Source organism: Gymnogyps californianus, chromosome 20 (assembly GCF_018139145.2).
Source record: "Gymnogyps californianus isolate 813 chromosome 20, ASM1813914v2, whole genome shotgun sequence".
Taxonomy (NCBI): Eukaryota; Metazoa; Chordata; class Aves; order Accipitriformes; family Cathartidae; genus Gymnogyps; species Gymnogyps californianus.
Window position 1 is genome coordinate 1,198,544 of NC_059490.1, and position 137,173 is coordinate 1,335,716.

General features: G+C 46.6%; 1 protein-coding gene across 1 annotated transcript; it reads left to right on the forward strand.

Moving 5' to 3' along the window:
* Positions 1-10,538: 10,538 nt before the first annotated feature.
* CALN1 (calneuron 1) lies at positions 10,539-118,560 on the forward strand. Its single transcript, XM_050909100.1, has 6 exons — positions 10,539-10,656; positions 49,068-49,211; positions 62,959-63,071; positions 112,056-112,209; positions 117,231-117,233; positions 118,433-118,560. The coding sequence occupies exons 1-6, from the start codon at positions 10,539-10,541 to the stop codon at positions 118,558-118,560; spliced, it is 660 nt and encodes a 219-aa protein (XP_050765057.1).
* Positions 118,561-137,173: the final 18,613 nt, after the last annotated feature.

The following is a 137,173-nucleotide window of genomic DNA, read 5'->3' on the forward strand; positions in this document are numbered from 1 at the left end:
GTAGATACTGGGTTTGCCTGTGGTCACTTAGTGTCCTGGAGGATGCTTGTGTGGGATGACACAGGTGACAGCACGGTGGGCACGTGTGCGCAGAGAGAGCGTCTGCGTGCAAATAGTTTCCTTGGGATCTTTTTATCCTTGATGCCGGCACGTTAAACAATAACGTGAACAAACCTGAGAAGCTGGAAGCTTGTTCAGTTGAGGGAACGGCCACCACTGATATCCTGCACAAATTCCAGTTTGGCTTAATTCCTCCCTAACCTAAATTCTCTTTGCGTTTGTACTCGCTTCCTGCCGGGGGCCTGATTCTGCAAAGAGGTCAGTAGGGCAGAGCCTCGCTGAAGTTAATGAGTTGCAGCGAGCTTGTGCCTGCGCCGGGGATTGATCCACACCAGTGAGGTTTTCTTCATTCTCCTCTATTTGCAGGACCATAGCTGTTTGCATAGATACGACGATCATTTTGAAGGGTTACCCAATCCTGCAAAGCCGTAGGCAAACAGCTAAGTAAATAGCCCGTTGGCTTGGATGAGCACTGCTGATGCTTGCAGCCTGTCCCAGTGAAGGTAACTGGAGTTTTGCCATTGCCTCCCATGATCGCTGTGGCCCCCCAAGGGAAGCGTGCCCCATGGGCATGCGTTTGAAGACCCAGACATGTTTGTGCTGCTAATTGGCTTCTCAAAGGGTTTGAGGACATATCTAGAGGCTACCAAGGATGTCACAGTAATGTGTTCTTTGAGATATGTTTATGTATTCATCCTTGATCTTAGATACTCTGCTCTGACCCCTTTTAAAAACTGCAGTTTAAGAAAAATGCCCTCTCTACACTATTTTTTTCTGCATATTGTTGACCTCCGCTTAGGCAGTGATTTCCCCATGGAAAGCTGTCAGCACCTCAACTATTATGCAAATGAGATTCCAAATATTTGATCATCCCTGCCAGGTATTAAGGTTGGGAGCAGCCAGCCCAAGAGCAAATCCCAGGAAAAACAAGAAAATGAAGTCTCCATAACTGTTTTCAATTATTCAGTCTCGCTGGTTCTCCTTATGTTTCAAGAAGAAACATGCAAATCTCTCTGGGTCTAGCTTGTTTACAGAGTGCTCGTGGGTTTAAAATACAGCCAGCATCAGATTTCTGTTGTGCATTTCCTTCAAATAAATACTGAAACAAAAATAAGGATGCTGTAATTTGTGCCACCCCAAGAGCTAAATACTGCACTCCAGCAGGAAATGACCATTTTGGTTTCTTGGAACAGTTTTCCTATAATCTTCCAAAGACCGGTAGCTCGCAAAGAAAGAAGCGCAGACTTTCTCAAGGCAGCTCAGCTCTCTCTGATAGGATCTGGTTCCTTGTGAATTAAGGTCTTGGACGATGAGGCGCTCCAGCACGTGCTCAGATCCTGCTGAGTCCAGGGAGTGCTTCAGCGCTTTGCAGCGTCGGAGCTCCAGGGCTTACCCCTTGGAGGAGGTCCATTCCTGCCGACCACTGCGCACGTATAGAGGTCATTGCAGGTTTGGGATCTGCCTATATACTCTTCCCATAAGCAGCTAAATAGAGCAGTGGTTGGTGTTAAACAGCTGGTCTGGGTGGACAATGCACCGTTCGATGGATGCCCTGGCCACCTTCCGCAGTAGTGCTCCAAGTCCTGTGCGTCCAAAGGCAGCTGATACTTCCAGTTTTCTGCATGAAGCGGTGTCATGAGCACAACAGTCCCTGAACCTTTTCTCACCATGGCCTGTTCCTGGCTTAATAGTAGTTAATAATAACCAGCCTGGTGGTTCTGGAAACTTCTTGTTTGAGCAGGTCTTCATTTGGGTCAGTTGACCCTCTCCCAGCAATCAAACTGGGATCCTCTTTTTAAATCTGGATAGTCTTTTAAAGCTGGGCCATAGTATGTGTATGAAGACACTTTCCCGAGGAAACTAATAGCCCTGAATGTCTGCAGTGAGGAAATGCTTGGAGCATATCTTGGTTTGAATCTTACACTATGATCCACCTCAATTTATATGAAAATTATTCCAATGTTACGGTTACCCTCGCCTCTTTAATTACCTTCTGGCTCATTTATATATGTTGATGGCTCCAGTCCCCATAGCTGCTAGGGAACTTTCTGTAGGAACCATCAGCTATTGCGTTTAAAAAATAACACTCACCAGATGTCTGAAAGCCTCCTTTAAAGAAGAGGCCTGGCATAAGTCATATTTATTGGGAGTAATTAATTGTACTGTTAAAAAACCTAAATGTTTTGGCATTTCATTAATAATACATAATCAACCAACAGGCTATTTGTAGCGTGTTACTTTGTTAAATCTGCTGTAAAAATTGTCATTATTGATATACTTCATGTTTATAATTACTCATCTGTGACGCACTCAGTCGGTTATGAATAATCCATTGTATATTGTTTTCTTAAATAGGATGCTTGCTCAGTGTGCTGGGGGTGCCAGGAATCGCTGCTAATAATGTCTTCATGTCTGATTTATGCCTGTGAAGTGAAGGCAACTGGACACGAGTAAATGAACAGAAGCATGCTCAGAAAACTGTCCTCAAGACGCTCTCAATAAGCAAACACTCAACAGTTGTGAGTGGAGGAGAAAACAGTTAAACAGAGCAGGGAAACCGGTTAGAAATGCATTACAGGGGGCTAAAGATGCACAAGTGACATTTCCTCACTGTTTTGACATTCTCTTCATCTCAGCTAAAAGCTCTGCGATACTTTTTTTCTTACTGCCAACAAGGACCTCGTTACCCTATGCCATCAGTTAGTTCTGTGTTACCTTCTCGTGTTCCTCCACTCGGAAAAAAATGAGCTAAGTATTCTAGAAGAAGAGAAATCTGGTATTTGTGTATTTGAACGGCAAGGACTGTTGAGGGGGTTGGTGTAATGGTCTGAGCAGATGCGGATGATGGTACAAAGGCTCTCTTGCACCACTGCCCTGCGATGTGTGCTCAGCTAAAGGTGCTCGGTCTTGACTTTGTCCGTACTCCCATCCCCTGAGTGCTGGGGAAGCCAATTGCCTGGGGGAGGGGGCAGGAGGAGCCCCCGCTGCATGCTGTCAGGGAGTCCCTGGGGGTGGGCACAGGGTGGTCATTGCTCCCCTTGGCAATGACTGGACAGTTTTGGTAGGGAAAAATGAAATGAAGGTGAGGTGGAAGGCGCCTGGGACAGTGCCGAGGGAGCTGGCAGGTCTATCAGCTGCATGTGTTCTCATCTCGGCACCGATGCTGCTCAGCCCCTTGGGGTGTCTTCACAGACTCCTGATTTTTAAGGCCCAGGAGGAGTGTCAGAGCATCTAATCGAGAAAACAATATATCACAAGCCATTAGGTTTCACCCCGTTAACTCCAATACCGAGCTCGGTAGCTTGCACTTGGCTAAAGTGTCTCTTCCAGCAAGGCACCTGGTCTTGTCTGGGAGACAGCAACTCGTTCTGGTAGTTTGTTCCAATGGTTACTCACCTTCGCCATTAAAAACTCTTGCTTAATTTCCAATTTGCATGTTTATAGCCTTCAGCTTCCCACCATGGAAGCCCTTCGCCTTGAGATTTTAGAGCTTTTTAGTAGCCTGCATTGTTTTCCTCTCATAAACTCTTACCATGTCCTCAAACAGTCTTTTCTTGGAAGCCCCTGGATGATGCACGCCGTGGGTCTTCTGTCTTGTAGAGGAGCTGAACTCACAGGAGGGAACGGGAGGCTGGTGCATGCATGCTGCAGCCTCCCCAGGGATAAAAGCTCTGTTTCCAAACTGATTTTTTCATGTTTCCAGGTGAATTATTAGAGGGGGAAGAGAGGAAGGTTCAGAGATTTTTGTTGTGTTGTTGGCTTTTCTTTTACTTTTTAATACCAGCTCAGAAGCTTTCAAAAACAACTGTCGTTTATATGAAGATGGAAATTTTTGACTAACCCTGGCCAAACTCAACCCGTGCAGCCAGAGGCTGGGGGCAGCAGTAGCAGAAAGTGTCTCGGCGGCAGAAAGTGGGAGAGGGCAGCAAAAAAGCTTGGGATTGCTGGCTGCAAAAGGTGAGGATGAATTTGGGGGCTAAGAGGAGCTTGGGTGAATGGATGAGATGCTGGTGAGTCGCGTATGATCGTTCTTTAATTATGGAGGTTTAAGCCTGTTTGGGAATGGAAAGGGGTCTTCAGACCCTTAGTGTGTGATGTGCTTGCCCTGGAGATACAGAGCTATCAAGTCATTGCAGTCCTCTCCTCCCAGCACTTTAAGCTGAGGGTCAGCCTAGGCCATAGTTAAAAAATAACACACAACAGCTATGGTTTAAAACTGTCCCACTGTGTTCTCACATGTTCAGCTTTCAGAAAGAAATGTGTATATTTTATACTTGACCCGGCATCCGCAGCTCTTCCTTTCTGCCATGCAGAATTCAAAGGCAGCCGTGAAGCATCAGTTGTTTAGCGATGTGATGTCTTTTAAAGTGACCTTCCTCTTCTTTTTAATTTCAAATTTTCTGGAGAAGGTGGGGAAGAAACCAGCACAAAACCGTCTGAAGCTCCTATCACTTTGTAGTCCTCGAACCTGGAAGTTTGTCGCTCGTGAAGTGCCTCTGTGACACTACATCCATTAGGCTTGTCACTCAGACCTTGTTTTCTGCATTTCAGAAGGCTTTTTTCCCAGTTACATCCTTGAATGCTGAAAATGGTCTAAGGTTTGTAAAGTCCTTTTACCCATTGATCACCATGGGGAACTTTATTGCTAGTATCCCAACCCAGTATCTACCAGCAAGGAGATCTCCATTTTCTTGGTCATTGTCTGAAACAGGGGAATATTTTCTTAGGCTTATGCCAATAAACAATCACATACAGCACGAACGCCACGTACGGTGTGATAAGGATGAGGGCACATGTGGGTATGGAGGGTCAGGGCTGAAAGTAGTCCCCGGGGACTAGCTTTAGTCTGTGCCTCTATCACCACCAGCAAATGCGTAGTGAATCTCACACGCGTGTGTGTGCAGTGTGGATTAAGGTCTCATGTTTGCAGTCCATACCTCCTTGTAAAAGGTATGAAATTAATCTGGATGGATTAATTTGCTGAAAATATCATGTGTGTAAATGCTGGGTCTAGCTTCTGATAAGCAGCCCTGCTCCCAGAAAGTGGGAGCACTCCTGTTTTCCAGAAGTAAAAGAAAAACCCTTTCAGAGGAAGCTTTAGGGCTCCCTTGCACTCACAGCCCAATGACTTTGCATCACAGTCTGAGGAAATTTGGCTTCCAAAAACGATCCGGTGTGTTTACTGCTCTGTGCAGGCTGCAGCGGCAGGCCGGGAGCAGGGAGGCTCTTGTCTTTCTCTTCTTGCAATAGATCTGTTTATATGTAGCCCAAATGGGCCTTTCCATGTGTTTTGGGGGACTTGGCTTTATTGGTATCAATAGTCAGAAAATACAAACTTCTGCAAAGGTTTTCCTCCCTGGGAGGATCTATTTTAGGGCTTTCTTTTAAGGCTCGCTGTGCACCAGACCTTATTTTTCTCAATCCCAAGGCGCCGTTCCAGACCCACTTATATTGATTTTGTAGCTACAGAACAAGCCATCTGCCTGAGCATGCTTTCATTCCTGTGTCTCTTTACGCACCTGAGTTGAGACTGATTAAACAAGACTTCTGCATTTTATTGCAGCAGCTTAAATCTTCACACCTCATTACAGAGCTTTCGATGTGCTCGCCTTCTCTGCATCCTCAGAGCTCCTCCCAATGCCCGAATGAGACTCTTTGGGCCCTTCAGACTTCCCTTTGGTAGCTTGGGCTCATATTGCATTTGAGGTGCCAAGTTTTTGCACAAAATAAATTAAAAAAAATAAATCTTTAAAGCTATTGTTAGCAACAGTGAGTGCAGGTGATAAAGGACAAAGTGACTTAGTGCTCTTCCTAGCAGAAGGATTTTGCCAAAGCCACGTGTCTGCAACAAAACGCTTGACTTGTCTTCCCTTAACTAGATTGGCTACAAACACAGAGATGGGGATTTAGTCCAGCTCAGTCGCTCCCGTGCCAGAAAGCGCGGGCTAACCACGACCCTCAGCTCTTACTGCCTCCTTGGGAGAGAGGGAAGGGACTAGCGCAATGAAAGGAAAATGTACCAGAATAGCAATGAAGACTCTTTGGAAAGTTGGTTGTGTCCCCTGACTGATGCGTCATGCCCAGAGCGTGGAGGATCAAATAGCCCAGGAATTTCCCAGGTGATACTCAGGGGTCTCTTTGCTCTGCTCTTCTCTTTGGATCCAGCTAGATATTACACAGCCTACCTGAAAAGATAATGGCAATCATTCAGCTCTGGGGAAAACGAGATAATTTTTTCAGAAGTCACTGCTCTTATTTGCCTTGGATGTTATAATGTTGCTCTGCCCAGGGAGAAGCATCTTTAACACCGTTACTTCATTTGATGAATTTTTAAAGGGTTTTAGAGCGAGCTGGGGGACTTTACAGCTACTGTTCCAATTTCCCTACCATCTGGTTGCTTCATGGATTTTCTATGTGTTCCTGTATTTTTTTTAGCCCGGTTTCCTAAGAAAATGAAGCTTACGCTGTTGTACTGCATGTGTGTGCTTGTCCACCCATGTATGTGTGTTTTCCCATACTATCAGCCTGAACCCTCTGCTCAACCTCAGCCAGACTTGTGAAAGAGATGGAGATCTCAATTTTACCATCTTCCCATGTTTCCCCACCAGCATCATTTCCTCCTGGTCTGTTTGATGCCTGTGGGGCAGTAGTTGCGGGGCCGGTCAGCATCCAGGATGGGGACCTGTTAGCCCAGGTCACATACAACGTGCTGGGCAGCAGTCAGGATCCACCAAATTACAGCTGAACAGAGAAGGCAAATGCACGATAGTGGCCAGGCGTGACACCCAGGCAGTGCAAATGATGTTGTGTGTTATGTGCCTGAGGCTGTAAAACCAGGATCAACTCCTGGGCATCATTTGGTGCTGCGCATAGGAGAGAGGTTAGCAAGAAATCTTTGCCAAATCGGTAATTACCAAGGGAGATCCCGGATCAATACAAATTGATGCTGATTCCATCTCATTGACTGATACTTAAGCTAAACCTTCCAGTTTAATAGCCGCGTGGATTTTCAATTGGGTCTGAAAGCCTTTTTAAAAAACATGTCACAAGAGCTGGTGAAGAATGCAAACCGGAGCGAGCGTAGACATGTGAGCATCGTGTAACTGCCTTTTTTTCCTGATGGCAAATTGCTTACGAACATCTTATAAATTTCACAAATGTGGCTGTGCTGAAAGGAAAGAGCGAGGCTGGCAGTGCTGCCGCCGGGCGTTACGGGGGATGTAACCTGCTGGTGAGCTTGGCGCAGAGACTGAAACCTTGGCAAGGTACCATGGTAACATTTCCATACACATGTTTATGGGTTCTTTGAGGGCTTTTTGGTTAAATGTCAATGTTTTCATGATATTATTCAAGGAGATTTTATTGCTCCAAAATCCCACTATGCCTTTGAAAACTGCTTTCAGTTTGCAAGTTGCTTAGGGGAAAATGTGTCTGTCTCGACTGCTCGGAGATGGAGAGCAAAGCTCAGTGCTTAGCTGCCTGCTCGGAGGCTTTGTTGTACAGCCTGTAAAATGGGGCGAGAGCCGGGGCATCTTCCCCGTTCCCATCCAGAGGAGGTGAGCGCACACTGCTGCAAATTTAACATGTTGAAGAGATACAAAGCTGTCGGCACCCTGCACTCCGGCACCAGCTGCTGACCGAGTGCCCGGGAAGGGCATCACCATGGTGTGGGATGGATCCCATCAACACCAGTTCATTTATGATTTGAGTTTACCCAGGGTCTCAGCTGGCACTGGAAGGAGCAGCCATAGGCAAGCTTGAGGTTATCGTGTTTCTAACACGGACCTTTTGGCTAAATTCAACATGAGCCTGGACCGATCTGGCTGTGCTAGGACAGACCTCTTGTTCCCAGACAGGCATCGGGCACCTACGTATTTCCATTAAGCTTTTTATGCGTTTTAACATAGGGTGCTTTGCAAAATGGGGTGCTTTGCTTTATGAGCTCTCCCACGACCCACACCTTGCAATGCCCCTTTTTGCCGTTTTCTCCCCCTGTGCAGGCTCGGTTTTGACAGCAGGCTCCCGTCTGCAGGGTGCTGAGCGCTCCTGAAGCGCGGCTGCACATCCTTGTTTGGACATCTGGTGCTGGAGCTGCTGCTGGTCTGTTTTTGAGCATCTCTTGTTAAAACTGGAGGCAGGCTGAGAGCTGCTGAATTCCAGAAGCTCTGCTGGGTTTCCGTTGAATAATATTGCAATTAAAAAAAAAAAATAATATGCCTAGGTGGTAGAATTTAATCCAGGTTTTCTCACTCTAGGATGTCATGGGTCCCCCCCAGTACTAAAACGCATTACAGGATCCCAGGTGGGAGCTGATTTTTAAGCACTTCAGCCCTCAGGGGAGATGCATTGTCATGTTTTTTTTAATGGTTGTAGAAGCGAAGGCACAGAAAGTCATTTCAGAAATGCTTTAGTGCACCTAAATCCATGGCTTGCAGCTACTCCGATGGTGGGTGAGCTCAGGGAGTGCGAGGAGCTGAGCTCCCTTCGCCCAGGGGCCGGGGCAGGCGGGTGCCGCATCAGTCCCCAGCCCCATGGGCTCGTCGCACGCTGCATTTGCAGCGGAAGCTCACCCCGCAGCTCTGCCTGGGCTGTTGCAGGTGTTAGATTCAAATCTCTTTAATTTGACAGGGTTTTCAAAATCAGTGTAATTGCTTTTACATTGGGCGTGTGATTATCAAGAGAAAACATGGATCGATTGCTGCCTGAATACTTTGTGGTGGGACTGGAGGCTAACGAAGGTGGTGCAAAGGGCTGGAAGTGTCTCTCCAGCCCTGCTTGTCGGGACCTAGAGTGGAACGAAAGCTGGCATCACCTATGTGTGTCCCTGTGGGTAGGTAAAATTCCTGTCTTAGTGCAGAGCAATACATCAGAGTGAGCAATATATCAGAATGACATACATTAATTGGCAAGTGCTGGGAAATTACAGATATGCTTAATGAAAAAGAAAACCTTGTTTACGATTTCTAATGTGCTGCTGAAGAAACTGGCTCCCAAATAAAAATACTTAAAATTACGATTAGGATTTATTTACATAATTACTGCAAGAGAAATTCTAGGTACGTGCTAAGCAGTGCAAAAGAAACCTCATGGCTTTTCTTCTTCGCTTTCCTATGTCTCGAGGTTAGTTTGCTCTTGGTGAGTCTATTAAAGCTTTTACTAACTCAGTGAGGCAAGAAGGCATTTGTTACAAAATTAATGCATATATATGTGTATATATATTTGTTTTATTGACTGTGGTAGGAACATATGGCTGACTAAGAGCCAGATCATCCTTGTAATTGTAGTGTTGGCTGGAGAACGATTCAGTAGGTGGCACTTATCTCTTTATGGCAAAGCAAGCTAATGTCGCGGCGTGGCTGTAGTGAGAATGCCCTTGGAGTTTGTTTCCAAGGGGATGTGTCCCCCACTGATGTGAGTGAGATCTGCCAAAGTTGCCATATAAATTTATATTAATGGTCCGTTCCAAACCGTACTGCCCAGCGTGTCCTGGCCATCTTCCAGCCCCTGCGGAGACCCTGGGCCAGATCCTCAGCTGATGTCTGGGTGGCTCTGTTGACTCTGCTGATTTATATCTGCTGGAAATGTACAGCGTACAACGCAATAGGCCCATGATGGGGCTGTGCTGATTGAAACCAGCCAAGGGTATGACAAATCTTCCTCTTAATATTTCAATTGACTTTGGCAAACTTGCCTCTTTCTTGTGTATCCTAAATCAATGTGTAAGTGCCGCTGACAGTAATTTCCACTTTTGTCTGTGCAGATGGCTGCCCTTCACTAGGCTGCGGTGTTTATACCTGCTAAGTTTGCAAACACTTTTCTGCTACAGCCTCCCATTGAGCAGTATTTTTCCTTAGCTGTCATATTTGCGAGATGAAAATGTTCTTTGTTGGGCCCTGCTCGAATGTGAATTTTCTTCTTTCAGCGAGGGCCACTGAAGTCTGGAGCGGAGGCACTGGTGTGACATGCGTCTCGCTCAGCACGGATGCTCTGGGCAGGGGCGTTGAACCATCTAAGGGGTCTGGATGCTCCGGAGCGGGGTCTGAGAGCTCGCGTCCAGACTCTTGCATGGCTTTGAAAGTCATGCTGCTGGATCCTATGACTTTTTAATTGCATGTCAATAGAGACCCCTATGAACTATATAATTATTATCAAATAGCAAATCTCTAGGCTGAAAGCTGCAGTACGAGTGCTAGAGGCTCATGTTTTCCTAAGGCACCGCTGTTCTGTCTCCGCTAGCTCTTGTTCAACATAAAGAAGAAGCTGCTGCTTTTTTGTTTGTTTGTTTAGCTCCTGTCCTAGGCACTAAATAAAATCTGCAATCCATCAGTCATGCACCCAAATTCAGTGCACGTTCCCTGGTGTAGGATGCTTTGGTCCAGCTACTCTTTCGAGGCAGGCTATTGTACTATTCAAATAAAACAAAGACAAAGAGTTAAAATAAGCCTTTCCTTCCCTTTTCTCGTGTGCCCAGGGAGAAGATGCCATTCCACCATGTAACAGCTGGCTTGTTGTACAAAGGCAACTACCTGAACCGCTCACTCTCCGCTGGCAGCGACAGCGAACAGCTAGCGAATATCTCCGTGGAGGAACTGGATGGTGAGCAACGTCCTTGCGGTTTTCCAAGCGGGGCTGGGAACGGGGAAAGGCTCGTTTTCACCTTCTCTGTAGCGTTGTCATGCAATAACCGGAGGTATTCTCCCCGTGAAGCAAGGAGCAAAAGGCAGGTCAGAAGTGACATGGCTCAGCAGATCAGGGACAAAGAAAAGGTCCCCGACCAAAGTTATGTTGAGAGACTGTTATGTTATGTAGACTGACTTTAGCCTCAGATTTTGTCCTTCTGCCTAGAAACAAGGCAGCTTTTTGAAAGAGTAAGGCTGCTTTTTATGGGCAAAACTTTGCAAGAGAAAAAGTTAGGCTAATATCTTTTTATAAAGGTGTCTTTAGCCTTTTCTGGGAGCCTGCAGAGCTGAATCTCTTTTCCTAGCAAGTCTTCTCATTTGCTTTGTGGCCTTTCAAAAGTAAGGTTTCTCTCTGTGTCTCAATATAACAAGATGCGCGGAAGTGGCTTGTGGCTTAAGAAGCTGGAAAGAGCTTTAAAATTCCCTTTTTCAGCTCAGTGATTGGGAGCACAGGCTGGCCTCAGGCTGGCAAAGGCTATCAGGAAGGTTGTCCACATCTGCTGCCTGTAGGATCCCGTAATTGCCTCCCTAGAAGCTGGTTGCTGCTAATCCCTTCTGCCCCACAGACGGGATGTGAGGCCAGGTAGACTCCCATTCTGGTTCGTGGTGGGAAGGTCTGGTTCGTGGTGGGAAGGTCTCTTTCGTAGGCAATTCGTGGCTCACCAGGGTCATTTCTAAGCAAAAGTTAATATTGTTGACAGCTGGTCTTCGAGGGCTGTGCAACAAATTGAAGCTCTTGGTTTGCTTCCCAGTGGACATTTGGTACAAGCCGTGATCATAATCAGTGGTCTCGATGGAGAACTTGATGAGGAAATGAGCAAGGGAATGGTGCAAGGTGGAAACGGTCCTTCCAGGACAGGTTGGAGGCATTTTGGCAAAACAGAAGGCCAACATTTCTGCCCACCCTCCCACTTTTCACTTGTGCTTTGGTAAATCAGACCTTAGTTTTCAAGCCTTCTCAACTCGGAGCCTTTGGATTTGGTTTTGCGAGCTTTACATTAACTTATCGTAAGTACAAACAGTGTTTTCTGAGTATTTGTTTCTGCTTCTCTTCTTCCCAATGAGTATGTGCTGCACGCAGTTCAGGTGAGAGATGCAATGTGAGAAACCACTTTCAGTGCGGCTTAGCTAAGACCCCAGGAACACAAGGACTGCAGAGGCATCTTCTGGGCTCTTCTCCTGGGTTACAGGAGCTTTGCCTGAAGATTTGAGTTGGTGAGCAGAACTCAATTGACTTAGCTTCTGTGCATCCTATAGATGACAAATCATGTTGCAAGGTAAAGCTTAGCTGTTGTGCCTATTCAGGATGACAGGGGTTGGCTGAGCAGACAGGAGGACGTTGGATGAGGTCTTGCAGTTTATTTCAAATGCAGAGAACAAGGGGTTTTCTGCTATGCCTACCCTGATTAGAGCACGTCTGCTGTAATTGCCTTTGAGATTTGCAGACAACTGTCAAGAGCTGATTCAAGTGGCGTCAGAGCTGCAACCCCATGTCAGGGCCATCCTGTTGCACGAGGGAAACTTGTCCTTGATTTGTTTCCCTGCTCTTTGCATGGAAATGGTCTGTAGCTGGATATGGGAAGGAAGCCCAGTCTCATTTCCATCCTTCCCGTGTCTCCCTGCTGTCAGCCCGAGCCACATCGGGCAGTCTGCAAGCTTCGTGAGCCCTCTTGGCATCGCTTTCCCACCGGCGGCGGCTCCAGGGTGGGAGCAGCAGTTGCGGGAGGCAGCGGGGCACAGCCCCACAGCCAGACCCGCCTTCCCCAAGGAGAAACCAGCGCTCGAGAAGCTGTGGATCATCTACATTAATTAGCGGCAAATGAAGTGAATTAGGTGTAGAGGAGCCGTCTTTTGAGAAGGCAGCAGCCGAGTCGCTGCTAATGCGAGTGCTGCATCCATTTAATGTGGTCGGTGCCCCGTTATAACTGTGCTATTGAATTGGAGAACAGCAGAGTTCATTCATCTCTGTTCACAAAGAGTATCCCCCTCGTTCTTCGGGAGAATGGTTAGAGCTCTTTAACTAATCATCCATTTATTCTCTGGCTGTTAAGCACAGGCTTCTTGTTGGAATTTAGCTATATTTTTTTTCTGACAGCCTTTTGCTTTACAAACACCTATTTTCGAGGGCTTTGTGTCTTTGCCATGAAGATATGCCCCAGTTCTTAGCCTAGCAGAGAAGAGCTCAACCTCAGCCCATTTTTTTCCACCCGCAAACACAGAAGTGGTACCAAATTGATTCATGTCTGCTAAAGCCAAAGCAACATAAGAAGCTGGAGATACTTTTCTGTGTGCCAGCTACCAGAGTACAGCCTAGCCACTGGAAATTATATGTAATATTAGGTCAGCAGTCACTATCTTACCGTGTTTTGTCACTAATACTAGATCAGTGCCCGGGTGTGCTGGTAATTGGTGAAGGTACCACTGTTCACTGCCCAAACCCAAAACCGAAATAGTCTTTCTGCCTTTAAGCATAAAGTATCTCAGGGTGAGTAACAACATGTTCTTCCTTGAGAAGTTAATGTCAGTGTATGGGAGCTTTGTGGATATATCAAGCTGTGATAGCTTGATGCCAATAACATATTTGCATTTAATCTTACAGGCTGGGAAAGAGATGCCAAATTCTCCTTGGTTTCTTTTTCAATGAGATTTTGGTCCCGAGGGAGTTCCAGCCTATTGAGAAATTCCAGTCACACATATTAAATTATTAAAGGTTTGAAGCTGGGGAAGTCGGTGGGAATTTTCTATAATGCTCCTCTGCCGCTCAAGGCTCCAACAAGTGCCTGATCTGTCAGGTTTTTTCCAGCAGATTTTTTTTTTCTTTTTTCACGTCTAGCATTGCACGTCTCAACGCCGTTCTCAAATCCTTCACTTTGGGAAGGATTTCTGCAAGTGTGGGCTCTGGGATGCTGCAGGGCGAAGGCGCTATGCAGCCTGGCTGGAACGCAGCCTGTCTCCCCCCTCACGTCCCTGCAGTGAATACTGACGAATACTCCGGGTTTGCAGCCTGCGGGCGGTGGATGAAGGATAATACGGAGATCAGGAAATGAAAAGTATTTCTGACTTCAAGTAACGTAAGGGGGAAGGAGTCCAAGTTTTTGGATGAACGCGTGCCATTCAGAGCGGCATGCTTAGGGTGCTGCTCTGCCGCTTCTCTGACCGGTTATTTTTCTCCTATGAAAACTTTTCCAACTTGCATCAGCCATCTGTCGACTTTAACTTTGCTCTGCTTTCTTCCATCCTGCTTTAAATACTATGCTGGCAGCAAGGAAAGAGGCTGGAGAGATAGCAGGTCACTCTGCTGATGGCTTGTCTATTCCTAGCAGCGGTGTTTGCTATTTGCAGTTCTGTAGTAGCGTGAGGGTTTTTAGAAGCTGTCACCGTCACAAAGGGAATTAACTTGCAGAAAGCTATATTAGGCGATACTTAACTTTGTAAGATCAAGTAAAAGACGAAGTTGAAAGTGGCAGGCCATCCATAACCTGTCTCTTAGGGACCGCGAAGTATGGTGAGGTCTCGGATGGATGTTATTGCCATATTCTTAGCACTTTCTATGCATGAGATTATAAATTAAGGCTGGGAGGAACTGTTTTACATATAGATTTTCTGGCTATTGTTGGTTGACATAAAATTGTGGCACAGTTTGTGCATGCTCTGTGGTTTCCACATCCCTTTTAAAACCAGCTTCTGTCTTCACATTACGAACCGCTAGGAGTATTTTTAATAAAAAATGGTGGATGGAAATCATCATGTCAAGCTTGAGTCATCCACCTCCATAGGCACTATCTAAAGGGTATTGTCAGGAGGTAAAAACATTTCCATAGTAGGACTCTGACAAATATCACCTGAAGGGAGGCACATGCATTATAAGTAGGCTTTGCAAAAAGTGTCTGTGAAATGCATGCTAGTCGGTGCCTTGCAGAGAAAACCCAAACGTGAACCACAGCAGCAGCTATTTGTCCAGAAAGACATCATGATAAATCCTTACCTGACCCAGATTCCTTTGAAATCAGCTGTGCCCGTGCAGGAGGAAACGTTGCTGCAGGACAGCTATTGGCCTCTGGTGCCTTAGACCACGTAGCCCCGGCCCAGGCGGGGGCTGTGGTATCTACAAGGCTTTTTCTAGGCTGGGAGATTTTTTTTTTTTTGTGGCTGTAGACATCAACCTTGGTGAAGTCCTTAAGGTTGAGATCCAGAGTGGAAATGCCAGTGCATGGTTTTGCCTGCCTGAACTGGAGATGTCAGCAGAGCAACACATGAAATGGGGGCAAAGCTGCTGGCTGCAGGAGCTTGGGGTGCGGTAGACTTCAAGGCAGGAATCTGGGGACTTACCTCACCAGGGGACTTTTCTGTCGTTATAGATTATACACCACGTTGCAGGATGTGCTTTACCTGGTTTCTGCTTTTTCCCAGCAACCTCCCTTCTGTCACCTGCAGAAGCTTTTAACTGGGTCACTCTTTCCTGGGCTCCTGCGTAAAAAAGTCAACCATGAGCGGCTTCAGTGTATACTGGGAGACAGCTCTTGAAATAGTTTAAAGGGCATGGTTGAATGATGCCCCATATGGATTTTAAATTAACAGTTGTCTCCCGCATGCCAATAATGAAGGCAATGCCAAGTGGCTGAAGGTGTGTTGGGGCTGCAGCCGGTTCTGGAGTCCCAGCAGCACAGCGAGGTGGTCAGTCATGGGGCTGGTGGCATGCTGGGTCCCTGCTGGGGACCACGTAATAGTCCCACATCGCAAACACAGCCGTACCATCCTAGCCCTGCCTCTGAAAGCAAGGCCAAAATCAGGGATGTTTACCCTCTTGTGCATGTCTGATATGATGGTCCTTGGATGTTGTAAATCCTGGGAAGGGAGGGACCGTGATGCTGCAGAGCACTGTCACCGTGCGGTCTCGTTTGGGGGTTGTTATTTAGCAGAAACCCCGTGAGCCATGAGGATTGTGGCTGATCCAGATCCTCGTTCACTCTTGTGTTATCAGAAAGGCTTGATAAACAGTCCCTTGCTTGCTGGAGAGTCGGGGCTGCTGTGCGACTCCTCATATCTCTCTCCAGGTGTTGATTTTTCTCCGGGTCCGCTTGTTTGCTAGCAGAGATTTTAATCCCGCTGATGGGCGCAGAAGGTAAAGGGGCAGGCAGATTCCCTCCAGCCTCAAGAGCCAGCTGGCTGCGCCGTGTCTGCGGCCCAGGCTGATTATCTTTGGTGTCCCAGGTGAGACCAAACGGTGGTTTGGAGAAGCAACGTGCTCGAGGAGGGAAACCCAGGGGGGAGAGGCATTAGTCACTTGACTGACTCATGTAGCGGCAACAGGCTGAGTCTGCTCCGCTCGGCTTTTTGTTCATGGGAAGGAAAAAACATTTGGAAAAGGGGAAAGAGAAACAAAGAAGAAAGAGCATCCTGCTGGCAAGGAAGGAGTTGCAAGGATATTCTCCTGGGATAGGAGACATAGCAAGGGGGAGCGTGCGCTGGGGTATGACCACACCGGGATGCTCTGCACGTGGATTTGTGCATGGGTCTCCAAGTCCATGCTTCAGTGTAAGCACTGCAAGCAGCCTGTTAATTAAGTGGATGAAACTGTATAAAGCTCATTTTCTCTTTTGCAGAGTTCTTTTTAAAGAGAGGTTTATCCACAGTGTCTCCGCTGTGAGTGATCATGGCTGGAAATGGAATAATTTATGTCTTATATTGGGCTTTAATAGTGTTTCGTGTCTCTGAATATAAAACTGCGGCATCACTATGCAGATTCTTCTGTGGACAGAAGCAGCTGTATCTCTCACTTCTGCTGAGCTCCTTCTGCTAATTTTCCAGTTATGTATTTTAATTACAGCGTGCATGTCCTTGGGACTCAATAGTTTCAGGTATGAAGCAGCCTCCGTTTAAAAATCATAAAAACTGGCGCACTATTAATATTCCGCAGAGTATTATTTTATTGCAGGGTGCACATTTCCTCCAGGCGGTGCGTGTCCAGTGGAGGAGCGGAGTTGCTGATGGAGAAATTGTGGCTACCTGTCCCAGGCTGCGTGCCGGCTTAGCCCTGATGAGGTTCAAGGGAATTCAGCGAGGAAGAGATTTATAGTTATAATTCACTGTGGTCTGCCCCAGCCTCATCAGTAGTCTCCAGATGTCAGCATTGACCGGAGCAGCCGGCAGACGCGAGGCCCCTGCCCCGCTGCAGTGCATCTGGAAGGGCTCAGTTCCCCTGTGCTGGCTTTGGGAAGCTTTCCCCAGCCTTGCACAGGGCGGCAGTGAGGTCCTGTGTGCCGCAGACAAACAGACGTCAGTCCATCCAGCCCCAGCATCACCGGCCTTTCACTCTTGACCTCCAGGAAAGCTTTTTTTCGCTGAAATTAGTAGCACTTCCCACCCCAAACAGGCAATGATAAAGTTTGGACACCCAAAGTGGCAGAGCACAGGGAGGTCTGGCTCCTCTGGGTTTCACCGGAGAGAAAGATGATGTCTTGAGGGTTTTAGCTGCTGCATTGCCTTAGGGACCGTTGGGGCTTGAAGATCAGCACTGGGTTTTCTCCAGCACTAGAGATCCTCAGCAGGAAGGTGGCAGAAAGCTATGGATTGGGGGAAAAGCTCCAGAACAGCAAGTATTTCCACCCTCCAATGCTTTACAGCCCAAGCCCTACACAAGGTGCCAGTAATTTGGCAGGTTGATGACCCAGGGGGACAAACATTTTTTGGGGGTGCAGCCTTCGGAAGGGTTTGCAGAGGCTCTGTTCCCCCTGTTCCACGCCGTCTCTGCCAAGGGGGGATGTGTCACCTGGACTCCCTGCCCCCAAAATACAAGAACAGGCATCAGCATCATCTCCAAGGAAGGAGTCCTTACAGCAAGAGAGTATAAATAAAATGAGATTGGCTGCCAACAAATTAGAATTACAGGGACACCATCTGGACAACAATTAAAGAGATTGTTTGAACTCCAGCTATGCTGACATAGTTATGGGAACTGGCTGGCGAGCTACTAGTGGTGGATATTCAGATATCCTTGGTCGGAGGCTTGAGGGTTTCTGGCTTGTTGTAGTGGAGAAGGAGCTTCTTTCAAGCTGGAAGAAGATGGTTTTGGGGAGAGGGATGCAGACTGTGTCTTCATCCAACTCCTTCCAGATCTGCTGGTTTTGTCTCTCACTGCAGAGATGCTACCAAGGCTTCAGTGCTCCCTGACATGCCGTGAATTGTGCCGGGCCGATGCTCCTCACAGCCGTGTCAGACGCTGCCCATTCGCTTGCAAGCCGGGCTCTCGGCAGAGCGAGCTGATAACTCGCTGCCTGCGTCGCCTCAGGCCACGGGAACGAAGCAAATGCAGATCAAGAGCCACCCATGCTTTAAAAGGCATTTAAATCTTGCTGCGACACATTTATACAAATTTTAATATGGATTTTTAATTTTTTATGCAAGCTTCTAGGCTGGATCATTAATTTTATGAGCTCCTCCAATCCCTTGCCTTAAAACCCTGGCTTTAGCAAGACGCTCCTATTCTAGTAAGTGTTGCTGTGTGGACTCAGGGGTCTCATCCTTACCTGCTACCTTATTGCTCTGCAAACATACTCCCTAGGCAGCAGCTTTTAGCTGTGCATGGGAGGACGGGGGCCAGGGTAGGGTCACTGCAGCCCAGACCCATAAGGACACAGCACACACCCTGGGACTGGAAGCAAAGGAGACTAAATGCCTCTGTCTCCCCCATTTTCCAGATGAAGGCAGAGAAGAGCTGTGGATACAGCGGGACATCGGTGTGTTGTACACTGTCTGCACATCCAGCCAGGTGGCCGCCTCCGAGCACTCCTTTTCGTGCTGGTCCAGCTCCCAGTGAGCTCCTTTGGGATGCGGTCAATCTGCCCAGAGCATCTTTCCCTGGCAAAGGGAGGCATAAATTTCTGACCTAGCTCTGTGGCTTTTAGGGCTGAGCAGGGCTGACAGTGCCATGGGAACGGAGATTTTTGGCTGAAGCAGCCTGGGAACGTTTTCCCCACCCCAGAAATGGAGGTGATGGTGCTTCTTTTTTGAATCAGATGGGAAGCGTCTCAGCCATCCAGCTCCTTCCCAAGCCGCAGGGCCAGGGCACTGGGGAAACCTCAGCTCTGCAGAAGCCACAGCGGCTCTGAAGAGTCAAGCAGTTGGTCCCCAGCTGAAAATTACTCTGATAAGCCATTTCTTCTCATTTAACTGCACAGACAGAGGCACGAACCCGGACTCTGGCCTGGGTTTAAGCTGCCTTAGACATCCCCTCCGTGGCGCTGAGTGCCAAGCAAATGACTTGCTATTTATTTCATTTCCCAGGGCCTCCTTATCGGCGCTGGGCTCGGGGGCTGATGCATGGCTTGAAAAAGGCCTGGACAAGCTGCCATTAGAGTGAGTCGGAAGATGAATGGCTCAGCGTGCCGGTGAATCTCAGCAGCTCGGACCTGAGCACGAGGACCCGAGTGCTGGCGTGGATGGTTGCAAAGTGTAGGAGCAGGGTGGACCTGAGGGTCTCGTGAGCACTGCCAGGTCTCCGGTCGCAGAGACAGTGGCTTATAGTTAGTCAGCATTAGGCTTTGCAGCTCCCTCCTTTAATTACCATGATTTTAGATACTTAAGGATTTGGAGGTTACCGTGATGCTCTGCGTGCTGTGCACGGGCTCTTTTTGTAGTCGTGATGCTGTGGACTGCCAGGTGTCCCTCCGAGTTGTGGAGACCGATATTTTAGCCAGGCTGTGTTAGTTCACTGTGTCTTTCAGCACATCAGCTTTAATCAAGACATAGCAAACCATAAGCAAATTCCCTGAATCAATTCCCTTGCTTCCATCGGAGCAGCCACCTCACCCAAGCGCAAGCATCTGCAAAAAGCCTCTGTTCTGCACTGCATCTACATTCAGAAATAGGTTTGCCCCCTAAATAATGAGATTTAGGAGTTAGATGTACATAAGGAGAAGCAGGAGTCCAGATATCTATTTGTAGTTCTTCACTGGGATGTTTTGGCCATCACCGATCTTTTTGTGCCTCAGTTTACCTAGCAGCAGTGATACTTGTGAAGGGGGAGGAGAGCAGTACGTCCGCCACTGCCTGAGGTGCTGCAAGACCTCTGGGTCAAGCATCATCTGTGGATCTTGCTCCCCATGAGCAATGGCTTTTCTTTGACTCCCCAGTCCCAGTGCCACTGTGCCTGTGGTCACAAACGAGCCTGTTGGTGACACGGGGCGGAGACTGGCACAGAAGGATATTGCCTTGGCATAACGCTGCTGCAAAAATGACAGGAAGAAAAACACAGTGATCCGGAGAGGGTTTCACCTGGCTCTTTTGAATGTATTTTTTTCGGATGCCATTCAAAGCGATACGATGTCAAGGTTAGTGCTCCTGGCCTCGGTCTGGCTGTCAGGGCATCTGCTCGGCAGTACCAGACAGCATCCCGGTCCTGCTGCACTCCTGGGCAGCAGCCGTCGCCCACAGCCGTTCTTCATGAGCCTGCTCTGCTGTGCTCTGCTAGAAGGTGTTTGCGGTCCCTGTCCTCTTGTCCCTGCTTATGAGAAAGCGCATTTATCTTCCTGAGGATGAGGCCAGTGGCTTGGCAGAGCGAGAAGTTGCTTAGCAGGGTGTGAGTCCAGATGAGGGAGGCAGACAACAGTAATGCTGGGAATTAAACAAATAGACCTGGCCGTCCTCTTCCTCTGGCTGGAAATCTTTGTTTCCCAGTTTCCCTTGCCCAGTCGTGGGTCCTGAGACCATCTCAGCCCTAGCTGAGATGAGAAATAGGTGCAAAGGCCAGGCTTATTAAATGAGCTGTGCAAGGATGCTCCCTCCCGGGATTTGCACTGGGCAGTTTCCCGAAAAGTCAGAGCTGGGGAAGGCAGGAGGAGAGGAGGGGCAGCAGGGGAGGAACGCGGGGCCAGCTGTACCGCAGCGGGATGGGGCAGGATGGGTGCTGGGCGGGAGGGAGCGGAGGGGGCAGGGGGCAGAGGGCAGAGTTTGGAGCCGGAGAGGAGGTGAGAGGATGGGCAGCTGCATCCAGTGTTGGATTTGCTGTTCCCGGAGCTAAATGAGCTGGCAGCCAGAGCCATGTGCACCAGTTGTCAGCTTTCGCAAGACCCTGTGGCCACAGCCACCAGCCAGATGGGTACAGGGGGACGGAGCAGGAGCCCAGCGGGGAAGCGCTGCTTTTTCAGCTTGACTGGCTTTGGCGACATCAAAGAGGATCAGTACAAACCCTTTGAAGTCAGACTTAGCTCCTGCCTGCCTGTGAAAACGACGGGGTGCAAATGTCCCAGGGTGACCGTGATGCTCTGAGGAGGTGGGTGCTGCGCAGGACCACAGCGAGCTTTGCTAGCCAGGGCCGTGCAGGTACAGCGATGCTCCTCAGCATGCTGGTGAGGCACAGCAAGAGCTCAACCACCTTTGCTTCTCTGCTCTGACACTTGATGCCAGGGATGTGTCCAGGAGCACAGGGCGTGCAGCAAAGCTCACCAGAGGCAGGCAGAGAGTGGTAGTTCATAAAATGCTTTGTGAACCTTTGGTGCCAGAGCAGCCGCTGCAGTGGAGGGTGCATGGGCTGAAATCACTGCAGTTCCTAAGGCTGATGCCAATCTGGCTCAGATTATTCACTCTCCAAATGAAATGAGTTAAAACTATGCTGGGGTTTCTTGCAGACTAAGGTCAGCCCGAGGTCCTGCACCTCCCGCGTCGCTGGGTGATGCTGCTCCATGCAGGGCTGTGCTCCCAGTGCAGCAGAGAAGGCTCAGCCAGGGGCTCTCTGGGGGCACCGTGGTCCTTGCACCATGTGGGTTTGTGGAGGATGAGCTGAGCCAGGACCTTGCTGTCTGCCTTGGTCTTCCACTCATCTCCACACTGAATGACTGTTGTGCCCTGGATCCAGCTGAGAGGACCGGAAGAGAGGGATTGTGGTGGTGCTGTTGGGACCAGCAGTAGGACCCGTGTGAGCATCACATGAAGCAACACTCAAAACAAGTTGTGACACGAGATCGCAGACCTCGGTGTCCTCAGGGACCGGGTACGCAAAGTCTTGGCACCATTCAACAGAGGGAAAAGTAGGTAGGATCAAACATCCGTCTGGAATTTGAATGGGCTTGACAAGTAGTGAGTTGCTCAGTCCCACGGCGCATCCTGCCTGGAGCTGAGGTGTTGCAGGCAGCACTGAGACCCTTTGCAGCAACAACCATGATACAAGTAAGAGCAAGAAAAATAACTTTCAGAAATGCTAGCATTTGGAATTTTCAGTCTTTAGTATTGCAGAACAGCACAAAGTCTTTCTTAAAATGTTTCCTTTATTTTGATAAGAATTCTGTAAAAAAAAAAAAAGAAAAACCCAAAGCCTTGGTAGTGGAAGATATTTATGTCTCATGTTCCTGAATGCACATCATTAGGGTGTCATTTAAGAAAAGTCCCTCTTTCTAAATAAGCCATTAGAACACAAGCCTATTAACAACATGTGGGATGAGGCAGTATTTTGTATTTTAGGATTATTCTTTTGGCAATTTCTATTTAATTTGCTAGGAAACACAAATCTCATTACTTTTCTTTCAACTAAATCTAATCCAGGGCATGAGATTTGGTGCATACGTTTGGATGGGGAGGGGGAAGAAATATGGCCGTGTAACTGATTGTAATTGCTATTACTTCCCGAAGGTAAAACAGATTTGAAGCATTTTTTTTCTTCAGCAATTCTTCATGTTTGCACGTAAGGAGTAAATTGTGCTTTGCAGGGACACGGTAATTTCTGCCTTTGAAATGTGAAACTGTGTTTGCCAATGTGTCTGATGGATGAAATGTCCATCACAAGTACTTAAATGTAGCTTGTCACTGCTTTGTAAATTTGATTTCAGTGTTGCAGAAGGGAAAATGAGAAAATAGAGAGAGAGTTGGAGGACATCGCCGAAACGACGTTCTCTCCTGCTTCGGGGAGGTGGACGTGCGATGGGCTCAGGTTTCCCTCTATGAAAGCACCAGGGGTAACACTGTCCCTGGTTGCACAGGCTGTAGGAACCGAGTCTGTAGCTCTGGGGCTGGCAGTGAGAGTTAGCAGCCCTAGGCCAGGCACTGCCTCCCAAACTCAGCTGTGCAAATATGGGATTTTTCAGTTCACCAGCAGTTTAAAAAAAAAAAAAAAAAAAAAGTAAGGGGATCCATTTCAGTTTGAGCCAAATCAGCACATTTTTGGTTTTGCATTTTTTTTCCGCGAATCGGAAGCTGGGAAAAAAATCTCATCTGTTCCAAAACAAAGTGTTTCATTTAGAGTTTGAGCTTTTTAACTTATTTCTGTTCTGAAGGTGTGGCAAACTTGTAGATTTTGGTTCGCCAAGTCACGTGCTTACATTAAAAGAGTCAAAACAAAACATTTAATTTCAGCGGGAGCCTGGACAGGCAGCTCGTGCAGCTGCTGCGAGCTGATGAAGTGTTTCAGAGAGGCTGAATCCGTGTTTTCTGTGAAAGCACTTCAGGAGACAAATTGTCTTGTGATGTTTCTTCTCCGGCCAAGGCAACAGCAAGGTGCCGTGGTGGGGAAAGAAGGAGGTGTGGGCAGGGGCACGCAGCGGTTCCTCCCATCCTGGCCAAGTCGCGGAGGATCGCCAAAACTGGTAGCATCATGACTGAGTCACCTTGAGACTTTGTGTCCTTGGGGTCTTGCTCCTTCAATGCAGCCGTCCTACAAATGGTCTCTCTTAATTGCTTCGTTGACGAGCTCCCATGAGCTGAGCCTGGTCTGCCGGCGAGCGGGCGAGGAATGGGCGTTTCAGCCCAGCGGTGCTTCTGAGCAGTAAAAATATACAAGGTTTGGTTTGGATTGAGATGCAAAAAGAAAGCACACTTCCCCCCTGCCCACCCCATTTGGGGTCTGTTTAAGGGGTTAGGTAGCTAATGACTTCTTCGGAGTTCATTCCAGTTGCCTTCCAGGCTCGTTTCTCAATAGCTTTATTTTGCTATATTCCCCATCTTCTTTTTTCTCTCGCTCTCATTTTTCACAATAAAGGGTGGAATAGACGAGCTGAGGAAATGGAAGCAAAGCAAATAAAGAGGCTGGTTAAATACAGGGCTCTGGAGGGAGGTTCTGGCTGGCCTCAGGCTTTCCTGCTGTCCTGCACTGAGGTCCGGCATTTTCTGCCTGCCCTTTTTTTTTGCTCCGGTAATAGCAAACAGGAGACGTGCTTTGGTTTCTGTAACTCCTATCGATAAGGGTAAGGCTTATGTGTCCTTTTAGGGGGAGAAGGTCACCTAATAAAAATGCAGAAGCATATGGGAGTAGACAAGCAGCCTTTCACTTAAAAACCTGTTTATCACTAGCTCTTCTGGGGTTTTAGAGAGGTTTTTTTCCAGCAAGTGATTGGAGGAATTTGTCTGCAGGTTTATTGTCTTCTGTGCAACGGTGCAGCAAGTCAAGGCTTTTGGCTGGATTACATGAGCCCGATGGACACCTTGCACGTGTTGCTATGGCACGAAAGGAGTTTTGCTGTGGGAAAGTGCTGACTCCGTAATGCACTGAGTAATGTCTCTGGTGGTGTTTATTTGCAATAACAGAGGCCTGAAGCTGTTATTTTCAGGTATTTTGTGCGATTATTGTGCCTTCTAACACTTTCCAGGGTGCTTGGCAGCACAGAACAAATTCAGGGTCGGAATCACAGTGTTAAGTCCCAGCAAATAAAAAGCTCTTCTGATAACTTGTTGACCTTGGCAGTGCGTGTTTCTCCATCAGAACAATGTTTAAAGCCAAACATTGCACATCCCTGAATTTCCTGATTGCTTGGCTGCATGGGGAAGCTGCCCATGAAGTGTTTCTTGAGAGGCAGAAGGGTTGATGTCCTCCTCCTTGCCGAGCCAACGGAAGAGCTGCTTTCAGCTTGGAAAGGGACTTGTCTTCAGAGTAAAACGTGCTCATTTTGCAAATGTGAAATTCTGATCCCGTTGATAGAAGGAGCAAAATTCCCATCAACGGAGCTGGGCTTTCACACTCTGTAGCTGAAAAAATCGGAAACTGGCTAATCTCCTTAGTGTCTATTTCTCTTTCTAATGGAAAGCTTTTTAGTACCGACTCCTAGAGAAAGTTTCATCCTCACAGCCCGAGTTTCAGCTTCCCTAACTTAGTGCTAAAAGACTGGACATCATGTCTCGTCATGGGGTGCTTTCTGGGATGTAGCTGCATGTGTCCGTCTGTGCACATGAGCACAGGTAATATTGACATCTCTTATCTACTGGCTGGTAAGGATATGTCAGTTCTTGATGGCACAAAACCAGTCCCATCCCAGTTTGTAATGCACCTCAGCAGGCCTGCCTGTGTGAACAGGCCAGCCCAAGGCTGGTGTGGGTGTTTAGACTGAGAATTGATGATGGAAAAGAAAGAGGCTCTTTTGAACCTTAGTCCTTTGGGTAATTACCAGTATGATAATTTATGTGGTTCATTAGTAATCAACTTTCTGCATTCCCACTTACCTCTTCCAGCACTTGTTCATGAGGCCTCTGAGGCTTTGATGGGATGGGAGCAAAACAAATTAAAAGAATGGACTAAAAAGAGAAACTCTGAGGCAGGAGAGCTATGAACCTGTCTGTTTTAGCTCTAAAAGGGATTAAACAAATTGGTTTGATGCCAGCTTTGATATTTTCTCCCTACGCATGTGGAGAGGCACTTCCTGTGCCTCCATTGTGGCCTCAGCTCTGCTTTGGCTGATGGTGGTTTCAGACTCTCCATGTCCTTGGTGGGAGCAGGACCGGCTCTGGCCATGCAGAGGACTAATACAGACCTTATCCAAAAGGGAGGGAGAAACTCTGGTGTGGTTCACAGCTGTGGGCACAGGCCACAATTCATTCCCTCACCTGGAGAGCTCATTGAGACTTCTCTAATCCTTGATCTTCTGTTGTCCGTGGGGACAGATGGGCATTTCCAAAGGGTGACCCTTGGGAGCTACCAGGGAGCGAGTCAGCCTGTTTAGCTCTTTACAGTAGCTGTTGAGGGACCCTGAGCTTCAACTTAAGTTTGAAGTTATGTGAGAAAATGCTGGACAGCTGTGACAAGCTTTTATGGATGTCAGCTCAGGGACATGTGTAGGAATCTTCAAGCCATAAATACTTGGTGAGTGCTGCAGTGACTTTTTAATTTTAGTGGGAAAACCAGAATGTGGCAGCCAGAAAAAAAATGATACAAAAATAGTAGTAGCCCTTTTGGGAAGAGGAAATGATATTCCACTAAGAACAGCAACCCCAATTAAATGGGAGCCTTTAAAGAAGCGAATAGCTAATTACCTAGATAAGGATGAGGCAGACTCTTGCACATGGAAAACAGATTTATTGGGGAACTTTTATCTATGTACATATGTCCAAGATGATTTATTTTCTTGCCACAAGCCCAAAATTGACTGTGCTTTGTAAATATTGTGGTTGAAGGCTGTAAAGATTTCCGATGAGATCAAGTTGGAAAGAGTCATATGGTCAACCACAGTTACCAGAATCGGAGAATTTCATTAACGGCTCCAGCAGCTGAGGAGGTTTTGGGGGCATGGCCAGGCACATCGCAGCCCTTGATTTAAATAACCACTGGCACGTGAAGGCAAGGGAGCCCTCCTCCCTGTAAGCCCCCGTTGTGCTTGGTGGCCTGGCGTGACTGTTGGAACAAAGTATTTTTAAAAATAGGTTCGTATTCCGACTTGACACAGTTGTGCAGGAGGGACAATACATTAATTTTCTAACTGGGATGTGGGAAATGGCTCACGGCTTTGCTGCTGTCACGTGTTGAACAGGACTGTGATGTCTTTGTCTGTGCTTGCATTGCATGGGGTGGGCACGGGTGTCCTGCACTGTCGCAGGGCTCCCTGCACCCACGGGGTGCCGTTCCCTGCTGTCACCTCTTCTAATACGAATTTTCATCACTTTTTCACATCTCTAAACCACTTACGTTTTGACATTAATAAGACTAGCAAAGAGTTCGGAGAAAGTAGTTTTGGCATCTACTGTATTTAATTTGCACAAACTTTCATGTGGAGTTTAATTTAGACTGATGAGAGAGGCAGTTTTATGAGTATAAAACTCCATTAATTACAAATCCTGTCTTAATTATAAATGGCTCTATTTTAAAGTGAGTTTTACAACCAAAATTAAGACTTGGAGCAGTTCAATCAATACAAACATCAATTAGACCTGACTTTGTACTCCAATTAATTTATAAAGCTTCCCAATGAAGTGTAAAAAGTATGCCACTTTGTACTCCTCTTTCTGCCATTCCCGGGCATCAGGAGGTCTCTGTGGTTTCATTAGCAGCCTCCTAATGATAAGCATAGATGGAATAACAAACCTCCCGATGGTCTGCTTTTTCCCAAATAAACCAACAGAGTTAACTGCTAAAATGGCCGAACCTGGCACAAGCAAAGGGGAAAATAGAGTCTTACAAGTGCTCAAATTACATGTGTTTTGTTCATTTGACTGTGGTCCAATGAAGTCTGGGGTCCTGCCATGGAAAGCACTGTCCCACCAGACCATGGCTGCTCTGAGGAGCTCCGGGAAGCCCCAGGGTAGAACACAGTCACTTGTCACAAATATGAACCTGTTTAAGCCCTGTTCAGGTTCAGTGTTATCATCCTGATTTTACAAGACAGGTAGAGGTATGGCACAGTTCGCTTCTCTGCACCGTCTTTTCAGCAGCTTTGCCCACTTGGAGTATTTGGTGTTGCAGCTGCTGACTCTGGGGACACGTGTTCTTTACAACCCTAGTCAGGAGCTGAGGATCCAGCCCAACCGAGGAGTCAGGATCTGCTCCTGGTGAGGTAGCATTGGTTACTTGAATCCCTGCTAGCATCTTCAGTCCGTGCTGCAGATGGTGGTGAGCTCACCTAGAATGGGATTGCATAAAACAAGCTTTTTCTCACCACCAGAGGGTGAGATGAAAGGACCTGAGGACTCCTATGGGGAACCCAAGCATTAACAGACGAAGTAAAATATCTTTTTGCTTCTAAACTGAGTGCAGGTCATCTGCAAGCTGCTGGGAAATAGCAAATCTCCATTCCTGGAGACTCATCTGGGCATCCTCCTCCCTTCAGCAGAAGGATGCCATTCGCCCGGGTGTGGATGCCACATGCAAGGTCTTAGGAAGAGTTAAATCTTTAGTACAGGACTTAGGAAGCCATGGAGCTCTCTGTGAGCTGTAGACTGGTCCCAGGTGTCTTCTCCTCCCACAGCTCCTTGGGGCAGAGACTCTGCCTTCCCATCCAGTGGTACAGCAACTATCACGTGGGACCCCAGCCCTCTTGGATCTGCAGTAAAACAAACATGAAACTATAATTTGACCATGTGTAAGGTCACGTAGGAAGTGGGGAAGGGATGGAGCTAGGTGTTAGCACAGTTTTTATTTCACTTCTGGTGAAACTGGGTGTTTTAGTCAAGCCAAGCTCTGGGCTGTGTAACTGTTTGAAGTTAGGAACCAAAAAGCAAGCGACAAGCAGGCAAACAAAGCAAAAACCTGCTCTGAATTATCATAAGCTTTTTTGTTGTTTTAAACCCTTTCAAGCAGAGCCATTTGTACTGGAGCAAATTCTCCCAAGATATTTTTAGACGATATGAGCAGAAAAATATTACTCCATAGCAAGCTGTTTACAAATCTGCTAACCTTGTTTAGTGCTAGTAAAATTCTCAGCTTGGTGTGCTGCGGAGCACGCTAATTACTTGACAGAAATTACGCAATGATGTCTTTCCGAAGTGATATACATTGGCTCGGCCCTGCAGCTGGGCCCATGTACAGCATTTTATATAATTAAACGTGAATGTTTCTGCAGCTTTTCCATTAAAACAGGGAGAGCGAGGCAGGAAAGAGGCAGACCCTGCCAATTACCGGCTGCTCTCCGTCCTCCCCTTGTTTCTCTAATGGGGCCATTCTGCAAATGGCAAGTCCAGCCGTTATCGGCCGATTTGAGCAGCATCGGAGGCACCACTGGCCAAGCCGCTGCTTCCACCTCCACGAGAGGTTGGTGGAAATGGTCTGGTGGGTTCCCACTGGAGATGGCCAAGATGGACGGCTACTGCTGGCCCGTTGTGTGCATCTAGTTTAGGAGTCCAGGTATTGCTCTCTGTCACTCCCTGGGCCTTGGCTGGCCATGGAGTGGAGATAACAGCCATTCCCCATCACATCTTGGATGCATAAACGCATGTAGCAGGGTGATATTCAGATGCTACGGCAATAGGGCATATGAATACATTGAAGATTGATATGGACTCCTATGGATAGGAGATCCCGGTCCCTCCCAGTAGACCTCACTGGCCTGTCCCTCTCATAGGTGTTGGGTATGGGGATGCAACTAAGCTCCTAGCCCTGCTGACCTGCTCACGGTGATCTTGGGGAAGCTCCTGTTCCCATGGGAGCTGCTTTCAGTACTGCTGATGACTGCAGTGAGGTAGTGTGGGATTTCCACCTTGGATATTTAGGGGGTTGGTTTGGGGGGCCTGGAGGTTTCTTTATTTTCTTCTACTGAAAATGGCTCAGCAACAGACTGATGATCTTCTGAAGGGTTTGGTGGAAGCCTGGTGTTTCTGATGACCGCTGAGTGTTTAGCAATGGTTGAATGGGCTAAGTTGGAAGGACAGATTAGATGAAACAGGTTGTGTGATAGCTAGACAAAGGCTTTTCAGCCTGAACACAGCTGAGGATATGGTGAATCTAAGTCTATAAAGTGGGTGAATGGTGTGGCGAATGAGAACAGGGAACAGTTGTTTGCTGTCTGTTCCAAAACAAGAGCTGGAAAATGTCAGATGGAAGTTGGAGGAGGTGTTTCAGAAGAAGAAGAAGTGGATCATCACATATTGCATGGTTAAACCATGGAACTCCTTGCTACAGGACAAACAAAAGTAAATGTGATCATAAAAGGAACTGGAAAAATTTGTGGAAGTCTTGGAACTGTTTGGAGATGGGCCCTTGGCTGAGCATCAGATCTACTCTGGCCTGTTATCGCCATTCATAGGCATGGACACAAAACTGCTGCTGGTAGTTGGAGATACGTAGTTGTCCCTTGGTCAGTTTGAGCATTTCAGGTCCTCCTTAGTACTCTTCCTCATGAAGATATGAACTCAGCTTGACAAACACTGCCCTAGGTGAGCTTCATCCAGGCTTTGGGTGAGCACAGGGGATATGTGACCTCTTGAGAGTCCTTCCAGTCCCTTGCTGGGATTTGTGTAGTACTGCATATGTGATGGACCAGATGGGAAGGAATAGAAGAGGGAAAGCAGCTGATGTGCTACAGCAATAAACTAGCTGACCTGCTTGGGATTTCTTCTCCTTCTTTGCTCTTCTGCACTGTTGCTTAAATACAGTAGAAGAGAATCTCAGATGGAGATGAAGAACAAGTAGCTGTCTTTATCCTTCCCCCACCTCCTGGGTCGCGTTGCGTGGTTGTGAAGCAGCGGTCCTCTGTGTCCAGGATCCTCCAGTGTGCTCGTGCTGGGGCACAGTCCCCCTCTGCCAGCAGCTGGCACACGGGATACAGCCTATGGAAGGAGCACAGCTGGGATTTCCCTCCTCCTTGTTATCCTTGGCCACTGTGAAATCCCCTGGAGCTATTGGCAACCTGCATAACTTGCAGCAGCTTTCCTAATAGCTCTGGTGATGTTGTTTTAGTGTAGTAACGTCTCCAAGATAACAGGCAGATTTTGTCCCACACGGCGGGCTCAGCTGGAGAGGGATGCAGGGAGTCTCTGCAAGCAGAAGCTGCATTACAGCTTGGGACACAAACCAGCAGCGTGTTTTCTGTTTTGAGAGAGAAGCTGCTTTCATGGGAGAGGGATGGGAATATAACAGAAACTTCCCCCTACCCCGCCCCCAGCTTTCAAAACTTCATCTTCTCTGAACTGACTTAGAAACATTGCTCTCTTGTCATGGCTTTCTTAGCAAGATGCTTCCCTGATCCTCTCTCTCCTAGGGTGTTTTCATAGCAAACTTCTGAATTAAGCTGTGCAGGTGTTGCAACAGGGTCCTTGAGCTGTCCTCTCCTGCAGGAGAGCAGCTGCACACCTCTGGAAAAGCCCAGAGCAGGTAAGCAGCAGGGCATGTTTCTGAGCCTGCCCCCTTGCTCAATTTAGGGACTTGTGTGGCAGTTGCGTTAGGAAAGGGATTAGTGCTGGAGCCTTTTTCTTCCTGCAGTTGGTGTCTTCGTGCTGGGAATCTAGACTAGGGACTAGGTTTACTTTGAATTTAATTATGTATTTAATGGCAAAGCTGCCAAGAGCTGTCAGGTGGGTTTTTTTCTTTATTATATTTCTTATGAATCTAAATAGATTAATACTTGCAAGAAATACTTCCAGAGTAATTTTATCAAACAGCTTCATTATTGCCATGGGAAATTCAATGCAATTTTAATCTGGAACCAGTTCCGCTTTGCAGTCTAGCTAGACTATGAGTTTTAGAGGTAGGCACTGTGTGAGTATCATGTCTGTGGCATATATTGTACATGTATATCGTGATGATATATTGAGCCTGCTGCTGCGACTCTGCACATGCTACCTAAGTGTCTATGCTGATGTCTTATGTTTGCAGTTAATTAGTTAACCGTTGATGATAATGAATAAAATCCTCTCTTTGCTGTGTTACACTATTTAAAAGCGAGACAGGCAGTGCATACAGGTGAGCGATATGATGACGGCAGCCGATGAGGATGAGTTACGTGAGAGCTGCAGCTACGTCAGCCCCTCTTTTATTAAAACTTTAGCCATAGTGTTTATTTTAGCAGTGAGTTGCTCCCCCCTCAGCAACCTGAGACGGCAAATGAAGTATGCACGTAGCGGACCTGCGTGGCAGTCCTCGAAGCCTGCTGTCAGATTGATTACTTCAAGTGCATTTGGAATCAAGTGCTGTACAGTCAGCTCTAGATCATTTCGCAATCATTTTTCATGTGCCAGTAAGTAAAACCACAGTGAATAATACAGCTGGTTGAAAATGGGGAAGCTACTCCGTCTTGTAAATCTAAACGGACCTCACCGTCTCTTCCCTCTGCCCTTGAGTGCAGTGCAATCATCATGACATAAATAACAACTGCAGCGATATAATGGAATTATACCAGGGCTGCTATTGTGAGTGCTGTAGAAATAAGGCCGGCAATACTTGGAGGAGCCGAGATCAGAGCTGAAATAGAGTAGAGGTTGAATTGATTTCCTTTTCTTTTTATCTGTCAGGAGAGAAGGAAAAGAAAACAAGTCCCACTATGTTTGTAAAAGCTTCAAGGATTTGTCTGTGCCTGTTTGCACGGTGGTGGAGCGGCAGGCACCCGCCTGTGGGCTTCTTCTGAGGCTTTTGCTTCCATCCCCTCCCGAGGCAGCTGGGGTGCTTGGTGAGCAATAAGCTGCTGGTCTGGAGGTCTGGATAACCTGTGATAGTCAGCGCTTGGGAGCACCCGGGGCGTGTTCTTGGCCACCCTTGCTGCGGGATAGGACTGCAGTGTGAGATGCGGCTGCAAGGCAGTGGGAAGGATCACAGCACAGCTCGAAGAGCTGCTCCCTCTCCTTTCAATCCAGAGTTTCAGTTCAAATGGTTTCAGGACAAGGAAATGTGCTCCTTGCCCTCACTCTTTGCTGGCCACCACCAGCCATCGAGGTGAGTCTGGTCTGTGGTGCAGGCTGGTGGATCGGCTTGTGGGATTTAATCACCAGGGTCCTCATCTCAAGAGCCCGCTGCAGAGGAACGTACCTGGTGCCTAAACTCCCCAACTGGTACCGTCTCCTGGTCCTCGTACGAGCAGACCCCATGGCTCTGGTCCTGCTCACACTGTGGTCAGGGAGGATGGGGATTTCAGCCAAGTCAAGCCACCTTCAGGCTGATTCCTGGGGGACAGAGGGAGAAGGTATGGTTTGGTCTTCAGATGGGACTGGAGCCCTACAGGGATGCAGGGAGATAAGAAACCAACTTTAGACTATATCGAACTACTGTGTCAGGAGACAGGTTTCCATTTCGTTTTCTGAAGTTTTCTCTATGTTTGTGAAAGAAAATGCCCAGAATTGCTGGGTAGGCAACATGCAAGCTCCACAAGGACAGGAGACCCAGAGAAAGAAGTTGCTTTGTGTGATCCCTTCTACATTCAAAATGGTTTCACGTACTTCTGCAACACCGTACCTTCCTGCGGAGGACCTTGAAGTGTTATTTACCAAAGGAATGCTTACCAGGAGCGTCAGCTTCTGTGCCGGGCTGGAAGAAGCAGATGTGAATGTGGGAGTCAAAAACCCTTTCCACAACTCTTGTAGGCTTGGAGAAAGGGAGGCATCAAATGGCTCTTCCAGCACTGGGCTGAAAGCATAGCAGACAAGAAAAGGGAGGCTTTCTTTTATCTCGCCCCTGCCCACTGCCTAAAGGCCACCACTTGAATCAGACCCAGATGGAAGAAAAAGTTCTTTCCATGATTTTATATTTTTTTTCTTACTGGCTCTTGCTGCACCTTTTGTTACATTCAGCTTCTTATTTCTTATCTAGTTCCTTGCATGAATAAGATATGCCACATATTTCCCTGACATGTCTACCTACTATAAATACTCTATCCTTCAGTGGAGAGAGAATATGGAATATATGTGTGTGTATATATTCTGTATGCATCTAGAATCCTAAATGCCATTTTTCCAATATTGTGTCTTTAAAGGGAATTCACTGATTAGGTGCATAAAAGGCTACAGAAGACGACAGTTTCACTGTGCTCAGTTTTAATACAAAGAGTACTACGGTTGCTAAGAGACTGATACTTCAAGTTTGGTAATCTTCATCCACACTAGATATATTATCTTGGCAAATTGGACTTTCTGAGTTGGCAGCAAATGGAAAAGAGTAACTTTTAAAAATAGAGATAATTTAGGTGACGTCAAAGACATCTGGTGTCCTTTTCTAGAAATGTGAGACTGATCTATTTTGCTTATGTGTATAAATCACTCTGCACCCAGTGTGAGGTTCTACTTATGCCTGCATTTGAGTCTGATTTATTAATAAATTCCCTTTATGTTTAAGATATTTAGCCAGGTATATTTTAATTGTATTGGCTTTATGTTTACAACAGATAGTACCTGTCCACCCCGTGTATCTTGGAGAACCTCAGCTTTGTGCCTCTGTGCAAAGCAGGATCTCGTAGTGCCCAGAAACACCCACCAGGCTCCGCAGTGACTCAGAGAGGACAGTCACTTATTTACCTTCCTGGTAAATTTGCTCCCTCATCCACGTACGGACCCTGGCGGTGCCTACTCAGAGTAGTGTGGCTGCAGACTTTATTACCACCTTGCTAATGGGCTGTGTCTCTCATCCTAATTCCCACCCTGAATTGGTGGGTTCAGAGAAAGGGGGGAGGTGTGTCTGGGCTTAATCGTGCCTTACCATCCCTAATGCATTTTAGGTCTCGAGAAGTGCCAGTGCTCCTGAATGGCAAGGAGGCTTTGAGTGACAGCTGGAAATCAGCTGGGGACTCTCTCATGCCGTACATAAGAGGCAGTGGAGAAGAAACGATGGAACTGGAGAAAGAGCCGAAATGGGCAGCACGAGGCTGACGTGAGAGAAAGGGAATAAATCAGAAATGACTCAAAGACGGAGGGTGGGAGGAGATGGCACCAGGTCGCTGGGGGAGAAGGATTACACTTGCATAGTGGGTGCGAGGGGCAGGAGAGGAGGGGAGCGATGCAGTCCGGCAAAGGAATGGCACTCCAGGAGCGCAGCCGGGGTGCACGTGAGGAGAGTGATCTAGGGAGGATGAGCAAGAAGAGGCTCAAACATCTGCCGGAGGATTTTCCAGCCATAACCTGTATTCTGGTAGCATCTTTCCTAGGAATTCATCAGGGTGCCAGCACCTGAAGTCACATAGATAAGGTGTAGCTGCCTTTGTCATCTTTGCACTCTGGCTTGCAACGTTGGGGAAGGCTGTTCCCCCACTTCAGGTGTTGTTCTGCTTCCCAGACAGAGATGCATGGGTGGGCATAAATTATTTCCTCCCAAGTAGAGCTTAAGCTGGACTTCTCCATAGTTGGAAGAAACACATTTGAATTTTAATATCAGCTCTGAAAGGCAATTGCAGCCTGTGCACTTGATTATGTGTTCAGGTTATGAGATTTTATCTTATTTTTTAGAAATGTTCATTTGTTCCAAGGACCAGGAGATACAGAAATGGCCACTGAAATGTGAACATGTAATATATTTTTAAAGTATCAAGTGAACATAGAGTGAAATGATGATAAAGGCAGGTTACATGGTTTTTCAAGCTTAGACAATGCACTGTAATTGTATGTCAGAAGTCATTCAGGTTTGATATCACGCCAGCTAATTAAACCATCCTCTCTGAAGAGACTTACTGTACTTTCAGCTTTTGCTGTTTCGTTCTCAAGCACAAAAAAACTCTGAAGGCAGCTCTCGTGTTCAGCGCTCATGTTGGCATTAGTTTGGATGGGAACCAACACATGGGAAATGGGAGCCATGATCAAATCTTCGTCTTGTTTGACTGGTGTAAACCAGGTTCATGTCCACCATAGGTGGTGGAAGGAAGAGAAGGGCCGTATGCCATCCCATATACTGTGTGCATCTGCTGTCACTCATTTTTGGTGGCTTATCTCCATTCAAATTTTCCGTGATCCATGACACATGAATCCAGCTGTAGTTTTTGTTTGTCTTGAGTAATCTCCCTGGGTGTCTTATTATTATGTTCGTTCCACGTATGTCACAGGACATAGTTCATAGTTTGGTGAAGGTGGGCAGTGCGGGAAGGAGGCAGTGCAGGCTGCTAGTTAGTGGTGAGGAGCCACGTCATGGCTTGAAGGAACTGCATCTTGGACAGTGAGCTCACCCTGGCAGGTAAGAGAGCCGCTCTTGCAGATGAGGGAAGGAAGATCTCTTCTCTATTACCAACATCTCATTCCTCCTTTTGGTGACATTCTTCCTGTATCCTATTAAATGCCCAAAATATTTGATTCATGGCAAAGCAACATACTGGTAACAGCCAGAAATGAGGAGCTGTGCTCCCCAGACCACTTGTGGTCTAGTGGATGGTGTCCTGTAGGCTGGCTGAAGGCCACTGGCAGAAGAGCTGTGGCCAAGAGGAGATGAGGATGTCTCCAAGCGTCCAGGGCTTTCTTTCTGAGGTGTGCAGTCTTAGCGTTCAGTGCACAGACTGATTGCCCTAAGGAAGAGTGGGGTGAGCCAGAAATGCAGTGGTGTGAAGTGCCGAGTTTACTCTTAAAGTCGGAAAATAAAGGCTGTTTCTCAACTAATTCAGCCTTTTCTGGAAATTCTGGTGTTCTCACCCAAACAAAGGATGCCCCCATGGTGTGTACAGCAGGTACAACCTGACAGCTGTAGGAAGAGCTGGATTTTTGGTCATGGGTACCAAAGTGCCAGTCTCCCAGGAGGAGGAGGCTGACTACACAACATGCTCTCCAGTGAGCACTGGCTGGAAAAAACAAGGTATATTTTCATGGAAGCAGGGAGAGAGAAGGTGTCCACTGAGAGTCCTTGTAGCCTTTTCTGTAGCCGGGAGAGACTGCCTCAGTTGAATAATCAAAGTGCCTGGGCGAGTTTGGATCCCTGGCAGACAGTCCGTCCTCCTGCACCAGGCATCGAGCCTGCTCTGCAGTGTAAAATGGATGGTTTAGCCCTAAAAGATATTTTTTTTTTTTTAAATGTGTTTCACTGCACCAGCCAGAGGAGGCAAACACTTACTGGGACTTTACCACCTGTTGACATTGGCTTCTTGAAAGCTTAAATACCTCAAGGCTTAGAGCAGGCTCTACGGAGGGAGCAAACTGCCAACTCCACCATCATAAGGGTACCACTGTCAGAGGCGAGGTGGGGAGGTGGGTAGACCTGGGTATGGCCTGGGAGCATCGTTCTTGGGTCTGATGTGTGAGCTTCAGTGTGTTTTCCCCAAAGCTCATCCCTGGGAGGAGAGAACCAGCTTCATCTTGAACCAGAGGCAGAAACTTTCAGGTTCCCCTTGTCTTACATTTTATGTACTATAGAGGGGCTTCTCGGGCTGCTCCCAGGATTTGGTTAGTAAAGAAACATGACCTGGGGAGGATTTGACATTCATCTACACCACTGCGAATGGCTTCAGAAAGTGTTAAACCTTGGAGAACCAGAGCAAGGTTACTCTGTCAACTGCTGTCCTCACCCAAATGGATCTGATGATCTGGAAGGAGTAAAAAAATTAGGTTGTCTTTTTTGGTGTCCCAGTCCAAGCAGTCGGTACTAGCAAAGGGCCCAAATCTCATTTCTCTTTCATCATGCCAGCAATGTTTCTCTTCATTTCACCAGAGAAGGAGTTGCCAAACGCATTCCTACTTTTGGGACAGGAAAAAAAAGAAAAAAAAATGTTACTGAGAGGTAGAAAATGAAAATAAATAAACTCTTCAACATTATTTAAAATGTTTTTGAAGCTTGTGAGTAAAGAAATCCCTTTTAAGCTGGATTGTCTGTGCCTGCCTCCAACACATATTTTACAATTGAATTCTCAAGGACTGCTTTCAGGTACACAGCACAGAAAAAGTACAGAGATTTATTCTTAGGAATGCTTTATTTTTATGTGCCTTTGATATGTAGAAACCGCAGTTTCGTTCAAATACCCAAACAGGAAAGAAATGCAAATATTTCAGTCGCTCTCCTGGAATGTTTGGAAGATGCAAGGTTTTTAATACAGCATTTTTCCTGATTTCTGCAAAAGATAAACATAGTAAAAAGAAAACCAGAAAAGTTTCTCCTACACCTACTGTTAAGCACTTTATAAGTAAAAGCTCTCTCTGGATTTGCAGGCGAAACCTTTCACATCGTGAGGGTCCCGAGCAGGTCTCTCCATATCTCAGTGACCTGACATGCTTCACTTAATCTCCTTCAGAAATGTAAGTCTCCAGATCACTAGAGTAAATTTGTTCCTATCAGTGAGCAGCTTTCAATTATCCATTTACATTTCCAGTGGTGGATGTTTTAAACTGGCTTAACAGCATCTGTGTCTGATTTCTTTGGCTGGAAATCAGGCTGGGCATGGCTTGGTTCAGGAAGACCCTGGGACTGGTTGGTGACCTTGTCTTTAGGCAACACATCCCAGGGGAGGCTTGTGTGGATGCACGCCAGACTTTTTGAGGTTAACTTAGCAATAAATATTCTGAAAATCCCTTTCATTTCCCTCCCAGTTGCAGCCTCTTGGGCCATAAGCCACCCCAGCAAAGCGCAAGCTGAAGGAGTACCTCTGGGATTTTGGACAGGATTTAGGAAGGAGATTTGTTTGAGTCTCACCCTGACCCCTGCAGCAACTCCTCTGACTTTGCACAGGGTTGCAGACCTGCTCAGGAGCAAACTTTCAGTTGTTTGATGAGTGTCTTTGGGCAGCCAGAGTAGGCAGAGCTCCCCTCGCTGCCTGTGTGTGGCAGCCTGGGAGCCCTAGTCTAGGACAATACCGTATTGACGAGACAACAGGTTGGGGTTAGCAAATGTAGAATAATAGAACATGTCCCGTATGCCAGGGACATGTGGCTGGATGCTGCCCGGAGATAAAGACCACAGCAATTCCATTCCCCTCCGACAGATCTTAATACAGTATCAGAATAACTTCTGGTGTTATAGATGTACCTTCAGCCAGAGAGAACGAAAATCTCAGATAATGTAGCTCCAGGGCAAAATTCAGATTTTTGAGTGATTTGCAATGAGTTTTCTGCTATCTGCATAAGGAAATACTTTGGAATTGCTAAAAAAATATGCTGAAGCTGTATCAGTTTTGCATACGGGCTGAAAGCATTGCTGTGGTGCATTTCGGTGCTTCCTGTCCCTAAACGAGTATGTTAAAATGATGCTTTGCAGAGACGGTGGGAAAAGCTTTCTCAAATTGCTTTTTGCTCTGTAAAGCAATAAACTTGGACCAAAAAGCATGGAGGAAGCTGGGGAGCTCAAGCTGATTGTAATTCTTCCGGTGGAAACATTTTCCGTCAGAAAAATGCAGATTTGATTACATTCCCTGTTGACAATGGCCCTTTCAACTGAAAATAATAGAAGAGCTTCATTTCAGTAATGCTGCAATATTTCGTTTTGAATTTACAATTTCACTTTTTAAAATATTAAATAACACGGCCATGAAATATTGGGACTTCACTGCTGTGAAGCCTTTTCTGGAAACCATTCCTGAACAGGAATGATAGATGAGCTTTGGTTTTGTTACACTGGAAAGCCACCGAAAGAAAAGCAAACCAAAGGGCAGATTGTTTCAGTATTTTCCTCACCTTTCTTTCTGCTGGAATATTTGCCCTTTTGATCCATTGTGGCCTGATCACGGCTGCCGTAAGGCGGAGGAAGAGGCAGTGCGCAGCTGAGCTGCCCAAAACCCAACCAAGCACAGGATTGTAATTTACCACCCGGCAGAGCTCACGTTTTGGGCAGTGCCTCCGCCGCATCCCTCCTACCTGCATCCCTCCTGCCTGCATCCAGGGTTGCTCCATCACCGGTCTTTTCCCTTCTCCTGCAATGAGCTCTCACATCTGTCTGCATTACAGAGATCTTGCAACCTTTGGTTTTACCTGGTCTTCAAAGCAGTCGTCTTTATCTCATGGCAATTCTGAGTCTGTTTGGGTAACTAAGGGAATTTCTAGTGTAATTAATAGGTGTCAACGGAGGTGGTGGAGCATTGGTGCTGCAGGGTTCAGGTAATGAGGAGCGAGGTGTACAGCCCGGCTCTTCTGTCAGGCTGTTACTGGTTTCTCAGGGATTTGTGGACGTATGAAGATCACTTTGAGGTAAAAGTGCTCAGCGGAGTTCGGAGACTATAGTGATTGTCAGCCAGAGAAGATAAAGAGGTACCCATTTTTACTGTGCAACTGAAAGTGAAAATAAGGGAAAAAAACTGGCCCAAAGCAAGGGCAAAAAATAAGAATTTAATTCACTGCATTAGAGTTTGAGTTTCTGTGCATAAATAGCAGAAATTACAGTTTGTCTCTCGGACCAAGACAGCATTTCTGGCGTTATTGAGTGCTTCCCAGAAAGTTCCGTTTCAAAATGGAGCTAGCTCTGCATTTTTCCTCCTTTTGAGCCAGTATTGTTGTTTGTAGGATGAAGCTCATATTCCTGAGCCTCGAAACGGTGAAGAAGGAGAACTGGAGAGGGTGCGTTAAAGCCAGATTTGTTTTGCTGAGCTCCTGTTCACAAGATATGCTCTCAGTGAAGCAATTTATGTGTTATAAGCACTTTGGCTTTTAAGGAGAAAAACTGCCTTTTTCTGGGATGGAGTAGATTCTGGGACTTGGGGAACAGAAAATGCACAGGAACAGGCAACTTCGAACTGAAAGGCATTAAATCATAGGTATCGTGTGGTCCTTCCAAGGGGCAGTCTCTCACCTTGGGTAGTGATGATACCAGAGAAACAAGTAGTGGGACTAAATCCAAGGACCGGGTGATAAATCTGCTGAGTGGCAAGGGCCTAGGGGGAAGCTGAAGGCACTGCTCCCATCCCACCTGGAGGAGCCGGTGGAAGAGCAATGAGCAATATCTCACCGTGGACTTAGAGGTGTGTGGACTCATCTCGTAAGTCCTGAGCAGCCACTGCCAGGGACTGAGATGCTTCTCTGGTCCTTAGTATAACTGTAGTAAGGACATATTAAGTTGGGTTTAATGTGCCACTGGGTAGCCATGTGGAAGTTAATTAAAGGCAGAGGGACTGGGAAAGCAATCGAACTCCAGTAAAACTTGCCGCAGGTACTGCCTGTCCTGACTTGAGGGTCATTTTGCGATGGGAAGAAAGATGCCAACTTATCATCTTTGTCAGAGCCAGCTCTCTGGGTGTTTGAGAAGCTTGTAACAAATGGGTCTCTGCATAGCTTTTTCGAGGACATTATTCTAAACGGCAGGTACCTATGTTTGAATATTGGGCAGTAAATTTGCAACAGAGAGTGCTCAAAGTCTAATTAAGCCACCTTTGCAAAGTCTAGGGAAAAGAGCTACAAATGATGGGAGAGGTTATATTTCCTACGCAGTTATTGCCGGGCAAGACTGCAGACTGAAGCTCTCATTTTGGTAAGAAATGTATGAAGACTGTTCTAGTTGTAAATCAGTACAGGATGCAAATTATATATATTAAAAAAAAAAAAAAGATGGGCAGCCATTATCTCTTCAACATTAATGTGAGTCGTCCCTAAGCAATCTTGAATCAAATCACTCTCATTCTCCGAGATGCTCCAGGCTAAGATCCTAAGCTCATTACCTATTTATGTCCAGCAAATGTTTCACTTCTGATGATGAATTGAGTATTGATGTCAATAAACTAAATCAGCAGCTCCCAGATATTATAGGTTTATGTCTAGGCAGCTTAAAAAAAATGTTGTGAAGTTAAACAATTCTCTACGTGGCTCAACTGTTCCCAGGGGAATACGTACTGTGCAGAGTTCTCTGAAGTGGTGTAGTGTCATCGGAGGAAAAATGTTTTGTGCCTGCTGTATGTAAAGGATGAGGGAAGGATAAAGATTGTTTCCTAATAAAAAGAACTAGTGAAAGAGGAGATTGAGGTTTCTCTGGAAAACAGTGGAAATCTATTCTCTCCTTATTCACCTTCTTAGTAGCAGGTTCTTAAATTGTAAACAAAAGTTGTACCATGCATCTTAAGTTTATCTGCTTTCATAGTGGTGATCTTCTTTCATTGTTAGAAGTTGCTTCTTTTTCATTGTTAGAAGTTGCTTCTTTTTCTTTTTTTCTTTTTTTCTTTTTCTTTTTCTTTTTCTTTTTCTTTTTCTTTTTCTTTTTTCTTTTTCTTTTTCTTTTTCTTTTTCTTTTTTCTTTTTCTTTTTCTTTTTTTTTTTTTTTTTTCTTTTTCTTTTTCTTTTTCTTTTTCTTTTTTCTTTTTCTTTTTCTTTTTTCTTTTTCTTTTTTCTTTTTCTTTTTCTTTTTTCTTTTTTTCTTCTTCTTCTTCTTCTTCTTTTTCTTTTTTCTTCTTCTTCTTCTTCTTTTTCTTCTTCTTTTTCATCAAGAATGAGTGATGAATTTTCACCCTACCTTGAACATCCTGGGTTACAACACTTCCAGAAAGCCTCACAAAATGCCTGAGTCTGACTGCCCACCTTAGTAACAGTCCCTTCACAGAGACCAAAGCTGGAGAGGACCATAAGCCCAACCAGCACAGGGTCCAAGCAAAGGCAGAAGTGGCTTTCACCAACAGTGTGCAGTGGCTGAGCTGCACCTGCCTGGAGATAAACAGGCGTGGGCCTCTGGGGCTGTTTGCGTGGCATTTTCCAGCAGCTCAATAATCCATGACAGGAGAAGAACAAAAGCAGCACAAAAGGAGATTGTGCAGGTCTTGTAGAACTCTCTGGATTTACATATTTTGCCCCAATCTGTGTGTTTGGAGGTACACAGCCATCTCCTTTCTCTTAGCTGCAGAGTTTTGTGTGTGGAACAAGTCAAAAGAAGGGTGTCTCCTGATGGTTGCATTGAATACCCCGCACAACGTGCCTGCAGGCATGCAGGGTCCTGTGGGTTGTGCCAGGAGACCAAAATGCCCCTCTGGAAATGGCATGAGGTGCAGTGCTGGCTCCACATCCATCTCCTGCAGAACGACAGTGAAATGCACTGGAGTCTTGCATAAAATGCTGAGACCTTTAAAAAGACGCTTTCCATCCAATGAATAGAAATGAGACGTTTGCTTATGCAGCCAACACCCATCCTAATGCTGCTATTTACAATGACTAGTTTGATTGTGGATGCTCAAAAAAAGACCCATGTTATGAGCCGTTTGGTTGAGAGAGTGGAACCACAGAGCCAAGGATGCAGCAATACATCAGGAGGACCAGAGATCTGAGCAAAGTTTTCAAACAGGGATTGGCAGATGATGAACCTCAGTACATGAACCCTCATGTAAGAATGGACATGAAATCACCTTGGGTTTATGCTGACTGCTGCAGTGTGCACTGATATACTTGGAGTAAAAATTTTCTTAGCATGCTGAGGAGTAGTGGCATGGGCTGGAAGAGGTCACTGAAGCCGGTTCCTACTGCTAGAGGTGACTTGGTCACAGAAACCGAAGCTGCCCAGAATGCGTGAAGCCCCATTTAGAAATGCTGCCATTGCTGCTCACCTCTGAAACGTTCTCCTAATTGTCAGGCTAAATTTGCTCATTGGTTTTTAGACCAATATTGCTCTTCACCTGAAATAGCTTTTCTCTGTTCCTTGGATGTCCCCTCCATCTTCCTGCCCTCCTCAGTGCATCGCAGGTGGAAATCAAAGCACCTCCATGAGCCGAGCCCTGCTCTTCTCTCGCCTGGCAGCCTGGCCATTTGCATCCTCTCCGACCTCCTCCTCACTTCTTTCATTCTGAGTTCATCCCTCACCACTCAGGACCAGCCTGTATCTTTCTCAGGCACTGGAAACTTGATTATTCTGCATTATTTAGCAGTGACGGCCACAGCACAGCGTGTCCAACCCCATGCATCCTTCCATTGGCATCAGGAGGATCAGAAGGGGAGCCCTGCTTGTCTCCTGGATGAAATTCTGGCCATGGTAGGGAAATTTATAGGGAAGAATGGAAGTTGCTGTTTTGCCAAATTCTTCTGACAGCTGGCTTTCAGCACCGCGCTTCCCTGCTGGCTCCGTGCGATGCTGCAGGGCTCGTGCAGTCACACACTGCTCAGCACGCGCCGCCCGCAGAAGGGATGCAGCCACGTTTATGGAGCAGCCTTGTGCAAAGGAGTTTGAGCGCTGCAGTCCATGCCAGCCTGCCCTCGGAGTAAATATCCTCAGGTATTCCCAATTCAGCCCCTGTTGCTTGCACTAAAACTTCCATTTAAAAGAGTATCTAGTAGCAGCAGATAGCCTTTATGTTGTGCATTTATATGGTAATGGGGTGTTCCCGCATGTTACTTGGCAAGTGTTAAATGTGTTTGGGAACATAACCACAGGAAAAGTCATTTCCACAAATCATTTTTTCCTGGGGAAGGGAAAAAAAAAATCTGCCAAATTATGTATGAAAAAGTCCCTCTAAGGGAAAACAACACGAGGCACTTAGTTTTGAGGCAGACCTTTCTGAGCTGAGGTACTTTGTCAAGTTGACTAGCACCGGTTTGCTTTGCCCGTTCGACATGACTGTGTCTATCCGAGTTGCCGTAGTGCTGAGGCCGCTCTAAAACCCGGGGGTTTATGCCCCATTTCCCGCTGCAGCCTCGGTCCTTGCATGTTTTTGGTGATGCTGACAGGACTTGGTGCCTGGGCCTCGGCAAGACGCTGCAGCCATTCAGGTAGACGCGGCTCCAGGTTGCAGTGAAAGAGTTTGATCTGGGGATGCTGAGCTGTTTTGCTGAGATTGAGAATAACCAAGTGAAATATTTTGACACTTTCGATTGGAATATGTTGGGGGGGGGGGGGCGTTTCCATTAGATGAAAAATGTAGTTATTTTGACACTTTGTTGCAATTTGCAGCAAAAAAACAAGCGTAAGAATAGCAGATGGAGGGATGGAAATTTCCATTTTTTTAAACAGACATAGTAGTTACGAGACTCACTTAACAGTTCACTCAAGGACATGCTATTTGCAGCTTTTAGATCATTCAGTTTGTACTTTGGTGCCCAAACCTGCAATTAAGTGAATGAGATGACTTGCAAGATTTCGGGGGGTGGTATTTCTTCTCTTATCGTACTAATGAAAATAACCATATAGGACTCTGATGGTAATTACTGTGCACTTAGGGTGTGGTAGTTACAGTGTAATTACAAAATTTATTATGGCGATACATATACCCAGTGAAATAACCTGAAACCATCTGCAGCACCCGAGGGTAGCTAGTGGACACCGATGGCTCGAGCTGAATTTATTTCCCAGAGAATCGTGATTCATTCTCATTCAGGAAGCAAAACAAAAATAATGATGGTTGCCTCTAGTTACCAGTCAGAGGGAAATCATCTGTAAATAAACCTGCTACTGAACGTGGAGAAGGGATGAGCCGGGGAAGGGAGCGCAAGGTCAGGCTCCTGCTTGCCCAGGGCAGCTGGGAGTGCGGGGAGGTGTTTTGAAGGGAAGGGCTGGCACGGGTGCGACGTGAGCGGGTGAGCGAGGACGTCTTTTCTGGATGCAGATGGAGAGAGGTCACGACTTGCTAGGCTGGGCGTCAGGTCTGACTCTGACAGCGGTCTTGTTTGTGCCCTTCGGGAAGGTAATGAAAAAAAATCATCCTTTTCCCTGACTCTTCCTTTCTTTCTTCCCAGAGGAGTGGGGGGGTAATAGGATGGTCAAGTGCTCCGTAATAGGGAAGCTGGAAAGTGCAGCTGTTACATGCAAGGAAAGAGGGGGAATGAATTAAAACCACCCCCCCCACCCCTCATACGCAGCTTTTGAACGCTCAAATAACTCTGAGAAGTGAGTGCTGTGCTCTCGGCTCCCATGGAACATAAATCCGCACCTGGGGAAAAACATTGGGCTAAACTTTCCTGAGAAACGTGCCTTCAAACCCAGCTCGCCATACCTGCCTTGGCCCAGCCGACTCTCAGGCGAGGGCCCTTCTGCTCCGAAATCTTGGCCAATTCGCCCAGCGCTCTTTCCTCCTTGCTGGACTTTTTGTCCCAGCAATTCTTTTCAGCCTTGTATCATCTGGGAATTTAATTAATGTTGTGGCAGCTCCCTCTTTGAGATCATTAACAAAGATGTTAGTTAGGATGGGGCCAGATGCAGATCCCTTCTCTCCCCTCGTTCACTTGAACGATGTTCAGCGTTAAGCATCATGTATGGTCCATCTGACAGTATCTCTTTCTCTGCAGCAGCATTGCTTGCTGGTACTGTTTGAAATAATTCTGGGAGTGAGATGGTTTAGTGCTGCTAATAGTCACTGGCTGTCAGGTGAGCCCTTTTATGCTGAGATCACTTTGTACAGAGGAGCAGTATCGCTGTTCCCGGGGGCTGGAGAGATTGAGACATGGAGAAGAGCACTCACGTCCTAACCTGGGCTCCTTGAGAAGAAGTGACATTCCCTGAGGCTCAGGCCAGTGCCATCACCAGCCAAATGGGCTATTTTCTGTTCTCTAAATCTTTCTATTTTCTCTTCTGTTTTCCCTTTTATCCTCTAATATAGTTCTGTGTCAACTGCCTACATTGGGGTGTAAAGAAAGATGAAGAAATATTAGTATTTGCTAACACCCCAGGGGATGTGTAATCCCAGTATACGTGCTTGGTTGGGTGTAGAGGTTCTGCTGCCATCCAGGCTGGGCAAGGGGAAAGGCAGCTGCAAGGGCAGCATCGCTTTGGCACCCGCTCCCCCCATTATCTTTACTCTTCCTTTTAAAGACAAAACAGGGATCTGCTTTTCTTGATGAAGGTAAAGCATCCCTATGCAGAGCAGCTTCCAGCCAAAACGGAAGAGGTCTCAAAGTTTCTCCCAAGCCCTGGCAATATCTTTCTTGAGAGACTTACTCCATGGACCGCATCCGCTCCCAGTTCTGAGCCAGGAGCATCAGTTGCCATGGCGACTTCTTTGGGAAAGTCATATGAGGAAAGTGCTGATGTATTTTTAGCTTTGGGTAATGAAATTTAACAGCTGGAAATAAACGTGAGGGCCAGCCAGGGTGCCACAGGTTCATGGAGCGCTGTTTGGGGCCGGCTCTTTGGCAGCGCTGGCGGGGAGAGCTGGTGGGGCTGCGTTTGGGAAGGATGCTCAGGCCTGTGGCTCACGCTCTGGGTGCTGTGCAGGACAGCACCCGTGAGTACGTTGCAGGAGAAAGAATCACTGTAAAGAAAAGCTGATAAGGAGGTGGTGTTACATGTAGAGATAAAGAGGAGGCACTGACTGAGGTCATAGCAGCTTCGTGTACAGTGTGTTCAACCTATAAATAGCTCTGCAAATATACCTCTGCACAAGTGGTATTTATAGAGTGATGAGTGAGAAAAGCTCTGTTTGGGGTCAGGAGTTGATGGGTGAAGGATGCTTCAGGCTTGGTCAAAAGTTCAGGTTTCTGAGAGGTATGGAACAGAGCTGGACCCCAAATGTGTGGGGTTTTCTCCTTTGATCGAGGCTCAAAGGTTGCAGTGGCTTTAAATGCGCCTTCTGAAATCAGTGTATCTGGAGAGGATACTCACTAGATGTTGGCATTCAGATATCCTACAGCGGAGCCCCTGTACAGACGTAATTTATTCATGTAATTTGGATCAGTCTAACTCGCGTGTAAACTTTTTTGAAGGTAGACTCATATTTTATTTTCTAAAATACTTTCTCGGCTCCCTGCAATATTTTTAGTTCTTTTGTCTTCAGCTGTCAAAAGTTTATTTTAAAATTAATTGATTTCAATGTAATATTTACTGCACTTTAGCTTTCAGCACAGCATATGAAAATAGATTTCACTACAGCTGGCAGTGTCTAATGGGATTCGTTCCTACTCCAAAGGCTCTTTGCATTATGTACTGATACTTCCAGCCGAGCTTGCTTTGAACAGCCGCACCATCTTTTCATATCACCGAGCTTACACCAGCTTGGGCTGGCAGGGAGACAAGGTGAAGCATTTAATTTTAAAGAAGCCACGGCTGATGCATACCCAGACGCAAAGTGCAGATATTACAGATCTGGCCCAATATTCATTGGAATTAATAGGATCTTCCCTTTTTGCGTCAGTGGGCTCTTTGGCTGGATTAAAAATTGATCGTGTCTCATTATGATAACCACAGTTGTGGTGAAGATGAAGCAGTGGGTCACAGAGGTGCCCTGGCCCTGGCACATCACCAGGGTATTACACACGGCGGAAGGCAGCACATGGAAATTGGAGCAGACTTTGCTAGCGCACCGGTGTTGTCAAGGGAGGTGGTGAACTTTGAAGTGAGGTGATTTAGAAGCAGCCTTTGAATTGTAAAGCTTTAAATAACCTGTTAGCAAATACGTCACCGAAACCATTTCCTGGTGGGTTATGATGCTCCCGGCTTTTTCCCGCGAGGACCGAGGACCATCCCTCACCTTTCACGTGGCCCCGCTGCAAGGGGCTGCTGCCTCCCTTACACCTGGGGAGCAGAGGGCAGAGGGAGGTGATGTGCTGGCAGTCCATGGCAGGACCGAGAATATTTTCTTGTCTGAGGCTTAATGCCTGAACTACCCAGGGCTGGCCAAACTTTTTCTATCCAATCTGTTTCCTGAGAGAGAATAGAGTATTTTTTAATTAGGTGGTTTTTCCCCCCCCAAAAAAAACTGCTGAGTTTTCTCTCCCACTTCTCCAATGAAATGCTTTCACGTGAAGATTAAACTCCTCTGAGCAAAGTTGCAGCGGGCCCCAGCATGCTTGTTTGTCATATAGCCTCATTCCCAAAAGAGATTTGATAAAGCATCCTGTGTTTTCCTCTCCACAGCATGGTGCAAACACCGTTTAACCAGAACTAAGAAATCAGCACCTCTTTCTCTCCCCACCTCCAACCAAACCCTTTCAAGTAAACAGGCTCCCAGCCGGCTGAAATGTTAAAATTTCTCTGTTTGGCATTTGCAACAGTCAGATCTGGGGAGCTTGGTGGTGGGGCTTCAAGTTGAGAGGTCTGTGAGGAGCAGGAAACACGCAGAGCCGTCGAGGTGGCGGATGCGCGGGGGTCCTTCGGTGTGCTGCACGAGTGGAGAGTGGCTGTTAAAGGCTGGAGGGGGATATGCCAGAACTAAAAAGCAAAACAAAGTCAGATGTCAGAAGCTGAGCCAGCCTGAGGAAGAATGATGGAAGTGATTCCTTTGATGCTGTCAGCATTTTTATTGATCTGAGGCTGTTTATTGCTGTAAAACAGTTATAAATTAGAGAAAAGCTGTGGAGTGAGAGATGGAAATTGCCCGGGTATGGTTTAAAAGATGTACATCCGCATTTATCGGACGAGGGAGAATGTGTGCATGCAGGCTTTGGCTGCAGAGCTCCGTACCCTGCAGAGGAGGCAGTCAGCACCCAGCCGTTCCTGTTCACGTAGTTTTGTCGGAGAAAGTTAGAGCCCGGTCTGCCCGCGTGACATGCAGTCAATCTGCCTTGCAGACATGCCGAGGGGCTTGGAGAAGGGCTGCTGGAGAAGCCCCTGGGGCTGGGGTTTGCTGTGCAGCCGTATGCAGGGAGACTTGCCTGTAGATCAGGATGGTTCACCCACAGCAGTCCAGGGCAGATGCTGCAGAAAGAAACAGAGTTCAATGTGTAATGAATAAATAATTTTGCAATGATATTCAGCACAGAAAATAGGCAGCGTGAGTGAGGATGCTGTTGTATTTCTCTGTCTGCATACAGAGGCATGCATGCGTGACTGCATACGCACAAGTGTATATGTGTATGAACATATCATAACTACACTGACTTGAAATGATCAAATATTTGTCATTAACGTTAGAAAAGGCAATATATGCTGCTTCTGTGTCCCATGTGTGCAGATGCATTGACCAGGGAGTCCTCCACCCTAACAACTCCTCTCTTCTTCCTTCTCCTTTACAGAAATCCGTGAAGCTTTCCGGGTGCTGGACAGGGATGGGAATGGCTTTATATCCAAGCAGGAGCTGGGCATGGCAATGCGTTCCTTGGGATACATGCCCAGTGAGGTGGAGCTGGCGATTATCATGCAACGCCTTGACATGGATGGTAAGTCCTCACTGTTGGTTCTTCTCTGTTACTGGTGGAGCGGGGCTTTCCCAGTGCTTTGCAGCCCATGTTTTTGGCTCAAATAATTTATGGTCACCAAGGAAGGTCTGGAGAGGAAGCTGTGAAACTTCGCCTTTCACCACAGCAAGGAAAGGGCAGACAACCGTGAGTCGTCAACCTTCCGTAGATAAACCCACCTCTCAGGCAACCCATGCAAGGGAGATGGAGCATCTTTTATTTGACCAGCTGATACAGCTGGGTGAAGACAGACCAGCTCTTGCAACCTTTCTCTGCAAAGTTGCAAAAGGTCTTTTGCAAGGCTGTTGTAACCTTTCTCTTTGCAATCCTGGGCAGCATCTGACCCAGCAACGCTTACTGCGAGATGACCTGAGCACCCGACTAAGCAGAGCTGCCCAGTCCTGCGGCCTCAGCGCTCCTTGCAAGTAAAAGATGCTGTGGATGGGAGCTGTGCTGTGTTGTAATGAAGTGTTGATGGTTTTTGAAGGAGAAGTTTAGAAGGGTGGAATAATTTTGAGCAAAGTCCTGCTGTGAGAGCTCGTCAATCGATTACTGAGAGGTAATAAAAGAAACAGAACCCACCATTAAGAGTAAGAGAGAAATGCAGCATCAGGATGCTGGAGCCAGGGGAGACTTTTTAACTGCTGCAAAGCTACAATCAGAGCTGATCACAATGAGCGGGCTGTCTTTAAAATGTCCTTGGTCAGAGCAGGAAGGGAGACTTTCCTGATGCCTGAAATGTGCAGGGAAGCTGGGGTGAGGATTCAACCTTCTCCTACCCTTCCACAGGCGGCCGTGGCACAGTGGAAACACTGTGCAAAGTTTAATGAAACCATGCCAAACCGGAGTGCTGGTTGCAGCCCTGGTCTGAAGGGGGATGCTTGGCAAGCCGATGCAATGCCAGCATCCTTGGGAAGACTGCTGAGAGCAGAGACCATGGGAGATGGTGGCAGGGGGACTGAAGCTCTTCTCCTGCCTCCCTTGGGATATCCGAGTTGAATGCCCCCATGAGATGCACAGTACAACTATATTCATCAGGCCAGGGGAAGCGGGGAAGAGGCTGTGTTGTGGTTTAACCCAAGCCGGCAACTAAGCACCACGCAGCCGCTGGCTCACTCCCCCCCTCAGTGGGACGGGGGAGAGAATCGAAAAAAAAAACCCTCATGCGTTGAGATAAGGACAGTTTAATAGGACAGAAAGGAAGAAAATAGTAATAATGATAATAATAATAATAAAATGACAATAATAATACTTAAAGAATTAGACTATACAAAACAAGTGATGCACAATGCAATTGCTCACCACTCGCCAAACAATGCCCAGTTAGTTCTCAAGCAGTGATCCACCCCTCCCGGCCAACTCCCCCAGTTTATATACTGGGCATGACGTCATATGGTATGGAATATCCCTTTGGCCAGTTTGGGTCAGCTGTCCTGGCTGTGTCCCCTCCCAGCTCCTTGTGCCCCTCCAGCCTTCTCGCTGGCTGGGCATGAGAAGCTGAAAAATCCTTCACTTAGTATAAACACTACTCAGCAACAACTAAAAACATCAGCGTGTTATCAACATTATTTTCCTACTAAATCCAAAACACAGCACTGTACCAGCTACTAGGAAGAAAATTAACTCTATCCCAGGCGAAACCAGGACAGGCTGTGAGCCTGCTCGAGGGTGTTCAGCATCTCCCCTAGACAGGGAGACAAAGTAGTGCAAAACCTGGCAGATAGAGAAGATCAGTTGTGAAATGATCTCATTCCTAAAAGAAAAGAAAAAAAAAAGAATCCATTGCTTTTAAAAGCATTTTCTCCAAAAATTATTATTTGCACCTTGTTATGTTCTGGTGGCCTTTCCTAGCAGACCAGGTGATTTCTCTTTAGGTTTTGCAAAGGCCAGACTCAGCATGGTGCCAATTCATGGCGTCTTTTACCGAAACTCTGTGCTTTTTTGGAAAGAGTGCTGTGGACTTGGCTTCCAGTTTTGATTCATCTCCAGTTATTCCCTGACTCTCGGTCTCACAGACTTGAGACTTTGGCACTCTTTCGTATACACTCCTAGTGTGCAGGGACCTGTAATCTGAGAGGTGGAGTTAAAACGTAGAGTAATGGGCTGCAGATGGAAGGTGTTAAATTCCTGTTTGAGACTTTTCAGAGAGCTCGATGTGTTTTCTGCAGAGATGGGAGGTGATCCTCCGTCTCTTCCAGCTCAACAGTTCCAACAGCTCCAAAGATACAGTCCAGTTGTGCTGGGTGTTTTTATTGTTCTTATGTCTCAGCTGCCTGTTGTTGCCGTATTTTGAGCAGAGGTTTTTGGGGGCTGGACACCAGTGTGTGCTATGTGAAGGTCAAATGGACCATACATTAAAAAAAGACAGAGTAACAGGAAATTCCTTAGGCACTGAGCAAATAGGGGAATATTATGCAAAAGATTTGCCTTGCCTGCAAATTGAATTAATGCTATATGGCTTGAATTAATATTATATGGCTTATGGCTACTTTTTCTCCGATGGATTGTCTTCATTTTCTTCTGGGATTTAACTTGAAATATGTAGTAAGAACCAGCAATAGCTTCCTCCTTCCTCTCCCACTGTGCGTGAGCATCATTCGGTAGCAGGGCTTGAACCCAGTGAGCTCCCGGGGACGTCAGTCGTGCCCTGCGCTCCCAGGGACAGCCTTACCCTCCTTCCCCTATACTCCAGTTGAGGGTTGCTGAATTTTTCCAAGGCTTTGGCTCAGCATCAGGTGGGTGGGAAGCTCAGCCGGCTGAAAGGTCACGTTCAAGGAAGAGTCCCCTGTGGTCAGGAAAGCCAGGGGGAAGGCAGTAATCCTCCTGCGCGTCTCCCGGCACCTGACATGAATTACGATGTGACGGCAGGTAGCGTAGCCAGACGTCCATTTCTCCACGCAAAGCTGCTGCCAGTATCTGCTAATAATGAGGTAATACAATTGGCAGTGGTTTATATTTAATCTGAACCAGCCTGAACAGACCTAGTGCAAACATACGGTTTTCATCAGAGATTACCTTGGGAGTGCATTCGCATTGCAGGATGGCAGAGTGACTGTATCTGCCATGGCTTATTTAACTGATGGGCTTCAAATAATGAGCAACTGGAGCTGGTCTGAATTTGTTTTTCATTGCAAACCCTGTTTTCTGTAGGGATATGGAGGGAGGCTCAGCCCTGTCTAGGTCAGGCTGAGGAGACATTCGTGCCGGGGGAGCAGGATTGCTAGGTTGGACAAAACATGTTTTAAGAGAAGCATATGCAATGTATGCTGGAGTGGTTTTGTGGCTGAGCATAAACTGATATGACAAGAGCATTTCACACCTGTATGTCACCTTCTGCCACAAAGGATCTCACCCAGCTCAGCAAATAACACAGGGATCAACTCCAGAGACGCCCAAGGACAGTTGCTTCTGGGGCTGTAGCGTGCAGCTGTTCAGTAGCACACAGTGAGCCTCCAAATCAGAGCAGAAATGAAGGTGCATTTCATAATTCATTGCATTTGAAGGCAAGATGTAGTTAGTTAGAAAATGCTGCTTGACCTTAAGTGAAAATGGCAATTGCACAGCTTGGATTTTGCCCAGGAACTCTTCACAGGTGTCGTATCGCTCTTAATGCCTCCATGGCTCTTGAGCTCTACCATCCGCCTTCCTTCACAGGTGACATGCCAGCAGCCCTGGCATCGACAGGGTGGAAAGGAGTGCCATGAGTGGGTTTGCCCACAGAGAATGTCATGGGGTGATGCTGAGGATGCTCAAGACCTTCCAAATGCCCTCCAGGGCTCAGAGCGGCAGGAGGGGACTCCTGCCTGTCGGGATCGCAAGGATGCAGGTTGTCCCATGCCATGAAGCCCATGGCACACGGAGAGGCTTGGGTTACTTGTCTGCTGGGCTTTGGTGCCATGGCACAGCAAAGCTGCTGCAGGGCTGGGGAAGAGGGAGAGCAGTTTAGCCAAGAAACAGTAAAACGGGACCCCAGCATGGCTTGGGGCTGGCAAACAGAGCAAGATATATTTTCCTGTGTGCAGGCAAATGCAAACTCACAGCAAATCCTATATTGAGAAGCATCAAAAACCAGCTTCCCGTCCCCAGAGACGGCTGTCAAATATTCCCAAGAGGCTGACCGCACGGTTGCCCATTGACTTGGCTTTTTTTCCCCCAACAGCTGAGGCAAGTTTGGGCCACTGGGGCAGGAGATGTTTTGTTCCCGTGCTGGGGCAGGGGGTGAGTAGTGGGAACTGGTGGTGGCACGTGGGAAGCCCTCAGCCTTGGCCATGCCTTGTCCTGAGGACACGCCACGGCCCTGCAAAGGACCACGCTCCCAGCTACATTTGCCCCCTTAGCACAGCTTTGCTGAACGCCCATAATTCCAGTGAATATCTAATTCTCGCCAGTCCTCACTGAAGGAAGGCGAGCATCAGAGGCTGGAGTATCCCCTGCATTTCCTACAAATGCCTTCTCCACCTTTTCTTCCAAGAATCTCTGCTGTTCTGCAAGGCGTGCTTCACCCAGGTGAAGAGGAACGCAGCTGCCACAGGGGGAAATATTATAGTTGGCATAAAAGACTGAATTAGGGAGAAAAATGAGAATCTACTTGGAATATTTCAAGGTCTCAAGAGAAATCTTATGAATCATCAGAAGCACCCTTTTATGAACTACTGGAAGATGCTATGGCATTGCTGTGATAGGGGAGATGAAAGTACCAAAATAGAACAGAAGAAAAAGGGATTTTCTGTGCAAAAATGCCTCTTTTGGGGAAGGGAGGTGAGGAATGGTGGTTCCAGCACATGTCAGAGCATGAGATTCACATTAGGCCAAAGCTTTGCTTACATCTTGATAGAAGTAGTGCGTGACTGTATGCCAGCAGAAGGTTGTTCAGTACAGCTGGGCATCTCTCCAGTGTGCTGTGCCTTATAGGGACATATTGTTTGCTTTTGGTCTGGAAATAGAGGTCAAATCTTACCTTAGTTTATACCCTTGATTTGCTTTATCCTTAGAGATAATTAGGTATTGCACGAACGTAAACATTGCAGACTATGAGAGGTGCATACATTTCTGTCTGCAATCTGGAGAATGACCTGAAATGTTCTGCCAGTATGTGGAAAGTAAAATATTTTATATATTTATGTGCTGGAAAAGAAATTATTTGTAAATTCTTCCAATTGGCAGTAATGCTAATAAAAATGCAGAGAAATGGCACATTAAATGTGTTGCCTTATCTGGGATGCCTACTCTTTAAGCAGACTTTCACAATAAAATAGATGAATGTGTGACTTAAGTGTCAAACTGTTTCTTTACAACATAAGACACTTCTATCTGAGGAATAAAATAAGCACTCAGTGTACTAATTAGAGGAGCAGCTGGTTTTCAGTACCCTGGAAAAATAACTTCAGGCTAACACAAGAGGGAAAAAAACCCCAAGTGTGTCAAATTCTTTATTATAGTACAAATAGGAAATACTTTGATCAAGCAAAAGATGAGCTGGTTTCATCAGCGTACAAGCGAGCTACCTGTTACCTTTTATCACATTATGTGATGCGTCAACAGTAGGAGCGAAAATACAGCTACGACGTCCTTATGAGCAATAAAAAACAGGGGAAAGAAATCCCAATTTAAAATTCTGCATATTCGCAAGCTGCTTTGCAATGGCTCTTTGTGGAGCAGGGAATTGAAGAGGGGGAAAAAAACCAGTAAGCTATTCACGGTGACCCTGGCAAAAAAGATTTTGAAGATATGCAGCTCTCCCAGGTGGCAATTCTGAAGTTCATCCAGCTTTGGGCAGCCCCATGGTTGCATTTAGGTTCTGCAGATTTATTGTCTTCTTATGCTTCGCATAGTTTTGCAGAAGTTTTGCTGCTCAGGTGCTGCCCCATACAGCGAGGCATACACACACTTGCTGTGATCCCCTTTGGAAAGGGAATAAACGACAGCAATATAACTGCATGGCATCAAGGGAGGGTGTCAGTACACTGTCTCCCTAAAAGTCAGTTCTCCAAGCCGTTGTACTGCTGTTGGATCAGGGTTTGTACATAGACGTTGCTTTGGTTTGCTTGCATTTGCTTCCCCACGCGAGGGAAGGGACATCAAATTTGGGTGCTCCACTGGCTGGAGCATGTATGCTGTGTCACAGGGACGGGAACGACCAAAGGACCTGGACTGGGAGATCTGGAGAGAGAATAAATCTCTCTTCTAAAAATTAAGTGCTGAGCTTTCCCCTGTGGCCTGCGGAAGGCAAGTTCCTTGCTCTTAGACGTTGCATGGCAAAATGTTTGCTTCTGTCCAGATCAGCTTGCGCTGCCCTGTGTGGGACAACGGTGACATTCACAAGCTGAAAACATTTTATCTCTTTCTTTTGTCTCTCCCTTTCTTCTTCTTTTCTTTGGTCCCATCCCCCCCTCCCGTCCCCCCCTGCCCCTTGCTGCCATGGATAATTCCTTGTGTTTCAACATTTCAACATGAAACTGTGTAAAATAGCCCAGGCTGCTGCTGGTAGACCAGAAACAGTTTCTGTGTTTAAAATGCAGAGTTAATAGGAAAAGCATGGACAGGTTGTTGCAGACTTTGGATTTGTCCTCTGTACTCAAAGGCCTCTGATTTTTATGTGAGAAATGGTCTAGCAACATTTCAGTGTAGTTGTCCTTTAAAGCATGTTGCTGAGCTGAGAAACTTGGCTGGTGAGATGGATTTGATGAGACTTGTCTTTATTTATAGAGGCCACTTTCTTCGTGTCTGCTCTGATTTGTAAAGCGGAGATTATCATATTATGTGTTCTCACTGCAAAGAACGAAGAGTAATTATTGTTGCTGGTGAAGCTAGTCAGATTTGCAGCTCAGTACCGGGAAGAGGTTCATAAGTAATATCAAATTCTGTCTTCGACGCAGTGCCTGGATGGCTGAGTGCAGCCGTGTTGAATAGACAGGACAAGAGGAAATACGGAATTGCAATTCCCTCCTTGAAACCTGTCCATCCTGTGCTCCAATGGGGCAGAGTCCTCTGCAAAACACAGCGTGCAATCTGTGATCTGTCTCATGCAGGCATGCCTTGTACTTTGTTTGCATCCTTGTTTAATTTTATTTATTCCTTAAAATGCAATATTCCTGGTATTATGATTTTGGTTTCACAGAATGCGCATGCCACAGGGAACACACATATTCCTCTGTTTTAATGAGCCTGTGACTTGATGGTCATCTCAAAGTTGTGCCGAGCTGTCTGATAGCTGCCGCGATGCATGCAGAGCTCTCCTGCTATTTCCAGGGCCTGGGAAGCGAAAATAATTGAAGTCCTGGGTAGTCGGGAGGTGATTTTGCTCCTCTCGATCCATTTGACAAAGGGGTCAAGTGGTTACAACTTGCAAGACGCAAGAGTTCCGCAAAGACCTGCAAAATGAGGCCTCTTGGTTTTCCGTGCCGGGTGCCTTTGCACAGGGGAGAGGATCTCGGGGGACGCGGGTCGGAGGGGACGGCGGGGGCTTGCGGCGGCCGTGCTGGAGGCACGCCACGCTCAGCAGGCTCCGCAGTGCCTTTGCTGCAGGACGGCTGGTGACAGGGACGGGAATTGGGGCGTCCTGTGCCTTCCCAGGGCCAGCATGATGCTGGCACGCTGCTTGGCAGGTGTCTGATGGATCCTTTTTTTTTTTTTTTTACTGCAGTCACTGTTTTTGTTGGACTTCTCTTCTAGCCAAGCACTAACAGCATCCTGCTTGTTTTAGTGCTTGTGGTGGAGCACGGGACACGTCACACCTGGCGCCGCAGAGGCAGAGCCCCCGGTCCTCTTCAATCACTGTCTCGCAGGTCAGCTCCTGGACAGGCTCCCCTTGGGCAAACATGGGGAGTTAATAGATCTTTTTTTTTAATGGGGAAGCAAACAAGTCCTCTGCAGCCGTTTCCTCTTCCTCGCCAGACGAGCCAACGGGCTGTCAAAATGAGTAACTCTCAAGGTCCTTTTCTCAGTGTCAGATGGATGCACCCCCGGCTCCGTCTTCCTGGGCTCTCTTTGAGCCTTTCAGACCCCATGGAAATTTCCTTCTCCAGGAACACGTGTCTGTACAATTTGCTAATCTTTTACGTGTAGTTGTCATTGAACCAGAGCAGCCAGCTCCACACAGCTGCTCCTAAAACCACAGGACATGGAGGTGCCCTTAAGGCACAGAGAGGGCTCCAGTGAAGATGTTTTACCCTTTCCTTCAGCTCCAGTGAAGTTTTTCCTCCAAAAAGTCACTAAACCTGTGGGATGTGTGGCAGAGCTGGTGAACAATAAGTGTGGCTGGTGGATATGCCCCCACTGTTCCCAAGGAGCAAGAGAAATGAGAAATTGTATTTTTTTACATGTAGGCCTTGTTGGGGAATATCAGAGACCCTCTGCAGATGGCTCTGGGGCAGAAACTCCCAAGGGAATGCAAACAGGACTCTTTGGAAATAAGAGATGCTCGTTGTTGTCTTTCTCCATCCCGGGGACTGGTTGCACGTCCCGTGCCTGTGGATCACAGTGTCGGCAGGCAGGGGAGGTCCAGCACCCGGCTCTGCTGGCAGCCTCCTTTCTGGTAACGTTTGGGAAGGTGATGCTCTGTGCCTCAGTTCCCCCACTGCAAAAAAGCTGTGTCAGCATTGTACTGGAGCTTTATCTCTTCACTTCAGCCAATTTCATGGACGTCTGTAATTAAAACTGTTTTCCAAGTCGAAAGTTTTATGAAAGACTTTCCCTACTTCTCATTGAAGTTATGAATCGAGGCTGTAATTAGGCAGAAAGTCTCTGGGTCGCGCTGGGGAAAGGGTCAGGCTGGCGATCAGGCTGTCCTCCTCTGGCCTTAAAATCTCTGAAACCGAAATATTCATCTGGGAAATATCTTGTGGCTGGAGCTTTTCTGTGCACATCCTCTGCATCATTTCAAGGCACAGCAGCAACAGCCTTCGCCAGACTGTGTTATTACCGCACAGGTTACTTTATGGGCACAAACAATGACACAGACCGGGACAGAGAGTCACTGCAGCTAGCTATTAAGAGAATAAAAATAAACAGGAGTGTTGTGTGCGCCTGGGACCCATGCTGCAAAAGACTAGCTCATTAACTTTAAATATATCACCTAGCTGCACTCTGGAGGTCAAACTCGAGGAAAAAAAGAAGTGTGAATACTTATCAGTCTACACACAGCAGATCCTCATCTCTGTTTAAATGTGTGCCTCATTTTAGTGCCATGACAAGAAACTTTTAAGGAGGAGGGAGAACCTGATTATCCTGCGACTGGCCAGGGAAAAGACTTATTTAGGAAGCAGTCAGGCCAGATTATCCAGGCTCCCAGTTTAATGCACAAGGCTCTGAAAACCAGGTGTAAGTCTCTGTTCTGCCCTTGGGTATAGGCGATGCAATCCATGCACATTTCCCCCCGCTCTTTTCCTTTCCCTCTCCCGCTCTGTCTTTCTCCAGCCCAATGAATATTTAATTACATCCTCCAAGGGAGCCACTCCAATGGGAGACTTTTGGACAGACAGCGGTTGACTGAAGGCTGAGGGTCAGGGCTCTCCCCCAGGATGGAGGGCGAGATGGGTTCACGCTGCTGCTCCTCTGAGCATTTAATTATTTCTTCAAAACAGAAGAGCTCTGGCAGGAGAGTTTGCAAGAGCCCACGCGCGGGCTGCTGCTACCTGGGATGTGGGGATTTGCCGTCCCAGCTCAGCCCGATCCCTCTCTCCTCTTCCAGGTCCCGTGTGGTTTGGGGGTGGTCTGCTGCACTCTCCCTGCCCGGCACATCCAACCTGGGCAAACCAGTGCTGATGGTAGATCCTGTGGGATCAGGACAAATGTACCAAGAGAAAGGCAGGGCTGAGACAGTGTCTTGCAGGGAGCAAGCTTTTGTGGGTGTCTGGAAGCACTTAGCGCCCAGCTGATGCTAACAGACTAGTAATGATAAGCAGAGCTGATTTGTCTCTGATGATGTGGCCAGCGATGTTCTGAGTCATAGTTTTAGTCATGCGAGGTTCAGCCACATGATTGCTGACCCCCTTCTGACTCTTTGACATTAATGCCAGGATTAAGAGGAAGCATTATGGGGGAGAACAATGTTAGGGCATAACTAAGTAAGTAAATAAATGTTTTAGGTGGTTTAAAACCCGGGGTTAAGCTCAGCTCTGGTGTTTTGCTAAGATCACCCACACAAGCAGTGACCATCCCGTGGCTGATGGGTGGTAACTCAGGGATGGGGTGGCATCTGGATCGCATCCTGCCCGGAACCCCTCGGGTCCTCATCCACCTTGCCACCTGACAGTCTTCCCCTGCCCGGACCCCTCGGTCCTCACCCACCTTGCCACCTGACAGTCTTCCCCTGCCCGGAACCCCTCGGGTCCTCACCCACCTTGCCACCTGACAGTCTTCCCCTGCCCCAGCTGACCCGCACCACCATGCCTCGAGGTTTCCCTGCCCTCCCCGTTCGTACAGAAGTTATTGCAATGTGTGAGTGCCTTCATCAATCAGGGACTTCAGCGTGGCTCAGGTTTATAAACCTCATCTGCATTTGTAACTGGTGGGAGCAGGGAGAGGAGAATAGCTGTGACCGTCACTGGACAGGGAGCACAGCCCGCTCCATCCTGGCTGTGGTTTTTCACCTGCTTGTGCCCCATCTGTCCTTACGAGGTTGTTTTCCTTCAGCGTGATGAGTTCTTGCTAAAGTGGTTAATGTGAGCTTGGATGCAGAAGGTGGAGGGAGGATGTGAACACCACACACATTATAAATTGGCCCGGGGGGATGGCAAGGGATTGGAGCTGTGTGATCGCTGCTGACGGCAGTGTTGTTCAGGGCTTGCTGGATGGCTCGTGGAAAGGAGCAAGGGAAGGTGAGAGCAGCGTAGACAGCACACATGCTCCAGCCTGCTGTTTTCCTCCCTTTCTTCCCATCCCTTAAACCCAACTAAAAGTTCATTTCTGAATAAGCCGCACATCACTCGCTTTGAATATCAGCTGCTCTCGGGCGAGGAGCACATCTGTAGGCACAGCAAAGCCAAATGTGGGGATGTGTGCGGTGTTTGATTTGCCTCCAATGCAGATTCTCGAGCAGATGCTTGATGTGTGCATCGCACATCAGCTTGTACGTGCCGTGTACGTGACTATGGCTCAGAGGAGGAGGAGGAGGAGGAGGAGGAAGGCATCTTTTGACTGTACCCAACACAGATTTCAAGCTGAGTGCTCCCAGGATCTGATGGGTGGCCTGAATGCTTGTAGATCCTACAGGTGATGTGGGTATTGGGCATTACCTGGTTATGCCATGGTTGTGGAGAGCAACCCCGTGCATTTTCACCTTGCAACCACGCAGAGTTGCACTGGGTGCGTCTTGGAGCCTAAGTGTTGTTTTTTATAATATTTCTCTCCTGGCTGTTGAATACTGTAAAAGGAATTTTCAGCCAAAATTGTGAGTTCTCTTTCTTGATATTACGATACTGCAGTCTCCTGAGATCCTGATGGCAGGAAGGTTTGTTTTCTGCAGCTTAAAATGAATGTTAAAGGGATATTTCTACCAGGCAAAATGTTTTGGGGTGTAGTTTCCTTGCTAGTTAACAGTTTTAATTGAAAAAGCAGTCAATAAGGGGATAATGCATTTTGTAATGGCATCTTTCTTCTGAGGTTGTGGAAAATGCTATAATTAAGCTGATAATTAAACCCTGTGAAGTTAGTTATGATCCCTGGCAAAGGCACAGGGAAGTCATGAGCAAGGGTTTGCCCAAAGTCTTGTTCTGAGTCAGACACAGAGCGCAGGAGTCCTGGCACCTGCTTTCTCATGAGTCACGTGTAGGACTATGTCCTGCCTCTCGTCTGTGGATGAAATGACATTGTAGAAAATGCAAATTGAATAACTCAGTGTTTCGGGGTCGCATATGGATAGACCAAATATATGCACGGACGGGTACTAGAATCTCTTTAAAATGCAAATTGTTTTCTTGCTAATCTGGCTAATTTCTTTAACCCAGTTTGCATCATAGTGTATGGTTTTGTTACTGCCGCTCCCTTGAAGTGATGTACTGCAATGTAAATCGCCCCGAATCCACTGTCACCTTGCATTACCTTCCCCAACGTGATCCAACGTGCTGTGACTGATACAATCCGACTTGATGTCATAAACTGATGCCTCCCATGGGGAAGCAGAAGGAACACATTTTCCCGTAGCCCATAAATGTTTTAAAGAATGGCTTTCCAAGTGATGGGGTGCCCACCCCTTTCCTTTTCTGCTTAATAAACTGTCCCAGAAATGAACTCCATCCGGCAAGTGCTCAGCCCACTCCAGCCCTGAAAAGCCTTTCAGCGTCTGCTGAGCCCTGAAGGTGTGAACAACGTTAGCAGTTGGATGGGGTCTTCTTGCACGTTAAAGGATCAAAGCTATTATGAATCCCTGCTGGGTTTCCTTTCAGAGCCCCGGTCACTGGCTCACCCCTAGGATATTCACTCTTCTCTTCAAGAAATTACAGGCAGAGCCTAGTGAATAGAGATCACTTCAGGCAAACGAGCATTTTGAGTCTGCTTATTTTCACATTGTGTTTCTGCGAAGATAAGGACATGGAGAGATTTCAATCAGTGATGCATATGCTCAGATCAAGCATATGAAATATAATAAAAAGGACAGACAGCAGCAGCATGCAGTGCACGTGGTAAAGCTGTCACACAGGGCTGCTGCAGGTACTGCAGTCGATAGTGACATTTTAATAGTAGCCCTTGCATTGATCTGCTTTAGTCTGATGGTTTTAGACACTTTTTACACCTAATAATTTAGCAACAGCAACTACATGGAGAGGTGGATGCAGTCAGTTCCAGCTGAATTTGAATAAAAACCAACCAAACAGTCTTACAGTTGCTGATTCTGTTTCCAGACTTGAAGGAGGGCTAATATATCCACCCATATCAATTGGCCTAATAATATGTAGGAGGATATGTCTATGGACTTATAGACGAAGGAGAGGCATATAGACATTGAACTACCCTGTTCAGAGAAGCAGATATTTTTAAGAACCTTCAACAGGCATGAATTTCCCTTTTTTGCAATTTTCATTAAGCATCGCAGAAGTTCTCTGAGGGAAAAGTAACATTTGATACAATGCTCAGATATACTTCAAACAGCCACATGCCTCATTTACAAAACATACAATATACTGCAGGGGCTTGGGACTGCATAGGCTCAGTTCATTAACGGCAGGAGCAGTCTCCTCTTCCTGCTAATGGCACTGAAGCTGTGTCTACGCTGCCTGCTCTGCATGCTGAGCACACAGGGCTTTTAGAGACGGATGCTGATGGAAAGCTGAAATGAAATGCCTTGTGGATTCGCAATAGTCTGGCTCTTCCCTCTGCGTGTACTCCCTTCCTCTGGAGGATGGGGTTGGCCCTGTAAAAGCTTTGCAGAGACCTGGCTGTTTGGCAGCTCTGTAGAGAGGAAGAGCCCTGGCCCTGCTAACGGCTGCTGTCCTCCTGCCAAAATAGTTTTTTTGAGAAGTGACTTGCCTACAAACTCTCCAGGGCTGAGGAACGACCTGTTCCTCTCTATCTGTGCATTGCCTGGTCCTGTCTTCAGGTGTGGGTATGCCACAGCATGGGCCATTCATTGGGATATCAACAAATTTAGGTCTGTAGGCACCATGAAGCTGATGTAGGAGGTGCCATAGTGCATGTATGGGTCCCTGCTATGCAGCAGATCCAGAGCGGCATGTTGGACGTTGGCACTAAGTGGTACTTCAGTGAAAACACTGATCTTTTTCTTTCATTCCAGGGGATGGCCAGGTTGATTTTGATGAATTTATGACTATTCTGGGACCTAAGCTGGTATCATCAGAAGGCAGAGATGGCTTTCTGGGAAATACAATAGACAGCATATTCTGGCAGGTAAGTGGTCATTTTTTAAAATGCAACTTTAGCCAACTATCAATAGCTTCCAGAATTGATTTGTTGAGGAGCACAAGATGTTTTGCTAAGCGTGAATGTTTGTGTAAAGGCTACTGGGGTCCATCTCGCCGTGTGCTGTGTAAGACCATCCCGCGTTGCTGGAGGGACCTGCTCTCAGCTAAGGCCTGTGCAGGAGGAAGGGAAAGCACTTACTGTGGATGAACTGCAGTTGAACCCAACAAAGCACCCAGTTATTTGTGCAACATGTTTGGGAGCATTTTGGAATTCATTTTTGGAAGAGAATAACATTTTTCTCAATGAGTCTTTTGAGTTAGGAACTTTGAACCTGTCTGGCTGCTCTCAGAAATGTGCCACTGTTCAACATCCCTTGACTGTGGCGGAGGGATGCTCCAAGCAGAGCAAGGTGTGCCGTGCAGGTCATGTCGGATCGGTGCTTCTGCGGTTAATTCAGGTCCGAGGCTGAGGATAACCATGTTGAGGATAACCATGTTGTGCCAGTGCAAGTTTTACCCATGGTGCTGCCCTGGGGTGGTTTGGTCCTGCCGGTTTCAGGCATCGGAGGGGAGGCGGGTCTGGCAGCAGGAGCTGCCTTATGTCTGTCATGCAGTGTGATTTTAAACAGCGTTAGACCTTCCTGGAAAAGCAAGGACAGTCCAGGCTGTTATGGCGGGGATTAAAAATCTCCCAAAACACAGTGCTGCACATTTCTTGCCAATGGATTAAATGTATGGCTTCCTGTGAGATTACTGCTCATTTCACTGATCATCCAACAGCCTTTGCTTGCTAATAAACTTTAGCTGTTACCAAGTTTATGTGAATCAAAAGAGTCAAACCTGGATATAAGCATTTCTGTCTTCTTTTACTATCCTCCAGCACCGTCCAGACTGAATTGGGTGGAGCTTTGTAAAAGTCTTTTAAAAGTCTTTTCAAAACTTGTTCCTGGCCTCCTGGCATGTGATAGAAATAACCCTGGAAATCCTGGTCTGGATTCTAGTATTCGGTCGTCAAATCAAGAGTTTGGCATTGGTGAAGCCGCAGTGGTTTGTAATGTATCTGGGGGGACGCGAGAGCTAAACGCACACCACGAAGGGTAGGACTGTGAGAGTCACGAATGTTTTATTGCCTCCACTGCACCTTACAAGCCTCATCCCGGCACGTGAGCAACACGGAGAGGAGGAAGCACCGTCCCGTCCCACTGAGCCGTTGGTGCCTTCCAGACCCCCTGGCAAGACTGGCCTCACCGGAGCCGTTCAAGAAGCAAAAATACCCGTTGGGAAAATCAAGTTCATGAGCAGAGCTCTTCGATGGGGAAGCAGAGAAGTCTGGAGCCTTCCTTAAAATTCAGCTCACAGGTTAAGCCGCTGCCATTTAGTGACCCTTCAGCCCATGTACATGCCTGCAGTGGCTTTGCTCAGAGGAAGCGAGGAAGGGAGGACGTGTGCTCTGGTTTTAGAGCAGCAGGACTCCTGGACTCAGCTTTCGCCTTGCTCTTTCATGCAGCAGGGCCCATGGCCCTTGTGCCCCGCAGGCTGTGGCGGGATGAGTGAAAAGAGTGCAGAGACTTCAGGTAACCGACCCCTCGGTGGGAAGGGACAGCCCTAGGGGCTGTCTGCAGGCAGCGAAGCTTTGACTGAATTGCACAAGTGCTCCAGGGCCTCAGAAAAAAATGTTTATTGTCTTTTACTTGTAAGGGTAAAAATACATCTCTTTACATAGCACTTTCCCGGATTTCAAAGCCCTTGAAGAGAAGGCTTCATCTCACATTTCATTTCTCCTGTGGTAGGAGAGCTCATGAAGAATACAATAGTTTTGCTGCTTATTCCCAAAGAAAAAGCAAGGAAAAAACCACATAAGGAAGTGTCATTCAGGGAACACGTTCCCTTTGACCATTCCTACCTGGCTTTACCCAAGCTGTCTGCAGGGCTGTAAGTCACCTCGTCTTTAAGCAAAGCATTTATGCATCTGCATTATCTCCAGCGGGATTACGTCTGATTTGAAACAAAGCCCTTTTTGGAATCGGGGCTTGGCTGCATTTCCCATATCCCCTTGACGTGCAATTTTCACATTTGCTGGAAAGGAATGGCAGGGAGAGGGGGGTGAGTTTGGGTTGCTGATAGAGCACTTCACCCCTGCAGTCAACCCCAAAGAATGATTTTAAGGAGGATCCCCTTAAAGTGCCCACAAGCCTGTGGTTGTGACTGGTGCTAAGTGACAAGGGCAGTGAGGGTGGGACAAGAAGGGACAACTCTGCCTTGGTGTCATCTGGCCGGGCAGTGCTATCATGAAACCTCACCCCAAAGCTGCAGGCAGCAAAAGGCATCTTGAAGAGGCTCTTATATCAGTCCCAAGGGGAGAGAAAATCCATGTTGGCATCCAGAAAGTGCCTTCCCCTCTCCATCCAAACAGCTTCCCTCCAACTGTCACGATTTTGGTTATCAGGGTATTTTTGCTGAGGGTCCAGCTTTCTATACTGTGGCACTTCTGTGCAGACTCTGTTCCAAGCGCGCCTTAATAACACTTCAAATAATGCAATGACAGAGTTAAATAATAAACAGCAGCAGAAGGAGAGAGGAATTCAAAGGAACAGGCGAGGGCCTGGAGATGCATTTGCAGATGAAGCTAGGAGTGAGTTGGTGGGATACGGAAGGCGGTTCCAGATGGCAGAAGCTGCAGAGGGGAAGGATCTTACAACAACAGCAGTGGGGCTGCAGGAGATGGGGAGGGGGTAGAAGCAGTGGAAGAATAGGGAGGAGAACGAGGGATCATGCGTGGAAGAGGCAGGCTTGAAATAATAGGGAAAGGGTGCATCCCTCCTATTGCATGTGTTGCCTAAAGAGCGATGGTCAGCCTGGGAGAAGCAGGATTCGGCCAAGATCTGAGCATTGGCAGGTAGTAGAGACAGGGAGGGTCTCTCATATGGATTTTCCCTCCTTGATTTCTCATGTGGGCTTTAAATTGAGTCATATCAGTGTGTGTTTAAGGCAGCTGACTCTTGACTCTTGCTTTCTCAGGTAGCAGTGATCAGTTCTGCTCCAGTTAGAACGGCTCTCCACAGTCCCTCAGCCGAGTAAGGAGGTATTTAGTGGGAGGGAAAAATCATCCCTGCAAATACTATTTCAGGCCAAGTCAATGTAGACCAATGATATCAGGAGAGCTGAGGAAATGTGGACTCTCCTCCATCTCAGAAAGTGTCTTTATCAAGTGAGATGCCGCGCGCACCAAGCGCTGTTTTGCAGAGAGCATCCCCGGGTGCCTCCTGCTCTGTTTCCAAATGGTTTTCTCATCCTTGTGCCAACTGTGTACAAAAGGAAGTAACATGTTCCCATGCACAGGCATCTTTAACCGTCTTAAATTTTTAAGACAGTCTTAAACTGTCTTAAATATTTTTTCTTAAATACACAGCTGCCTGGTAACCATTAGCCAGTCCTCAGCATGCAGGATCACGATCAGGAGGAGTTTGAAGGCTGGAAGCACCCGGTGAAGCCCCGTTCTCCCTTGTTTGGGGCAGACCCGCCATGGCAAGCTTGCAGCAACGATGCAAACATCCCCTTTGGCTGCTTCCACAGGGTCTGCATTTATTCAAAACAAAATGTGAAGAAAAAAAAGCATAGACAAAATTCTGGGAGTACCTATTGAACCCTGTTTTGGAAGCCAGTGGGAAGAGGTGAGCCTGGCCCTGCGCAGGGGTGTTGGACCTCCCGTGGTCTCTCGCAGAGTGTCTGTCCCCTTCCCTCTCCATCTTTTTCCCTCTGTATTTTTTTAAAGAGTGGCCACCTTCTTTGAGCTGCACCTGCTGGTGCTCCCACTTATTGTCCTGAAGCTGGTTTCCTTTAGTGTGTCCGGCAGTGTTTTTGCAGTGATGCGGTAGCCGTTTCATGGTCAGAGAGATGCTGTATTTGGTCAATTTACAGGCATGAGAATTTGTTTTTCCAGAGCTCAGGGAATATGAGTCTGGTTCCAGTTACGCGCTGAGGGCTGTGTTTTGTACAAGTGAGTTTTGAGGCATTTCCAATGCATGGCCATTCAGGTCTGTAAAGCAATTTAGATCAAGAGCATTACAGAAAAGACAAACATTGCTACCGGTAAATATTAGCTCCTTTTTTTGGCAAACAGATGCCAAATCTGTCCACTGTGCCCTGCCATTCTGAGCCAGAGAGAGGGATGAAAAGAGAGGGGAGAAACTGGGATTTCATATTAATTTACAGTTTTTGCCCAGATTGTTTCTAAGTGCAAAGACCTTCAGGTGCAAGTGTTAAACAGTTTGCACAGGACGTAGTGTAGAGGATCTCCAGTCCCTGGAACAGAAGTAATAATAATCTTGGATTATAGGCTTTTAATTAAAATAAACCTCTCTGTCGTGGCTAAAATGCTTTTTGAAGTCAGAACAAGTTTGAACGGTTAAACAACAGGGCTGCATCTGCATCAGATGCAGAATAAATTCGGTACCCAGCAGCACTGATGAGATTATTTTGAAAAGTCAATATTTTGTATGGTGATCATTTGAGAGGCAAAACGCTGCCTGCTATTTTTTTCCTTCTCTCTTTACTGTGTGCACATGGAAGCTGCAGGGAACATCATTTCAGCTAGCGCTTATGCATTGCCTGTGCAAGGATATCTGGAAGCTTTGTCTTGCATGAGGGGACGGCACTGTATCATCTGCTCAGACATGGTGCCCATTCGTCGCATTAGATACTGCCCAGTATAATTCACTGGTGTTCAGGAGGAGGCTGGTTGGTTTGGGATAAATAAGGCTGCTTTGCAGGAGTGGGAAGACCAGAATACCAACGTGGTGCTTCAGGCTGGGGAGATGCTACTCAGAGATCTCATTTTTCCGTCATAGAGATGTCTCCACAGTTTTGGGGGTGACAGCCAGAGGATTGGGGAGGCATGTCCTGCAAATGGAGCAGCTCAGCAACTGCTCATGTTTTCTGGGCTTGGGAAAACCTTTTTGTCTCTCCAGGCTTCCACATACCTTTGCTAGGGGGAGGAATACGTTGGGGTTTATGATCTTTGGTGGATGAGTGGGTACAGCCAAAGCTAGATCCTGCAGCACCCCTGTGCAAGGCAGGAGGGATAGCCAGGGACAGGCCAGAGACAGCAGAAACCCCTGTGCTCCTGAGCCAGCCAGCTCAGCAGCATGCACCAAAGGGCATTGTGTTCCCTGGATGCAGGAAAAATAGAGCAAGGGCCACATCCAGCTGTGCGGTATTGCATCTGGCGCTGGCTGGGGAGGGGGCTCAGGGAGGCGAAGGGGGGCTCAGAGGTGACTGAACACAGGAGAGCAGAGGGACGTGGCTGGGATGGGGCACGGCGGTTTCGTCCTCCCAGCGCGGCTGCTGATGCTTTAGTGATTCGCTGTGCAAAACTGCCCATCCATAATCTTGTTTGCAGTTGTCACTGCAAATGCAACAGCATCCTGGGGGAGACATCTGGGCTCTCGTGATCTGGTCAATCAATTAGTGCTTTAATAGAGTGAAATGAAGGAGAAAATGTGTGGGAACCTCAGTGGCGCAGGGCAGGGTACAGAGACGCTGTGGCGAGTAATGGTGTGGGAGGGAAGGCAGGGGACGAGGGGGCCGTGTCGGACCCATGCTGCCTCCAGCAGCACTTGGCTCTCTACAAAGACGATTTTGCTGAGAGGGGGATTTTTCTTTATGAAGTCCAATAGATAAACCTAATGCAATTTCTCCCTATACGTGAATTTTCTCCTCTTGTCCCTGCAGAGGAGTTAATTTGATGATGGCAATTTAGCCTTGCTGGAGTTGCAGAGGAAGTGTTTGTGTCTCCGTGTGCAGTTTCACATGGTAACAGATCCAACAGCCCCCCACCACCGCAGACCATGGCACTGCCGAAATAACAGCTTGCCTCTCGCGGCGGGGCCAGCCAGTCATGGGCTGTACGTGGGCTCCCCTCCCCACCCTCCTCCTCCTCCTTGGCTGGTGCAGCCCCTCTGTGCAGGTGTAGGATATTGCTAAACCACTGGATGGGCCATTTTACATCTTGCACCACAATTTTTTGCTGGTAGTGAGCTGCTCTGCTGCAAATACCTCTTGATTTCAGGATTTCAGGTACTGCTGTTTCAGCTTTTCAAAGAACTTTCTGAAATCGACTTCTGTGGAGGAAGAGAGTTAGTTTTGCAGTTCAGGGTACCAGGTGATGCTTGCGGTCAGTGTGGTTCCCAGCAGGGCAGGTTTCGCAGCTGGGCTGAGCCATGTGTAGTTTGAAGTGGGTAAGGAACTGCTGCTTGGAAAGAAAGCAGAGATTCAGGGAGGAAGGATGGCTTAACAGTATGTGCAGACTTAGTGCCCGTGTAAGCGGCCTCCCTCTTGGTGACTACTTTGGGGTTTAAATCAGGAAACGCTGCAGCTGAAAGTTTGGGTGCCAAAACTTGATGGATGGGGTCAAGGATGGGCAACTGGGGCTGAACCATTGCACCACGCACATCCCCTCGCCCACGCACATCCTCTTCCGCCAAACAAATCCCTCCACCCCACAGCAATATTTTCAGTGTTAACAACAATGTGGGTGCCTGCTTTTTGGTTGTTGAACCTGAAATATCTTAAAGTGACTTCCACAGAAAAGAAGTTCTGTGCTCCTTAAAGATCTACCCTTTCTTGGGTTTCCCAAGCTGGATACTACCAAACTGAAGGACTGGTTGAATATCTTGCCATTGCCTCTCCCACAGAAACCACTGCAATTTGACCTGGGAGCCAAGGCAGACACCTTTCACGTGACAGCTAATACTGGGCTCTGCTCAAGTGGAGTCATTAAGTTCTCCCGGTGCCCCATTAGCTCCAGTGTCCTGACCGTGTTTCTAATTTCAGAAATGAAATATGTCCTGCAATATCTGTTCCTGCATTGTAGATTTGATGTGTGGTTTCCTTGTATCCAGATTCAAAGTGTTGTGAGATTTTCCATTGCAAGGATGCGGATGGTTGTGTTGCGGCGATGAGCAGGGTGACTCTGGCCACGTAGCTGGTATGGACAGTGTGCAGTTCATCTCAGCTAACCTGGGACACTGCTTAGACTCCCTTTAGAGTTAACAGAAAGAAATAGCCACTTCTGGGGTGCAATTCAAGGGATCTGCTTCAGGCATCAAGCTCAGGAAGAGATGCATCATGCTTCAAAAGTGCCAATTTTTCTCCATTTAGTATAAAGGAAGTCTAGAAAAGTGGCTCAGATGGAGATGTGTGCACTGGGGACAGCTAAATGCCATCTGACAAGTCCCACCAAGGGCTTAAAGTGCCTTTTTGATTTATGTACAGGAAGCCAGCTCTGCTGGTGCTGAGGCTGTTATCAGCGGAAGGAGAACAGTTCTGGTTGCCTTATTAAATCTTCTTTTGTTGACAAAGACGTTACCACTGAGTACGTTGCACTCAACGGTTGTTGTCGCAACACGGTGAAAGCTGAACGCTTGCAGGGGATGAATCCATCAACAAGAGACTTCTTTTTGTTCGTAGTCTGTGTATCCAGCACAGAAGTGCTGTCACAGCCACTGGTGTAGACGTGAACATTGGAGAGGTTCATGGCCTGGATCATGATGGTAAGGCTGTCCATGGACAGTGAGACTGTCACATCCCTGTGACCCCTTTGCAGTGTATCAATTTGCCGGCAGGCGGGAGTGAGCAATAATGTTTGGGTGGCCTCGTTTTTATCTGTTTCTATGAAAGGACCTCGTTTTCACCAGTACACATTTTTCCCTGTAACAAGATCAGTTCTCTTGAGTCACCAGGATCAAATTTATAGCTCAAAACTGGAGACATTGGAAATGGCAAAGTTTTGAAAGCACTTGTGAAGCAAAGCAGGACTGGCACCAATAGCAGGAGAAAAGCAAGACTCCATTGTCCGACTGTGTTTTTTAGCTTCAGCCAGCTTACTTCTTATACATTTGGCCTTCAGAAACGCACTACAGCTTTGGTTCAAAGTCTATTTAAAGCAGGCAGTTTATATCAAGAGGCATCCTGCCTGCTAGATGACAGTGTACGACTGTCCTGGCAGGTGGTGATTTGGCTTTGTGCACACTCTGGAGCACTCACGTACATATACTCCATCCAGCTCTTACAGTACAGAGGTTATTTTTCCTATGCCAGTTTATATATAAACTCAGGCTGCAGCTCTATGTGTCATTGGGGTTTTTTCCCCCTGCCTGATGCATGAAATAGGAACTGCACTGTGGTTTTCTCAGTGATTTGCTTAGAAATGTAAGGAGCAATGCGTAGGAAAGGTAAATGTGTATGCTCATCATCTGATGTGTACATGGCTATCTGGAACATGGGCTGGGGAGAGTTTCTTGGGTTTTGTGGGCTCCTTGCTGAGGGGAGTCAGGCTCCCCAGCACCTCTGAGTACCAGAGTACATCTCTGGTGCTGGTTTTGTTGGGGCGGGTGTCTTTTTTCTTTGAATGCACTTTGATGCCTTTGAAAGGCACCATTGGGTGATGGAGCAGAGGTGGCATATTTCATGCAGGGCAGTTTCAGGGACAACAGTTCTGGCTTCAAATCCCATGTCCCCTGCAATCCCACTGTCAGGAAGGCGTTTCTTCCAGAGCTGAGGCTCCACCAGTCCTTAAACCCCAAGCCAGCACCAGATCTCAGGATCTGTCCTTCCTCTCTGCACAGAGGAAAGGACATGTGAGGATCTGCAATTCAGGTGTCACCAGAGGACACTACCTTTGGCTTGCCTGGATACTTCATGTTCTTGTAACAAAATCATCTCTTTCACTGCACTGCTGTAATTTTGTTGAGGGAAATCTTAATTGACTATAAGGAAAGTCTAATTTTCATGGAGATCAGAGTTTGGGAATTGTTTAAACCAGACTTGATGGTGGTGGCCTTTTTCTATTTCTTTTTTCTAAAGAATCCCCACTTTGAGATGGAAATCTATCTATTGTCCTGTCTCTAAGCCCCGGATTTCAGTAGAGTAAAAATACTGTGAAAATTTCACTAAGGTTTTAAAGAGAAGAATAAGAGGGAAAAACAGGAGAAAAGACACTCCATCACTCATAAACGAAAAAAAAGCTAAAGTCTTAGCAACTGTTTGCAACAAACAAATATATTTAGAAAGAAAAGCGACCTTTTATGTGAAAGAAAAGCTAAAAAAAGAAATTACTTACTTGGAAGAAAAAAAAAAGAACGAAAGAAAGACCTCTTAAAAAATGCAGATGGAGAGCTGCAAAGGACCACTGTGGTGGGGACGGTGGATAGCTCAGGCGATCGCTGAGGTTTGTTAGTGGGAGCCAGATGAGCGGTGGATGCTGTGGCATTGAGGAAGGACCTCCAGGTCCTGGCTGCCAGACAATTTCTACAGCGCAGCGTATAACTCAGATTTTCCCAGTACATATCCAAGATTTTCAGCGCAGTTTGCTGGAACCTGACATCTGAAGCCAAAAGAAACCTACCTGGTACCATCAAGCCCTAAGTGACGCCCCAGTTAGATACTATGCTTCTCAGTTTTATCAGCAAAATACCTCGTGTTACAGCCCTGAAGCGGCTGATGGCCAGGGCCAGCAGCAGCTGTTGGAGTACCTCGGTGCCTCTTTCAGGTTGCAGCAGCAAGGTGCCAAGAGCTGCCGGGCTTCTGCTCGTGCAAAGGCACGAGGAGCAGCTCGTGCTGGGAATTGCGTGCAGAGGAGAGGTAGCAAGCAGGTGCGGGAGGAGCAGCTCGTGCTGGAATTGCCTGCAGAGGAGAGAGGTATGCACCAGCAGCCCGTGCCTTGCAGTGGTGGCCGTCCCTGCCATGCCCACCCAGCCTTCACCTCTGTGGTGTTCCCCCCTGGCGCAGGGCACAGCCTTGCTGTTCAAGACTGGTGTTTCTGAGGAGCAATGGTGGTGGGCAAATTGGTGGCCCTAGCAGACAGTTCCCCAGGCACCAGCCATCTTGAGCTGCCATCAGGATGGAGAGGTTTCCTTGGCCATCAGGGTGGAGATGTTTCCCTGGCCATTAGGGTGGAGATGCCCTGGCCATGCTGCAGACACAGCCAGCTCCATCCTGCCCCTGCCCTCCACCTGAGGACAGGGGAAGATGGGAACATGGCTGTCTAACAGCCACTCGCGGCCCTGAGACCCCATTTCCCTCCATGCTGCTTTGCTGACCTCTCTGATGGCAGAAGGTGGGACAGGGTCTGGGCCACACACCTCCCTCCCCTTCCCCTGGGGTCTGCGCAAGCTCTTGCCTTGGTTTCTCCAAGAACTTGTGCCACGAGTGCTGCCAACAGGCCTGCTGCACTTTGGTTTGGGTTTTTTTACTGTTTGGCAAGAGTTTCATGGACTGATGGGTGATGTGCAGGTAGCGAGAGCGTGTTCCCGGTGCTGTGAACATCACCCCTCGCTGCAAACAGTGCCACCACACTGGCTGAGCCAAACAGGCTCTGGTAGCCCCTTCCCCACGGTCTGACTTTATTAATACAATTTTCCAGCAGAGGCATAATGTAGTTTTACCAAGCGGGTGGAAAGATGTTGGTCTTCAGGAAAAATTCCTTAAGGTCTTTTTTCAAACAAATTTGCCACTTCATTGAGAAACTGTTTCTTTGTCTGCGTGCTTTCTGCACCGTCATTTGACTATCTGTGGAGGTTCGAGTATATTTCTGTGCTGGCAAAGAAAGAAATGTTACACTCTGAGATGCATGCAGTCTCCAGAGCTGGTAGTCCTGATGCAGTCTGTAGTGCCATAGAGAAATTTTTTTTTTTAATTTTTACTGTTGAGTAACACGCAACACTATAAAGTAGTAATTAAAATATGTAATTATGTAACCCAGCACATTTACTCACAGTTAAGAAAATGGATCAGGATGCGGACACTTATGGCAGAAGTCCAGAGCAACCTGAGGAAGCTGGTGGAAGTATTCAATATATGTGTGAGCTTGGTGGGAAGCGTTCAAAACTGATTTTGATCCCTCTTTCATGGAAATAAGCAGATCTAGTGTGAACCTCTGTTCAAAATGAGCCAGGATAATGGAGTTCCCTCCAGAGATGTACTCTAATGTCCAACTTTCCTACGCTGAGCAGAGACACAAACCTCAGGAGACAACCCAGCAAGGTCCACAGGTGAAGTTCATGGAAATGCCCCATTTTTGGAGCAGAGCATAGCAGACAGTGGCCTTCCCCTGGAGGAGAGATGGGGAAAAAAGTAATCATATAACAATGATTTGCATGTTTTTAATCTCTTTCTACTCTTGCTGAATGTGTTAGTTTAGATGTTTTTCCCCCGGAGCTGGCTTGCTCAGGGGGTTATTAGTAAAAGACGTCGCTGTTGAGCCATCAGCTCCCCCTGCATGCGCAAAGCTCCAATTCCTTCAAACTTTTGGAAGTGACAGAGCAATGAAAACACAAATGAAATAAACTGATGCTTTTTAGGGGAGCAGAATCTGAAAAGAGCTGTCAGAAAGGCAGACAGGCTGTATGTAGGTGCCAGATTTCAGGGCTTTCAGGAGCTGTGATCCCCTGTGAAGATAAACCCGTGAACCTCAGCTTCCAGCACTTGTGTCCTTTGTATTAAGAGGTAACTGAGCTAATATTAATATTTATTTTCTGGCTAGTTGGTATGCTGGCACATTTTTTAACAAAATTAGCCAGTATGTTAGGTTAAAATATATCCTTTCCCCAATACTAGCTTCTTCTTGCTACCTATCAGCCCCATCCTTGCATTTTTCTAATGCCACATCTTTATTACAGACTGGTGTGAAAACTCTGCTGAACTCCCGGCTCAGAAACACTCTTGTAGTTATTCAAATAGCCTTCTGTAGACTGTATCTCTTTTTCCTACTGACATTCAAAAGTGCTTGAATCCCAAGGGCAGTTTCAGAGTAAAAGTGGAATATATTATAATCATAGAATCAAATGATGATGAAACCCTCCAGGAATTGCTGGTTCGGCTCAGGAAAGGTGTGTACTGGAGTGCTGCAGAAAAAGAACTCCTCTTCCCCAGGATTTTTGTTGTTTTGTTAACTTTGTAAAATGTTTAAGAGAACAAGAAGAAACCTCTATGACCAGGGTACATCCAGGCAGGTGCAGAAGGACCTCAGCTCCGCTCCTGGTGTGTCCGGAGCCAGCTGGGGCTTTGCCGCTTTCTGCCTCTTCCGTAGGTTTGCTCGGCTTCATGTTTCCTCCTGTGTAGGATGGGGCTCAGTTTAGTCCCATTTAAGGACTTGATTTAGGGAAAAAAGCACCAGTTCAGTGCTGCACATGCCTCAGAATAGAGGTGAATAGGGAACAAGCAAACTCATATGGGACAGGGCTGGACTGGTCCAAAATATCAGCCCAAAGCAGCCTCATGGGCTGGAAGGGGATGTGTGCCAGCTATCGCGAGCAAAACTTTCGGGTCTTGCTCTCAGCTTGCTGAGGTGATTTAATTTGTGCTTAGGTTTGCATCTTCTTGATTCATGCTGGGCATAACGGCACAGGCAGAGAAATGCCGGCATAAATCTTTCAAGATCGGGATCTTAGGAACTAAGGGAAGAGCTGAGTCTTGCCTATTTGTGCTGTGCTCCTTCCTCCCTTATTGAAACGGTGTTTTCATTTAGGGTAGCTGGGTAATACCTTAGAGAATAGTTATGCTGATGATTAGAGATAATCAAAATGTTTTCATGAATCCAATTTAATTGAAAAATTACCCTTTGTTTTTCCCCAAGTGAAACTTTCATCAAAGACTCTTTGAAATTGCCATTATTCCCAGAATTTCTGCATTGTTTTTACTGAATATGTGCCTATTTTTCATCAACACGTTTTTAAATGTTTTTTACTTACAAGTAACATGGCATTCCTATTTATCTGGAGCATGTTTTTCAGCAAACAAATCAAGTGGGTTTTCTATTATAATCATTTGTAACAGAAAATGGATCCATTTAGCACCTGGCAAAATGAAAATGACGTTAACATATTTGATGTGGGTTTTTCCATTTTTTAAACTCATAGTAATCTGTCATGTACAACCATCAGGCACAGCTTTTTGGTTGCTACACATAGCCTGGCTGGCTACCAAGCCAGTAGAAATGCACCTGATTTAGGGCAGGTATCTCTATGACTGGTGACAGATACTTGCAAATCTTACTGCACTGCTATTTTTTGAGTGCATTTTTTCTGTTGCAGTGGTGAATTGTTCTCTCTACAAACTTCCTACAGATCTTTCTGGGTTCCCAGGGGGTAAAGGTGATCATGATCCATATACTGAAGAATAATCACTCCTCTGGCAGCCTGTGTCTTGCTTTTCTGACAGCCTCTCTCTCTGTGACAGTTGTCACTAGTGTTGTTTCTGGCCATGGCCAAGGACAAGCAGGGCTCTGCCATGGCAGGGTCCAGGGAATAAGCAGTGCCAGCCCCGGGAGCAGGGGCAGGGGAAGGGTTGGGAGAGCCTCAAGCCCTGCCGAGCTCTTCTCATCTCCCCGCACGGGCCGGTCTGATTGCTTTGGAGACAGCTGACTGTTGATTGCTGTACAGGAATTAAATTAGGTGAGTTAAAAACCCGTATCAATCACCGTCATGCAAACTTGCATATGAAACGTAGGCTCAAAAGGTTTATGGTAATCAACGTGCAGTGGCTGATTAAAGTCCATTAAAATTCACTAGAAAAAATTCTAATCCTCTCTCCACTTCCGCCCCGGCTCTTTTCCGTCTGTTCGATAATAGCTGCTGACTTCACTTATCATCCCTGACAAAGTGCCCCAGGATTGGACACATTACTGCTGGCATCACGAAAGCCCGACTACGCGCTGTACACGCACGTAGAAGCAGAGGGGAAGCGAAGGTAGGAATAATTTGATTTATAGCAGACAAGGCATGGAATCTGTGGGAAGAAACACGCTGAAAGTGGTCTATCACGCTCGTGCATCCAGGGACACAGAAGAAATACAGATGATGTTAAAATTGTAATTGCAACAGGAATTGAAGATTTCAGAAATCCTGTGGTATGTGGTTTATTGCATCTCAGAAATTTCTAGTGAATATGGTCTTTTGATTATATATATTCTCTTTTTCTGAATGTGAAGCAAGTATAGTCTCTGCTGAGGAGACTGCTTCTAACTTTCCTTCTCTGAATGTGTCTTTTCCACAACATGCAGAAACATCCCAGTTCTTCTTCATACAAGGTTGTTATGGTCCTTATTAAGAGGCGGTGCCCGCGACTAAACCTCCATGGGATTGTTTGCATTATTATTGCCTGGCTCTGGCTGTTTTCAAAACCTCCAGGCCTGTCTTGCATGTGCCCTTTGATAGACATCTAAATTGCTCCTCGAATTAAATCTCCATCCAGTTAATTTAGCACCTGCAAAATTAAAACTTAGGCTTAGAGTCTTTTGATGAAATCAGGTCACAATTGTTAGGTGCTGCCTTCGAGTAGACACTTGGGCTCTGATGTCTCAGAGATGCCACCACACCAAGGGTCCTGAGTCAGCCGAAGACAGGAGCATCGCTGCCTTGCCTGCTGCAACATGACTGGCAGCAGATGCTTTTCCAGCTCTCGGCTGGTTTTAATGCACCCTGGAGTGGTTGTTAGAGAGCTGAATGGGTAATGGAGTCCCAATTAAGCATTTATGTGGCCTTTTGTCATTCCCCGTTGTTATTCTTTCTGGCCATGTCAGCAGTTTGCCCTTCGTGGCTCTGACGTTGCTGTGCGTGATCTCCCCTCGGTGGCTGCTGGCGTGGTGCTGCACGCTGTCACCTCGCTCGTCGTGCCTTCCCCGCCACGGCGCGAGTACCTCTGGTCATGCAGCGGGGTTGTGATGCTCCCATGCCCGGCTGATCGCCTCTCTCCATCACGGTGTGCAGCGTAGCCCTGGCCTAACGTGCCCTTTACCTTTATCCCATCAGGGCAGTGGTTTGTGGTTTTTCTGTGCTGGTAGAGCACAGTTATGCTGGTGATGCTTTTGGACCAGAGACTGGTACGGTTTTCATCAGGTCAAGTCTTGGACACTTACTTATCTTAATTCCTTCAATAAAAAGGGGGAGACAAGAGGACATGTACAAATACCGCCGCGTACCTCATCACAGATCAGTCATCGCTGTATGACACTATATGTATGTGTAGAGAAGCTCTATGTTAAAAGGCTGTATTAATGTTGAAAAGCTGCTCAACTGAAAGAGATGAGAAAAGGGAATTAGTGCAGTTCAGCCCCACAGAGATAATAATTCAGCATCCTTGTGTGCTAATAGCATTATTTACTCTTAAAGCACGTGGTTGCAGGAGGCTTTTGCACAGGGTCTGGCCAATGACTCCTGGCTTCTCTGATCAGCCCCTGAGTACATGATTGCTTTTGTTTTTCCCCTGTTACTGATCTGTAGATGATTCATATAAAGGTTAGTATCCATGGGTCAGTCCTACAAAATATGGCTAATTTGTATGGCATTCCTGCTGACTTCAGCGAGATCTGCCTTGGGTAAGCACTGTTCCTGCTCCTTGCTTTGTAGGGTGATTTTTAGAAATTATTGCCTTGTTGGAGTCTCTGTTCTTGGAGATATTCAAAGCCTGAGTGAACACAGTCCTGGGCAACCTGCTCAAGCTTTGAGCAGGAGGTGGGAAGTGCAATGGTGGGGGTCTTCTTACAGGAAGGCAAAGGGTGGGAGGTACTGTCCAAGGCCAGGTCTGGGCACAGGTTTCCAGAGGACTGTACAGTCTCCCATGTTTCTGCAAAGCTTTCTAGCGCTGCACAGGCAGTGGGGCAATCTGGAGTAGCTGCTGTTTGCATCGGTGTCATCTATCCATGCTGAAACTCCTGTGACGCTTGGCATACCCAGAGCCACAAAGGCTGCCATCCCTGTCCTCCTTCACAACTCTGCTGAGGCTTGTTCAGAAGTAAATTAGAGCTTTCCTGGCTCTCTGTGCTTACGGCAAACGTAAAGTGGTGATTTGTGGCAAATCTGACCAGGAGTAGGGTCTGGCTGTAACAGCGCAGTAAATACCGCTGGTACATGGCAGTCAACAGCCTTCAGCCTTGCAGGCTTTTTCTTTTGTTCTCATTTTGCACGTGGCCAGTTCCCCTCAGCTGGGATGCAGCAATTGATTTTTGTTTGCAGATGCTACAGCAAGCCCGGTTGGCAGGTACAGCTGTACTGCAGGCAGGGAGACAGCTCCAGCCCTTGCGACGGATCGCTGTTAAGGTGCTGACCTAATGGCCGAGGGGTTATATTCTCCGCTTGAAATTGAGGTGCAAATTTCTGACAATAACCTGGAAAACTCTGGGGGTGATTTTATTTGTTGGATGCTGTGTGCAAACATTTCCTCAAGTTTTGCAGGGCGCATGGATGCACAAGAGCCTCTTTGGTGTCTCCTGACTCCGTCCAGGGCTGCCGCTTCGGCTATATTCACTCTGGGTTAGTCACAGGCAGGAGGTGCACTCCTTAACTCCAAGGGCTGCGTTATGGAGCGATGTGATTTATCACCACCCGAGCAGTGGGGCGTTAAATGGTGCTGCTTGATAACACATCGGGAGGAAGCGGGACACGGCTCCGGAGAGTCCCTTTTTGTCAGCAGGTCCTGCTGTTGTCACACTCGATGCGCAGAGAGCTCATTTAAAATAACTTGATGCTCTGCTTAAATACAAAACCCAAGCAAGTGTAGTAATCGCATCCAAAATAATGAATTGCAAAGAAAATGAGATATGGAAGTCAGTTGAGAAGACTTTCCTGTAGCTGGGGATTAATAAAATACTTGATTATGAGAACTTTGATTCTTGATGTTTGTTCTGAAAACCTGCAGCTAGAGGTCAAAGCCTCTACTTGCTACAGGGATGGAAACATTTCTTGTTAATAATGCCAAAGTAAAGAGCAGAAAGAAGATACAGGAAATAGGAAACAGGACCAAACACAAATAGATCCAAAAACTTGAAGTAGACAGTTAGTAAAATGGAAGTAGGAAGTGGAAAGCCTTAATATTGGAGATGGGCTCAAGCCTTAGTGTCTGGAACCGGACTTCAAGATCTCTTGAATTGCTGGATCGTAATGATAAAAGAAATGTTAATTTAGATGTTGATTGAAAATACTCCACAAATGCAAAGAACGAGGGCATTTGCTGTCAAGGTGTTTTAAGCCAACTGCATTATATTTACTAAATTGGAGGATCTTTGGGGCATAATGACAACTCAATTGAATTTGAAGAGGCAGTAATATTATATCTCAATCTGCAGGTCATTGTGGGTGGCTGGATGATGAAGTCTCATTCGCTTTTAGTACGAACAAGACATTTACAGACTTTCAGATCTAACTTAAAATATCACTGACAATAAAAAGGTCACATTCTTTCAATATGATAAACTCAGTGATTCATAAGTCTCTCTTCTCTTTGGAATGGGGTGAGGTACCTAAGCTGAAAGTATTTCCTGTGTTCTGACCTAGAAAATCTGGTTTTCAGTACGTCGCGATGGGTGACGGCCCTTGCTCAAGGGTAGGCACAATTTTAAGAGGTGATGGGGCCACATTTGGAAAGCCAGAGCATCCCAGTGGGCACCTGTAAACTAACAAAAGGCTGCATCAGGGCGCGCACCCCTCCGTCAGAAATCAATCTGCGAGACACCCGTCATGTAACATAATCCCACGAGCAGATGCTGTCTAAGTAATTAGCTCTGCTGCTAGATGAAAGGCCCATGCTGAATCGTGCTAAGATTGCCTGCTTCTCTTCTGTAATTGCTAAAATATAGCGGTGCAAATGCAGAAGCTTGGGCTATTGCTTTGGAAAGTTATTTCCACGCGGCTCAGGGGAAAAGTAAATCAGTTAATGGTTTTAATTAGCAATCTTTTCATGTCTTCCCCTCATTGTCCACGAGGAGCTCTGCAGAGACAGCGCTCTTCCCTCTGCACAGATTGCGAAGGCACGCAGCACTTGACCACACTGGGTTTTGCAGCTGGCCATGGCAGTGGGATTCAAACCTCCTCTCTCTCACTTTGATGCATCATACAGTGGACGGAAACACCCCTTTTTTCTGGTCAAAATGGACCTGGGGATCCATTTTAAGCACCCTCTCCTGTCTGGTCCATAGGATGTCTGTGGCAGAGCCTGTACCTGGACACATCTTTTGTAACTGCACTAATTTCTCTTATTTCCCTCGTTCCATTTCTCTTCTGGCTACTCGGAGACTAAGTCCAAGTGCCGCACATTTTATTTCTTTAAGTCTATGCAGCAAGCAGGAATTTAACATCTCCTGGAGCACTGTCTCAGTGTGTAATAAGGTATCGAGGGAGCATGAATTCTGAAATCCCAGTAACTAATCTTATCGCACAGGCAGAACTTGCAGTTGTTTTTAGGATATGATTGGCTTGACGAGATAAATTTTTAATTAAATTAGAATGATTCCTGGTTTTGATAGATACTTCAGTTTTCACAGTTCCTGAAAACAGACCACATAAGATCTGAGCGGGTTTGTGATGCTGAGGGACTCGGGGGTTATTGCCCGCAACCTCCCGGGGCAGCCAGGATTGCAGAGGAGAGACAGGCTGCAGCCTCAGCAGGCAGTGGAAATGTAAGTGATGGCCTTGGGATGGAAATGGCTAATGAATGAGGTCATCTGCTTGGTGATCGCTCAAAAACTCCTGTCGCAACCTTGCGGAAATGCCACCTGCTAAAGACTCAAGAAGCCCGTGCTCGTCAGCCCCGGGAGCGCTCGAACGACTGAGCACTTTGGGGTGCATCGGAGGGAAGACTCGCACAGGCGACTACTTACACCAGTTCATCACCTCTCAAACTTGCGGAGGTCGGGCAGGTTTAGCCCCAAGGAAGATCTCAGCAACGTAGCTGGCGTGTCTCTGGCACATAACCCACGCTGTCACCGCTTTGGCAGCATCACAAGCAAACTCCTTCCTGTGGAGACGGCCATTTCCCAAAGCTCTGGACCAGTGTGTTGAGTCAAGCCCAGGAAGCCCTGTTTTTTTCCCAGTCTCTCACCCTTGCCTGCGTTTGGTGGCCTGTCTGTGTTCCTTCCCACTGAGCCGCTGCTGTCCCAAAGTGTTCTCATGCTTATCAGTTTTCCTTGCATCAAGAGGTTTCAGCACAGACAGTGTGGTTTTAATGCTGGCCATGTGCATCTCCCTTCCCCATCTGTTTTTTAATTGCATCTGAAATACTTCAGAGCAAAAATCTCATCCTAATAAAATTAGACATGATAGTCCCTAGGAATAGAGAGGAATGGGGCACCCGCTCCCCATGTATTGTTCCAAGTTGCGCAGTGGAGTGGATAATTGGAAATTATTGCAACTATGCATGTGTGTATACATTTATTTTATTAATAACCTCTTCTAGCAGTGTTACAGAGCATCACAGGTTACTTACGCTGTGAATAGATGCTGCGGTCTTGCCTGTTGAAAAACAAATTGTCCTCTGTCAATTGTCCTTTTGTCCTGGAGGACAAAAGCAAATTGTCCTCCTTTGGCTGTACATCTCAACAGCACTGTGTACAGCGAAGGATGTTAAAAGCCATCATTTTGAAGTCATCAGAAGTGATAACATGAAAAGGAGCAACTGTTAGACAGTGCTGACATTGCACGCACCAAAACTAGCACCTTCTGCCACTTCCATGCTCCGGCGATTTCTGGGCCAAACCTCTGCCGTGACCAGAAGGCGGAATGCCAGCATTCACCCGTTTTCTAGGAGACTGAGGAGAGATTTGCCACTTTGCCTTGTTCCCAGTGAAACACCCAGGGAGCATTTATTCCTTTTTCCGATCTGTCATTTTACCAGGAAACATTGGTTGCTGGGGAAAATTAAATGTTTCGCATTTGCAGATTTGATTTTGTTGCCCTCTCTTCTTGCTCTTGAGGGTGAAAGTGCTGCGTCTTGGATTTTGCTTAAAGCCAGCCGTGCAAAGATCAATACATTGCTGTAATGTGTGTAAAACAATTTCAGATAAACAAAACAATGCAGACATATGGTTTTCTTTCTACTGTAATGCCTACGTTAGCCTTGGCCATAGCCTCCCACATGGGAAGGTCTGCTTCATCCTCCTCCAGTCCTCACTGAAAAGCATTTAGCTGCTTCGCTTTGCTCTTTGGGTCCTTTTTCCTACCACTTTGGCTGAAATTTCCTCTATCTTTGGTTTATTTTTGTGTGCATGTGGAGTTGCGTATGAAGTAAGTAGTTCTCAGAAGGACTGCCAAGCAGAGAAGCAGTCTCAGATAATAATAAAAGTTGTAAAAACACCCCCCCTCCCAAACCCGAGCTATTATTTTCTTGCAGACATACTGAAAATGCAAAATCAACTTATTAGCTAAGCATTCAGTCCTGATTTCATGATTTTATGTTTGGCTTTTATATATATAATATCCATTTTCCACTTTCATAACATGCAACAAAAAAATCATTTCACAATCCACTCCTATTTTGTTTTCGCCTATTTCCAGTCCAGTCAAACTCAGCAACAAAACAGCTGGCAGTTCAGATGCAAGTGTGATCGCAGCCTAATGTGGTGCATTTAGGGAATTTCAGACCTACCGCACTGAATTTGAGGTAGTAACTAAAGCTTGTGTTGAGATGTTGCCCCTGGCTGACCGAAGATACACGCTGCCAAAATGAAACTTTGACAAACAAGCTGGTTCCTTCCTTTCATTTTTAGTGGGAAATTTGACGTTTAGTCAAAAGTATTAAATAGCACTTTTTCAAAGTGGAATTGTTATGAAATCCCATAAACTTTGAGACTTTTTGACCAAAGTGATGGCTCAGGCTGGGTTCTCGTACAAAATAATGCACTGTGACAAGCTGATGAGCTCACATCAGTGATCTGTATTGTCCATTCATGGGAGCCAAATGATCCAAATTTCTATGGATGATTAGACAAAAAGGGGCAGGTGGTGTCAGATTTTCCTGTTAGTTGTCAACGACATAAGTAATTTCCACCAACCATTAAGATGCTTTTCACTCCTCTCAGCAGGAAAAGGGCACAGTTCTCCAAAATGTACACTTGGCTCAACAGTTCCTGGATTCAAGTGAAATTTAAAATGTAGCTCAGAGTACTGAAAAGATCTCAATGAAATCCACATGTGCTTTCAAAGTCAAGGCTTGGGTTCTTGGCCGGTCAAAATAGCACGTTTCTTAAATAGCACATTTACACGAAAGGCTACTCTCAGCTGGCATCTGTCGTGACTGAAGCTTTCTTCATGTGAAAATTGCTGCCCAAAATGATGCATGGCTTTGCATGACCGGTGATACAGTGTGGTGGTTGTTATTTCTGCAGCAGCCTGCCCATGTCTGTGCTGCTTTGACCCCAAATCCTTCTCTGCAGACCGGTGACTCAGTAGTGTTCCCAGAGCAAGTGCCCAGCCGGACGGAGCAGGGATGCCACATGCCTGTAGGAAACAGCTACAAACTTAGACCGGCTTCTTCAGGATCAGATTTACCTTCTCTAGGGCCAGCACATGGCTTCTTGAAGTTTCTTCTTGAAGTCCCAACAACAGGCAAGTTGATATCCACATGCAATGGTTAGGGCACTTGGCAACGTCAGGTACAGCAGGTACTAAACTAGGCAAGCTGAGACATCAGTCAGTCTTGCAAGAAGATGAAGTTAGGGCCAGTCCTGGTCTTCTCAAAACCAGCAACAGTCTCGGAGCAGAGCTTACTCTTCACGATGCGCCTCCACAGTGAGTGGAGGCACGCATCCCTTGCACTGATGCACCAGAGAAGATGGGAATCCTGACTCCTAATTCATTGCGTGTGTTAGATCATAGTTAAAATTGCTTCCTTGTGCCCTACCTATTTCCATCTGGCTGCTGTACAGATTCTTTAGATACATTTGGTACATCAGCTTTTCCTTAAGTGGTGAATCATACTGACGCTGTGTTGAGGATTAATAAACACTCACCTGTGTTAGGCAGAAGGGGGTAGAGGACACCAATGTTTTTACAGCTTAAAAAGCTTGGAGAATTAAAATTCCAATCATAAGAGCAAGTGTTGGAGGAAGGGAACTACCTGCATGTCTAGACACTACACCAAGAAAGGGAGCGGGACACCAGCAGGGGCACATTTTCGCTGGGGGTTTCGGGGAGGCATTTAAGCTGCTGCTGAACACAGGTTGGACCGGTACGTGGATTATGGTCCTTTTCATGCCAGCTCAGAGTGTTTTCCTCCAGGTTTGCTCTCCCATGGAAGCTGCGAGCCAGTGAGTACGCTGTCTCTAGGGTGATGGTGGTTTGTTCCCCTGCTGATTTCCCTATCCGTAGATGCTTGCTGGTGGCCAGGCTGTTTTCTGGAGTGAGAGACTTTGTCTGTGTTTTACTCACTTTTGGGAGATGGTTACTCTGTGGTTGTAGCATACAGGAGTTTAGTTTAGGAGTAAGACTGCAGGCAAAGTGGATGCCTGCATCTCAATGTCTGGTTTACAGCTGTGGTTAATGCTGGTCCAGGATCTGCAGAGCAGTGGAGAGAGTGTCTGTTCTTCTGCAGTTTGCATGGACCTTTCTTTTATCATTCTGAAAGCAGCAGCAATGAACCAGTGAGACTCCTGAGAGAGTATTGGGGTATTTGCCTATTTACTCCTGGTTTTGCAGTGAGTCTTGGCAAAGATTTCCTCTTCAGGGCTGCTTGGACACTCCCAACAGCCCAAGTCCAGCACAAAGGTTTTGATGCAATGGCTTGGTTGGGAGCTTGCAGTCAACTGGGAGAGATTTCGGGAGCCAGCCAGATGCTGTTAGCTGCCACCACTTTTTTACCTCCCATGTGGTTGGTAGATCAGCCAAGGCAACAAGGGGCTCCTGAAGAGGGACATAGACCAATTTTTTCGCACTGGCATTTAGCAGCTGTTGAAACTCTTGCCCATTGGTTCTGCTTTATTTCACCAACTGTTGCCATCCTGTGTCAAACCAGAAATCATTTTGAGCCCTACACATCTGGCAAGCACACTTCTTACTCTCCAGCATTTACCTGCAGTTTGACAAGGATGGCTCTCAACCCCAGGTCTTCCTTTTGATGTACACTGAGTGGTCTTTCATGGTAAAAGTCAGCTAAAAGTTGAAGTTGTTAGCATTGGAGGCCGCTCAATGCAGCAGATGATGAGTTGTCTGTTTGAGCAGAGCTCAAACAGCCTCATCGCCGTCATTGAGCCAGTGATGTTGCTTGGATACAAAAATTTGCTGACAAGGACAGCACAGAGACACCAAAGCAGGTGCTGGGCCTGGATCTTTCCTTTGGAGGTGCTTCTGCAGCCCGCAGAAGGGCGGCAGTCGCATTTCACGTGTAGCGCCTTGTTTCAAGGGTTTGCCGTCCTGGTGGCTTCACTGTCTTCTCAGATCCCTGGGAACAATGTTAAGCAAAGCACAGGTGGTAGGCTGAATGGTCAACACGGTGCCAGGTGTTGAAGGCACGGTGCCTTCACTGTTACAAAAGTCACAAGCAGAAGCTGGGTCCGTAGTACATGTCAGGATGTGGAAAACACCATTGGATGCTACAAGGCTAGTAGAAGAAAGATGCTGTTCTTGTTGCTCATCATCTAGTACCCACCTTCCGTGACAAAAATAAGCAAATGCTGAGTGACACCCAACCTTTTCCATATCGGGCGTCTTTGGAGCTCTGAGCTGGCTGTTACCACTCAGGAACGAGATCTTCAAGTTATTTATAACAGATAGATCCGTGAGAATGTCAGCACAACCCTCAGCAGCAGTCAAAACAGCAAGTAGAAAGCTAGGAAAGTTTCAGAAAGGAACAGGGAAAGAAACAGAGCTCATTGTTACGCTGGTGTGAATCAGTGGTGTGTTTGCATCTTGGATGTCGTTGGGTTCTGCTCCACTGCATCTTGGAAGGGAGATGGTGGGATGGGAGAAGTTACAGAGAAGGACAAAGAAAAAGGTCACGAATTCCAGGTGATGCCTCCTCAACTGGAAAACTTCAGGTGGGAAAAAGTATAAATGGGGAGCGATACGTTAGAAGTCCGGAAAGTGATGACTGGATCTGAGAAAGGTACAAATGAAATGATAGGAGACAGTTTCAGAACAAGCCAAAGGAGAGGATTTCTCCTGCAAGGTGTGAAAGTTCTTGATAGCAAAAGTTTTGTGTGCTAGAAGTTTACAGAACTTCCAAACATAACTTGGCAAATTATTCAGTCAAGGTCTCTCTTCTTCCATCTAGCAATAAAGGTAAGATTTTCTCCTGACATCTACTTTTGACCTGTCCATACACAGAGACATGTCCATCCATAGATTATTATATCCACGTGGAGGAGAGCTTCTTCCCAAAGAATGAGATGGCAGTTTAGGGAATAGTAAAAGCAAGCATTATGCTCTTGGGGCAATACCATCCTTACCTCTGGCAATGAGGGCAGTGCTGGATAGTGGTTTTTAACCGTAAACCAAAAAGCAGAGCTCCTGAACTGGTGTCAGGACTCCAGCCTGGCATTTCTACTCTCTGTACCTTTAACCAAAGCCTTTAATACCTCTTTTTCCTTTTTGCAAAGTGCTGTGAGATAAGCAAATAACAGCTGTGATTTACCATAAGCCCGAATTTCAGCAGTCCAGGCCCCACCACCATCAGTGGAGAAAGTAAGCACTTACATTCTCTGAAAGCCAACACTTCATCTACTTCGTTTTTCAGTATTCAATGTTTCCTATTTCAGCATTCAATATTTCATAAGGAATTTACTTCTTGTAGACCTCTAAACCCCACCATTGACCTGGAATGGCACTAGAGCAATGAATTGCACCATTAGCATCTAAATATGGGGTAAAAAACGTAATTAATCCTCCCAGAGACAACAGAAAACTCCATTTTAAGCAGTCACTTTTTATTTTTGTTCCATAAATTACAGATGAAACTAGTGATGTCCAGGGATTCCTTATGCCTTTCCTTTTGTTCTGTAGTTTAGCAAAATCTGCATCTTCCTGGCTAATTGCCACAGACCTCCGATCTGGAACAAGTCTCTGCCAAGGCTGAAGTGAAATGAAGAAATGGGACCTCATTAAGGGTGGGAGGGAGGGATTTACTACCCGTTGTCGTTGCTGTGATTGCTGCTGGTGACAGTCTCCTAAGGAACCACGGCATCAGCCCCAGCACTGCTACATGTGGACCACATCTGTGCGCTGAGCCAGCCAGCAGCCCCTGGAGATGACTCTGCGTTAACCTGTTGGATACTCTCCTACGTTTTGTTGGTATTTCCCAGTGGATGGCAAGCCTGTGGTGCTCAGGAGCCTGGGAAGCTTTGGTAACCAGCTATCAGTTCCCACTGGGATCACCATCAGCACTGGGAGCTCATACCTCTGGCAAGACAGACAGGCACAGTCCTGATTCCTCCGGTGCTGTTCTCTACCGTAATGCGTAGCTCTGCCCAGTAAGTAAAGAAAGGCTGCAAAGCTGAATTTCATCTGCAGCCTGCAAATCACACATTTCACAGCCAACAGCCGTTCTTACAGCTGAACAGATTGGTGATGGCTCCTACTACTGGCAATAAAGATGAAGTGAAAAGCTTGTGCCAGGAGATGTTTGTAGAAGAGGGGCTACAGTTCAGTGCCTAGATCTGTAGGTGACCTTGAAGTACTCAAATCCAAAATCTAGTTTTTTTCTTTTTGAAGTCCGCATTGAGGATTGTGTTTGCTTAAACTAAAGCTACCAAGCTGTGAGAGGACTAATGAGAAAACAGGCACCAGCCTCATTTGAAGATGACCACAATGACCTCACATCTTCTTGCTCCCCTGAACAAGAAGACGATGAAGGCTTCCTTGGAAAGCTCTGTCTTTTCCAAGTAAGAAATCTTTCAGTCTAGTCTAGCTAGCTCCTTAATGTTTCTCTCTGTATATATTGATTTGAGCTAGGGGTTAGCAGGCACAATGAGAACCCTTCAGCTGAAAAGTTTCAGGTGACTGTAGACCTGGCTCCCCAGCACAGAGGAGGCTACACAGCACAGCTCAACCAGTTGACAACCAGTTGTAACTTGGCAGAAGCTTCCTCGATATTGGTTGCTTTGTTACTGCAGGTGGAGCCATTTGAAGAGTCTGAAACACTTCTAACTCAACAAGATGATTGAATTTTGTGTTGTCAAGACCCCTTCCTTCTCTCTCTCTCTCTCTTCCCTTTTTTGAACTGGCAACTCATAAAAGAGAATGAGGAATGTATTACAGACCAGTCGTGTGCCTATGAGAAAGTGCCCCTTCTTCCAGCAGCTCTTCAGGAGTGAAGCTGTGATGTATGTAACACCACATAAGCATGTGCCTGTGTAGAGTGGAACAAGAAAGACCATTACCTGGCTCATATGAAAAGCTTTCAACAGCCTCGCTATGATCTGAGTCACCAGCAGCTTAGCAGCCTGAATATGATTTAAAAAACATAAAAGTGGGAGTTGCTTAAAGTTCTATTGAAAACATGTGCCAGATGTCACCCATTTGACTCATGTCGCGTCCAGGGAGAAAGCAGTTCGCGTTCAATGCATCTGCAGTAAATCCCAGGTCTTCGAGAAGAGGGGGCAGCGAAGGGGTGCACAAGTTGGAGCCAGATCTGGGAGCACCCATGCCATCAGGCTACCAAGAGCTGCCTGGAGTCTTCTGGCAGCGAAGGCAGTGGGTCCTCCCGGATCCTGAAGCTTCGGTTTCTACAAAGCTCCTGGTCGGTTGTGATTAAGTACGTCTAAGGGAAAGGGAAGCAAAGAAAATTTCCAGGCAACAGGATTTTGGCATGAGCCAGACAGAGCGGTGGGCCGCATGGAGGGTTTGAAAGAAAACTTTTATTCATTTGGGTTTGCTACTTGTACATCCCTGTTTGGTGAGCATGGGAAAGGACTGTTGCCTCATTCAACATGACCTGAAGCTGGTCTGACTGTTGTGGTTTTGGAAAGCAGCTTTATGCATCTCTGTTTCACCGCTTACAGTCCCATTTTGCAGTTCCTCTTGTTCGCCATCTCTGTGGGAATACTCCAGTCTGGGATCATGATCACTTCCACCGACTCCTGTAATGGGCCCAAATGATGGAGTTTGAGAGTAACATGCAAGAATTAAGAAACAGAGGAAGTCAGCCAACAGCATAAACAGTTGGATTGCTTTTAAATTAGAACACGGCTACCGACAGAAAGGTCAAAGCTACCTAGGTAACTAACGCATGATGAATTATTTCTGTATGTCTAATGGCAACATAATGGTCTGCCTCTGTGATGTTGCTTGAAGTGGGATTTTAGATCACCGGAAGACTCAGAAAACCACACTGCTAAAAATTCCTTTATTCCTAAAAACCATTTATCACCTGTAGGATTATTTCAGATATGTTTTCACAAAGCCGTGTGGCTTATAATTAGCTAGCACTCACACAACAAACTATTAAAAAGCAATTAGCTCAAGGAAATTTATCTAAGCTGTTTGCAGGGCTGATCTAAGGAGTGATAACATTTCCTTGATGGAGGCATGGCATGTCAAATTTACATAGCCTGACAGGGGCCAGTCCCTGAATTTTTATAAAATCCTCAGGACTCCCCATGCCCCTGTTAATTTTAGGAAGTCTTCATTAGCACTCAGAGAGACCAGCTAACAGTAACACCTCTTCCTGGGGATGCTCTTTCCTATATTTTCCAGGGTACTTTGCTTTGGTTGTTTCTAGGCTCCGAGAGAAGCAGATTCCTCTTTGCTCTCCTAGATCCTTAGCATCTCATTTATACCCATTCCTTTATTAATTGACATCATGTAGAAATTAGAAATTGGGGTTTATTCCTTCTTACTGCATATTATGTTGACTTGTCAACTCTAATAACTTTTCTCTTCCCAACATAATTGGAGAATTATGCATGAATAATGGAAACTACTTAAAATTATATTTTGCAATGCCTTCCTTTTAATTATATTCAGTTATGATGTATATGTATATACATATCTATACACACCCAGAACAATAGGCCATGCCGTTGCCGTTGGGCTCAGCTTGTCTCTGAGATCAGTGAGTCGGCAACAGTAAGCTCACGGGGAGACGGCTTCAGCTGAACTCACTTCCCTGCAGCTCTTACCAGCTTTTCCCTTGGAGAATTAACAGCAACACCAAACTTCTCCAAATAGAGTGTGCAGGGGGAAAGAAAATGTTTAATATGGAAGATGGCAGAGTCTGTTATGAAATTATGCTACTTATATGTAAATTTTATTCAATCAAGCACGATGACAAAAAAAAGAAAACAAGAAAGCACACATGGAAAAAAAGAGGATGGATGGTGTTGACAAATATGCAGCCCAAAACGTAACCTTATTGTTGAAATTGTCTCCATTAGCTAAATCTCCTGTGTGGCCTTTGGAAGCAGCTGTGTAGTCAGGAAGACAAAGTCCAATTATTTTGTTTCAAATAAAAATTAACTCTGTTTTTCCTGGCCGGGGCAAGTGCTGCTACCTGCAGCCCATCTCCATGGGGTGAAGGGTCCCAGCCTCTCTGCTGCTGTTCCCCTTTGCATAAACGCCTTACAAAAAGAGTACTTGTTGGTAGAGACCAACAAGTGTATCTGTAACAGAATCTTAGTCCTCGGTCCAGGAAGGACTGGCCTTTTGTTCATTTTGTCCTTAGTCTAATACATGAGGGGCTTGTTCATAAAACCTCAGCGGCATTAGTGATGTGCAAAATTTGGGCACCTTTTCTGAAGAAGCCACATTTCCTTTTACCGTAAAAAAATACATCGGTGAAAAACGGAACCATTTTGATGCCTAAGCTACAGACAGATATGACAGAGTCTTCTCATCTCACCTGTCTGATAAAATCCAGGTGCACTTGACATATTCAGGTAGAGAGCAAATATTTCAGCCTGGCTACACCAGTGACAGCAAGATTAATCGATAGTAAACAGCCACCGGTGGTGGTCTGCACAGCTATAGGGGACCAAGGTACCAAAAAGCAGCAGCACTCGGTACATTTTCAATTGTTCGTTTCCTTTTGTTTTTCTTTATACACTTTTCGTGAAATCAGATGTTGTGAAATGAATGCTTCAGGGCAGCAAAGAATGAGGAAGCCCAGGAAATTACTGCAGGACCACAAAGCACGTAGTGCAGGAACACCCCAAGGGCAGCAAGCCATGGCTTCGCCTGCCCCTCGCTGTGGCGGTGCCAAAGAGGAAAGAATAAGGTCAGAAAATGAGCTAGTCAAAAATTTATCCAGATATGGATTTCTCTCTCCTGAGGTATTTCAAAGCAATATCACACAGATGAAGCGCTCCAAGAAAAGCATCAGAGATGACAGGCTGACGAGAGTCAATCAGCTGGAACAGCTGGCCAGGGACCACAGCGTTCCTGCAGGGAAATCCAGCTTTTTGAAGCATCTTTTCATGAGAAGGGAAAACAAAAAACTTGAAATGTGACACAAAGAGGTTCTTCTGCAAGCGCTGCACAACTGCCACCGGCATCGCTACGAGTTGTCCCCTGCACACGCCTGCTGTGGAGCAGCCTGTGGGTGACATTGGTGTCGGGGTGGCCATGCTCTGCAGCACAACTGCTGATGAAAGTCTCTGCGTGGATAGTCATCCAGCCCCGTGGTACCGATTCATTCCCTCCAGTAGTTCCTCGGATGCAGAATCTCGTGCATCCCTTTCCCACCAGGAAAACACAGGGATTTTGGAGGGAGGGAGGTTTTCTGTTCTTACAAAAAATTTTGCAATGCACTTGGGTCTTGTGTGCAGGGTTTGACCTCTGCAAAAGAGCCCCCAGGCCACGGGAAGCTTTAAACTCATGAAAGCATCTACATTAGAGGGTGCAGAGAGCTTTAACCTTACTGGCAGAGCTAGCAGTGCCCATGCTTGTTGATGGCTATATATGCAACGTCTATATGCATTGGTGTCTTGACCTGCTTGGGTCATTAGTGTCCTTGTCCCTGCATCTCATCATTAACCGACAGCATGTAAGGACTGTTTTCCTTCCAGTAGCTCTGTAAGGTCTGTGAGGAGCTGTGCCAGGGGAGCCATCTCTCTTGCGTGCTGCTGTTCCTGACTGCTGTCTCTGGGGGCTACTGCAGTGCAAATAAACAGTAGCAATGACAGGGACATGCCTGGCATTGATTTGCAGTGAGATTAACTCACAGCAGCCGGGCCAGCGGGTCGTCACATACTTACACTGTAAACGCTGCTTCTGTGCTCTCCCCAAACGTGGGCTCGCAGTGTTGGGCAGTGGGAGACGCAGGACACAAGGGTCCGAAGCAGCCACGGGCTCACAGACCTGCTCAGCTCAGAGCACCAGAGCTCTGCCCAGCTCTTCCCCCCAGATGTTTTCTCTTTAGTTCATGCTGCAGCAGCATTATTTGGGTTCAAGTTTCTCTCTCGCTTTCCCTGCAGAAAGCAGTGGGGTCGCCTTCAAAATTAACAACATAATTGCTCCAAGTTACTCTTGCAAAGTGGGAAGAGGTCACAGGAGAAAGAAGGGAGGAGTCAGGGATCAGGCAGAAAAAAAGACCTAAAAATACCAGCCTTGATGAGTTTGAAAGCTTAAAAAGAAACTGCTGGGAGCCACCCAGGTGACGGATGGCAAGAGCGTGCATGAAACCCTCCCGAGTGAGCTGCCTGATCTTGGCATTGTCTCAGGGAAGGAAAATAAAATTTGGGTTGTGGTTTTCAAGCCTAATGTGTCATTCAGGCATTACTGTGAAATGAGTAGCCCCATCTCTTCTTTAGGTCCTTGTTAGCTCGGGTCTTGCAGGTCTGCACATCTGGTACCAAAGGATGAATGTCATGGTCCTGGTTCTCCAGATGAGCTCAGCTATCCAGACCATCAGTCGGGCTCATCGGGCAGGGGACAATTCCACAGAAAACCACAAATTTGCTTCTGGTGCACTGATAGTGGTGAGATAAATGTTTGGTCCTAAAGTTTAATCAATGTGAAAGTGCTTTGCTGAACTTTGACTGTGTGGTATTACTTGGTGTTGATGCTACATGTGGAAGACTAAGCACGTGCTTAGCCTGAATCAGGACAAGAGGAAACCTGCAGGCAAAGACTCCATAAATCTGCAAGGGTAACTGCAGCCTGACTGTGGTGAAAGAACAGATGCTGGGGGACTGCCCGCAAATATTTTTGGTATTGATTGGGCTCTAGCTGTTAAGAGCCTGATGTAGTTAGATTGATGCAAGCCACAGAGCAGATCTGGTACGGCGGTGTAAAAGGCCTGACTTCCATACAGCTTATTTTGGCAATAGGCGATGCTACGCTTTCAGAGCGATGCAACTGTATTTGTGGGAGGGAGTGTCTTTCATTCGATTATTTGGCCTTTTAAAGGGAGGCAGTTAACTGAGTGCAAACACCATGGCTAGAGAGGAAGATCCTCATCCAACAGGCAGCTTTTAACGTGGAAATGTGTTTGTCTAAAAGTAAGCCCATCCTTAACTCAGCAAGCGTCTGAATGGAAGTACTTGAGTAGCTGCATCTTAAACGTCGCAATGGAGTGTAGCACATTAATAGGAGAAAACCTTCTCTCCTTTTTTCATCTCCCCTTCCACAGAGTGGGGGGGCAGATGGGACTGGGGTTCAGTTAAATTCCCTAGTGCTTTTAGCTGTTATGTCCTGGGGCATAGTGAAACCTGAGCGCACTGCCGGACTGCACAAGACGGCTCGCAATATTGATGGTAAGTCCGAGCTGACTGTGGCTACACCAGCTCTGGGTAATACAAAAATGTTTTGTTTGGCATGATGTGACAGGTGGACTTCTCCAGGCTCCCGGAGGTGGCTGGCACACAACTCTCAGCCACAAAATCTGCATTTCACCCCCTCTGCGCAGGGAGGTCCCCTGCAAAGGGGGTCCCGTGCACCTCCTCAAGCAGGCAGCAGCTCCCTCCCCACCCAAAAATCCCTTTCTACAGTCAAGGGTCTCCACTGGACATCATTTTTCATAGCTACCGGTGTTCAGGCAGCTCCTGCTAATGGGCTGTCCCAAGGAAAAAGGGGGAAAAGGACTTTCTGGAGCCGGTGGCAAAGTTTGACCCCAGGCAAGGAAGGGAGCGGGACCTGCGTGGCCTTTTCCAAAAGGCACTTCTGCAGTCAAGCAGAGAGGGTGTCTCATCCCTAAGAGCTGTGAGGCTTTCATTAGGGCTGACCAAATAACCCTGAAGGGTTATTGTGCTGGGGCACGTAATGCAGCAAGATTTGCATTCATTAAGACAAATGAGCAAAGTTCAAGATAAATCCTAGGGCAAGTTCAACCACTCCTCTCACGCAGAAAGATGCACGTTTGTAGCATGCACGTGTTAAGATCCCGAATACCCTAGGAGACGTCAGCAATCCCATTTGACTAGTGGACTTCATCAGACATTTTGTCCTATGCAAATTGAGCTGTAAAGATGTTCACAGGTCGGGACTGAATGAAAGGCAAAAGGGCATCCTTGCTTTACAAGCCACAGCTTGGTCCCTCCTGCCACTGAGAGTCACAATATTGATTTCAGTCTTTCTATTCTATTATCCTTTTCTTTTGCAAAAGTCTGTTATCTTTTTCTTTTGCAAAAGAAGGCACTTCTCTAGCAGAGGGGATGGGATGATAATGCTGCTGTTGAGCCAAGGCTCTTGGGCAAATAATAAACATTAAGTAACATTTGCAACGAAACTGGATTCAAGGACTAATGAAACCAAGACCTCTCCTAGGCAAAAGGCCACCCCAAAGCTTGTGGTGTTGCTGGTGTCTCTCACAACAGACCCTTTCTTCCAGAGATGAAATCAGTCAAATAAGTAGATGCCATTTTTCATGCTCTCTGCCCAGGGTGAGTGTCTGCAGTCAGCTCATGAGTCAGCCTGCCAGGTCTACATTGGAAGCAAAGACCAGCTGCATCTTTTCCTCTCACTGTTAGGCCTCCAATTAATGAAGTTTTAATGAAATCAGGGTTTAGAAAAGAGACAGAGTTTTCATGGATCAGTGACATTTTCTATTACAAAAAAACCCTGATCAAGCTGTTGAAGATACATGCCCTTCTTCAGAGCCGAAACAGAAGCTGATTACTCCCAAGGTTGGAAAGAGCTTGACTGTATTAATACATTTCATAATTTGGTGAGAAAATGGGGATTGGCACATGTAGAGCAGAGGAGGCTTCAGGGAGGCTACAGGTGAGGTCCTCAGTCTGGTGGGATGGAGAGAAATGGGGAATTATTGCCAGGGGAACAGTCTGGTGTCAGGAGAAAGCAGTGAGTGAGGAAAATTTTAATGTGTCGTAAAGCTTATTTTCCATATCCGGAAGAGTTATGAATTTTAATTCCTAAGCCTACTTCTCAGAAATGAAGTATCTTAGGGATGGGGGTGCGCAGGGAGCAGGCAGGGGCTCTGTCCCCAGGAAATCAGCAGTTGTGGGTGGGGAGCTGGGTGAATTTTCCACATTTTCCTGTTGTTCCTGGTCAGCCTCTGGGTAAGGTGTATCAGCCAGTGGGAACTTCGCTTCAGACGAAGACTTTGCTGAGATTGAGCAGTGCTTGAAAGCTGCATGGCAAAGAGCCCAGAGAACATCTTTTTTTTTCAAGACAGCATCTTCTTCAATGTTGGTTGTATCTGGTCAATGATTTTCCCCGTGGTTCCTGATGTAAGGTAACGTGTAGCAATCAGGGGTATTCAGGCAATGAGTTTAGGGTTATTTTTTTCATACATAGCAAGTTTGCACATCTTCTCATATGGCTTGTTCAAACGCACAGTGATTTTCCCAAGAGGAAAGTGTCTTACGGTGTGAAGATGATCTGTTCAGGGTGAGACATGTATTGTCCTTACAGAAAGTGTCTTGGGGCAGGACAGTGTCTCACAGCCCCTTGGTATGATGCACAGGGTTGCTGCTTTTCTGGCTGTGTTTTTTCCTGCGTCTTTTTTGTGGATTGCCATGGTTTAGGCTGTTTATGGTATACCTAATAAAAATTGATGTCACCTTTGCTAGGTAGGAAACATCCTTTTTTTAGTGAATCACCTAATCCTGTCAGAGATAGCTTTGAACCAAAACAAATTATTCAAATATTTCTGCGTAACTGTCAACACAGTGGAACAGGATTGTGTTTTCCTTGCACCGTATCGTCAAAATTATCAGCTGCTTTTTGATTGCTGTGCATTTCTAACCACCGATAAAAGTCAGCTTCACATTGTGGCTTGAGGAGGAGAGTGAGCACTTCGGAAAACTGCCTTGTTTCAGTGCACGTAGAAAAAAAAGGTTTAGCATGAGATGTCAGAGCTAGAGCTGCATGTCATCAGGAGCACGTGGTCTTGTTTTACCCCCACAGACTAACATACATACCAGGGCTGCATCCAGTCATATGCCATATTCCTGGGCTACCTGTGAAGATGAACTGAAATGCAGCAGCAAAGCTTCACTATCTTCTTGAACAGCCTTGTTCCTCTGTGCCTGGGGAAGCGTTGGAAGAGTAGCCCATCATGGCCAGCTGCTGACAAGGACTTTTGGGTATAGGGCTTGGGGTCTGGTGACTGACAAACTCATGGTGGGCTTTGATTGGAAACACGGACGTGATTTGCCACTCAGGCCCTGTCCCTGGGCTTGCTGAGTCACGGGGTGCATTGAGCACAGCTCCAGCAGCCACACCAGCAAAGCGTCGTTTGCAGGATTGGGGAGTTGAGCTATCATGTGACAGTTTATTTTAGTGTGAGAAGAGTCCTTAAGCCTTGCTGAGCTAAATATTTCTCTAATTCATGCATAGCTTAAGTACAATTAGCAGCTCAATCTCACAGACCTAGGTCAGACCTCTCTCCCATGACGTGACTGCGCCGTGACTGCGCCGTGACTGCGCCTTGCGAGATGGGGAGCTCAGGGCTGGGATTTGGCTGAACTGCCTGGACCATTAGCGACAGTCCTCGAATCCCCATCAGCACTCGCTGCTGGTACTGGGGAGACATTGCGGAGGCCCATTTTTGCTTTACATTGCCATACACCATGGTGCAGGCACAAGGCAAATACCCCCAGGGTTCACAGAGACTGGAGCAAGCCCAGGTTTTGGAGAAAGTCTGCATTAGCCCTCCAACCCTCTGTTCAACTCCCCTTTGCTTTACTGTCTGCTGAGAGACTCATGGTCAGGTCTGCCATAAAAGATACCCTGAAGCATCCAAAGGCATTTATGTATTGTGATATAGCACAGAAAAATCTAATGATTAAGCAGTTCAGACAAGCTAATGAAGGAATATATGCTGAACCAGCTACATCCGATATGTCCTCTGTTTCGAGGAACGTATCCTCTGTACCACTTGAGTGAAGACCTGTCCCAGGGGTGTGGTGTAGTGCTCATGAGATGAAGAGGTTGGTTGCTGGGAGGGTTTCCATTGCATTCCCAGTGGGCTCCAAACAAGCAGGGCATCTGATGCGGAGCTCTTAAAGCTGTCACCAAAATGCATCATCCCTTCTTGTCCCGAACCTGAGTTTATCACCAGATGTGCTGCTTTTACTCCATTTCACCTACACACTGGTGTGCATCCTCCTCTGCTAGGCTGTGTTTTGTGGGCACTAGAGCCCAGAGCTGAGCCATACACCTGCTGCTGTTCCCCGTGGCCTCCTGAGCTTTTCTGCAGCCTGGCAGCAGGTACCGGCAAAGATGCTCATTTTTCCCAGTTTTGAGTTGCGAGCGCTCTGTGCCTCCCTCCTTGTCGCGGACTCGCTGCTCTGAGTCATGCATTAAAATTACTTTCCTGAATTTTATTTTTTTTCAGTGACAGCTGATTTGTATTTTCTTCCTTCTCTGCTTTGGCATATTGGTAGCTGGCAGGAGCGAGCAAATGCCAAGTGAATTGCTGGAGGGGACTTCAGAATTGATCACCTTGTTTTTACCATGGCAAGGAAAAAATCATGTACTCCTAGCAACAGAGTAACTTAGCAGTTACTCCAGGCTTTAATTGAACTTTCTACCTCGCAGTTTTCAGTTGATTTAATCTTGTTTTCAAACAATGGTCATTATGTAGAGAGAAAAAGTTATATAAAAATAATTATAAAATGCAAATAAAATAAAAGACAGAGCCACATCCTAGCACAATGTGACAGAGAGAAACAAATCAGAAAGTATTATAATCACTTTCATCCTTTCTTCATATCTTCTGAGCCTTGGTGCACAAACATCGATTTTTCATATGCTCTGCTCTTGAATTACTAAACTGAAGTGCAGAAGTGGAGGGGTTTTTGCTATGTGTTTCTGTCTGTAGCTGAATCAGATATTCACTGACTTTCTTCAGGGCTTTAGACTTGTGAGGAAAGATCCGTGACAGCCACAAGCCAAGTGGGGAGCTTCATCATCACCGATGCCCTTAGCCAATGTGTGATAATGCAAGCCATGGGCTTTGGAGGGCAGACGTGACGGACTTCAGAAGAAGTCCAGTTTCTACAGGTTGTGGGGGAGGTTGTAAAAATAGCAAAAACCAGGTTCTTTGTGTGCCTTGACCGGGCAGCTGCTGGGGGCCCCCAGGTCACTGGGCCCCCAGTCCCCACTGGGGCAGACTGGTGCAGGCAGTTCCATCTCTGGATGCAGCCAGTCTGTCTGTCAGCTCCTGAGCCCTACTAATAATGTCAATAACTTCTGGCATTTTAATTTTTTTATTTTTTTCTTCTCCTTAGAAAGTGCCACTTTGACAAATCATAACTTTTACCCACACAGATGAATTTCTCATGCCTTATGTGAATTTCTCACTGTGAAAAAAAATTACTTTTTTAATATTACATATCTCCCAAACGAGAAGGTCCCGGCCCTGAGGTCACAACAACTTTCAATTTCTAAATACTGGCTAAAAGATAACAACAAACCCAGTGTGAATTAATAGAGGTCAAAATGAAACCCCAAGGATTGTACCATAATTACCAAAATGAGATATTTTACTGACTGCATTTGCCTTTTTTTTTCCCTCCTTCATCTTCTCAGGTCCCATAGCCTTTACAGACATTGTCATTTTGGCCCAAATCATGCAGGGAAGCACACTGCAGGATGGGAAAGACTCTCCCTGCTCTGGTTTCATTATGCACCAAGGGAAGAGAGATCCCCAAAAGTACCATTATGTTCCTAAACAGGGTCCTATATTTCACTGTATATACTCTACAATGACTCTGCTTAATCTAAATCCACAGTGTAATTCCAGGATAAAGGTAACATAAGCACAAAGGAAGAAATGACCAAATTATACCGAAGCAATTAAAACCAACCAAGCAGTTAGTCATGATAAAGCCATAGATTCCTCTGAGCATCATGTCAGGTTTTGGCAGTGATGTAGACATCGGTGCCTCCGAAACGCCTGCGATGGGTGCCAAGAGGTGCTAGGCACTGCGCACCGCGGGCAGAGCCCTTGCAGAGCCCCAAGCCATGCGTGAGCACCGCGCTAGCACTGGCCGTCCTGCCCCATCCACCCTCCTAACCACGGTCTCGTGCATTTATCCTGTGACCTGTTTAGGACAAAGTTGCCCTTTTCCAAGCTGTTCTGTTGTGTGCCACTGGTCTTCATCCTAGAAGTTACAGTGGTTCAGTATGGGACTAAGATTATTTTTTTTCTCTCTCCTGTGCACTGTGCAAGCTGTTCGTTAATCTCTAGGGGCACTCTCCGCAGGACATGTTCTAGATTTAAGAGGGCAGTGATTATAGACAACCTGGCGTAAATAATCCCATTTCAACCCCAGAAGAGAACTGTATCAGTTCTGTTAGTGTAGTATGTCTTCTCATGTTTGTCACTGAAGTTGGACATTTGAGCCTTGACTAAATATTACCAAAGACAGCAAAGACCAGGGTATTGTCCCTAGCACGCTCTTTGCTGGCCTGGCTTCTCCAGCTGCAAACAAAGTGCACAGCTCCCCCACCGGCATCTCTGTTTGTGTCCCGACCCCTCTCCAGAGCTGCAAACACAGCAAGGAGAGTCCTGAGAGCTGAGGGAACTCTACAAGGCAAGACCCTGTCCCTCCTCAGCTTGCACGCAGGGGTTAGGTGATGACAGAAAAGCGACGTTTGCGTGCACGTCCATGTCAGCATCTGTGCATGGATGCTGCCCTGCACTGCCCTGGCAGCCAGGCTGCTCCTGGCAGCTTCGTTGATAGCACAGGTTGTGCAGCATTCTCTGCTTCCCCAGCCCGGAGAGCCCGTGTCTGCTGGGCACGGTTGCTTGCACTATGCAACACATAGTCTTGCTCACGAGCGATAGTCCAGCATGCCTGCACACGGACACCTCACCATTGCAAGGGCAGGGAAGGGAAAGGAAGACGTGGCTGCACTCGCACAATGTCCTGCTGCTCCCTTTCTGTGCTGCTGTTCAAAAACGTGATAGGTTTTACAAGTCATCAGTAGAAGGAATATTAAAGGATCGAATAATGGTGATGGTCCTTTGCTTTCTCAGCCGGGCTGGCAGTGCTGTTTGTTTTCTCAGCAACAGCATTTTGGCTTCATAGCACAGTCCAGCCGGGTTAGGAGGTGTCTCTGGGGGCCCAACCAGACCAAATGCTGATGCACAGCTTGCCAAAGGCTCCTAGGGATCTGTGTACTGATGGGAACCCTTGCCTGCATCCCTGATGATGTGAGCACATCAGGAACAGCAGAAATGATGAGGTTTGTGCCAGCCAAGCTCATACTGGAGGGAGTGTGAACACATCGTGTTTCCTACGAGTCGGGTTCTCTTCGGGACTGTGTAACCCCACTAATGTGAATAAATGACCCTCTCTGCTCTCTCCATCTTGCCCGCTCACCAGTAAAACATGCTGTAGTGGGGCCTGGGGGTACGCGGGCTGCGTACCCTACCAGACCTGCTGGTGCATTTCACAGCCATTTTCCAGTTGTGTCCTCTTTATATTTGGTGACTGTCACCTTGGAGCAAACCCGACCTGTAAAGCACCATTTATTCTGCGCCCACCACAGCACAGAGCATCGCACTTGCTTTTGGGGCTGAACAGACCATCGTGAGCTAAGAAACAAGGAGATCAACCTAAAAACCAAGTGTCTTTTGGCTAAATACAGCAGCCTGAGAAGCTGCTTTCCATCTATCCAGCTTTGTGTGGTGCTAGACAGCAGTATTAGAAAGTCTGTTTGCTGCCTCGTTATTATTATTTTTTGTTAACCATCATCTGCAGTGTCAAGGATGCCTCAAGTTTCCCACAGTAGCTCCCGGTCTTCCTGGTAAAGCTTTTATTAATTATTAGTGTCCTTCATGCATTTCAGGAACATGTCTCATCTTCTAATCCATTTCTCCTGGCATTCTCGAAACATTTGTAACCGTTAAGTAAAAAATTGGTTTCCTTTGGCTAAAGGCTTTCAGGAGACATTCGGCAGCAGGGCTGCACGGCCAGTTCATTTACTTCTCTCCAGTTTCTGCTGCCTGATCTAATTCAGAAGCAGCTTAAAGATCGCTTCTCCAGGCAGTGATGCTGCCTGCGGCTGTGTGCGAAAAATGGGGAGAAGAGCGGTGGGTCGAATTCAATCTGTTTTGTGAAGCAGATAGGACAGGTAATTTCTGCTAGACGTTGGCTTTCCCTCACTCCATAATCCTTCTGTGCTTGGTGGGTGTCAGGTTTATCATTATAGTCAAAAAGCAATAGCCTGTGCTCCAGGTCTGTGAAGCTGCTTTGCTGGCACCTCGCATGGCACGAGCGTTAGCTCTGGAGCAGTTAATGCAGATCGAAGTCCCCTCACGTCCTTGCTCAGTGTGTGCCTGGATCAAGACATAAATACATCTTACCCGGCGCAGCCAGACGCAGGAGCTGCTGTCCCCTGAGGGTCCCAGCATGTCCCTCTGGGGTGCAGACCCCTCTGCCCTCTCCCTGATGGAGGAGCATCTTGTGGGGCAAGGAATGAAGGCCCTTTCTTTCTTGCAAAATGTGGGGTTTTGGCACATCCCACAGAGTGACCTGCCAGGAAACCCCCTTGTCGTGCTCTTGTCGACTGAATGGAGGGGGAAGAGGACTGCCTAAAATCTGCTGCCCGCAGCAGGACACACAAGCATCACCAGCCCAGAGCACATTTCACCTCATCCCACTGATGGATTTACACTGGGGAGATGAATCCATTGTTAGAAACTCCATATCTGTGGGGTAGGCTGAAGGCACTCACTCCCAAACAGGAATTCCCAGCTTTAGCCCTAATTAAATCTTGCAAGTTTCTCCTCCGAGAGGCTCCCACAGGCCTCGCGTCGAAGGTCAAGATGTTGCAGACGGATTTATGTATGCACTTTGATTGGGATCAGACCGGGTGCCTGTTGTCGAGGCCTGGGAGCTTTAAAACTAGGCAAAAGAAATCGTTAGAGCCTGTTAATTTGTACTTCAGCCTGAGAGCATTCGCTAATTAAAAAAAAAAAAAAAACCACACAACCACTTCTCTGTGTTTTAGTTAAACTATTTAAAGTTAATTGAATGGGCCCAGGATTAATATTCCTACCATGTTTTCTGCGGAGGTGTTACTGCGATCTACCTATCAGGGGGCCTATTTCTCTTAGCCCAGTTTAATAACCGTTATATCCCAGCTGCGAAGCGAGGAGATCAGTGCAGAGGCAAAGCCGATGACCCACTCCCCTGCTTAAAACATCACCCCTGAGAGTTAAAGTCTGAGTCTGGCAAAGGACGGCACCAACCTCACCAGGTGGTGAGATCTAGCAGAGGGAACTACGTCTCCAGGTTCGTTCTTGTACAGCCAGGACTATACAAGAGGATTTCTTCGCAGACCAGCTGTCAGCAGCATTTTCCATCACCAGACCCAAACGACAGTGTCTTCACGGGTTCATTTTAGAAACGTGCTGGGTGCACCGACTCGTGTCCCAGGAATCCTGTGTCATGTAGCCAGAAGGTTTGAGGGATGCTCTAAACCCACGCTGGGTACAGGTGGGGACATGGCAAACAAAGTTAATACCATCTCTGGGGCACCGGTGAGGGACCATGTGAGGAAACGGGGTGAGCACATAGGACTCGTTGGGGGTCCCCATCCCTCCCCCAGCCCCTGCTCTGTAGTCATGCCCTAGCAAGCACTTCTGCGTGAGCTGGGACAACCCTATATTTTAGCTTGTCAGATGTTAGTTTGCTGAGTAACTCTGAGACCCGAAGGAGCATGTGACAGTGTGGATGTCTGAGCCATTGGCAGCAGCTAGAATCAGATACGGAGATGTGCAGGGAGCAGGACAGCGCATGAGGAAAGCAGCAAACAGTCATCCTTGCCAGGAAGACAAGAGTAAAAGAGCTTAGCTTTACTCTCTCTGAACGAACCACATGTAGCAATAGGGGTGAGGAAGTAATAAGAAATAAGAAGCAGCAGCACCAGTATTTAGAAAATGGTATTTGAAGCATCCTGACCGTTGGGACAAAGGGACAAGTGGGACCTTCCCAGACAGAGCAGGAGAGGGGTGCAGGGCACTCAGGCTGGCTGTGAGCTCCTGGTTCTGGGCTCTGTAGCTCTGCAAGAGCTTTGCAAATGATTTTCAGTATTGTTTGTTGCCTTATTCCAGTGGTTCAGGTGTAAGTGCCCAGGGAAAGGGCTGTGTACACCAGTGTACTAGATGGTTCTGAGCCAGCAGCTCAGTTCTCCTCCTTGTCTGCACAGTCAGACAGGTTTCCTATGCTGAGCACCAGCCTGGGCCACCCTGACCCCCCGGCCCCCGAGGAGCACCCAGCATCAGTCACGCTTATCCCGAGCGCTGTGGAGGGGAGTGCAGGACTTTCCTGCCCTGGGTTTCAGGTTGGCAGACACACAGGGGAGAGCTCACATGCTCTCACCCCATACACCCTTTTGCAGAGACCACCCCTCTTTGGCAAGGTCTTGTTCCACCCAGACAAGCTGGTAAAGGAGGTTGTTTTGACCCATACACAGAACAGTTTGTAATCTACAGACGTCAGTGCCTCTCACAGAGCTGTGGGCATCCCGGCAGTGCTCCTCAATGGTCCCACATGGGCTACGGGGTGGCTGGAGGGACACACAGGGGGGTACCCCTGGGCCAGGTTAGTTTTGAATGCCATATCATTTCATAGTGCAAACTTAGGCCAGGCACTTGGGGTTAAGGGTGCTGTGAATACGCACTTAAATCTGATTTTAATTTATCAATGTGTGTACGATTCCCTGCTGACAAAGCTGCCGGGAAGAATGGAGCAATCTCCCGTTAGCCAGCACAGTAATGAGCCCGTTACTATGGAAATGAGCTTGTTAACCCTTCCTGCTCCCTGGCAGGCAAGGTGCTCCGGTGCAGCATCAGGGAAGCTGGCTGTTCCCGAAGGCTGTGTAAGCAAGCGGTACCTGGATGACAGCCACCCTAAGCCCAGGGTGGGGTGGAGAAGCTGTCGCAAGCGGCTGGGTGCTGGCATAGCTGCAGGGCAAGGTGGCCTGTGGCACATCCCACCAACACGGAGACGGCTCAAGCGAGCAGACAGGCACTTGCAGTGTCACGCAGCCCCAACCACCATGTGGGTAAGCATGTAAGTTTATTTCTGTAGGGGCACTGGTTCCTGCTGGGCTCCTTGAGCCTGCATGCTCCTGGCACTGGGAGTGCGTAAGTACAGATGGAGCCTTGTGCTCCCTGTGAGTGATGGGAGAGCGGGATGGAGAAACACCCTGTGGGTGCGCTGGCTACTGGCACCCAGGGCAAGCAGAGTGCTCAGTCCTGGGCTCCAACTCCTGGCAGGATGGGACCACGTCTTTCTGCAGCAGCAGAGTTGTGCAATATCATCTCCTGGGAGGAGGAGATGATCCGTCAGTGGATGGAGCTCTGCTCCCTCTTACAAGCTAGTGGGGATTGTTGGAGGCAGCTGGGAGCTGCCAAGGCTGAATTTATACCTGCTGTCCTGCAAAAAGCCCCTTCTCCACCTGTGTGCTGGGACAGTGACACAACCCTGCACGGTGGCCATTCAGCGGAGAGACACCTAGGGCCTCGAGCTTGTCTTGGCAGGATGACAGCTCGCTCTGGCTACCCTGCCAGGCTGTCTGCCTGCAATGGGCATCCCAAGGGAAAGGTGCTGTTCGCTCCACTCCCACAACCACCCCAGTTTAGGGTGAGGACATTTGTTTGCTTCTCTTACCCCAAATGATGTTCCCTACAGGGGAGCTGACAGCACGGAGGGGCAGGTGACTCTCTTTGGTCTTTGCTGAGGATTATCATACTTCAGCCCTCTCATAGGAGGCTTTTCCCAGCAGCAGAGGCACACAGCTAAACTGGGAGGAGGTGGGGGGGTGAATAGCGCACTGGGTGCAGGGAGAAGCACATGCTCCCCCTTGCACTGCCCCATCTTCTTCCTGCCCCCTGTGGAAGGGCAGCAAGCTGGGACAAGGCTGCTGTCAGCAGGGCGATGTGAGACCTCCACAGATGGCTGGGCATGGTCCCCAGATAGAGAAAGTGCTTGTGCACATGTGGGAACAGCCCCAGGCCCTTCCACGGCCCACAGAGCAGCCCTGAGGGACCTCTGCATGCTTCACCCTGGGCCAGAAATGCAAGTGCACTGGCATGGAGCAAGTGGTGGAAGGATGAAAAGAAGTAGTGATGGGGAAAAGAAAAAGGGACCCCTCCATCTTCAGGTTATAGCACATAGTCAGCCAGCCTCGACAGGGACATGTGTGTGGAGCAGAGCAAAATACATCTTCTGTGCTTTCGTCGCCGGTGCTGTAGGACTCCCACCCCTCCTTCAGTGGATGTGTGGGCCAGCAAGGGGGGGGCGGGTAGAGAAAATTAGCTTTGCTGTAACAGTAGTCATGATTTGGGGGAACACAGAAAAAAATCATTGCTGCTTTAAAGCCGGTAGCATGTTACAGGCTGCAAAATGGCTCTGTCCTGGGGGGGGCCATGAGAGTTGCTCCAGGTCTCGGGCCGGCAAATGTTCTCCCTTTAGTGGCATGTTTTCTTTGATAGAAAAATATATAATGAGAAACCTTCAGATTTCGAGGGGGTGTATGTCTGGACATTTAGAAAATATTTCATATGTTCCCACATATTTTTTTATATATATATATACACACACACATCTCTTATACTTTATACTTTATTATACATATAAAATAAGACAATACTTTTATATATATATATAAAAATATATGTAAAAGCTCATCCAGGAGCTTTTACAGTGGGGGCCTGCCACAGTGCTGTGGATTGAAACGGCACTCACTGCCTCTTAGGCAGGAGTAGTGAGTCCTTCAGCCTTCACAGCACAGCAGATCCCATCTGCAAACGCAGCTTCGCTTGCGGGAGCTCGCTCCCTTTCTGCGTGGTCTCCCTGCCCCTCCAGACTCCTGGCTTCTCCAGCATACACCGCTTTCCTCTCGTTATAAAATTTCTGTGGCTGAGCTTATCTGGGAGGTACAGTCGGTACAAAATGGCCATTCATCCAGCCCCCAGGCAGAGATGGGAATACGTTAGATTCTGCGTGGAGCACACTGGGGCTGTGCGCTTTAATATATGGCCAACACGAAACATTGGTCCAATGGAAAAGTCCCAGATCAGTAGTTTATGAGCTCAAAGCCCGTCTGACTCAAGGAACAGCTGCACAGTCTGCTGCGAGCGCTCACAGAGCTGCCGGTGTTCAGAGCCGCCCAGAAACGACGCGACTGGTTAGCACAGCACAAAGCCCAGCTGCTCTGAAAAGAGTCCGAGTATTTTTTGGGCCACAGCCCTCGTTGTGGCAGTCGGCTGCGAGTGTGGGCGAAGCCAGTCTGCGTTTGCCTTGCAGGTATTCAAGACACGCGTGGCCTGACATGCAATAGGTCTGAGAGCAAAACAAAGGCATTATCTCATTATTCAGAGATTATCAAGAGCTGCCCCAAACAAGAAATCTGTGAAACATATATGTGGTGCTTAGGGACATGGTTTAGTGGTGGAATTGGCAGTGTTATGTCAACGGTTGGACTCGATGATCTTAAGGGCCTTTCCCAACCTAAATGATTCTATGATTCTATGAAGCTTTTGGTTTTGCAGACCTGATTTTCAAAAGCACCAGGCAAAAGCCTGCTCTCCTGCTGCTGTCTCAGTCTCCACTTGGAGCCCTCAACAGCCCAAGATGACCTTTTTAGATGGCTTACATGGGAAACCTGTGCCCAATAGGCTCAGGATAAATAAGTATCCAAGTGCTCTCCTAGCTAAAACCATACACTGCCAGAGGAGCCAGTCCCACCTCTTGTTGAGAAAAGCATTTTTATTGATGTGGCTTCAAAAGATCTTGCAGGTCACCGGAGTGGCCCAGCTCACATTGCTGCAGGGTCCCAGCCTGGCATCACCCCGTCTGTATGGCAGTGAGGCCAACTTAGGATTCAAGAGAGGAGCCTCCCACTCTTTTTTTGAAAGCAGAGCTGATATTAAAGGAAATTATCATAAGTAATATTTCAGCATTTAACCCTTCAAAGAAGCTAGCTCTTCCCATAGCATCATTTCCCTGCATCGAGCAGAAGGAGACCATGCCAGGTAGGACACAGAAGTATCTGAAAAAGGTGCCAGGAGTGAAACTAGTGCTCTGCAGGCATGGCAGCTGTCAATCAGCTGCAAATTTTGGAAATTGGGGGTAGGGAGACTGAAGGAACTGGTACAGACTCTGCTTTCATTCCCAGCAGGAAATTTAAATCAAGGAGGAGTCAGGAAGCTACAGGCTGGATTGGATCAGGTTCACCTTCCCTTCCAGATATCTCTTGGGACAACATCCTCCAACTCCAGGATATGTTTCTGCTGGGGACAGTTACTGAGGTCCATCAGAAACTGCAGTGGACAATTCCTGGTGCTCTCCATAGAAGCCAAACATACCTGTACAAGTACAGCTTTTCATTCAGGGCGCTCACTGCATCACTTGGGGCATTTGAGCCTCAGCGTTAGGCACAGTTTGTTTCTATATCACTGCTTACAGTGTATTCCAAGAGCACCGATTCAGAAGCAGCATCATTGATTTCTTCTAATTATAAATCCTATAGAAAGTTTTCAGCTTGGAACAGTCACAGTTTTCCTCTCAGTGGAGCCAATAAAAGTTAAGAGTTGCTCCCTGGTTACTGTCATTACAACAATAAAAAACCAGAGTAATTGAAAAGTGAATTAGGGAAACTGCCAGATTGGAGAGCAATGATAATAGAAGAAATTACCTGGGAGCCCAAGCCCAGTGCAAAGTCTCGTCTCCAGCTGCACTGAGCTTGAGCCCATTCTGAACGAACTCCTGTGCTGATACGTATCTAAGGGAGGACATGCCTCCTGCATGAAAGTGCTGGAGCATAGAGCAAAGCAGGAGCAATGACCATATGCTTGCCCACAGGCCAAACACTCAGTACATGAGCCAACAAGGGTGATTTTGAACCCCCTCTGAGATGGTTCCTCTTCCTAAAGAGCAAAATGACAATGAAACAATAAAAAAATAATTAGCATAAAGCTTAAAAGCAAGAGCTGGAGATGCAGCAACAGATGCATATTTGTCAAGAGAACAATTATTTCCCACTAGATAGATTAACTGGTACAGGAAGACCCAAAAACCCACAAGTCATTACTGTTTCCATGTTGTTAAGACTAGACGATAACCATGGTTGTGTTTTTAATCCAGATAGCTTGAAGCGAAGCAACAGGTAGCATCACAGCAGACTCTGCAAAAGCTTGTTAGTGGCAATGCTGGTATAGAGGGAGACCAGCAAAGACTTCTAAGAATGAGAGGAAAGGAGCAGCGTATGTCAGCATAGGCAATGGTGTGTCCCGAGGTGAGTTTTCACACCTGTAGCTCTGGAGGCAGACATGAAGGAGCAGCGGGCTGATCCAGAGATGTTGTTCTTCCAACACAGTCATCTTGGGAAATAGTGAGGCAGATCCTGAAGGAGTCAATTGTCTTTTACTCTCCACAAAGACAGGATGCATGCACCATATCAGAGGTCCCTCATCCTCAGCTACCCTGCCCATGTAAAGTCTGTGAGCACATCGAGTAAGTAAGTCTTAAGGAGGCTCATGCATCCCTGCAGATATCCTCAAAAAAGGATGCAAGTAAAGAACAGGTCTCAGAGACACTGCTCTGGCTGTGAAGCATTCACAGGGGTGATCATCTGGTGATGGGTGAACACAGATTTTGGACAGCTTCTAGAAAGACTGTTCCCTGAAGGGGGGAAAAACAAACCCATAAACTACAGCTAAAAGGTTATATTGGCCTCAGAGAACTGTCCCCGAGCAAAGAACAGGAAGAAAACTCCAACACAGGTTGAACATCACACCCTGATGAGATGGGATGGGGTAACCACATGCAGACGGGCTGCTCCTGTTGATGTGAAGTGACCACTACGATGAAATGATGGGTTTGGTGTATGGGTGGACTCAGGAAGATGCTGGGGCTCAGGTTCAGGTTGAGTTTCCCTAAGAGAAAGACCCCCAAAGGAAGGCAGGATTGGGTGGTAGGTCAGAAATCATTGCTTTTACCTCCATGGTGCAGATGTGCAATCAGCGCTGCAGGAAGCCGACCGGGAGGGCTGCAAACCCTGGGCAGCCTCAAGGCACTCTGCAAACCTCTGCTAATGACACCTCCCGACACCGCTGTAAGGCAACCATATGAATTAACCCCCATTTCCACACCTCTAGTTGCCAAGAGAAACACTTTTCATAATCATGCTGGTTGTGAAGTACAGAGCTGCTCGATTTTCCTTGCTCTTTTAACATTAAAGCAAGCAGAATACGGGTGGTGAGATTTCCTCATGTACAACAAAACAGGCTGGAAATTTGTGACTAAATACCGGGGGGATTTGCAATCCAGCTTTGAACTGTGCAACAAGGAGCCACTGGTGACAATTGTGCGCTCGCTATTTTTAGCTGGGCGGCATGAACGCTGAATCCCTGAGGAACAAGGACAGCAGCAAAAACACCAAACCCACCAGACCTGCTTTTCAGAGAACTCATCTGGGGCAAAACATGAACTTTGGCTTTTGCCCCTGCTGTCCACTTTTCTGCAGATTTTCTGCACCAGGTTTTTGATTGTTGCAGGAAATACACAAATAAATAGAATTGTAGAAATCAGTGCTTCTAAGGATAGATGGATAAATATATATGAATGTGTGCAAATCTGCCTATACACACACAGATACGCATAAATATTTCAGGCTCCAGATTTAATCAAAGTGCACTTATTTTTCTTAGTTAACCACTTTGAGGATTAATGATTTTGCATCTGTCCAATGAGGTGTGCAGCAGTGGTCAGGGAAGACAACCTTAGATAACGCACCGAGCAGCTCAGAACTGATAAGGTTTGTCCTGTCCTTATCAGGCTGGGCGGAAAGGAGCGGGAATTTCTTGCTGCACCGTTTCCGAAATGCTGGCTATGCAATCTAATCACACGCTATCACCACACTCTCAGTTGCAGAAGCGGGCACAAGTTTGCATCGCCTTTCCTCCACTGCAGCGTTAAGCCAGAGGTGTTTGGCCTTTCTGAGGTTTAGAAGAGGGTGTACAAGTCCCGGTGCTCACTGTTTGCTGTAGGCAAGCCTGTGTTTTGGGCTATAAGGTCTGAGAGTTCAAGGTGCTGTTCAGAGGATGATCATCTGCAGCACAGGGGGAGACTCGGGGTGACTCGTAGCATTTCCATCCTTCTTTACTGACTGCACCGATGGCTCAGAGAGACTTGTCTCCTCACCTGGCACTGCAAGTCAGCCAGTGTGAATGCCCTCTCTTCTGTACCATTAGCAGATATTAATACCACAAACCTTACATCTGTGCAAAGTTCCTCTGCTGCAAAATGTTCATTTCTACATATTCTGCAGGAATCATCTGTTTTTAATATCTGGTGTGTGTAAGAACAACATTTACCTACTGGATCTAAGGCAGAAGTCAGCTAAGAGGGAAACGTTCTCTGCTTGTGCTCGCCACGCAGGCATAACTGGAGAGTGAGAAGGAAAAAAAGGGGCAGAGACAAGGTTGTGGCTCATGGCAAGGTGTAAGAGCTACCAGGGGAATCTCTCAGGGTTTTATCTCTGTTGGGATGGCCAGGACTGATACCGGATCGCTGCATCTCCAGCCTGGAAGACCATCCCTGGTATAGGGTTGTGTTTCTCTACTGCTCTACCGGCATTAAGTAAGCTGGCAAGAGCTCTAGCAACATCCATTTGCAACATTCACACTGTTAGTGTTAAATGAACCCAAAAGAGCAAAATTTGCAAAGTTATATTGAGGTGTTGAAATGAGATTGGAAAAAAACACGAGTAGGGAACTGTGACATGCCTACATGCCTCTCTTCCTCTGAGTACCATGCCTGTTACTGGTGGCTAACTCGGTCCTCTTCCCACAGTTCGACATGCAGAGGATAACACTGGAAGAGCTGAAACACATCCTCTACCACGCCTTCCGGGACCACTTAACGATGAAGGACATCGAGAACATCATTATCAATGAAGAGGAGAGTTTAAATGAAAACTCTGGCAACTGCCAAACAGAGTTTGAAGGTGAGAGAGAAAGTTTCTGTGTTTCTGTACAATTAATCTCTTCCTGCTTCGCCTGTAAAACTCACTCTGATCCGTGACATGCAGTTGGCAAGGATGCATGGAGTTAGCATGGAGTTATTTTAGAGTAAGTAGCAATGACATGCTTAGAGAGCTCAAGAGCTGCCATTAGCCTTCTTCCGTGTGGTCTAAGTAAAGCTGATCCTGTTTGAGGCAGGAGGATGAACTTGTGGGTGCTTTGCCTTATGGCCCTCCTTTCCCTGATGGGATTCAGGCAGAGGGATGTGCAGCCCATGCTGAGGTGAGTGTCTAAGACAGACTGAATTTCCCTACAGAAACATGCATATCCCTCTCAACCTATCATGGAAAGACTTTATTGGCACTGGGTCCTGCCCTAGCAAGCTGTGTTAGGCTCCACCAGTTTTCTGTTGTCTTTCCATAAACAGAAAAGATCTTCTGCTCTGGGCTCCCAGGGAACAGCTGAGGAGAGTCCTCTCTCTGCATCGTAACACCAGCAACGAGCAGAGACGGTGCATCTGCACCCTACTGCCCTGCGCACCTCTTGTTCGGTGCTGTCGGGACCACTGGTGTGGAGCTGCAATATGCTACACAGGTACACATAGCCCAGGACAGCTCATCTCAACGCATGTGAGAGGGTCTGCAAGGTCAAGGTCTAAGCAATCTTCAGAGGTAGCTAGAGAAAGGGAAACGTTTGCTTCGGCAGCTGTTGCTTAACGCAGCATCCTCTCAGCAGTGCCACAAGACCACGAAGTGGTCAGCAACAGGGAGCAGCCACAGCCTCAACTTTCACAGTGGATTTTGCACTTTGAACAGAGCTAACACTGGCAAGAACATTCCCTATTTTAAGCCACCTTGGGAGAAGGATTTTCTTGGCCAGAGGAACTTGTGCTGCTCTGAAGCATTGCTGGTTGGAACAACTGAACAGATACAAATCATCTCAAGCGCAGAGAAGTCCGGGGAGATACCTAAAGAGAACCTCAGGGTTTGTGCACAACACCCTGGGACAGCTACTGTGCTTTCCCACCTACAGCAATGCCACTTTATATAGGCCATTTTGGAGGAAATTCCAATATTCTGAGAGGTCAAATAGCCTCTGAAAGGGCACCAGGCAGAGACACTGAAGCATCTTTAAAACAAAGCAAAGGATAAACATATTAGTGCAATTCTTAGCCTGGCTAATTAATGGGATTCAGCAGCTTTATCCAGCACACTCACCCTCTGCTAAATATTGCAGAAAAGATGTAGAAGAGCACAGCTGAATTTTAAAAAGACTACAGGAGGGAGGCAAGCAGCAACGCTCTTTGAATCAAGCCAAGCAACATTTTTTTGTTGCTCCTGGAGAGCAGCAGGGAGGAAGAGATGCTTACTTACATGAATGGAGTTGTTAGTCCCCACTGACCTGCTGATTCAGTGGAGACATGCGCCAGCTGTCACCGCGGCGAGAGGCATGCAGGCTTCTTACAGCTTCGGTACTTGGGTGAACTATCCGAGTCGCAAAAAAAAAAAAAAAGGGTCCGAAAACCTAAATGCTCAGCATCTCATTTTGGAAGTCCCAGCTTCCAAAAGTACAGCAAGAACAGCTTTTCTCGTGGGATGTTGGCATTGCTGGTGCTAGGCAGAACCTAGAAGCAAAACAGACCCTTTTTTAGATGTTGTTAGAAATACACACACACACGCACAAATCCACCAGAGAATAAAGATCAACTGAACACTGTCAACAAAGATGCAAAGTTGTGCTTTAGGTCCCAGAAGAAGGGGACAGTTCTGGTCCATGGCAGCTCTGACATGAACATTTCTCCCAGGAAAGGCAGGCTGAGAGCGGGTTGCGTCCCTGCAGCTCTCCAGGCTGGACATGCCATTACCTGAATGACCCACTTGTGCCCTTGGCAGTCCCATTTCCCAAAGACTAAGTTCCCTACAGGCCTCCAAAGCAGAAATTATAGGGCCTCATGGCATGGATCAATGGCACTAAGGGAGAGCTGTCATGAAGGTTGAACAGCATCTCAGTGTAGTTTTAAATGGCTGTACAGAAGCATCTCCCTGTAAGTCAGTCACCCTTTACTCACCTCTTAATTAGTGGAGTGAAGGAGATGCTTTTGGGTATAATTTGTCGAGCTTATTTTAGGTGCTACCTGGGGATGAGATGAATTGCACCTTAAAAAGCCCCTATTTCTTTCAACTGTAAAGGTAGCCTAAAGGGACTAGCTTAGAGGCTCACATCTATATTTAATGTACGCATGTGAAGTGCCTTTAATTATGGGTAGGAATGAAGCCAAGATGAGCCCCAATGGTTTTCACTGAGATTTGGGAATGGCTCCTAAGGGAAAAGACATAGCAGATACTTTCAGTAGTACCTTGCTGAAATGGGGGATCCTCACTCACTGTCACCTCTGGGTATGTTCCTGCCATCAAAGAGAAGCCCCAAACCCTGCTCCATCATGTGGACCGAGACATCCCCCCTTGTCCACACCCGGGGTTAGCTGGCTCAGCCCTGCCAGGTGCTAGACAGCAGTGTACAGGTAACATCGCCATCGGTACAAATACATGCAAATTTGTCATTCTCACAATTTTGCCATCTAGGCTTCTTGTCATTATAAGGTCTTTACAACCATATAATATTCTTCATATATCAGCATGGACGATATACCTTATCTCTCTCTCCCACACTCATATACACACACACAACCACACACATGCTTTAACCCAAATACGGTATTCGTATCATGCTCAGGGACAAGTCCAGGATTTTGTTCAGTTCACTCTGAACATTGGAGTCATTTGCAAGACGTCAGATCTAGGCTTACATTACAACTTTCCCTCCTATGCATTTCTAGGGTTTTTCATTTGCCTTCTTGATGAAGAGCAAGGCAATGAAAATGCCCAACTCCTCAGTACAGGCAGCCCACACCAGCCCCACCGATAAAGAATACAACCAGAAGGGAGGCACCGTTGTGTCTTCAGCCTTTCTCTCAATTTTTGTTAATGCTTAGGGCAGGAGAACGAAGTTGAGAACGAAGAAGAGTGTATGTTTTTATGAGAAGAGACACAAGAAAAGGACAACTGCTTGCAGCGACATTGTACTACCAAAAATTTATAGTACAAAAATCATTTGTCTGGCAGTTCCCTTTATCCAAACACTCACGACATTAAGCTCGTGGCAAACAAGAGTGCTGGCTGGTTACAGTGACCCGTGCTGTCTGCCACGGGTATTTCATCCTTGGCACTGACACTCAAATTAACTGGATGTACAAGAGCTGCCGCAGCTCCCCTCCCTGCTCCCCCCAGACAAGCACTAGGAGCATCCGCTCCTCGGCTAAGGGCTTGGGAATGAAAAACTGACCTCTTAAAATGAAAATAACTCCATCCAGCCAGCGAAAGCAAATATCACTCACCTTTGGCAGGGTTATGACAGAAGCCACTATAAATACACTGTAGCTATTCATGTTAGCAAGGCTTTTTCTGCAGGCGAGAAGGCTCTCAGTGCTTACCCTGACCATCTCAAACCCACTGTGGGCATCCTGACCAGCCCAGCAGCCACAGCCAGTGGACTGATGCACCCTGAAATGGGCTGGACCCATTAACCCCATGTCCTGGTGGAGAAGTTATAGTGACGGTAGCTCTGTCTCTGCCGCTAGTGACACCATGGTGAGTCCTCCCTGCCGGCCTGTCCTCTGCAAGTTGAGAAGATGAAGGATGACCCAGCCTCAATTTGCCTTTTCTTCTTGAGATCTCATTTACGTTGGACAGCCTGTGAGTTGCTCTCCGCCCTAAGAAGGGGCCAGGATATCTCCAGAGGAGCTTCAGGCTCTGACCATGTTCAAGGAACCAGCTCACGTCCAAACCCCGGCATGTCTCATGGGTATTAAAAACTCCTGCTGGCAACCAAATGCAAAACAGATCGAGCATCCAGCCCTGCGACAATGCCAGCTGTGGAAACCAGCAGGAAAAAGCACAGATGCCATGCTCAAAGGATCTATGAATTTGGAGAAAGGAGAGAAGTGAGGGCAAAAACTCACCAGTTAGCAGGGGGGGAAAATGGGTCTTCATATTTAAGAGGGCAATTCACAGGGCAGCACGTAGTTGTGTTCACGGTGAAGAAAGTCAGTAATTTCAGCTTCTTTGTCTCCCTGTGGATTGCAAGGGGGCAGCGGAACTGTAATACTCATCTTCTTGCTGGAGTAATTCCTGCTCAGCCCCAACCAACAGCAAGAGGGTCTCTCTGGGTCTGCAACACCCCTACATTTCAGCACAGACCTTTCCTCTTTCTTCTGGAGTTATTTGGAAGGTTATTTGGCTATTTGGTGTACCTTCAGTCCGTAAAGAACAATAACGATGACTTACCTGGATCCTGCTGCCTTAAAGCTCTATTTTTACTTGATGGTATAACAGAAGACTGAAGAAATTGTTCAATTCAGGAACACTTCTGCAAGAAACACTGAACATGCTTTACTCTTTTCCTTTGAATAGGAGAATTGCCATCACAAAAAGCCTTGGCCAGTCTTCGATTGCTGCTCCCAGTCACCCTAATCAGCACCAGAGCCCCGCACTGAACAGCAAAGCTGACTGTGATGGCATGTGTCACTGTTTTGTCTGCTGGCTGGGAGTGTTTTCAAAGTACAGAAATAATAGAAAAATAAATAAAGAAATAACTAAAGCTGTGATTTAACAAGCTTTTCGAAGTGCCGGGGTATCATGCACAAAACTAAGGAATCACAGTATTGATTCTGTATGCATTATAAAAGTGAGCGAAGGAATCAAGGAGTAGAGCAGTGCAAGAAGAAAGCAAGTAATTTAGGAGAGCTGCCGTAAGGGGGATTTCATTATCTGCACAGAATACAGCGAGTCCCTGGGAGCACTGGTAGCGCAGCATTTCCCTGCCCTGGGCAGTCTGACTCAAAGTGCTGCCTAACGAGGCCTTCGCGTGCCTCCGGCGCTGAGCTGATGCTGGGGCACCGCGTGGGAGCTGGGATTAGGACACAGGCACTGCTAAATCCTGGCCAGAGGAGGTGAGGGGGGGATGAAACAAGTGTTCAAAATGCAGCGTCCAGTGCTCCACACTCCCTGTGCGATGAGGTTCAAGCCTGGATCAGAACAAGGTTTTTTTCCCATATATTCTAAAAACATTCTCCTGGACTTTTCCAAACATGGGCACTTGGAGCCTTTTCCTGGTCACATGTTAGGTTTATTGTAATTCTGAGCTTGCTGTCAACCATCTGAAAGTCTCCCATCATCACAAGCCCATCCATGAGAAAAAGGCGATGGGTACATCCCTTCTCAGGCCAAAACAAGACCATGTGTTACTGCCCATAGTGGCAGAGCAGAACTATCCATCCTGTGCGTGAGGATCTTCTGGCTTTCTGTGATTATCTCGGGGCACCTTCAGGGCCTTTTCAAACAGACTAATCTTCACAGTATCCCAATACCCCATATTGTTCTGATATTCATAGGTAGGGAGCCTAAGACAGAGACATGAACTGGCTTTAGCAAGTCACAGCATGAATCCTTGTTGATGAACTTAAAAAAAAAAAATTAAATAAAATAAGTCAAACGCTAAAAATCCCGACTCTGTCTGCATTTTAACTGCCACAAATTACTCTCACCTCTTTTGACAATTATTCTGCAAGCATTCATTTGAAAAGGTTCTTAACAAGTCTGATTTTGCCTAGGCACATAAAACCTAAAGACAGTTTGGAAAAAAGACTAACTCATGTGCATACTCATGGGAACTATCACAGTGGTTTTTTAAGTGTTGTCAGGGAGCACATCTTGAATCTCTGCTCATTCCCAGTTGACCTGGATGAGTCTAAGGGATTCACAAAAGACCAATATTTCCAATTAAAGAACTTTAGAGAGAACTTCATAAAGAGCTTAAAAGAAACACACAGACAAACCAAAACACACCTACAAGCATTTGAAGGGTTTAAAAGCCAAGATGAGAGAGAAAGGACTTCCTGCAGTATGAGAAGGTGGTCTATTGGGAAGGTTGGTTTGGAAGCAATGAAAGGTAGGGTGGATTATTTGGAAATGTCCCAGCAGGGAGAGGTAAGTCTTGGCCAGCGCAGGGGATCTCTGAGGTTTGGACTAGAGGGTTATGCCAAGGTAACAATCAGAGGCAAAGGAGGATTTCTGAACTCAGCTGATCCTGGTGGAAAGCAAAAACATTCCTTTGGCCAAGCATCTTATCTTTCCCATGTCTTCCCTGCAGTGCACGCCCAGAAGCAGAACAGACAGACCTGCGTACGGAAGAGCCTTATCTGCGCATTTGCCATGGCCTTTATTATAAGCGTGATGTTGATTGCGGCCAACCAGATCCTGCGGAGCGGCATGGAGTAGCCTCTCGCCATGACACTGTGAACCAAACTGACCATGCATGCGCATGCCACCGGGTGAGCTTCCCCCGAACCGACTCTCACACGGCAAAGAGACAGAGGCAGGCAGATAAAGCACCATTCGACAAGGAGCCTGAGGCCAGCAGCGTAATGTGTCTTGTGAATCAACTACATCCTTTTGGCAGGGACATAAAAGGGCTGTCTTAATGCTTTAAAGGTTTTGTTTCCTAATGCAATAAAAAAAAATATACAGGAGTCCCGAATTATTGCTTCAAAACAGCAATGGTAACTTGGAAGAAACTTTCATCCAGCAGCCTGTTTTGCAGTTTTGAGGAGGCACAGCCTCATGACTTATTGCAGCAGGGCTGTCTTTTAACCTAGGGGCCGACTGACTATTCCGCGTAGCTCTCCGTTGGGCCCACATTCCCAGGAAGTTGATCGTAGCATTGCCACAAGCAAGTTCTGTTCGTTTTATTTCATGTACTCCAGCTTCACTTGGTTTTCCCTTATGACCATGCCTTTGAGTTTACGGCATTAGAGGGGAGCTAGAGCACCCTTGTACAGTATTTTCAGAGTAAAAAAGAGGAGAATTTGCCAGCATCATACAAAATTTCTATTTTTGCTTCGTAAACACCGCCTTTGACACAAGACTGTGGGGTAGCATGAGTCCGTTTGCCATTTTTTTCCGACCATGAATCAGCGCTTGAGAAGCACCACCCGTTTTCACACATGGGCATTTCTGAGATTTGTGCACAGTCTTCCAACCGACTCTGCAGCCACCAGCGCCAGTTAAAACTCCCTCTATTGGGTCCTGTCTGCATATTCAACAACATTTGCTTTCCAGCAGTTTTGCCCTTCTTCTATATTGGTCTTCAATAACCTTAGCTGAAAAGCATGAGGAAAGCTCAGAAAGAGCTTTCCTCCCCTCTCCTTCCCTGCGCAATTTTTATCCATTTCATTTCATATGCCCTGGTTGTAATCTGCAGTGAAACCTCCGTGTCAGACACCTTCTCGTGGTTTTGGCTGGTCTGGCTGGTTTTGACCAGCCAGCTGCTCCGGTCCCTCCCAGGAGCCGTCCCACCACCACCACCACCACCGTCCCATGGGCAGGCTCCGAAGAGGGTAAGCTGAAAAGCAGACTGCAGCAAGAGAAGAAGGAATCAAACTAGAGCCTACCGCCATATGTTACATAGTGTGTCAGACTTTCAGATCCTGCAAGTGTTAGTTGTTTTTCCTTGAAGAGATTTTAATGAGCAGCAAGGAGAAGACGGAGTGATGCAGACTAGAGACACAACACATCCCGTGGAAAGCGCAAGGACTGGGCGAGCCTGGAGCCGGGATTACATCGGAAAGCATTTTTCCTTTTAAACTTGACGCAAACCCTTGCATTTACCTTCAGATGAACTGTGCACCTGTGTGTCACCCCAGAGGAGATCTGGTTTCCTTGCCCTCGTGGGAGAGGTTTCCCAGCCAGTGCTCATGGAGCTGATGTGGGGAGTGCTCCCAGGGAGGTCCACGGAAGCACCCGGGCACTGGAGTTGCAGTGGCTTCGTGGTGCCGGCTGGGTGAGCTCCAGAAACACCAAGGAACAGCGAGATCTTGCTGCTGTAAATGTAGCTGACTGTTTCCTGTGTCACGAGAGGGGGCAGGATGGTTCCCCAAAGGATTGCAAACCACGAGCTGCCCTCATCCTACACAGCAGCCATCGGCTTAAGCCTGGAGACTCGTTTCAGGTCTTTCTTTGATTACAAGTTTGATTGATAACATTTAACCTGTATTTTTTAGTAGCCTGATTTGAAAAGTTGCTTCTCACTGTTCTGTCTCCCATCACCCCTTTAAACTCATGTCACTGCTTTGGATTTTGCCTTTAGGTGTGTGTCTCAGTCGCCCACCTCCACATCGTTGCCATTTTCCTGGTGCCCGCCCTCCATCACCGAAGATGACAGCCGTCTTTTCTAGAGCAGCCAAGTTGGTTTTTTCTGCCTTTCACAAACACACACTTCTGTATTTCTCTTCTGCTGTGACTAATAGAGGTCAACTGAAAAATATTCCACAAAAATTGTTACATCTCCCAGAAGGTGGAGAGATATTTGTTTGCTATAGGGCAGCAGCAGACTTCAAACCAACAGCGGAAAATCTTAGGCAAGCTCTGAGCACGGGATTCGCACCGTTGGGGAGCCAAGGTGCGCTCCCAGCACTCACTGCACTGGACGTTGCAGATAACGAGCTTTGAGATCATTTTAAGGGAACTGTCATCCACATTTTTAGGTCTCAGGGGCATGTGAAAAGGTGGCAGCAGCAGAAAAAAAGTCTAAACGTTACTTGCCACTGAGTTTACTTATTAAGATTTTTTTTCCCCCGGGACTGTGCTGGAGTGAACGTGGGCAGCAGGGGCAGATGGAGATGGAGCGGAGAGGTGGGCACTGACCCACCAGCCCTGCTCAGCAGCAGCAGAAACACGCGGCAGAGTGGTGCCTCTTTGGTGAGCCCAGAAACACAAGCTAAAACACATAGACCAGGCATTTCTCCATGTTCTTCTCACTCATCTGACAGCTAATACCAGGCAGACTCCAATTATAAGAGCTACCTTACGGACGAGATGATCTTTTGCATTCCTTTAAGCTTTCTGGAAGGCTCCATAATTTCTACATGCATGCTCCATAAAAACCTTTGTAAATACAGTCATTTTTCAGTATAATTCTTCACCTTGAAGCTCCGTTTGTAAAACCAAACCTATAATTAATATATCGGTAAAAGCCATAGCCTGGTGTCAGTAGAGTTCATTGCAAAACTCCCCACTGATTTTACTGGGTACAGGATTTGGGGGGTTTTGGGGTTTGCTTTTTCTGTAGGGAACCCAATATATCCATTATGAATCAGTGTCATGTCTTGCGAGAGGTCTCCTTTTCCTTCCTAGAGCAGCCTTTCTCCATCTAAAGGCATCTTGAAGAGATCTTTTCTTTAATCAGTCAGGCTCTTCTGGTAGCTAGTGGCAATGCAGGATGGATCAGGCCAAGCCATTTCATCCTTTCCTCTCCCCACAACCTTTCTACCGACACCTTCCCATCCTTCCTAGCCAGCAGCATTGGACCTGTGTCTCTTATCTACCTCCCTGGCTCCAGTTATGTAACATCCATTTATCTTCTTTTTTTTTCTTCTACACAAGAAGGAAAAAAAAGGGCTTTTTGTTGCTTTTACAGACAGTAGGTAAAAATAGAGCAGTAAAATTTTGATTGGAACCTGATGGCAAAAGCTTAGGGGGAAGAAAGTAGAAGAATCAAAGAAATAAAAATAAAAAACCCCACATCCCATACTTTAAGAAAAAAAAAAACTATTTAAGTGCTAATTAACATACTTTAAAAAATACCCAGACTGCAGCAGTGCTAGGTAGAGCTGTCAGAAAAAGCACTAAACTTATGCTCTTGCCAGTTACATGAGAATTTAAGTGTCTTTTCAGCACTGCAATTCTGTACGAAAAGGATATTGCTATGGCAACCCTCGCTGTTCGTGACATGTGTGCCACCGTGTCGGAGCGACACGCAGCAATTGCAGACGTGCTCCCAGCCAAACCAAGGATGGACAAACAGCTCCCAGCAGCCCGGGACAGAGTCTCAGCTCACGGATTAGCAAATTATTAGCAAACTGTGAGCATCCCAAAGACAACTCTGTTGGCTTAGCCACAAAAGAATGTGTGCAATTAAACAGATTGACATGCAGGGAAGGCTTCGAGATGGACATGATTGTTTTAGCTTGAGAGAGGCTTTGGTTTGGTTTGGGAGCAAGTGAAATCAATGCGGCATAAGCACTGCTCAACATAGGCTGTCCTGTGCTTGTCGAGGACACTTTGGGCAGGTCCTTCACGGAGGGATCAGTCTCTGATGGGAAGGATTTGGGTTACTGCTCCTGCAAGGCACCGGGCTGCATCACTGATAACCATTGACTTTGACTTTAACCATTGGCTTTAACTTTGAAGGCACATCCTGATTTTCTGTTCCTGGAGAAGCCAACGAGGGAACGGCAGGCACGTGGCATGCTGAAATACTTTGGAGGCCACGGAGAAGTGAATTCCAGCAAAAGCTGCTGAAGGAACATTGCTTACCTGTCAGGTCCAAAGCCATACCATAAGATCAGCCATGAAGAAAACCACAGCTGAGGAGTTACCAGGCAGGACAAGTGCATCATGGTGATGGCGGTGGCCCTGGGGAGCAGGCTTCTGCCCACAACTGGCTGTGTCGCCCAAGGACTTCACTGGGGCCTGACCCTCTTGACAAGTCCACTACTGAGAAGTAATTTCTAATCAGAGGCAGTATCAACAGTAACTTAAAGAATTAAACAGGGTGGGCAACTGGGAGAACTTGGCTTTGTCAGGAGAATTTGGTCCTCATGCTGTTGGAGTTCATATAGGATAAAAGAGAGCTGACAAAGAAAAAGTAATTCTTTTTCATGTTTGATGGGTACCCACAAATATGCCAGTTACTGTTAGCAGACACCCTGTCCTGGTGAAGGTGCTCACAGACCCCCCAGGACAAGGGTGACCTGTGAGCAGAAGGGTGGGAGGTGGTAGGAGGCCCAGCTACCTGCCCCTGCTCCCAGGTGAGCCACAGCTGAATATTTGGGTATCGTCTGGTGATTTGGAGAGATTTCATACAGACTATTCAGTGGTTATTGGGAGCTCACATGTTGGATATGGTGCACTGATAGGGCTGGACATTGGTTGCTTTACATGAGAGACTTCCAGCAACTTTGTAAAAGAAAAGATATGTGCATATATACCCACCTCTTTAAGCTGGGGCCAAGCAAATGGGGTTTTTTGGTCCTTCTCCCATAAGAAATAGGGTAGCAAGCAAGCAAATCAAGAAAAGGTAGAAAGCTTTCCCAAGGATGCTGCTCTGGATGGCTGAAGTCTGTTTGACAGACTTGGATGAGCAAAGTACCTACTGGCAACCTCTTTTTTCAATGGAAAGCATAGGAATATTCTTTCACAAAAAAACCCACTGCATCTTTCTGCCTGCTGCAGAAGACCAAAACATCTCCTGGGGCACCCAGAGGACTGTGATGGCTGTCCAAGGTTCAGTGCTGGCTCTGCTCAAGATGACACACTGCTTTGCGAGGTGCCTAGTACAAAAAGACTCTCAACTTTTTCCATGAAAGACTCTCTCCCCCCACATTGTGCACACGTGCATGGGGCAAGCAGCGCTGCAAGGGGCTGTCATCGCACAAAAGCAAGAGGTGCACAGTCCCGAGTCAGACTTAGATCTGCAAGGAGAGAAGCAGTAGGAGGAATACATTAAGATCACTAAGAATGAAGTTCCCTATTTTATCCACCTGTGTAATAAATTATTTAGTTTCTGCTTTATGGATGACTATTTGAAAGAAGAAAAACCAACTCTTCCAAAATGAGAATCTGATGAAGTATCTTTTTTCTTGGCTCTGAATCATGCTTACATTCCACAGATGAAGATGTAAAGAACTTGCTGGTTTTCAATCTATTATTTTACTGTACTGTGTTCTGACAGTGCCATTACATTTCCCTGGCATCACTTAAAACCTATTACTTTCCCAGGCATTTAGTACAGAAAAAGAAAAGGCTCACAACATTTTCATCTCTTTACATTGTTGGTTGTTATAAGGACTGGATCTTGTTTTTCTGCAGTTTCAGTAGGATGTTTTAGGCAGTTCTAGGAACTGTAGAAGCTTCACCAAGAGCAAGATGGACAGAAAATCTGACAACAATGTTTTAAGTGGAAGAGTACTCCACTCTTACCTCTCCAGTGGCAAAAGTCTGAAAAACTGCCTCAATTTGGCATCTTCACTAGGAAAGAATTTCAGCCCCAGAAGCAAGGAGAAGAGGGAGAAAGGAGAAAAAGGAAATCCTCTGGATCCAAAGATCGGTACTTGACAATTTGATGATGAAAATACCATAGGGTTTTTTATTTTCTGTCTAGAGAGACCAAAATACTTTGTAGCCTTGAAGAGCATTACTAAATGAAATTGCCATTTTCCAACCAATTATTTTTTACAGCTGTTCATGGCCAGTCTTTGCCAGCATCATGAATAAGCAGCTTCAAACACTGCTATTTCTACAACGCTTTAGGTGAGATCCATAATACAACTTTCCTTTATCAGCTGGTCTTCTGTCTTCATCAGCCAACAAGCAGACATTTGACCATCCCATTTGAAGCTGTTGAGCTTGCTCTAGTAGGTACCCCTCTGGTTTTGCTAGCACTCAGGCATGTCTTGTCTCTCTTGCGAGCAGTCCCACTAAACCCAAACCATACAGCCAATGTTGTTTGCAGCATCAGGCCCCGGGGGTTGCCATTTGACAGCAATCTTCAAATATATGCCTCTCTATTCATATTGCACCAACCCAAGAATGGTATTACATTTCCTACCATCTCTTTCAGAGGAGCCAAAGTTATTTCAGCTTCATGCAGCAGCTCTTGTTTTCTCAGATTTTAATTGAGGTGGAGGGTGGAAGACAGATGAAGTTCCTCTCGGACTCCAGGGTAAATCAGAAGTAACTCATTAGAGTTAATTGGCTTAAACTGGAATAAGCCCACAATCCAGCCTGTTGCCATTTAATCCATAGTAGGATCTAAGTAATCAATGCCTTCTGATTCATCTCTAGGAAGTTCTTCACTAACACATGCATCTCCTTTTTGTCATCATTTCATCTCTCACTGTTTTCAAGCCGTTTACCATTCATTGTTAAAAACTCACCATTTTTTGCTTCTTAACAAAAGACATGGCATTTTAATTAAAGACAACAACTCACAAAGTCAGCAGCATAATGGTAAAAAAAAAAAAACAACTTTGTACAAAATACTGTAAATATTAATATAAATTAACTTGGCATGCAACTTAAATAAATCCTATGTTATTGCAAGTTACCCAAGTGTATAAAGACATGTATAAAGGAAAACCGAATGCCATATGTATCGGCTGTTTCCTCTAACCAAACACTACTGTAAATATATAATCTGTATAAAAAGATTTTAATTTTACCATTATTTATGCAATAGAAATAAAGGTTTTTTTCTTTTGATGAGGGATGAAGTTTCTTTTTTCCTCATTTTGAAGCAGTCATTGATATTTATTCATGCCCAAGTACAAGAGCAAAAGCTAGATTTGCATAAAATATTAGGACAGAGACCCTTTCTTCCTTCTGAGGGATACATGAACATTTGGGGGTTTTATTTTGCTTTGAAAATAGATTTGCATATTTTAAAGCCTCTTACTACACAAAGAGCTCCTGGCTGAATAGATGCCTTGGCTGTTCAGAGCTGGGATCAACGCTTCAAGAGCGACACAGATGGACAGGACTCATCAGCATGCCAAAGAGAGGAATTGAACTTCTCTTCTGGAAGTGGAAGTCAAAGCCACAACTGGTGTGGTTGGTGGGCACCACACGCAGATCTCAAAGAGAACGGTCAGACCATGCCATGTGCTCTTTTATGGCACTTGCTTAAAAACTCAAAACCCCTTTTCTTATACCTACCAGAGAGTCAGAGCCTGTTTCCCGGAGCTCAGATGGGCTGGGTCCAGTGAGTTGCTGCTGGGAAGAGGACGTTGACCACAGGTTTTAATCCTGACTCTTCTACTGCCAAGGCTCCGTACCATGAGAGCTGCTCTGGGAGGCTAAACTACACTCGCGTGTCCTGAAGAGCAGCTGCTCCCTTAGCAAATCCAGATCTCTTCATTTCACTGTAGACCATTCTCCACAGCTACCAGTCCACCGTCTCCTGCAAGCTGTTTGGCTGGAGAAGGTGAGGATGAGGTTAATGATTGTCCCCCAAAATTGCTTGTAGTGGTGCCTAAATTAAAGCTCAAAAGGAAAAAGGTGATGTAGGCAAGTCCTCTTCACCCAGGTGGACCCAAGGCACAGCGGTAGGACTGCTGGGATGAGCAGTGCAACCCCCAAAGCTCCCACCATGCCCATAGGTAGAGTATCACCTCTACCTTGTGCTTGGAAAGGAGCTGTGACACTTTCCCTAGACCTGACCATTTTTGCAAAAATAGCATTTCTGATTCCTTCATTTAAACTCTGAAAAAATGAGCGGTTTTCCCCAGACAAGGACATATATCACGCTCCATTCATGGGCTCACAATATTTATTAATTGCAACCATTTGGACAGCAACCTGGCGGCTCAGATACTGTTCTTTATTCCTGGAACCATCACAACTTTCAGTATGAGCAATTGTCTATGCATGGATTACCACTGAAAAGCAAGCGATGCAGGAAACTTATGTTTACAAAATTTGTGATCTAATAGTTTAAAAAAAGATACTGTACACTCTAGTTGACCTCTTATGTTATGTAACTGGAGAGCATTTTAATGAATGGCTTACGAATGAACCTGAATTAATTACAGGAATGAATCAAATGTATTGTAGGAATTCCTATATATTTATCATAGGAACGAATGAGTAATCGAAGAAATTCTTTGCTGGAAGGCGAAACCTACACCACAGAGCTCTCCTTTGAAAACAGTGTTCTCATGCAGATCATTGCGTTCAATGTCCTCAATGAAACCACAGGTTTGTACGTTGTATTTTAGCCACCAGAACCGTTCAGAAGTTGAAATTCGCTGGTGTCATTGCTAGTACACGTCCTCTCTGCCCATCAGCCCTCAGTGAGGATGAGCACTGTGCTGGACAGGTTAGTATGATACCATTGGGAAACCTTCACTGACTGCAGGGAGAAAACAAACTTTAAAAGAGAAAAACACCACCTTTGGACTGAGACCAAAAACTGCTTTATCCCGCCATAAAGAACCCACAAACATGACCACTGTTCCAGCTCTACCAAAGCCTGTTTACCTCTCATGTTATTTTAATGTTCCCCATTCAACAGAGAAATACAGGTGAAGGATGCCGCCCAAAAGCCCTGTCCTTCAGCTGTGCCCCAGCAGGAGGTTTCGGGTGCCTGCTGCTGCGGGAGCGGGCACTGGCAATGGGCAGGAACGACTGTGCGGGTCTAATACAGCTCCTGGGAAGTCAGTGGAAACGTTCCCAGACTTAGTGGGATTTGGATTAGGTCATCATACAGCACAGTATTTCACACCCTGGCTCTTTGCTTTGTTTAAATGGAGTCTGGCCAAGGCCTCAGATTTAATTACTGAAATACAAATACTGAAGAAATAAGGCTTTCCTCACTCTGAATGAAATTCAGGCATGGCCCCATCTAAAACCTCTTGCCGTCACTGGGCTCCCCAAGCTCAAAACTCCCAGCAGACAGTGTCTTTGGTTAGACACAATACTTTCCTCCAGGTAGGTACACTCTGCCCATGACCCTGCAGGCTGGTTTTGCTGCTACGATCTCACCCACTCAATACACACTGTTTCCTGATTAACATCTACAGAAAGTATTTGCTAATGCAAATCCAGAGGCAGTAGTTTATTTGGTACAAGCTAGTTAATCCTGGCAAGGCTTTCCTATGTAAGTATAGACTAATATCATCTTGTTTTAATTGCTTCTTTAAGAGTTTCTCAAAAATCAAAAACATTTTAATTAAAAAATTCACCAAGAGTATCTTCCAGATCTTCTCCCATTTGTTCTTCTTCCCACCAAAATTATCAGCACATTTGTAAAGTTCTAAAGAAAGTAATTACAGCAGATGTTGATCGCTGCTGCTAGCATTGAGGTTGCTGAATGCTACACACCAGTCTCCCAACTTCTACTTTTTTGCAACTTTCTGGAACAGAAATTTCCATTCTTGGTCTTTGCTCAGAAAGGAGGCTACATACACAGGAGCTGGGATGCTTTCATGCCAGCTGCTAAGGCTAGAGGAAATTTGCCAGGGAGAAGGGGGAAGAAAGGAGGAGATAGAATTAAGGAACTGCTAGGGATGCAGAGGTTTGGGCAAGAAACAGTAAGGAATGGCTGAAAGTCATTTCATTTTATCTATAATATCATTTGTAATGAAAAAAGGTCCTGCTCCACCATCACCTCCCCAAAAGGCAAGATGATAAATCCACTAAAAGTGCCACCAGCACACGCAATGTTACAACAGTGTGGAAGTATCCGACTGAAGATGCCAAGTGCACGCATGCCACGCTGTAATAAATGTCTTTTAACCCCAATTTCTGTCTAGATTTCCACTGGCCCATAATGAGCTGGCTTAAGAATAAGCTGTCAAAAATCGTTCACCATATAATGACAGAGAGCTGACATAATCACAGGACAACCATACATATCACTACAGACAGAAATTCAGTGCGACAGCATAAGCGCAGGATCAGCAACCTGTAGCATGATGCCAATGGCACAGGCAAGCAAATTTTCAGTGTCCTGTGACTGCTCAGAGACAGGGCTGCAAAGCTATTCGAGGAGCAGTGGCTCCCACCTCTGCTTCGGGCAAGAAAAATAGCATCCAGCAGTGCTCCCTTAAATGCTTGCTGATGGTAGAGTACCTCTAGGTCTGAGCTAAAATTACAAACACAGACAAATAGAGAAAACTCTGGAAGAGGACCACCTGAAGTTGTGCAAAAGCTCCGGCTCTTCTTTACATCACAAGTTAGTCTCACAAAAAATTCAGGTTACTGCCTTCAGCCCATCCATTTCCAGCCTCTGTTCTTCTGCAGCTGCCAAGTCAGATCTGCCAGAAAGGTCCTGCTCTACTGGAGATGCCAGAGAAATCCCCTGCAGGCGTAGAAACAGGCCCCACATGGCTGGTGTTGACACGTCAAAGTTCATCACATCTTAGAGAGCAGAAGCTGTTTTCTGCAGCGCTGAATTTCACACACACAAATCCTAAGGCAAAACCACGACTACTGCAAATACCTGGCACTTTGGGTCTCTCTTGCAGGCAGAGTCACCTCCCTGTAGTGAGTGGTGAGGCAGGCAAGACTCAGCTGGCATCTCGACTCCCGGTACAGCCGCAGGGACAAAGCAGGGCTCTCAGAGGCATCTCAGTCCCAAGGAGAACATGACCGTGAGCAGGGCTGCTACTGAGCCCTTTCCAGATTCAACAAGTTCCAGCCTGCAGAGTGTTTTACAGAAAGCATTAAAACTTCCTGAAGTGAAGGATTTCAAATGGAGGGGCTGAGAGACCCCAGCGCTGGCAGTACGAACAGTACCACTATAATAAGGGTAATCACTGCACGTTATATGGAAAAACCTCTCAAGTGATTGCTGTTTGCAGAGGCTGATTAAATATAAATTAAACTCATCTGCATATTCAGCAAGATATGTGAATCGAATAGCAAGAGCATCCTTCCCATTGGCTGTGCAGAACGTTTGGGGAGCTCATCCCATGGCCTGGCGTGTCCGCACACATGGGCTGCTCCACACCTTCTGGACCAGCAGCAGCAACTTTGGCATCTGCATATTATTGAAATTAAAAGAGCCATGTTCACTTACATAGAGATGATTTCAGATAGAGTATGAACAAGCAATTCATTAGCCTCAAGTTGTTCGTGAGGGAAGAATGCAGTTCCCTGTATTGCCACCGCCATATTACCAGTTACCGCTGCTCATCTTCATTTCATTCTTCTCTAAATGCTTCTCCATCATGTGTGCCTGGGTTAGAATAGAATAGAATAGAATAGAACAGAACAGAACAGAACAGAATAGAGTAGAATAGAATAGAATAGAAAATAGAATAGAATAGAATAGACTATTGCAGTTGGAAGGTACCTAAACGACCATCGAGTCCAACTGCCTGACCACTTCAGGGCTGACCAAAAGTTAAAGCATGTTATTAAGGGCAATGTCCAAATGCCTCTTAAACACTGACAGGCTTGGGGCATTGACCACCTGTCTAGGAGTGTTTGACCACCCTCTCGGTAAAGAAATGCTTCCTCAGGTTCCCGGCAATGCACTGAGTGCTCCATGAGCCCTTGCCATTAAGTAACCAGACAAACCAGAAGTGATGACGGGGCCAATTCTGCATCACCAAGCATCCTGGCTATGATTAAGAAGAGATTTCTTAATCTTCTCCCCCATTGTACAAGGTGGAGAGAGCCTTATTTCTAAATCTGAACTATCATCCAGAGACCCCAGAACTGGCACCACCTCCAGCTTACCGTCTGTGGCTGGGGAGCAGCATGGACCTCCCTGGTATGGAAGGGATGGGACTAACTCTGAGCATCCTGCACGTCGGAGGTGTTTGGAAAACCTGTGGATTTCTCCTGCCTCCATCAAGATGGGTCTGTTGACCCTGGGCCGAAGATAAGACTCGCTAAGTGAAACCAAGGGATAATTGGTTTCTCGAATTATATGGTCAGAAATGGCAATCACGCACCCCAAGATACGTCCTTTTTTGTCACTATTTCTAAGGAAGCCTTTTTGCGTTCAAGAAGGAGCCTGGAGACTTTGTGACCAGACGGATCAAGGAAGATGTGTGAAGAAGCTAATGACCAGAGCTATAAGATCTGAGGGAGAGGGGATGTTGCTTCTTACCATGTTGTGTGAGCTTCTACTGTGCTGGTGCCAATTTTAGTGTCTTCTCTCACTTCAAACCAGAGAGAATCTAAAAGCCTTAAAAATACTAAAAATGGGAATTGCTTCTTACGGTGAAAGAAAGCTCCAAGTACCAGAAACAGGCTCCAGATTAGGACCTGTCAACACAGTCCTGCCAAAATTAAATGTATTTGCAAGTGCATAACCCACACTTCAATCCTGAAGACCTTCAACCACCTACTTTGAATATTTATGATTTCTTAAACTCAATTTCAGAGAGCATTTTTTAAATCAGTTCGCTTCTGTCTTATTCATTTGGAAACTGGTCACAACGTCCACTGCCTCTTGGACAAATTAAACTAGCAATTATTTTAAAATGTTTGTCCCCTTTAAAGATGGAAAACAAGCATCGGTTCAGAGGACAGAAGGCAAGAAACAACTCATGAGGGACAACACTGTGCCAAAACTGTAGAAAGGTTGAGCATATGGATTTGCTTATGCTATTCTCAGTAATAAGTTCAAAGAAAGAGATAGGTAGCATATTAGGGGCACTACGAATCGTTGTTATTTCTTAGGAAAGCAGTCTTAGTGCTGCCGTGATAAATTGCTTCTAAGAATTCAGGGTACGGACTGCTGACATCTGTCAGGCAGGAAGCTGGAGTTCAGATCACAATTGCAATTATTGCAGTATTTTTAACCGAATCAGCGAGTGAACTTGCAAGAATAAAAAGACTCCTTTATGTAGAAGCTGGCAAAGTTAAAACCATTTCTGGCTTTCAAGAAACCCAAAGCAACCTCCAGCAGCCTAGGTAAACACAGCGTTTCTGTAACAGACTTGCTGAACTTACTAACCCGGTCTAGCAGAAAGCCTTGCGCTAGCACAAAGGTTGTTACTGCTGCAATTACGCCAACGCCACACTCCCAAAGAAGGATTAACATTTAATTCTTTCTAAATTGGGTTTATGAAATATTGACATGCTGGTGCCTTTGCAATAAAGACATCTTCTACACGGTGTGCAGTGGGAGCTCAGTGATGTTTATTTACTTATACCTTTCACTAGGTTTGGCTCCAAACACTCGCGCTGAAATTGTTAGAGAACGCCCCAGGCTGAGCTAAGCAGATAGCAGCAGGTAGAGCTAACAACCAGCGTTAATAAAAATCAATGAAGCATTCTTACAAGGCAAACTGTTATCCCTTTACAGCTCACAGTCTCCTCACTCTGACAGAAGATGATGATCAACAGATGTAGAAGCATCAGCTGGGGGCAGCTCCAAAAAGCTGTCTCTTAAACACATCCTTTTACAGTCCCAACCATCTGATTTATATATTCACAGACATTTTTTAATACTTTTGGGACACCTTATCTCATTGGCTAAACAAATCCACTTATGTCTGCATCATTTCTAAGTGTGAAATAATGTGTTATTGAAGTTATTGCGACCCCGGTGATATCAGAACCCTTCCAGTCACAGTGACCTCATTAATGAAAATCCTTTGTATCGAAATGGTCCAGCTTTGTAAAGGTCTTACTGCATGACAAAGAAGTCTTGGGATAACAGCATCCTCGTGGCCTTCCAAACATGCTCCAGTCCAAGACATGACCTCACCACAAGGCTTTATTGCCTCTTGCCGAAACAATGCTGCCTTCTGTATCCCAGGGAAATCGTTCACTTCTCTGGTATGCTAAGGTAGGGTTCAGGAGCAGAGCTTGTGGCTCACACCTCTGCGCTAATCCAAACCAGGAGCAATCGTCTTTGTTGACCGAGCAACTGCAAAAACACGCTTAGAAGTAGTAATCTGCCTTCTTGCCGTCTCTCTGAAAAATAGGATGAGGAATTACTTTTTCATTGGCATTTGCAGCAGGAATTAGGCTGCACACACCCACGTGCACCATGCTGCTCGTCCCTCCAGTTAGAGCTGACATCAATAGCGAATGACACCAGATGAGACAGAGGCTGGCCCAAGAGTAAGCTTAAGTATTTCTCTATTTTGGGGGGGATCCCCATTTATCTTCCATTATAGCCAAACACTTCATTTTTCAGAATCTGATCAATAACCTGATGACACTGTTGACCCAAGTTCTTATTTTCACAAATCTTTCACTGAAGTCAGAGGCAGAGCTGACCTAAGCAGCAAATAAAGAATTCATGGTCACTCTGAGTAGTACAAATTCCCGGTGTCTTTTTCCTTTGCAAGAGTAAATGACTGTAAATAGCACAGTCTACATCTCTTCTGGAGAACGAGAAAAGCATATTCTTTTTATTTGGTTTGGTTTTCCTATTACTCTCTGCATATAGCAGAGCTACCTTAATTAATGCAAGCTTATTATGAAATTAGAGCACCAATATAATTAAAGCATTGATTAAAAAGCCAGTAAAACAACCAGCTAAACCTCTTTTGAACGAGGAGCAATATGAATACTACTTGATTAAATATTACAATTCAGTCAATATTTAACCATTCAATTGTATTGACTTAATTTCTACGTCGAGCTGGGAATAAGCATCTCTTGGGACCTAATTATGTTAGTTTTGCTTCCCTTGTTGTTTGCTAGAGTTTGTGTGTTTGTTTGTTTGTTTTGATATTTCCTAAACTTCTGACAGAGCAGATCTTCCATCCTGGGGAACCATACTCCATGAAGATAATTCATGGGTAATGAGGAGTTCTGGTAATTGTGTTTATCTTTGGAAATTAACTTTAAGAAATCCATCACATCTATAAAAAGAAGTAATCTCTCCTTTGGATAGCCCCCATAATGAGTTTGTTAATGAGCTTGGCAGCTAGGTCAAATCGATAGCCTTGCCCCAAATTTACTGAAGGTCACTCTGGTGCTTAGTGAAGAAATTTGCCTCCCTCCTTTCCACATCCATCCAGAGAAACGTTGCTGCAACATCCATAGCAACCTCCAGCTCCTCAATGACACATGGGGAGGCCACGTCTTTGGAGTCACCTCTAGCACTGGATGAATCTGCAGCACAACAGACTCCCAAGGAGGGGTGAGACTCCTCTCTAGGAAGCACTGACCCTCAAAGGGTCTAGCCCAAGGCAGAAGGCACAAGACAAATGGGGAAAGCAACTCATACTCCTGTATTCAGCATTAAGTGACACAAGTCAAACTTCTCTGTCACCTGCACAAGAACAATGGCGAAGTCCTTCCTGAAGGGAGGAAAGAGAGGAGAGAAGATGTGTTGAAAGAAAAAGTAAAGAAGGAAGCTCAGACATGTCAACTCAGATCAGCCATCCCTACCTCCTCCCTCTTGGAGATGAGCAAAACCCCCATCATCAGAGCAAACTCAGTTTTGGAGCTCCTCAGCCTCATATGGCTGTGCTCACCTGCTTCTCCTTGCAGCTGCTCTCCATCTTGCTCTTCATACCTGGGGCCTCCTGATCAGGCCAAGCTTCTCTCAGGCCCAGTTGCCTCCTGGCTTCTCCTTCATCCCCTGAGCACACTGTTGAAGCCCTTTCTAGCACTTGCACAGGCCTCCCAATTAGTTTCACAGAGCGCTTCTGTCCTTTAAAGCTCCAAACTGAGCTGTCTGAGCAAATGTGTCCAGCGTAAACATGGCTATCAACCACCTATTTAGCAGTTGACAGCTTTGTCAAAGAGGAAGACTTGTCAAGTGGTCACAGTCCCAGTGACCGGGCTCAGTCAGCTATCACACAACAGGGGTACCCGGGCTCCATCTTGACTCCAACCTCCTCAAAGGAACGTGTCTCAGTCCCCATGGCTTTGAGCAGATATGGGCGCTGAAGGTTCCATGGCTGCTCACTCACAAAGTCTTTTGCAGGGTAAGTCAGCCAACATTGCCCCACAAACCACTCTTTCACACACTTCATCTACACAACTGTCTCCATAGGAATCAAACATGGGTTGATCCATTTCACAACTGACACCCCAATATGAAATGTCCTTCTTTGTTGCCACTCCAAAACTCAAAAGCCCGCAAAACAATTGGTCGTGACCACAAGGAAGCCATGAGCACATTCACCCCAAGGCTCACACCTACCCCACCACGCAAGGAGGCCACCCGGCACCAGACAGAGCACCAGCACCCCTTCGTGCGGAGCCAGGCTGTCCCCACAGCACTGCCCCTTACCACCACAGAACATTGGGGAGAGGCCAGAGAAAGCTCAACCAACGGTGCTGCAGGATGCAATCCCTCTGGCTGAAGATGATTTCCATCTACTTTTCTCCATACCAAGGACCGTGGCCATGCTCCTTTCCGGGAAGAGCTGGCTGAAGCAATGTCAGTGTGATCCTGGCACTTTCTGCACTCTCCCCAGCGTGAACCATTAACACCTCAAGTAACATTTGGGACCATCAGAAAGCCTGGAGGAGGCCACATGCCCAGCCTCTCCCTGAAGTTGTGTAGGGTGAAGAAAGCAAGCCTGTTCTCGAGGTTGTCAAGGCATTTCTAAATGCATGCCAGCACTCGCTGAGCAGCTGGTTGCAAGATAGGCGGACATTTTTGGAAGAAACAAGGTTGCGTTTGAGATTCTTGCAGACTGTTTGCTCTGAAGAAGCAGCACACCTTCGTTTGCCTTTTTCCCTATGACGTTTTCCAGTTCTTTTTACTTAGGGAAACAAAACAGCTATGAAGTAAGCACCAAAGAAGCACAGATGAAAGGGAAGAGGAGTAGGTTTTCTAGCACTTTTTTTGCTCAGCATTTGCATTGGATCCTTAATTGGGTCTGCAGGAACGTCTGAGCTCTCCCAAGTGTGCAGCTTACTCTCTGCATGCTCACAGGCTGTGCTAACACCTCCCGAAGCAAAGCTCACCTTACATACAAATATGTGTGTTTTACTCAGGAAGGTGTTTTGAGATCTCTTGGGGCAATCAGAGAGCAGCCAGGGATCTGACACCACACAAACATAGTCTTGTCTATCCTCTATGGCTGACATGGCTGGATGGTTCAGAGCAGAGATTTTACAATGCCTGTCTTCAAATAAAGCTAGGGTAAAGTCTGAAAAATTGCTAGTTTGTCCTACTTGATAAGTGCAACTCCTCTAGCTCCAGAAAGGCTGGGACACTTGTTGGGACACTTCGCAGTTCCCCTGTTAGGAGGCATCACCTCTTGGCAAAAAACATTAATTAACCTCCAGAGGGAGGGTTGGGTTTGTTTTGTTTTGTTTCGTTTCGTTTTGTATCATTTTTAACCTCCCAGCCTTACCACAGAGTGGGCACACAACAAGCTCTGAGCTGGACTTGAACTAAGAAAAGCTACAACTATCACCATCTTTTGCTTAGCAAACAGGAGTACATTAATGTTATCACCGCTTTTAGGAAGGATGCTGAGGCAGTTTAAAGTTAAAAATGCAAATCAAAGCCCAAATCAGATTTGAGATTGCAGCAAACGTGCCGTAGTGTGTCATTTGCAGCACGGCAGAAATAATGTTCTGGCACGTGTGTGAGATGTTAAAAAAAGCGTATTGCATGTCATATTCCAGTCTTAGGCAGAGCTAAAAAAAAAAAAAACAACCCGGCCCAAAACCCAAAAAGGGAAGCTTATTCAGAGGTTATCAGTGTGACTGTCTCCATCAAGTGATGTCTCACACGCTGAAAGCAGCTCCTGAAAATGAGGAAAAAAAACCAGTTTATGACATCTAGTGGTAAAAGAAGATGTGCACACACGCGCTGTCACTGCATGAAGCCCTGCGAGACTCACACTCGTATGCCAGTCAGGAGAGCCAGGCTATTTTCGGCACCGAGTTCACTGTACTTATATCTGCACTTCTTGACAATAATCTGTGTGCGAGGTGTAAACTCTTTCTTTGCAGGTCTATCAAAAGTCAAGGTGCTACATGCAATGGGTGAGTGCTTCCAATTCCACCGCCAACTATGCTGCACATGGAAAAACAGACCTTTGCGTAGGCAGATATCATACTGACAATAGAAGATAGCTTCAGCTCAAACCCAGATATCTGTGAGCTTTTATTATAAACCTTGTAGCTGTTTTCTCAGAAATGATGACTGGCTGCATCCTTTACTCTTCTGGTTCGGAAAATGTCCATGCCAGAGTAAGAAAAAAGCTACTGAAACTGCACCCAGAATCTCTGAAGTCAGCAGGTACCAGTCACTGCTCAAATGATGGGAGCACAGCACAGAAGCTATATGACATCTCAGAGCACACAAAATTTCTGGTGTAGCTGTGCTTTTCTCTTATTGCAGCAGTAAGAGATGGCACCTTTGTGCAAAAACGTCTCCTTCACG

Excerpts from the sequence above, each read along its gene's own strand:
- CALN1 (XM_050909100.1), top strand. The coding sequence starts at position 10,539 with ATGCCATTCCACCATGTAACAGCTGGCTTGTTGTACAAAGGCAACTAC. Across the intron at positions 10,657-49,067 it reads CTCCGTGGAGGAACTGGATG|AAATCCGTGAAGCTTTCCGG; the intron begins GTGAGCAACGTC and ends TCTCCTTTACAG. Across the intron at positions 49,212-62,958 it reads GCAACGCCTTGACATGGATG|GGGATGGCCAGGTTGATTTT; the intron begins GTAAGTCCTCAC and ends CTTTCATTCCAG.